The sequence below is a fragment of the Aotus nancymaae genome, unplaced genomic scaffold, assembly GCF_030222135.1.
Source record: "Aotus nancymaae isolate 86718 unplaced genomic scaffold, 86718_ANA_hifiasm-v0.15.2.pri h1tg000079l, whole genome shotgun sequence".
Lineage (NCBI taxonomy): Eukaryota > Metazoa > Chordata > Mammalia > Primates > Aotidae > Aotus > Aotus nancymaae.
In genome coordinates, this window is record NW_026988494.1 from 10,417,787 (window position 1) to 10,561,965 (window position 144,179).

Consider the following 144,179-nt stretch of genomic DNA (forward strand, 5'->3'; position numbering starts at 1 on the left):
TCCTGACAAAGGAAGAGTACAGTTTTCCAAGGACATTTAAAATGGAAGTATAAGCTGGTCAGGATGGCTCATGCCTATAATCCCAGCTACTCAGGAGGCTGAGGCAGGAGGACGGCTTGAGCCCAGGAGTTTGAATCCAGCCTGAACAACATAATAAGACACCATCTCCAAAAAAAAAAAAAAAGAAGTATAATTTTCTTTTGAGACAGAGTCTCTTCACTCTGTCACCCAGACTGGAGTGCAGTGGTGTATCTTGGCTAAGTGCAACCTCCACCTCCCAGGTTCAAGCAACTCTCCTGCCTCAACCACCTGAGTAGTTGGAGATTACAAGTGTGCGCCACCATGTCTGGCTAATTTTTTTTATATTTTTAGTAGAGACGGGGTTTTGCCATGTTGGCCAGGCTGGTCTCAAGCTCCTAACATCAAGTGATTCACCACCTTGGCCTCCCAAAGGGCTGAGATTACAGGCATGAGCCACCATGTCCGGCCATTTTTCCTTTTTAAAATAACAATATTATTTAAAAAATGAACACCATGAATTTGCATGTCATCTTTGTGCAGGGGCCATGCTAATCTTCTCCATGTGGTTCCAATTTTAGTATGTGCTGCTGAAGTGAGCACAATTTTCTTTTTTTCAATTGATTCTAGCTTCTGCAGAAGGATGTATAATTTTCTGATGGCTGCTAAAAAGGAACAGCTACCAGTTACTGAGACATATTCACATAAGGTGGTATAGGATGGTGATGCCTACTCCAGTCTCCTTACCCAGGCTGAGTTCATATTTGTGTTAGAAGGAGCTGCAGGATGGAGAATTTGGGGTTGGGTTTCAGAACAGTGTGAGTACGGGTGATGATCACGGGAATACCTTCCACATGGGGAGTTAGCAGTCCTGCCTGTGCTCTGCCTTGCTAGCTGATTGAGAAGTCAGTTACCTTTGCGCCCATTTCCTCCTCTGTGGGAGGAAAAAAGGGTCAGCCTAGATAATTCGAATATTTCTTGTAAAATTCTGAGTGTCTCTGGGAGGGAATGTGGGTGGGGCTACCCTGAGCCATTTGAACTCTTGGGAAGTCCTTCAGAGAGAACACAAATTACTCTCGCTGTTCACTTACTCACATTTCACCTGTGGTGTCAGAGCCTCGGGGACTCAGCACACCTGGGGAACATCCTCTAGTTACAGCATGTACTGCCCACAGCCTGATAACCATCAGTCGGATGGATTTCCAGCCTCAGATGTTCATCTGCTCTCTTTGGAAAGACTAACTCCTCATGTTACTGCACGGAATATGGGTCCCCAAATGACAGCCATAGCGCGTGTCAGGTAGAGCTGCAGTGGGTCAGGTGGTGCCTTTAACGAATTAAATGCACCGAAAACTATTTGTTTCCTTATCAACCGACTTGAGGGACATTGGGAGTCTTAGTAGGTTTCCAGGCTTTTGTAAGTTCGGAAGAAATTACTGACTTATCATAGATGTGAGCTCAAAGAAACGTTTTCTAACAGCAAGAAAAATAAGCATTAGAGTTGGCCACTGGACTGTGAGTTTTGCCTGAAACAGCTGCCGTTTTCTTGAACCCACAGAGCAACATGTACTGTATTACTGGGGATATGGTGGTTGTTTCACGGGGTTGTTGTGAAGATAAATGGGATACCTCAGATGAAACACCTTGTATCCCACCCTAACAACCCTCCTTTAGACTGGCGGGGCACCTGCTCAAAAGCCTTCCTCAGGGGGGTTAAAACCTGTGTTTTGGTAGGTGTGATACCGGTGGGCTTGGGGAGATCCCCTAATGCCAGTGCGACATTGACCCCAGCCAAGGTCCACGCTCTTGACACTGTCCAGAGAATGAGTTCAAGGACAACAAAGAAAATAGTGACAATATGGAGATTTATTGCAAAGGGGAAAGTACACTCAGGAAAAGGGATTGTGGGTATACTAAAGAGAGGGTCACCCACAAGGGGGTTTGGGGCGGCTACCTTCATGGACTTCTTTAACCAAGGGGCGAAATATTCGTGAAAATTCCTGAAAAAGTGGGGAGATATCTCGGGACTGTGGTGTCACCCATTTTTACTCAAAATATGGGTGTCCCCGGAACTGTCACGGCACTGGGGTGATTTAGGATGTTAATGAGCGTATAATGAGGTCCTAGGAGAAACCTAAGTCAAATCCAGACCACGTTGGGTCCAGCGGGTCTTAGCCCGCTTGGTACACACCCTGGTTTTCAGGGTCTTCTCAGCCCATAGCCTCTAGTCAAGTGAAACTACTGCCTGGAATTTTCTCTTCTTCTCTGACCACCCTGCATTACTCCTGTCTCATGTTCAACACGAAATAGGGCCTCAGGAAATATTTACTAAATGAATGAATGGTTGCCTGCTCTTCTCCTGCTTTTGTTTAACCACACTTTTGTCCTAAGCTCCTATGATGACACCCAGGGCCCCCAGGTTCTGCCAGTTCCACCACGGTGTGAATGCAGCGCGAGCTGCAGGGGAGCAGGTAAAGGATGAGTAAGGGAAGCCGGCGGATCCGACGCATTAGAGAACAAGAAAAAGAAATCCTTAGAGACTGGGGGCCAACAAAGAGCCCGACGCAGGAGAGCCCACCAGGGGGGCCCCGGCCCCCACATCCGCCGCAGGAACGACCTCTCAGCCCAGCGCGGTCCGGGGCGGCGGCCCGCCCCCTGCCAGGCGCCCTCGGCCCCGCACCCGGCGCTCTCCGCAGCCCCCGCCCCCGGGGCGGTGCCGGGAAAACGCGGCGCCTCCGCGGGTCACGTGGGGGCCGCTCCGGCGGGCGGCGCTGCCGCTTCCCGATCGCGCCCTCCCAGCGCCGGGGACGCGGCGCCCGCGCTCTCGCCCGAGCCCGGGGAAGCGGAGACAAGGAGGCGCCGCCGCCCCCTCCCCGCGGCTGCGCCCCGGCCGTGCGCCCGCAGCATGCCTGCCGCGGGGCCGAGCGCCGCCCTCCCCCAAGAGCTCGCGGAGGCGACGCCGCTGCCCGCCACCGGGCCGCGGCTGCGAGGGTAGCGGGGCCGGAGCCGGGCACGCTGAGGCGCCGCGCGGCGGGCAGAGAGGGAGGAGGAGCAGGCATCCTCCGCGGCGCGCGGGCGGCGGCCCTGCTGCCCGGCGCGCCCATGGCCCGGCCGCAGGGAGAATGCGAGCTGCCCTCCACGAGCTCGGCGCCCCACGTTGCTGCTCCCATTGCCGCCGCCGCCGCCGGCCCCCAGCTGCGGGCGCTCGGCCGCTGGCTGCACTAGGACCCGCGGTCGCCGGCCGCCGAGCGCGGGAGGGCAGGCAGGGGCAGCAGCCGGAGGGCCTGGGGCGCGGCGCGGCATGTAGCTGTGGGCTCCCGCGCCCGCGCGAGGCTGTCGGCCTGGCCCCGCCATGGCTGGGATGGACAGTGGTAACCTGAAGACGGCGAGGCTGTGGCGGGACGCCGCCCTGCGCGCCAGGAAGCTGCGGAGCAACCTGCGCCAGCTCACCCTCAGCGCCGCCGGGGCCTGCCCGGGGGCCGAGTCCGACCCGCTCGAGTCCCCCGTCCCCGCCCAGCTCGTGCTGCCGGCCAACCTTGGGGACATTGAGGCGCTGAACTTGGGGAACAACGGCTTGGAGGAGGTGCCCGACGGGCTGGGGTCGGCGCTGGGCAGCCTGCGCGTCCTGGTCCTGCGCAGGAACCGCTTCGCCCGGCTGCCCCCGGCGGTGGCCGAGCTCGGCCACCACCTCACCGAACTGGACGTGAGCCACAACCGGCTGACCGCCCTGGGCGCCGAGGTGGTGAGTGCTCTGAGGGAGCTGCGGAAGCTCAACCTCAGCCACAACCAGCTGCCCGCCCTGCCCGCCCAGCTGGGCGCTCTCGCCCATCTGGAGGAGCTGGACGTCAGCTTTAACCGGCTGGCGCACCTGCCTGACTCCCTCTCCTGCCTCTCCCACCTGCGCACCCTGGACGTGGATCACAACCAGCTCACTGCCTTCCCCCGGCAGCTGCTGCAGCTGGCGGCCTTGGAGGAGCTGGACGTGTCCAGCAACCGGCTGCGGGGCCTGCCTGAGGATATCAATGCCCTGCGTGCCCTCAAGATCCTCTGGCTGAGTGGGGCCGAGCTTGGCACGCTGCCCGCCGGCTTCTGCGAGCTGGCCAGTTTGGAGAGCCTCATGCTGGACAACAACGGACTGCAGGCTCTGCCTGCCCAGTTCAGTCGCCTGCAGAGGCTCAAAATGCTCAACCTCTCTTCCAACCTCTTCGAGGAGTTCCCTGCCGCGCTGCTGCCCCTGGCTGGTCTGGAGGAGCTCTACCTTAGTCGCAACCAGCTCACCTCCGTGCCATCCCTTATCTCGGGCCTGGGCCGGCTTCTCACCCTGTGGCTGGATAATAACCGCATCCGCTACCTGCCAGACTCCATCGTGGAGTTGACCGGCCTGGAGGAGCTTGTGCTGCAGGGGAACCAGATCGCGGTGCTGCCCGACAACTTTGGCCAACTCTCCCGGGTGGGCTTGTGGAAGATCAAGGACAACCCACTGATCCAGCCCCCCTACGAGGTCTGCATGAAGGGAATCCCCTACATTGCAGCTTACCAGAAGGAGCTGGCTCATTCCCAGCCGGCGGTGCAACCCCGGCTCAAGCTGCTCCTGATGGGGCATAAGGCTGCAGGAAAGACTTTGCTGCGCCACTGCCTCACCGAGGAGAGAGTGGAGGGCTGCCCGGGAGGAGGGGACAAGGAGAAGTGCTACCCACCTTCACCTCCCCCTGTGAGCAAGGGCATCGAGGTGACCAGCTGGACGGCCGATGCCTCCCGGGGCCTGCGGTTCATCGTGTATGATTTAGCTGGGGATGAAAGTTACGAGGTGATCCAGCCCTTCTTCCTGTCCCCGGGGGCCTTGTACGTGCTGGTGGTCAACTTGGCCACCTATGAGCCTCGCCGCTTTCCCAGCACCGTGGGCTCCTTCTTGCATCGGGTCGGGGCGAGAGTGCCCCACGCGGTGGTGTGCATCGTGGGCACCCACGCAGACCTGTGCGGGGACTGCGAGCTGGAGGAGAAGTGTCTGGACATTCACCGCCAGATCGCACTGCAGGAGAAGCACGATGCGGAGGGGCTGAGCCGCCTGGCCCAGGTGGTGGACGAGGCACTGACCCGGGACTTCGAGCTGCGCTCTGCTAGCCCCCACGCAGCCTACTACGGCGTTTCAGACAAGAACCTTCGACGGCGCAAGGCCCATTTTCAATACCTGCTCAACCACCGACTGCAGATCCTCTCCCCGGTGCTGCCTGTTAGCTGCAGGGACCCGCGCCACTTGCAACGCCTTCGGGACAAGTTGCTCTCAGTCGCTGAGCACCGAGAAATCTTCCCCAACTTACACCGAGTACTGCCTCGATCCTGGCAGGTGCTGGAGGAACTGCATTTCCAGCCACCTCAGGCACAGCGACTGTGGCTAAGCTGGTGGGACTCGGCGCGCCTGGGCCTGCAGGCGGGTCTGACCGAGGACCGACTGCAGAGTGCCCTCTCCTACTTGCATGAGAGCGGTAAGCTACTGTACTTTGAGGACAGTCCGGCGCTCAAGGAGCACGTCTTCCACAACCTCACCCGCCTCATTGACATCCTTAATGTCTTCTTCCAGAGGGATGCTTCCTTGCTGCTGCATAAGCTGCTCCTGGGGACCAGTGGAGAGGGCAAGGCGGAGGGGGAAAGCTCCTCCTCCATGGCGCTCCCCACCCCGAGCCAGGAACTGCTCCGGGCCACCCAGCTCCATCAATATGTGGAGGGCTTTCTGTTGCATGGGCTCTTGCCAGCCCATGTTATTCGGTTGCTGCTTAAGCCTCATGTCCAGGCCCAGCAGGACTTGCAGCTGCTGCTGGAGCTGCTGGAGAAGATGGGACTCTGTTACTGCCTCAATAAACCCAAGGGCAAGCCTTTGAATGGGTCCACAGCCTGGTACAAGTTCCCAAGCTATGTGCAGAATGAGGTGCCCCATGCAGAAGCCTGGATTAATGGGACCAACCTAGCCGGGCAGTCTTTTGTGGCTGAGCAGTTGCAGATTGAATATAGCTTTCCTTTTACCTTTCCACCTGGGTTGTTTGCAAGGTACAGTGTCCAGATCAACAGCCACGTGGTGCACAGGTCGGATGGTAAATTTCAGATCTTTGCCTATAGAGGGAAAGTTCCTGTGGTGGTGAGTTACAGACCTGCTAAGGGAGTCCTGCAGCCGGACACCCTGTCCATTGCTAGCCATGCATCACTACCAAATATATGGACCGCATGGCAAGCCATAACCCCCTTGGTAGAGGAACTGAATGTCCTGCTTCAGGAATGGCCTGGACTGCACTACACCGTGCACATTCTCTGTTCTAAGTGCCTTAAGAGAGGATCGCCCAATCCACATGCTTTTCCAGGTAAGCAGAGAGAGGGACAAGGTTCTTCTCTGATATGTTGTAAGATACGCTTTTGGAGATACTTGTTTCTCATTTGGCAGAATGTTTACTTAACTTCAGGGGTTCTCCAGGAAAGCTGTGTAAGGGAAATAGAGGGAGATTTGGAGACAAGCAAAAGGCAGTAAGTGCCTGAGTGTTATGAAATGCAGTCACAAGAATCATCCTCTCCTAATAGACTCAGACTTCCAAAATGGGTTTCAGTCACATTTGCCATCTCCTCTTCTCGATGTAGCCCACATCTGCCTTTCCCCTCTTCTCGATGTAGCCCACATTTGGTGGAAGGAATTTCAGGTGGTTGAGCAGACGCTGGAAGGTGTCTGATGTTAGCCTCTTACTGAGCCTTGGCTAAAGTATGTTAGACACATCTCGAAGGAGTAGATGAGTTGGAGTTTTTTAACTCAGTTTTTTTAAAAACTTAATTTTTTGTGGGTACATAGGTGTGTATATTTATGAGGTGCATGAGATGTTTCGATACAGGCATGCAATGCATAGAAATCACATCATGTAAAATGGGATATCCATCCCCTCAAGCATTTGAGTACTGTGCTCACATTGAGTGTAATTAAAAAGTAAAAATTACTGCTCATGTTTCTTAAGAAAATTCCAGAGAAAATGTTTTGAAATTGGAGTGAACGATGGATGAGTAAAGACAAAAATTTCAGATTGTAATGCATGACTAAATCCTGCGGCTGCTGCTCCATTCCGCCCACTCAGACATGGAAGATAGATGACAGAAATCTTTGAGGGGAGTTTTCCCGGGTATTTCCTGGAAATTTCGAGTTTTATACACATCTTAAGGTTGGGTTTTGGTAAGCGTTAACCAAATGAAACTTTCTGGCAGTGCTTAATAACTGAGATGGAAGGGACAAAAAACTAAGAGTTTTCTCTTCTGGGGAGTGTTTTCCAGCAGACTTTTTTTTTTTTTTTTCCATTTTTTTAAACCATCATAAGCAAGTGGAAGAATTCCAGGATTAGTTGTCTGGTATTTTTTTTTTTTTAAGACTATGGGTTTTTTTTTTTTCCCTTAGAGCAGTTTTAAGTTTACCACAAAACTGAACAGAAGGTGCAGAGATTTCCCATATATCCCTTTCCCACATGTGTGGCTTCACCAATATCGATCTCACCACCAGAGCGGTACATTTGTTTCAGTTGATAAACCTGCAGTGACACATCAGTATCACCCAAAATTAATAGTTTACACAGGGTTCAGTCTTTGTATTGGACATTGTATGTGTTTGGACAAATGTCCAATGACAGGTATCCACTATTATGGTATCATGTAGGGTACTTCTACTGCCTTAAAAATCCTCTGTGCTCTGCTAGTTCTTCCTCCCAACTCTGGCAACCACAGGCCTTTGTACTGTCTCCGTAAGTTTTGCCTTTTCCTTGTCTGGGATTTTTTTGAGACTGGTTAATTGGTATCAAACTAGTTTTTAGTTGGGAACATGTCCATTTCCTCATCCTTTGCAATTCTTTAAACAACTTGTTTTTGGTTTGTTTGCTTGTTTGGTTTGTTTTGTGTGGAGCAGGCTTGGTTAACAACATTCCAAGTGTCCTAAGCACAAACCAGACACAATAGGATCCTTGCACGTTTCTCACCTGGGTCCCCAACCCCAGGGGACACGGAGGGGTGATGAAATGGAAGCCTGCCTCCCACTCTGATCTTTGTCCTGGTCAGAGGGCCAACAAGAATGCAGCTGGTAATGGTATCAGGAAGGAATTGAATACCAATATTTCCGAAGGTGACATCTTTCCGTTGCCCTAGATCTAGGATGAATTTAATTCTTCAGCATGAAAAAAGGCACTGTATTCAGTTACCAGTCGACTGAGCCATCCATTCTGTATGTTTATCTGGAAGCTTGTCACTCTTCATGAGTTGGTAGACTCTTCAGTTGGTTTTATATTTGTCATTGTATGTTATTCATGGGAGCAAGATACTTGTTTATTGTGATACCAAATTGAATAAAGTGATTGAGAGTTACGTATTTACAGGGTAGTTTACTGAAGGAACTACCTGAAGCCATTCTGGATCCAAAGCAATAAAACGAATGTTATTAACAACAAAAGGAGAGACATAGGTTATTGAGCAAGTAAAGATCTTCTAAGAACTTTGAGCAGTCATGAATTCCACCAGCAAGCTTGTACTGAGATGCAGACAAACCCCTCGTCTTGTTGTTTTGTCTATTTGCCTTTCAAATGAGGCACACCTGGTTTTGCAATCCAGGCTATAAGGAAGAGATTTTTTTTTTCAATGAGGAAAACAAATGATTGAAAAATTGTAAAATTATCTTATATATTGAATAGGAATAAATCATCAGTTATTCTGGGGACGAAATTATAAAATATATACACATAAGTATTGGTAAATACTTTTGTCTTACAGTTTTTTGATTTATTTTTGAATTATGTTGTTTTTCAAAAGTAGAAAGGATAATTATAGTACATTTTTCATTACATTAAGAAGATGCAAAAAAAATTTTCCTTTTCTGTATTTTTCTGTGATAACCATCATTTGTTAGTAATTGTTACAGTTGTGAAAGACTTGGTAAGAGTTAAAATGATAAAAGTTAGAAATGAAACTAGATTTAGGAACAGAATTATGTTGAGTGTTTAGAACATACATTAAAGATAGATTCATTGAATCCCTAGATTATTAAAATATGTATTAATTGAGCAGAAACCCTTTGAAGCTATTGGTGTCTTTGTCTTCGTCTTTTTGTTTTGTTTTGTTTTTTGAGATGGAATCTTGCTCTGTTGCCCAGGCCAGAGTGCAGTGGTGCAGTCTTGGCTCACTTCTGGGTTCAAGCGATTCTCCTGCCTCAGCCTCCCAAGTAGCTGGGATTATAGTCAGGTGCCACCACACCGGGCTAATTTTTGTATTTTTAATAGAGAGCGGGTTTCACCAGGTTGGCCAGGCTGGTCTTGAACTCCTAACCTCAGGTGATCTGCCAACCTTGGCCTCCCAAAGTGCTGGAATTACAGGTGTGAGCCACTACCCTTAGCCGCCTTTGTCTTTTTAAGAGGTCATTTTGCTTTTGGGGGACATTAAAAATTGATTACTTTTATGTTTTATAAAAGTGTCAGGTTGTCCTATAAACTATAACAATTTTATATGCAATGCTGACAAAGTTGGACTTTGAATTTTTTTAACTTTGGGATGTTAAAGTAAGAGTAAATAGTAAATTACGATCTCCTTTGATTTTATACAGAAAAAAATGTAAATTTGCACTAATATCTTTTAAAGTATTTGTATGTGAAAAGCCTGTTTTGGCATTGTCCTGTTGGATTTTTTGGCCTGGGCTGCCTTACTATAGTTGAGTATAGGAAATATAATGCTAAATTTCTCTTTTCTTATTTTGGTTTACACAAGAAAAGTATTGGGCAGTGTGCAGTGGCTCACGCCTGTAATCCTATTTCTTTGGGAGGCTGAGGCAGCAGTATCACTTGAGTCCAGGAGTTCGAGACCAGCCTGGGCAATGTAGCCAGACTTTGTCTCTACCAGAATATAAAAATTAGCTGAATGTGTATGCCTGTGGGTCTCAGCTAGCCGGGAGGCTCAGGTGGGAGGATCACTTGAGCATAGGAGTTTGGGGCTGCAGTGAGCTATGATTGTGCCACTGCACTCTGACCCTATCTCTTAAAAATAAAAAAGAAAGAAAGAAATGATTGGAAAATGCACAGTCAGCAATCACTGGTTTCAAAAGTTTTTGTAAAAAAGATAAATCACGTTGACAGATTACCAGTTTGTCTTATTTTAAAATAGGTAATCTCTCTGACAACATGATTGTCTTGTTAAGATATCTTATTTAAGACATATGGGTTGAGTGACAGGAGATGCTTTCGGAAACTCAGAGATGGCCTGTGATGAAGCCTAAATATCACTGTGAAAGTCTTTACCTGCTTTCTCCAGCCTGGTCAACATGGTGAAATCCCATCTCTACAAAAAATGCAACAAAATTAGCTGTGGGCATGGTGGCACATGCCTGTAATCCCAGCTACTGGGAAAGCTGAGACATCAGAATCCCTTGAACCCAGGAGGCAGAGGTTGCAGTGAGCTGAGATTGTGCCACTGAGCTCCAGCTTGGGCGACAGAGCAAGACCCTGTCTCCAAAAAGAAAGTCTTTATCTGCTTCCTGCAGGTACCCTTTCTTTTTTTTGCAGACTTGCTGCCTGTTGCTGGTAGCCAGGATTCCCTTCCTTTTGCTGTCTTCCTTCTCATTACTTGGTCCTATATACTTGTCTTAGAGCAATTTTCTTCTCGTGGGATATTTGCTTATGCTTTTATTCTGTTCTACCAATATGACCTCTAAATTCAAAAAGTTGGTACTCTTGAAGTTGGGTGACAATATATTAAGATGTGGTGGTATGGCTGGGTGTGTTGGCTCACACCTGTAATCCCAGCACTTTGGGAGGCTGAGGCGGGTGGATCACGAGGTCAGGAGATTGAGACCATCCGGGCTAACAGTGAAACCCAGTCTCTACTAAAATACAAAAAATTAGCCAGGTGTGTTGGCATATGCCTGTTATTCCAGCTACTTGGGAGGCTGAGGCAGGAGAATTGCTTGTACCTGGGAGGCGGAGGTTGCAGTGAGCCAAGATTGCGCCACCACCCTTAAGCCTGGGCGACAGAGCAAAACTCCGTCTCAAAAAAAAAAAAAAGATGTGGTTAGAACACAGGCCTGCAGCAAGATTCTAGTGCTTTGATATTCCTTTTAAGCAGATAAGTGAATACTGTGTGTTTTTTAATTGGAAGAGTGTGTCCTAGTGAGTCACACTTGCAGTGACTGCAGTTTTTCACCAAATATCCTACTCCCCTAATTATTTAACATCATTTTAAAAAGGAATGAGAAAGCAACCCAAATCAGCAGACAGGATTAGTTATGTGGCTTTATTTTTAAGCTTTACTGCCTTTCATTTACTCAGTAACTTGATGCCTTTCAGCATCTCCTGCCAAATGTCTTCTGTTCTTCAGTTTCTTGCACGTGGAGTGTACCTCTCCAACAACACTCAGCATATTTGACTTGTTTTGTTGGTGTTTGGATGTGTCATGATACCTCTTTGATTAGGTTGTTCACTTGCTTCTTCTGAGCCAGAGACACGCCTGAGACTTTGTAGCATCTTCAGAGCCGCTCAGATGTTTGCTGAATGATGGTTCAGTCTTTTGTGAGAAATGTGATTTTTTTTTTTTCTTCTGAGGCAGGGTCTTACTCTGTCACCCAGGCTGGAGTGCAGTGGGGTGAAAATGGGTTATTGTAGCCTCGACTTCCTGGGCTCAGGTGATGATTCTCCTACCTCAGCCTCCTGAGTCGCTGGGACTACAGGAACACCCTACCATGCCTGGCTAATTTTTGTGTTTTTTGTAGAGACAAGGTTTTGCTGCGTTGCTCAGGCTGGTCTCAAAATCCACCTGCCTCGGCCTCCCAAAGTGCTGGGATTATAGGTGTGAGCCGCCATGCCCGGCCGGAGAAATATCTCTTTTTCTTTGTTTTTCACATACTCAGTGAAAATCCCAGGTAGTACTATAATGATTATCTAGCTTTGTTTAGCTTCCCAGCTCCCTCCCACTCCCAACATTCTTCCAGCATTCCCATTGTGTCTCTATGACTAGTCTTAGCCTTGAATGGGTCCTTCATTTTGACCACTGAAGCAAAGCAAAATTCTTGCCTTATTATATCTAAGTTTTAGAATTACTGGAATTTGAGCATGACCTAGTTGTTTGGATTGAATCAGTCATTGTTTTTAATTTCACAAAGGTTATTCAGTATCTCTTTCATTAAGCTTTATTAATATTGATGCATCTTGGCTTTTCTTTTTATGAACAGGCTGCTTTGAACTCTCTGGGACTTTGTTTTATGTAAAAATCAAAACCTTAATCAGGCACTAGGAGAAATAAATACTGTTCAGAATAGAATTCTAGAAGGGTAGAAAGGCCTTTGGAGTATTCAAATTATTTTAAGTATTGAGTGCCTCTTCTTTAAACCCTAGAATCGAATCTCAAGTCCATCCCTGCACAAGTAGTCTAGAATTTCCTAAAGTACTTTTTCTTTAAGGCAGGAGAATTGCCTGAACCCAGGAGGCGGAGGTTGCAGTGAGCCAAGATTGGGCCATTGCACTCCAGCCTGGGTAACAAGAGCGAAACTCCGTCTCAAAAAAAAAAAAATTTTTTTTCCTTTTCCTTTTTTTTTTTTTTTTGTGAAATAGAGATAGGGTCTTGCTATGTAGCCCAAGCTGGTCCTGATCTCCTGGCCTCAAGTTGTCCTCCCCACTCAGCCTCCCTAAATGTTGGGATTAGAGGTGTGAGCCACCACACCCAGCCAGTGTTTTTCGTTTAATGGGTATTTTATTCCACACTCTGAAGTTATTCCCCTTTGTCTGTGAAGAGATTGAGGGGCTTTAGCTCCATAATACTCGAGGGGAATGAAAGAGGAAGGGTGGAATTGGACATTTCTGGTTGTCTTCTCATCTACCCATTAACTTGCTTCTATCCATGGAAGCCCCCCCCTTTTTTTTTTTGAGACTCAGTCTCACTCTGTCACCCAGGCTGGAGTGCAGTGTTGCTGTCTGGGCTCACTGCAACCTCCATGTCCTGGGTTCAAGTGATTCTCCTGCTTCAGTCTCCCATATAGTTGGGATTACAGGCGCCTGCTACCATGCCCGGCTAATTTTTATATTTTTAGTAGAGACGGGGTTTAACCATGTTGGCCAGGCTGGTCTTGAACTCTTGACCTCAAGTGATCTACCTGCCTTGGCCTCCCAAAGTGCTGGGATTATAGGTGTGAGCCACTGCGCCCGGCCCTTGGGAGCCCTTTTTGATTAAGGACACCTGACCATCCATCCATTAGGGCATCAGAGTGCCTTTTGATTTTGTTTTGTTTTTTTGAAAACCAGTGGCAGGTGCAGGCCCAGTCTCCTGCCCTCTCTTGCCTCTGGCAGCCTTGGCATCCCTGTTTCCTGAGGATGGAGGTCTGCTTTGTGTTTCCAGTCTCTGTGGAAAGCACATCAGGTAGGGGCTGCTTGGGGCAGGCCCAGCCAGGTCTCAGGCCTCTTTGGTTCAGCTTTTCTTTTCTTTTTGTTTTTGTTTTGAGATGGAGTCTTCTCTGTGGTCCAGGCTAGAGTGCAGTGGCACAGTCACCGCTCACAGCAACTTCTGCCTCCTGGGTTCTAGTGATCTTCCTACCCCAGCCTCCTAAGTAGCTGGGACTGACTACAGGTGTACACTATCATGCTTGGCTAGTTTTTATATTTTTAGTAGATACAGGGTTTCACCGTGTTGGCCAGGCTGGTCTCAAACTCCTGACCTCAGATGATCCTCCATCCTTGGTCTCCCAAAGTGCTGGGATCACAGGTGTGAGCCACTGCACCCAGCCTGGTTCAGCTTTTCTGATTGCAACATTAGTTGCTGGGGGCTGGTTGTCAGGTTTACCTTCTTCTGAGGCTGGCAGCCTTCACTTCAGCGGGGAGGGATTAGGGACCCTTGTTTAGCCTGCCTTCTCCAAGGCTGCTCTAGCCTGAATGAAGCTGATTCCTCCCACTGCTTGGCTTTGGAAGTCTGTGCAGTGTGTAGAACCCAGAGTGATTGACAGGCATCTCGACAACCACAGAACACCTATGATGATGTGTTGTTGTTGAACCATAAAGACCCTCTCATGTGTTACGAGTGGCAGCATTACTGCACAGGTACATACTCTCCTCTCTGAGTTCTGACGTTTCACGTGATGGTCCAAGACTGTGCACTCTCTGGTGCAGGACTGAGCAGGTGGAAGGGGTTTGGAGCAGGTTGGTTATTTTGAAAGAACTCAAGAAACTCTTGAGTTTCCTTCACTTTTGCAAATCTGAACAAGCACACTTGGGAGAAGGGCAAGGAGATGGGCAAACTGTAGTCATGTTAAGGCTGTTCTCTGGAGGTTCCTGTTTTGCTTGTGCCATTCTGCTTTTTGGGTGACGTGGCTTAACGAGTCAAGCCCTGATGACTGATGCTGCTCTTCTTCCTCATCTTCCTCCTTCTCCTATTGAGTGAAAGTCACATCATATGAAAAGAGCCATTTTAAAGTGAACTATTCCATGGTGTTCAGTGCATTCCCAGTGCTGTGTACCTGCCACATCTAAGCCAAGCACTTTTGGAGGTGAGGGGCAGATAGATTGGGGGCATTCCTCCTGGGGCAAGTTGATTGGCAATTCTTTTGCCAGGCTTTGTAGCAACTTTCTTTCCAAGGTATGACCTAAGAAGAGTAGGGATTTAGGGGCTAGGCCTGGAGATGCCATGTTGACTGGATATCTTTGACATGGTTGTGGGGATCCTTTTACTGTGGATGAGAGGACAGAAAGGAGGGTATCCTGGCCTCTTGGTCTGCTCTGGGGTGTATGTGACTTGATGAGGGGCTGACATACATGGGGCTCTGTAAAGAACACATAGAAAAGAAGTACAAATCAATGCTGTGTTCCTATCTTCTGCATAGAGTTTTTTTTTTTTTTTTGAGACGGAGTCTTCCTCTGTCACCCAGGCTGGAGTGCAGTGGTGTGATCTTGGTGATTGCAGCCTCTGCCTCCCGCGTTCCAGCAATTCTCTTGCCTCAGGCTCCTAGGTAGCTAGGATTACAGGTGCACGCCATCGCGCCCGACTCATTTTTCTGTATTTTCAGTAGACACGGGGTTTCACCATGTTGGCCAGGCTGCTCTTGAAGTCCTGACCTCTCTGCCTGCCTCGGGCTCCCAAAGTGCTGGGATTACAGATGTGAGCCACTGCACCTGGCCTAGAGATTTTTTTTTTTTTTTAAACATAAATTTTGAGTTCAACTCCTGGAATAACTGGGAAGACCTTATGAAGGTAGAGTGGCAGCGGGTGGTGATGGTGGCAGTGATACAAATTTAGACGACTACCAAATTAGACAGATAAGTGTCGTCAATCACTGTTGAATACCTGTTCTATACAGAAGTTTGTACTGAACTGGGAGTTTTAGGAAAAGAAAATAAAATACGTGATTTTGGCCATGGGGAGCTGTGTTGGGATCTTGGTTAATGTCATTGTTGATTCTTGTAAATACGGAATCTGACCTCATACAGAGAAAATCATTTGTATATTTTAAAGATACTTTTTGGGAGGAACCCTGACTTTTGATTTTCCAGAAAAAAAATGTGATCCTACTGAGCAAAGTAGGCTACAGCTTTGGATTTCCTTCATATGTATGAGTAGGTGGAAAGTAATGCTTAAGTCATTCTTTTGAGTTAATTTTCAGTTTGGATTATTTGTGAGAAATCTCAGGCAGAACTTGTGAGGATGCTGGAAAAAGAAAATTCTTTGTACATGAGGATTTCTAAAAACTTTCCAAACTAATCAGCCTCTTCTTCAGGAGTCCTTGCCTTTTTTTTTGAGAAAGGAGTCTCGCTCTGCCGCCCAGGCTGCAGTGCAGTGGCGTGAGCATGGCTCACTGCAACTTCTGCCACCTGGGTTCAAGTGATTCTCCTGCCTCAGCTTCCCGAGTAGCTGGGACTACAGGCATGTGCCACCATGCCTGGCTCATTTTCTTGTATTTTTAATAGAGATGGGGTTTCACTATGTTGGCCAGGCTTGTCTCGAACTCCTGACCTCAAGTGATACTCCTGCCTTAGCCTCCCAAAGTGCTGGGATTATAGGTGTGAGTCACCATGCCTGGCAGTAGTCCTTACCTTCCTTGGCATTTATAGACTTGCTCCCATTTGGGGAAGGATTCAAATCATCTGTCATTTCCGGACACCAAAGACTATATGAATGCTGACTCCAAAGACAGCATCCATTAAAGTGTGTACCATCATAATAAAAATATATGACTACTGTATTTCCTTGCTGAGATGCTTTGATGAATACTTTTCTACTATTAGCATATTAAACGTTGAGGAAAATTAAAGGGTTAGTTTTCTTAGATCCTCTTTATTAAACGAAGCCTATGGTATTAACATTAGTACTAGTTTATATTAGTAGTAAATTTTAGGCCTGTAGAAAAAGCCTCTCTCCCTCCCTTCCTCCTCAGTCTTTTCATCTATTGTTCCTCCTCTCCTTTTTTCCTTTTTTTTTTTTTGAAAAGAAGGACTTTTAAAAAAGGTAATGGAAAAGGAAAATGCAAAATCAGAAAAGTATTTCTCCTGGGTGCCATCGTTTGAATTACCAACTTTATTATTGTTTCAATGATTCTTGTTTTTCTTTTCTTTTTTCTTTTTTTTGAGACAGAGTCTCATTCTGTCGCCAGGCTGGAGAGCAGTGATGTGATCTTGGCTCCCTGCAACCTCTGTCTCCCATGTTCAGGTGATTCTTCTGCCTCAGCCTCCCAAGTAGCTGGGACTACAGGTGCACGCTACCATGCCCAGCTGATTTTTGTATTTTTTTTAGTAGAGATGGGGTTTCACCATGTTGGCCAGGATGATCTCAATCTCTTGACCTTGTGATCCACCTGCCTTGGCCCCCCAAAGTGCTAGGATTATAGGCGTGAGCCACTGTGCCTGGTCTGATTCCTGTTTTTCATGTCTAAAGGTTATTGTATTAACCATCACATCAGTCTCCTTATTTTTGGAGAAAAATAGAACAATAGGTGACAATGTTGACATTTTCTCATGTTGCAGAGACAGTGCTGAGTGCCCTTAGGGACAATCTAGTTTAATCCCCACAGAAACCCTAGGAAGTAGGTATTATTACTGTCTTTGTTTTCAGAAGGAAAAATTGACATTTAGAGATTAAGTGAATCCGCAGAGTTAGAGAACTCTGGGGCGTCAGCCCCGGGCCTTAGCTCTGACCCACCATCCTGTGGGTCTCAGTTAGGTTGCCATTGATTTCCAGAGTACACCAACTCACCTGCTCTCCCTTCATATTCTAAGTTCTGGGCAGACAGGATCTGGTACTGCATGGGAGCTGCCTCTGCAGAGGTCAGTGGAGGTCATGGTCAGGTGGAGGTAAAATGGGGAGAGTGCCATCAGAGGTTTCAGAGAGACCACACTGCAGGTGAGTGCAGAGGATGATTTCCAGTTAACCACCTGAAGAAGGGAGGTGGAACATTTCAAGTTTGAATGCCATTTGAAAGGCAGGGAGCAGACAAAGACTTGAGCAGGCCAAGGGGTGGGCATGTGTGCACAGATGCATTTTGCATTTAGAAATTATAATAAGGGAGAGGCTTCTTTGTTTAAATGACATTCGTGGACTGGTAAACACTTGCCAGTGACCCACTGGCCCATCAACTAGAGTTTTGGAAGCATTGTTCTAGCCTGTCCCTTTGTCATCGAGCTGGGCTCTCTTGAGACCTTGGAAGAGATTTATGGCTGGGAAAACAGAAGAGTAGTTTCACATGATTTGCTCAGACTCATAATCAAGTTATTGTTAAGCTGACAGAACACCTGCTCTGCAGAGCCATGTTTAAGCGTGCTGCTGGTCACTTTCACTATGTCTGAGTAGAGGGAGAAGAGGAGTGTTGGTTATTCATTCTAACATTAGCCAGAGAGCAGCATGCCTCTGTAATCCCTAGGAATGTATCCCAGAACATCAATTTTCCTTGCTCTAAATCTTATCCTAACAGATCCCGCAATGAAGGCGAATTTGGATCTGACACAATTACTGTTTTATTGTGGGTTGTTTAAGCTTCACTATATTTACGTTCTGCTTTTTTGTGTGTGACACTACTCACTGACTGAAAATGCGATTTTTATTAAATTTGCATTAATGGAACACCATAGTTTTTTTGTTTTGTTTTGTTTGAGGCAGGATCTCACTCTGTCACCCAGGATGGAGTGTGCAGTGGCACAATCACAGCTCACTGCAGCCTTGACTTTCTGGGTTTGAGTGATCCTCCCTCCTCAGCCTCCCCAGTAGTTGGGACTACAGGTACATGCCACCATGCCCAGTTAGTTTTTGTATATTTTGTAGAGGCAGGATTTTGCCACATTGTCTAGGCTGGTCTCGAACTCCTGGGCTCCAGTGATCCAATCACCTAAGTGCTGGGATTACAGGTATGTGCCACTGCGCCCAGCCCTGGACCACTATGTCTATGCACTTGGTTTGTTGGACACCACATACCACACTATGACAGTGGTTTTGTTCCCCTCCCCTCCCATCCCCTTTCGTCCTCTCTCTCTCTCTCTCTCTTTCTTTCTGAGTCTTTCTCTGTCTCGCAGGCTGGAGTGCAGTGGCACGATCTTGGATCACTGCAACCCATGCCTCCCATGTTCAAGCAATTCTCAGCCTCCCAAGTAGCTGGGACTACAGGCATGCACCACCGTGCCTGGCTAATTTTTGCATTTTTAGTAGAGATGGGATTTTACCATGTTGGCCAGGCTGGTCTCGAACTCCTGACCTCAGGCAATCCGCCTGTCTCGGCCTCCCAAAATGCTGGTATTACAGGTGTGAGCCACCGCGCCCAGCCGACAGTGGTTTCTTGTATCTTATCATTTGAGTTCGTCTTCCCTTGCCTGCCAACTTATCAAAGTATCCTCAATTACATTTAGTCAAATCCTAGGAAGGACAAGGTATTTTTAAATGTTACTTGATATTTTGTTTATTTTTGCTTTATAGTTTGGCTTGAAACAATTGGGATGTTGTGTTGTTTTCGAATTGAAGCATTATAATACGATGGTTAGTTGCAAGAGCTTTGGTGGTAGACTGCTGTGTTCTGATCCCTGTGCCACTACTTCTGAGTTGTGTGACTTTAGGCATCATAACAGTTTGTCTTGGTCCTGAGGGTTGAGATACACGTGTTAAATGCTTAAGACAAGCTTGACACCTGGTAAGGGCTCAGCAGGAGTTTGCTGCTCTTTCCACCATTCCAGAAGGTACAAGAGTCGAAACATACATTTAGAAAAGTGGTAAGTTTGTGGATAAAAACTCTTTTCTTCATAGAAGTGATGAACTACAGTGTGAATGTGATCTCTGTTCATATGAACATCTTAGGCTCTTTTAAAAATGCTTTTTCCTTTTTATAAAAACGTATAAAACATTTGGAGGGTAGAAGAAAAGAAAGGAAAGTTTCTCATGGTGGCTATCTAAAATGATCACTACACGTTTTGCTCTGTGTCTCATGGTGGCTCTCTAAAATGATCACTACACATTTTGCTCTGTGTCTCATGGTGGCTATCTAAAATGATCACTACACGTTTTGCTCTGTGTCTTTTACTTTTGTTTCCCCCGTAAGGTTAGGTTTTTAAAATACATAGTTATAATTGTATAAATAATTCAAACATTGATTTTTTAAAAACTTATGCTAATAGGAATATAATTTCATGTGATTAGTATTTATACAGTAATTTAAAATGCTTGCATAATAGTACATCAGGGTGATTTTTTACCTTTGTTTATTTAACCTTGTGTTCTTTTTGTTTATCCAACCATTTGTACTCTTGTTCCCAGTTTTTGTTGTAAGTAATTCTCTGATGACTGTATTTCTTTATGGAAGCTGTTTCATATTTGGGCAGTAATCCCCAAAGTAGAATCATTGAGTCAAAGGCAAAGAATGTCATTAAATCTCAATACACGTTTACATTGCTTCCCATGAGGATGGGCACATCAGATGCAAAGTGTTTTTCACTGCACTTCCCCAACATTGGGTATCATCTATAAAATGCACTAACATTTAATGGAAAACAATACGTCACTGATGACTCAACATTTTAACTAGTGGATGTGAATGTTTTCATGTATAAATGTTGCCTAATTGTGTTGCTTCTTTTCTGAACCCTCTAATAACATCTGTTGGCATCATCTTAGTGCTTTTTTTTCTTTTATTCAATCACAGTGTTTTATCAGTTTGTATTAACTCTTCATATATGAAAGATAACCTTTTGTCTATCATACTTAAGGCATTTTTTCTAGCTTATTTGCCTTTTTGCTTTAAAAACCTCTGATGTTTTGAAGTATTAAATTTCATTCAGTATATTAATAACTTCCACTGTGATTTCTTCTAGAGCTTTAAAAAAACCCTATAACATTATTTTTCTAAATATAAAAAAAGTACTATCTATATATGGATGGTAGATTCATTAGCAAAGGCCCTTTTTCATAACCCCTTCCCAAACTCTCTCTTCTGTAAAATCTTTTTTTTTTTTTTTTGAGATGGAGTTTTGCTTTTGCCCCCTAGACTGGAGTGCAGTGGCACAATCTCGGCTCACTGCAACCTCCACCTCCGGGGTTCAAGCGATTTTCCTGCCTCAGCCTCCCGAGTAGCTGGGATTATAGGTGCCTACCACCACACCTGGCTATTTTTTTTTCTTTTTGTATTTTTAGTAGAGATGGGATTTCACCATGTTAACCAGGCTGGTCTTGAACTCCTGACCTCAGGTGATCTGCCCCCAACCCCCTTGGCCTCCCAAAATGCTGGGACTACAGGTGTGAGCCACCATGTCCGACCTATAAAATCTTTTTTGCTGATTTCTTCCAGGGAAAATAAAGCATGTATTTGCATATATTTTAACATGAATGAGATTATGCTGTACTCATTGTTCTGCACCTCACATTTGATCACTTCAAAATATATTTTGGAGATGCCTCCATATGAACAGTTATAAGCCTATTGTAGAAGATTATTGTGTGTGTGTGTGTGTGTGTGTGTGTGTGTGTGTAGAATGTCATAGTATATTCTGCAAATACAGTATTCTGATGGATGTACTGTTTAGTCACACCTATACTGACAGATCTTTGATCCTTTCCAGATTGTTAAACTAAGTATGTTCTTCACCTTCCAGAGGTTTTAGAAATACTCAGTTTTATTTCCTTCAGGGTTAATAATCCCTCTCTGTGCTCAGAACACTCTTGAAATGAAATGAGAAAAAGACAAATCTCTAAATCAAAATGGTGGGACCTAAAAAAGGCCTTAAGGGTTATGAAGGCTTCACTTTGTGATTTAAAACAAGGTAATTTAAAAAAATTGACTTTGGTGATGCATATTGGAACATCATTGTTTTCAGCATAATTATGCATTTCATAGCTTAATTCAGCCATTACATGTGATGCAGTGTTTAGACATAGCAATAATTACAAATTGTACATGTTTACAGATAAACATACCACTGATCAAAATAAAACAGTGGTAGCAAGAATGATGCTCTGTCCGTGTAAGAGATTAGTGAAAAATAATTGAGAATGACTGTATCTCATGGACTCAAAACATCGCGTCTGCCATTCTGTTTTTTAAAGAAAACTCTGCCCGTGCCACGTGGTGGTTTTTATTTGTATCCTATAACCAGCCTCTCGAGTTTCACACGGTTGTATTTTCTAGACCTAAGCTTGGTGCATTTTGCACAGGAAATGTTTCTTGGATGTTTTATCCTCATACCAAGCAGGAATTTAAAATTTAAGAGATTACCTACACTCTTTGCTTTTCCACACATGTGCTAAAGAAAGAGTGGGTCTAACCCAGCACACTAAAATGTGTTTGACTTGTAACAAAGAAAAACACTAAGCAATTAAATCCTGGTATGGTTGCTTTTGTGTTTAAAGCATACTCAATTGCATATGTGTTTTTTTGAAGCTAACAAAATCCCTAGTCAGATTCTTGGGAGTTTTTACAGAGGGCTCATTGAGGTGTTTGGTCTTTAAAATCCTTCCTCTCATGCTAAATGCCAAGTCAGTGCAGACAGCATGGTGGAACAGAGCTGGTCACATTTTCCCTGGACATGCTATTAGAAAATGTATTCACTCGGATTCTCTTGACTCATGGCATAGCTGAGGTGCCTTTGATTCAGGAGGGCTGTTGCTTATGAATTGCTTGCGGAAAAACTAAAAATAGAAATGTGAATTTTCCAGAAGAACACTATGATACCAAAAATGGCTCACTAGTCTGCCTAGAGCTGGGCTGTTTTGTGCCCAAGGTACAGTCATAAGAACTGGGATGCAAAGCCCTGTGGGGTGCATCTGTCCCCTTCCCTGACACCACTCACCCCCAGATGGCTCGCGAGTGGCACTGCCCGGTTGTCTCTGTCTGTCTCTTGCGCGACGTTCTGCTGCTTGTCTGGGATGGAGCAGGTGTTCTTTTGAATGTATTTGTTAAGCCTCTGAAATGTATGCATTGCCCCCTCCCCAAGAAAAACACACATGTGCATGGTCTGTGCTTCTCCCTGGTTGCTATATTGTTCCCACCTTTTTCCCCCCGCCTTGGGGTAGGGAAAAAGGAAAATCCACTCATTTTCTATTTGGTCCCTTCAGGAATTTGCCTTAGGGGCTGTTGGGCCAGGCTTCACTGCAGCCAGACAGAGCTTATCAGCTGTGTGTTAACCTCTCCTAGACACTTCTTGAATGCTGTTCATGCATCTGAGCCCATGCATCTGAGCCTCTTCGTAATGTGGTGCGGCATTAAAAGCTTACCCAAATAGCAGGGATGACTGCATCTTGTTGATTACCAGGGCTGATAACATTTTCTTGCTTCGCTAAAAAGAAAAGCCACATGACTGTTTCCAGGAACTGATGAGCTGCCATGCATCCGGCCCCAGGTGGTCTGCATGAAGGAGGCTACAAGGTTGGAATCCTCCTGCTGTCCCCTTTTACAGTTCATAAATCTTCTGACTTATGGGGCCATTTGTGATTGCAGACACATTTATTCATGGGGGAATTTCCATTGAGATCATAACCCACTGTCAAGCAGGAGGAAGAATCGGGAATTAGAATGGTGTACATTGTTCTGTTAGAAAAGTATTTCAATTCTTTGGTTGTGGACAAATACTTGCTTTTGAGGAATCTAGTGGTGTGTCGGTGGCTTTGTTCACATCCATGTACAATCGCATGGTCTCTCGCCTCCCAAGGATGCAGAAGCTTATATTACACAGATCGTTTTATAATGCTTGGCATCCGGGCATGTGTTATTCAAAGTGTGAATAACTTTTTGCCTCATCCCCCTCTTTCTTCCCTCCTTCTCCCTCCTTTGATTTAGCTTTTTTCTGGAATGGGGCAGATTTTCATCTCAGGGAGTTGATACGGTTTCCTAGGGAGGGTGACACAGAACAAGTGTCACCTTAGCTATAGCTGCTGGAGATGAATAGTGCCTGCAGCTTTCTTGCTTTGTGTTAAACCAGCATCAGAGAAAGAGGCCTTGCATCTTTTCTTTTTCTTTTTCTTTTTTTTTTTTATTGAGACGGAGTCTTACTCTGCCACCCAGGCTGGAGTGCAATGGTGGGGTCTCGGCTCACTGCAACCTCTGCCTCCTGGGTTCAAGCGATTCTCCTGCCTCACCGAGTAGCTGGGACCACAGGGACCCACCACCACACCCTGCTAATTTTTGTATTTTTAGTAGGGATAGGGTTTCACCATGTTGGCCAGGCTGGTCTTGAACTCCTGACCTTGTGATCTGCCCACCTCGGCATCCCAAAGTGATGGGATTACAGGTGTGAGCCACCGTGCCCGGCCTGCCTTGCATCTTTTATCAACAGTATGTTAACCTCTCCAAGACACTCTTGAATGCCATTCATGCATCTGAGCCTTGGATGCAATTAAAGGGAGTGGATTAGGAAGTCAGGGGGCCTGGACCTCTGGGAAGCCACTTGGCCTCCCTGGGCCTCAATTTCTTCTGTAAATAAGAAGAAATAATTCTAACAATTCCTAAACATTTGTACCTGCTATCACAGTCCCCTTAGATGTTGTGAGGGGGAAATGAATGAATGGATGTCAAGTCCCCAAGTTTTTTTTTTTTTTTTTTTTTTTTTTTCAAGACAGATTGTTGTCCAGACTGGAGTGCAATGGAGTGATCTCAGCTCACTGCAGCCTCCACTTCCCAGGTTCAAGTGATTCTTGTGCCTTAGCCTCACAAGGGTTAATGATCCCTCTCTGTGCTCAGAACACTCTTGAGATGCAATGAGAAAAAGACAAATCTCTAAATCAAAATGGTGGGACCTAAAAAAAGCTTTGAGGGTTATGAAGGCTTCACTTTGTGATTTAAAACAAGGTAATTAAAAAAAATTGGCTTTGGTGATGCATATTGGAACATGATTGGTTTCTGCACAATTATGCATTTCACAGCAGCTAGTATTACAGGCATGCGCTACCACACCCAGCTAATTTTTGTATTTTTAGTAGAAATAGGGTTTCACCAAGTTGGCCGGGCTGTCTTGAACTCCTGACTTCAAGTGATCCATCTGCCTTGGCCTCCCAAAGTGCTGGGATTACAGGTGTGAGCCACCACGCCCAACTGCAGGTAGTTTTTAACCATGTAATAAGGGTTTAGTAAACGTTAGCTTTGATTACCATCATCCTTGTTTACAGATGAGGTGCATGGAGACGCAGAGGGGGGCTAAGTCATGTGGCCAGGGACACGCAGCACATAGCAGAGCCCAGGCTGCCCTCAGGAACCTATGGTCTTTGCTGCCACCCTGTGCTGCTTCTCAGGAAAGTAATAGCTTGTCACTCATTAAAAATGGGTAATATTTAATGAAAAACAGAATAACTCCAGGATGCAAAGCGTGCAGTGAGCTGAGATCATATCATTGCACTCCAGCCTCGGCAACAGAGTGAGACTCCCATCACACACACACACACACGCGTACATGCTTGCTTTTAACATTGTAGTACTGGACTATAAACATTTGCTGGGGATTGGCAATGACTGGCTGCAGTCCAGGGCAGTAGTGTGGACAGTAAGCAGAGACTTGCAGGGCTGTGTAATAAATTCCAGGAGAAAAACATTTCCAGGGGCTAGGAGAGGCGCCTGCGGGACTGAATCCGTCTTGAGCCAGGTGTATGTGGATGGGGTGGTTAGATGGATGGTAGGTGATGCTTAGGGACTTTCTGTAAAACCAGGGCCTCTGACGTGTGATGGGCTATACAAATTACTGGGAGCCTACTATTCATTTCGCAATGCATGTTTGTAAATATTTTTGTTTCATTTTTCTTTTTAAGCCTTTTTTTTCCTAAGAGACAATTTTGCTCTGTCATTCAGGCTGGAGTGAGGTGGCGCGATTTCAGCTTACCACAGCCTCAACCTCTTGGCTTCAAGCTATCCTCCCACCCCAGCCTCCCGAGTAGCTGGGACTATAGGCACCTGCCACTGTGCCTGGCTAATTTTTTGTTTTTTGTTTTTTGTAGAGATGAGATCTCACTATATTGCCCAGGCTAGTCTCCAACTCCTGTGCTTAAGTGATCTGCCCACCTTGTCCTCCTAAAGTGCCAGGATTACAGGTGTGAGCCACTGCACATATCCCGTGTAAATACTTTTTAGCCTATCTATTCACTAGCTAACAGATTTTCACCAGAAGGAACTTTTGGCAGCTCAGTGTTAAGCTAAAATAAAGCCTGATTTTTTTTCGGAGGGGTGAGAGGGAAATGTTGAAGGGTCAAATGGGGAAATGTCAGATTTCCATTTTGTCAGCACACTTGGCAGCAGTGTGGAAGATGGATTTCAATGGAGTAAGAATGGAGTCAGAGGAACCACTTAGAGGTAATTCAGAAAATAATAAACGATAGAGGCCCCCAGGTAGGTCCTTCGGGATGAAGGCAATTGGGTCCAGAATGTGAATGAGGCAGAGTCCTGGGGCTGTCTCCTCCTGCTGTGAGATTTTGAACCTTCCCAGGCTTCGGTTTCCTTATCCATCAGGCAGAAAGCATAACTGATTTGAGTGTGTGTTTCAGGAAAAATTTAAACCACAATGAGAGGAAGGCTGCAGCATGTTTTCAAGAACAGAAAGCAGAAGTGATTTGATAAGATTAATTTCAGCAGGACTGATGAGGATTGGCTGCTGGCTTAATTGGTTTATTAGGGTCATGTAGCCACCCTCTTGTGATGGATACCAAGTGAATTCCAGAAGATTTACAGTCTTAGGTTTGTAAGTAATGCCATTTGCAGAGGAATAAAGTTCTTTATTTCTTTAATTTTGAAGGGTCTCGTAGAAATAAGAGACTTTATAAATATCTAGTAACCTGTCACCGCTTTAAAATACCAGAAGGATAGATGATGCTGATTGCCGTGTGCTTGGCATGATGAATTATGTATGTGGTGTGCCCTGGAGTTCTTTATGGCCACGCATAGGGAATCGGCTTTTGTTCTAGCCTATTTTCAGTGGTAGTGCTTGTAAAAGAAGAGGTCAAAGCAAATGCATTAAAGAGATGTGGTTGGTGCAGGATGATGGGTTTTTTTGTCCTGTTCTGTGCATTCCTTTTGTTTGTGCTTTGATTTTTCATTATCAACTTTGGGGAGGGCGGGAGGAGCAGCCTTGTGGCATTAACAGCTGCATGACGGCACAGAGCAGGAAGCGCCCCTTCTTGGTTCATGCACCTCCAAAGTGACTCTCTTTTTGCCTTCCTCCTTCTCTCTGCACCTACTTTGCATGTTAGCTCTTAACTACTTTTCCACATAATAATAAAAAAATGGAAATAAATGATTAGGAACATGCCCATGATATTTTTTCTCACTGACTTTCTCTAGACTCTAGATGAAACTGGAGAGGATTAAGGCATATGAAACACAGCAGAAAATGTCTTTTTTTTCCCTCTCCCTTTTTCTCCTCGCCTAGCAAAGATTTCTTTAGAATCTGGGTGAGATATCAGAGGTACTGTTTACATATGAAGTAGTGATGACTGTGGTTGGAAGCCAGCTGTAACTTTGCTTAGTCATTTATAACTTCTTTCTGTGTGAAGGTTACTACCGACTTGATGAGAGGAGCCGCCCAGACACAGGTGTCATGCCTGACTCATAAGCAATTAATTAGAAAGGGCCCAACCTGTGTATTTCATTGTGAGTTTGTGAGCTGCCTCATCTTCCATAAAATGATCATTTGTGGGGCTGATCCAAGGCAAAGATCCGAGTAGTTGGGAGTAGCTCCCAACTGAGATGAGCCCACACCTGCTGTGCATATCTGTTTGGAAGGTTACATCTGTTTACCAAGGGCCAGTTCCAATGTATTAACAGAGTGACACTAGGTAATCAATCTACAGTCAGTCTAAAAATGTTGAGGCTATCCTTCTCAGTGATTAATTATGGCTTTTAGCTCATACTAGATTAAAAAAAATCTTTGCATCTTTGCAAGAATAATCATTAACTTAGTTTGTCTATGATACTAGCTGAAAGATGCAACACAATGCTCATGCAATGTAGAGAAATGGGATAACATCTAGAGTTTACATTTAATAGCTGTTTGTCAGGATATTTATTCATCGATTCTAGATTCATTCGGCAGGAATTTACAGAGGCCTTGCAGCAAGGAGTAAGTAAGCATCTGGGAGATTCAGCTGAATCACCCTCAGAGCCTGTGCTTGGGGAACTTGGTCCAGAAAGTGGATCAGGCTTATGCACTATATCATTTACTATCATAAATGGTAAAAAGTAAATCTAGATAGAGTGCCGTGGGAGTTCAGAGCAGAAAGAGGGTCCTCCCAACTGAGTGGGGCCGTGGAGAAATTCGAGTTCCATTTATTAGTGGTATGAAAAGCACGTTAAGAATAAAGGATGGAGTTAAACAAATGGTCTTTCCCTCAGATCCCAGGGTTTTTAACCTGTTACTAAAAAAGTATAGCAATTTATAATGTTTGAATTATCATTAGCCTATTGTCGTGTAATAATACTTTGCATACTTTTAAAATCCTGGGGTTGGATTAATAATAAAAGAGTAGAGGACAGACATGGTGGCTCACACCTGTAATCCCAGTAATTTGGGAGGCCGAGATGGGCGGATCATGAGATCAAAAGACTGAGATCATCCTGGCCAACATGGTGAAACCTTGTCTCTACTAAAAATACAAAAATTAGCTGGATGTAGTACTTGGGAGGCTGAGGCAGAAGAATTGCTTAAACCCAGCAGGCAGAGGTTGCAGTAAGCCCAGATTGGGCCACTGTATTCCAGCCTGGCAACAGAGCAGACTACTCTGTCTCAAAAAAAAAAAAAAAAAAAAAGAGTAGAAACACTGTTTTCCTAAAAAATTTTTCTATGTGACACCTATAGGGAAGTACCTATGGGCCTTCTTTTATTTTTATGCTATTTTATTTTTGGTATCTTAGGAACTATAAGCAGCATACTTTCAAGAGTGTGAGGGTATATTTTTAACTTTTGTTATAAAAATGCAATGAAAAGTTTATATGGTGAAGAATTTAGTGGGTTTGCATATGCTAATGACCACTGTGATTTTAATAAAACCACAGCCTGTGTTTAATTGCATTTCCTGCTAGCAGAGACTTGAAGAGCTCAATCCATCTGTTTTATTATCTTGTTTCCTTTAATCTATATTAATGCACCTTAGCAATATCAGAAATTTAGTTAATATATTATGTGTAGCTGAACTCTAAGCTAAAAATAGATCATAACAACTCATCTTTCTCTTTCTTCTTTTTTCCCAGTGTCACCTTCAAATTTATTGTTAGTGACTTGCAAATTATGGGATTATACCTTAAAAATTGTCTTGTGTCATATATATATTTCCTCATTCTCTAAAGAAGGCTAATTATGCAAGTACACTGTTCTTTCTTGATTTATGAATTCATGAATCAAGAAACCCCATTTGTACAAACCCCATTTCAACAACAACGAAAAAATTTGCTGGGCGTGGTGGTGCTTGCCTGTAGTCCTAGCCACTGGGGAGGTTGAGGTGGGCGGATCACTTGAGCCAGGGAGGCAGAGGCTGCAGAGCTGAGATCACACCACTGTACTCCATCCAGCCTAGGGGACACTGACACCTTGTCTCAAAAAAAAAAGCGATCTTCACTAAGTCGCCATAGATCCCTGTTCTAGGTTCCCATTCAGTGTCAGAGTTTTATCGTCTGATAAAACAATGATCAATTAGAGAGCTTTTAGCAGGCAAAGTGACACCAAGTTTACTGGACCAATGGTAAAGAGAAGTGCTCCTAGGTTCCCAGGGGCTCTTTTTCTGTATTCTTCCTGCTTAGAGAAAGAGAAGAATAAAGCCACTTCAGCCGAGAGTAAAGCTTTCCAAAATTTGCCCAGCCAAGTCCCTAGGGGAACCAGGATTTCAACTTCTCTGTCATCACCTCTGTTTGAGGTTGGCATGCTTTGGCGCTTTTTCCATAGCTGCTCTGTCAGGAGAGCAGGCCAAGCTGCCCGAACAAGGAGGGGTGTGGAGGACAGTCATTCTGTAGCTGGAATAATCCCTGCCCTAGTTTTTCTGCCTTCCTGAGAAAAATAATAGACACCAATTGTTTTATGTAAACCAGGCTTCTGACCTTTTTGGACTATGAAAATTAAATTCTTCTAAGACACTAAATGTCAAATTTGGGAACCAAAAATAGTTGGACTAAGTGGCTGCCTGGTCGAATAGTGGCAACTCAATTCAGATCTTAATTACTAGAAGTTTCAAAGGAGTTATGGGAGCCTCACCTTGAATAGACTAGGATTTGACAGTTGAGTGATATAAAGTTGTACTTAACAGCCACTTTTTAAGATGAAGTTTTCCAGAGAGTAATTCATGTCAGGTGTCATCTGGTGCTTTTCTGTGTGATTCCACTTCACCAGGGCTGTCCTGGGAGGTGTCCCTGGTTGGGTTTAGATTTCATCTGAGTTAGGGTAGTAACTCCTCGTCTCCTTCGTCTCCATCCTCTGTACCTTGTGTCTCTCTTTCCATTTTTGATTATTGTATCCAGGAGTTTCTAATTTTTTTCCTTTTGAGTTTTGTTTTTTAAACTAAGTGGAGCTAGGATTGTATAGGGATATAACTTCTCAGCCTGTCATCTTAAGAGTGAAACATGGTTTTTTGTTTGTTTGTTTTTGTTTTTTGAGACAGAGTCTCACCCTGTCTCCCAGGCTTGAGTGCAGTGGCATGATCTCGGCTCGTTGCAACCTCCGCCTCCTGGGTTCAAGTGCTTCTCCTTCCTCAGCCTCCCAAGTAACTGGGATTACAGGCACGTGCCACCGTGTCTGGCTAGTTTTTTGTATTTTTAATAGAGATAGGGTTTCACCATGGTCAGGCTGGTCTTGAACTCCTGACCTTGAGTGATCTACCCACTTTGCCCTCCCGAAGTGCTGGGATTACAGGCGTGAGCCACTGCACCTGGCCTGAAACATGTTTTTTGTTTGTTTGTTTTTAAATCTAGGTAGATTCCTAATTGATTTGTTGGGAACTAGATACCCTTTTTCGTAACTAATATGTGGTTCATACCTAAAGCGAAAAGGAATCTCAAGTAATTTTTTGGATGAGACAATTTCAGCACCATGTTATATAACTTTATGATATCATCTTATTTGAGTCCTCTCTCCCTCTCTCCCTTCCCTTCCTTTTTTTTCCCTAGTGCCTGTAGGTGTGAGTTTAATGGTAAAATGACTGCCAAGTGACCCCAAGTTTGAGGACTTTTATCCTGGCATGCAACTGGAAAATTCAGTTTACATGATAAATTTCAAAACTGTCCAGTAGATAGCTGGTACAAATTATAGAAAGAGTAGCTAATTTCATGCTCATTGTAGTTCTAGAAGATGATGTAAATATATGAGGATTTTAGGAGAAATAAAAAGTGATCTCACGGAAACAGTTATTTGCAGATTGCATTTTGACTTGTCTGAAATACGTCAAGATCAACATAAGAGTAGGTAGGATATGAATTTGGTCCAAGGAAAATTAAAAATATTTTTACCTGGTGATTCTGATAGGAAGATGTTGTGTCTACTAATGTGGTAATGTGGGAGGGTGGGCAAAGAGGAGGAGGAGCGGGGCAGGGCCATTTTGTTATTGGTGTGAAAGGCACCCCTTGAATTGTGCAGTGGACAACCCTCATGGCCAGTAGCAGCAGGTTTGGTTGAGCATAGGGGTAGAAAATGGCTTTGTTTTTTAACTTACTCTTCTGTATTTATGTTACCAAAACACCAGAGATTTGGTTTAGGTCCTGCCACTTACCTCACGGAAAGCCCCCAGTCACTGAGATGAGTGTTGCCAGGGAAGAAGGCTTTAATCAGGTGCAGCCAAGGATATGGGAGCTCAGGCTCAAATCCATCTCTCTGACCAACTAAAATTGGGGATTTATATAGTGGGGAGGCAGCGTAACTACCTGCCAGTACCAGGAATTAGGGAGGTATAAGAAAGAGGAATTGGTCAACGAAGCTGGTGGTCGCTGAGGCAGTCATAATGGGTGAAGGGTCTGGTGTCTCCTTGTCCAAATGCAGTGATCTGGTGAGTTTCAGCTCCTTGATATCTGGGAGACCTGATGGTTGGTTTTCTGAGAAAGGAACTGAGATAAAACAAATGTAACTTTAAGTTTTAGGACAGGGAGGGTCAGTTTCTAAGTTCATTAGAAACTATGTATTAATATATTCCTTCTATGGGACAATGGGGCAAGTTTCAGTTACAGGTAAGGGCCAGACTCTGAGTGAAATAGTCCATGGTCTGGGTTAAGGACCAGCATGCTGGGGAAATGATTCTCCGAGGCCGTCCGAAGAGGTGGGAATCAGATGATTAAAACAGAGATTAGAAACCTTTTAATCATAAGGTCTGGAAAAATCTAAGGACTAGAGACCATGGGTACAAGGGGTCATGGCTAGTGGAGCAAGAAACGAACATATGTGATAATGATATAGGTAAGAGTCCATTCTTGAAAAGGTCAACCGGGCAGGAATTCTTTATGCTCCATCTAAGCAGGAAATAGATGAAGGCCTTTGAAGTCCTACTGGCATGTGTGCAAGAAGCCACTGTTAATTTACAGAGGAAAAAGGAATGAAGGGAGCAACAGCATCAGTTTGAGGTCCTGCGATATACTCATTGGGGATGAATTGTCCCACAGTTATTAAATTATTTAAAAATCAGTACTGTATTCTAAGTTACACTGCCTGATTTCAGTGCTTACTTTGAGGCTATAGTAATCAAGACAGATAGACAGGTAGATTGATGGAACAGAATAGACCCACACATACATGGCCAGTTGATTATGGACAAAGGTACAAATATAATTCAATGAGGAAAACAATATTTTCTTTCTTTTCTTTTCATATAAAGTTAAACGTATGTTTACAAGATAACTCAGCAATTTTACTCTGAGTTAATTCACCCAAGATAAATGAAAATGTGTTTTAAAAAGACACACAAATGTTCATAACAGCTTTTTCCACAATCACCACATACTGGAAACAACTTTGGTTGTCTGGTGCATGGATAAACACATTGTGCTATGTCACTTAGCAAGGAAAAGAGATGAACTACTGATAAAGCAACATGGATGACTCTCAAAAGCATTATGCTAAGTGAAATAAGCCAGACAGGAGTACATATTGTATGAGTCCATTTATATGAAGTGCTAGCAAAGGCAAAACAGATACAGTGTCAGAAGGCAGGTCAAGGATGGGTGGGATGGGGAAGGGATTTACTACAGAGGAGTACAAGAGAACCTTTTTTGTAGTGATAGAAATATTCTACCTCATGATTGTGGTAGAGGTTACAAGACTACATACATCTGTCAAAATGCATCAAGTTCTACATTTAAAATTGGTGAATTTTATTATATGTAAAATGTCTTTATTTTGTTAATTTAAAAAATAAGTTTTGATTAAATCATTTCCTTAGATGTCCTGAAACATGTCCTTTTCATGTGAATTCAGTATATACCTTGTGATTATATCCTTTGTAGATGAATATTTTGGTGAGTGGAACATTGTTGTTGGAGATATATCCAGATTTTCTACCTTAGTTTGTGTGATTGATTATGTTCTGTTAGACTGAACCACATGAAATTGTTGACATCAACTCATTCGTGACCTATAAAAGCAGCAATTTCACATGGCATAAGTATAGTAGAGATTTTCTTTGCTTTTTAGTTTTTGTTTTTGAGACAGAGTCTTGCTTTGTCACCCAGGTGGGTGTGCCTCAGCCTCAGCCTCCTGAGTAGCTTCGAGATCGCAGGTACCTGCCACTAGTCCCGGCTAATTTTTGTATTTTCAGTAGAGACCAGGTTTCACCACATTTGGCCAGGGTGATCTCAAACTCCTGACCTCAAGTGATCCTCCTGCCTCGGCCTCCCAAAGTGCTGGGATTACAGGTGCAAGCCACTGGCCTGGCCATTTGCTTTTTAATTCATTGGAAAGACTTAGCAATGATTACATCTCGACTATTAAATTTCAAGGGTTTTGTAAGACAAAAAGCCTCCGTTTCCTGTTTTAAATTACAGATTTTATTTTGCCTCATTTTGCTTTAATTCAGTTCGGTAGATGTTTTGTATATCTCTACCACTTTCCAAGCATGCTACTTGGAATTACAGTGGATGAATGTAAAGATGACTTTGATATTGCCTCAGCCCAGGAAAAGTTAATGTGATGAAATTAAAAGGCATGTGTAGACTTTTTGTCATAGTCGCTAATAGGGACTGTGAAATAGAACTCCCAGCCCTTGTCATGTCCACTGCAGTGAATAAGTTATTTGGGCTTTCCTAGTGAAGAAGTAAGTGGTTGTGGGTTTGTATATATATGTGTACATAAATATGTATGTGCATGAGCCCAGAAGAAATGGAAACAAGACCAATGATTTAATTTGCATGAAAATTAGAACTGTCTGCCAAGAGCAAACATCTCTTTCAACCTTTTTCAAGAGAAAAAAAGGTCTTGTAGTGTGGCATTACTTAGTGGATGACCTCACACTGACTCTCCTCGAGTTATTGGTTGAATGCACGGAGCCCTCGGTCCTAAGTGAGATGGTCTGGATGATGTTACGGCGTTTCATTTGGGAAAGCGACTGTCACTTCATCGTTAAGACTCCGTTTGCTGTGACGGTGGCAGAGCCACACTCAGCACCAAATGAAGAGCCCTGGGGAATTCCTGAAGACACATTCTAGAGAATCCAGTATAGGTATATGCAGGTTGGTCTCCTTGATGCCGTATTTTCTCAGGCTTCTAGTAGAGATGCATCCCAGCAAAATGGAAAGGAAGAGAAGGTGTTCTTGAAGTTTCCTAATGGGCATATTTTCACCTTCTCTTTTTCTAATAATTAACTATAGGGGATTGAGAAGGCAGGGGTTATTATTTTTATGTGGAATGGACCTACCCTAGCAATCAGAGATGAGATTGTTGACACGTAGCACAGTCTGTTGTCTTTGGGCATCTGCCACCAAAGAGAGTGTATCCCAGAAGGGCTGTCATGTGAGTGGGATGGGCTTCCATCTTTTGTTCTGTACTCTTTCTGTGGAATATCAGGCCTGCGTGTGTTCCCTCTGACCGTACCTTTGCTCTTGATGGAGGATTTGCAGCCCTGAGAGGGAGCAGGCAGACCCAAATTAATTATTTCAGTTTTTTGTGGTACTGTGGGACAATGGGAGAGAATACAGGCTTTGGAGCCAGCCAAATGTGGCAAATCCTAAATCCTCCACCTAAGGTATGCAATCCTAGGCAAGTTATTTTAATTTGTTTGAACTGTCACTTATCTGAAAATGGGATCAATACCAGATGTCACTTAAAATTTGTAAAAAAAAAAATACAATTGACTCTTGAACAGTGCAGGCATTGGGGGCACCAACCCCTCGTGCAGTTAACATCTGAGTATAACTTTTGACTTTGCAAAAACTTAACTACTAATAGCCTATTGTTGACTGGAAACCTTACTGATAGAATTAACAGTCAATAACACATATTTTGTGTATTATATACTGTATTTTTATAATATAGTAAACTAGAGCAAAGAAAATGTTATTAAGAAAACCATAAGGAAGAGGAAATATATTTACTATTCATTAATGAAAGTAATCATTGGTAAATGCCTTTATCCTTGGCGTGTTAAAATTGAGTCGACTGAGGAGGAAGAAGAAGAGGAGGGGTTGGTCTCACTGTCTCAGGGATGGCAGAGGTAGAAGAAAATGGTCATATAAGTAGACCTGCACAGTCCACATCCATGTTGTTAAAGGGTCAACTGTATTTTATTAAGCTGTCTTTGAAGAGCACCAAGTATCTTAGTTTATGAGAAGGCCTCTGAGAAGTTCTGCAGTTAGGAAACATAGTGAGCTATGTTTGAGGGGTTGGGGAGGGGGACAGAGTCTTGCTCCTTTTCCCAGGCTGGAGTGCAGTGGTGCGATCTTGGCTCACTGCACCCTTCACCTTCCAGGTTCTTGTGATTCTCCTGCCTCAGCCTCCTGAGTAGCTGGGACTACAGGTGTGTGCCACTATGCCCATGTAATTTTTATATTTTTGTAGAGACGGGATTTGGCCATGTTGGCCAGGCTGGTCTCAACTCCTGACCTCAAGTGATCCTCTCCCACCTTGGCCTCCCAAAGTGCTGGGGTTAAAGGCATGAGCCATGGTACCTGGCCATGATGAGCTTTGTTTAACCAAGCATTTCTCAAACTTATTGGCTGAAGAATCTTTACGTGTGTGTGTATGTGTGTGCATGTGTAAGAAGTAACATCCTCTGGAGCTGGTGTTGTGCAGAAAATATGTTGAGAAATGCAAAACAGTTATCTAGTTGGTTTTCATCTATAGTCTTTTTTCACTGAGAATGCTTTATCCTTGTCATTACAGATATTTTCTATTTCTTTATTTCTATTTTGGTCTGAATTATAAGTATAGTTGATCCTTGAACAACATAGATTTGAACTGCACAGATCTACCTATATGCCGCCTGTGCATATGGAGGGCTGACTCATCTCATATACAGGTTCCGAGGGCCAACTTCAGGACTTTACGCATAGATTTTGGTATGCTGGGGGTGGGGACCCTAGAATCAAACCCCCCATATATACTGAAGACTGAGGGAGGACTGCCTGCTTTCGTTTTTTACACTGCTGTATTGAGGTGCAATTGTCATACTGTGAACTGCACACATTTCAGGGATAGCGTTTGGTAAGTTTTGATGTTTCTATACCTGTGAGGCCATTGCCACAAACGAGAGTATCACCCAAAAGGCGTATATTAAGAACATACTAAAATTATACCTTTTGGGTGATACTCTCTTGTTCGATAGTTTCGAACTCCTGACCTCAAGTGATCCTCCTGCCTTGGCCTCCCAAAATGCTGAGGTTACAGGTGTGATCTTAATATAGTTGTAATCTTAGCATTGCATAATCATTTTCAGTAGCATAGACCTCATCTGTTGCACTAGGTCTTAATAAAATAAATCACTCTTATTGAACCCTTATTAGCCTCCAAAACTTGATGGGCCATTTAGTAGAATTTTTTATATTTAATAGAATTTTAAATATTAAAATTAAATTTTCTTTTATTTATTAGAATTTCCAAAGGGGGATAATGTTATATATTTAGATTTTGATGACATGCAGACATCTGAGTCTTGCCTTACTTTTAAAAAAGCAAAATTTATGTCATAGAGCTATTGTAGGGACTAAGATAATACATATAAAAGTGCCTAACACAATGCTTGGCATATAGTGGGCACTTACTAAACAATTTCCTTTCTTCCCTTCCTGGCTTCTTAACTACTCTGTGCCTTGCATACCTCCAGTGCTGTGTCCCCGTTTGTGTTCAGATACTAGACAGATGGCTGTTGCTTTGGGATGGGTCAATGGCTGTCAGGCATGGAGGCAGGCAAATGACCCAGATCAATGAACACTGGTCATTGTATTAGAGCATTTTGTTTTGCTCAGCTCAGCTATTTGAATCATCTTGGATTTTCTCATTTGTTTAGAATAAATGTTCCCCAAAGTTGATGGTTTTGGATTCCTGATAGCAAAATGTATCAACAAGTGAGCAGATCAGCAGATGGATTTGCCCAACTCTACAGGGAAACTTGCTTTAGGTATTTTAAAATTTAACTTGTCAGTGTCACTGTAGGTTAAATTAAGAGATGGTTAAATACATTTATATACTGAGTTTACAAACAAAAGACTGGTTAATTTTGAACTCATTTTTAATCAGAATTCCTATTATTTCAGTGGCTGAATAAGAGGAAAAAAGAAAGGACCTAAGCCCAGAAAATTCACAGGTTCATTTCAGGGTAGAAAATTTGGCCTATTTTGGCCTGGAAGATATCTCCTTATGGAGTCAGAAATCCGAAAGGGATGTTAAATTAGAAGCAAACTTGTCCTGTGTTGGTTAACCATTGAACGTTGCATTGGCAGTTTAATAATAAATGATAGGACCACATCTGGAAGTTATTCATCTCTCATGAAGTTTCTGTTTAAATCTTTATTGCCTTGAATTGATAGATTTCCTTTTTCCCCTCCCACTTTGCTTAAGGGACTGAATTTGTTTCTGGCGTTCTAAGACTCTTTTTAGAATTTGGCTGTTCCTCTCTAGGATGTTTTCCTCTGCACTGCCTCCAAAACAAAATTATAAATAGGCTGACTCTTTTGGGATCTTTTTTTTTTTTTTTTAACTTTTCTGAGGTAAAAATGTTAGGTTTTGAGCCACTTTGAAAGATGAGAACTAGAATATATTTCTCTTTATGATCTGGAGAATCCTAGTGGCTGTTAGGGCAGTGTATAAAGGAAACCATGTGACTGCAGAGTTTCCCGGGTGCAACGATAAGCTAGTAAATGCCGATGACAGGGAATCTGGCTCATGGGCTTGAAACCATCCATTAACTCATGAATTGATCAGACATCATGGGGGTCTGCTAAGTGCCGTGATGATGCTCTGTGCTGGGAATGCAAAGATGAATAGGCTAGGAATAAAAGACCAATTTTATTTTTTAAAGTGTCAGTCTTGGTGTTGAAATATAGGACCTTATAAGTAAAATACTGTTAAGCTCATTTCCCAATTTAAAGTCTTTGAATTATTGTCTTTGTTGTTAAATATAGTCAGTGTTTCCCACCAGTGGATCCCAAAGCCTCACCTGATACATTTGGCAATGGTCAGGTCCTCTTTTCCATACTCCAGAGAAATTCCAACAGGAAATATGTATATACCACCCCTCACCTCCCTTGCTGCTTTTCTTTTCTGCCTCCTACTTTCTTTGATCTTGAAATCAAGGGGAAGTGCAGTAGCTTCAGGAGTGTCTTCTAGGCAAGTGCTGTTTCTGTGCCAGGCTGTGCAGATCATGCTTGTCCCAGTGCCATGAGAGAGACACTAGAGTGAGCTTGGGACAGATCTCTCCAGCACTGTCCTGGCTTGACCCGACCTGGCCAGTGACTCTTGTACCTTGCCCAGCTCCTTTGGCTGCTGGCATAAAAAGAGCCAGAGAGTTTGTTTTCCAAATATGAGCTCCAGATCTTACTTTCAGAGCTGTGCATGTGAGGAGTTCATGGGGAATCCCTCATCACAGCAGAAATGGGGAGGACTATCTTCTAAATTGTAGTTCTGAAACAGCAAACTTTCAGCCCCACTAGCTCTCAAAGCACAAAAGTGAGGAGGCTTATTTGACATTAAAATAACTCAGCATCTTTTCTCATTAGTGTTTTTGAATCTGTTATGGCCAGTGTTTTCTAATCCCCTTCACATTACCTTTTCAGTGACTTGCTTCAGATGCAAATAATGGCAGAAAGCATAATTTTTTTTTTTTTTTGAGACAGGGTCTCACTCTGTCACCCAGGCTGGAGTGCTGTGGTGCAATCTCAGCTCACTGCAACCTCAGTCTCCCAGGTTCAAGTGCTTCTCCTGGCTCAGCCTCCCGAGTAGCTGGGATTACAGGTGCCTGCCACCATGCTCAGCTAATTTTTGTATTTTTAGTAGAGTGTTTTACCGTGTTGGCTAGGCTGGTCTTGAATACCTGATCTCAAGTGATTCACCCGCCTCGGCCTCCCAAGTGCTGGGATTACAAGTGTGAGCCACCATGCAGCCAGTAAAGCATAATTATTTACAATTTCTAGTTCCTCACAATTGTTCATTTCTTGAGATTACACCTGAAGGTGAAGGTGGTATGTCATTTTCAGCTTCTGTTTTCTTATCCAGATGACTCTTACTGAGCACTCACTACCTGCAAGCTGTAATGCTCTCTATTTTTACATGGGTTCCTGTGATATTATCATCAGTATTAGTCCCAGAAGTCTCAGAAACTTCAGCCTTGCTTGGGGTTTACTTCTCATCTGTGGATTTTACTTCTGAAGGGTGAATGGTGGATGATGTCCAGCTAGGCAAGAACTTTGAAAACAGTTTACTTGCACTGTGTACATCTACACCGACTCACAAACCCACACATCCCACAAAACTTTTTTCTTTCTTTCTTTATTTTTGAGATGGAGTCCCGCTGTGTTGCCCAGGCTGGAGTGCAGTGGAGTGATCTCAGCTCACTACAACCTTTGCCTCCCGGGTTCAAGCGATTCCCTTGCCTCAGCCTCTCCAGTAGCTGGGATTACAGGCCTATGCCACCATGCCCAGCGAATTTTTGTATTTTTAGTAGAGATGGGGTTTCACCATGTTGGCCAGGCTGGTCTCGAACTCCTGACCTCGGGTGATCATCCTTTCTCGGCCTCCCAAAGTGCGGGATTACAGGTGTGAGCCACTGCACCTGGCTGAAAATGTGTTAGCAAGTTCATGAGGGGTCAGAATTAAAGAATCTATGGGATATATAGAATGATAGAATAAATTCTATAATGTTCATTTTCATTGTGCAGGATAGAGACATTAGTGTGCATCTCAGGTAGGATTTAATTCTCTGTGTTCTTGTAAGTGCTTGGTAAGTGCCTCTAATCCTCCATTGTATGATTCTAGTTCAGATCTGGCTCTTTCAACCAGTGATCTCCTGAGGTAAGATGCCATGTGTTAATTCCTCTGTTTTCCTCTGGTCCTAATACAATGTTAAGACTGCCAGATAAAACACAGGATGTCAGCTGAGTGTAGTGGCTCATACCTGTGATCTCAGCACTTTGGGAGGCCAAGGCCGGTGGATCCCTTGAGCCCAGGAGTTTGAGACCAACCTGGGCAACATGGCCAAACCTCTGTCAACAAGAAATAAAAAATAATTAGCAGCAGCGGGAGCGGCACACAACTGTGGTCCCAGCTACTTGGCAGGCTGAGATTGGAGAATCACTAAAGCCTGGGAGATTGAGGCTGCAGTGAACTGTAATAGTACCACTGAACTCCAGCATGGGCCACAGAGTGAGATCCTGTCTCAAAAAAAAAAACAACAAAAAACCAGGATAGCCAGTTATATTTGAATTTCAGATAAACAATGAAGTGTTAATTATTGGTGGGCCTCATACATACATCTGTTGTTACATCTGAATGTCACGTAAGCAATGAATAATTTTTAGTATAAATACGTTCCATGTGATATTCAGATTTAATTAGTCATATATTTTTTTTTTCTTTTTTTTTTTTGATACAGTTTCCCTTTGTCACCCAGCCTGGAGTGCAGTGGTGTGATCTTGGCTCACTGCAACCTCTGCCTCCCAGGTTCAAGTGATTCTTGTGCCTCAGCCTCCAGAGTAGCTGGAACTGCAGGTGGGCACCACCACGCCTGGCTAATTTTTATATTTTTAGTAGACATAGGGTTTTGCCATATTGGCCAGGCTGATCTTGAACTCCTAGGCTTGAGTGATCCTCCCACCTTGGCCTCCCAAAGTGCTAGGATTACAGGTGTGAGCCACTGCACCCAGTCTATATATTTATTTTGTAAACTGGGCAACGCTATAAAATGCCCATGACTTAGAAACTATTTTTTGCTCCTAAATCAGTGTGATTTTAATGTGAACACAACTAAGACAAATCAAGGTGTTCATAGAGTTGGTTGATCTCTTTTACGGAATGCAAAATGAGAATTGGGCATAGTAATTACCCTCCTTCACCAGTGTATTAGCAAATATGGACCATTTAACCTACAACAACTAGATAACTTTGACAATAGAAATATGTAGCTACGCCGGCAGAGTGGCTTACACCTGTAAACCCAGCACTTTGGGAGGCTGACGTGGGCGGATCACTTGAGGTCAGGAGTTTGAGACCAGCCTGCCCAACATGGAAAAACCCCATTTCTACTAAAAACACAAAATTCACCAGGAGTGGTGGCGCACACCTGTAATCTCAGCTACTCAGGAGGCTCAGACAGGAGAATCACTTGAACCTGGGAGGCAGAGGTTGCAGTGAGCTGAGATTGCGCCATTGTACTCTACCTTGGGCAACAGAGCGATACTCCATCCTAAACTGTGTGTGTGTGTGTGTGTGTGTGTGTGTGCGTGTGTGTGTGTGTAGCTAGGACCTGAACTAATGGGTGTGCCCACACTGTTTGCCTTGTATGTGCCAGGCACTTGCAATCTAATTTGTTTGTGTTTTTAAGAATGAGCAGACATCTTGTGCGATTGTGCATGTTAACTAATAAAAGTAGTTGTTGGGGATTATGGAACTGTAGTTAGGAGTCAGATCCTGCCTGGTTCCTTCCTGCCTTCTCTGCTATTTCTGGGTGCTCCTCTTTATTCCCGAACACTAGAAAGGGGCAGGTAGGGCCAGGCGCGGTGGCTCACGCCTGTAATCCCAGCATTTTGGGAGGCCGAGGCGGGCGGATCACGAGGTCGAGAGATCGAGACCATCCTGGCCAACACAGTGAAACCCCATCTCTACTAAAAATATAAAAAAATTAGCCGGGCATGGTGGCACGTGCCTGTGGTCCCAGCTACTCGGGAGGCTGAGGCGGAAGAATTGCTTGAACCCAGGAGGCGGAGGTTGCAGTTAGCCAAGATTGCACCACTGCCCTCCAGCCTGGTGACAGAGCAAGACTCTGTCTCAAAAAAAAAAAAAAAAAAAAAAAAGAGAAGGGCAGGTAGGACAGGAGCTTGTCAGCTGTTGAGCTAGAGGGAGTAGCTTCAGAGCAAACTGTGACCACATGGGGTCTTTTAAGCCTCCTTTTTTTTGTGGGATGTGTGAGTGTGTGTGTGTCGGTGTAGATGTACCCAGTGCAAGTAAGTAAGCCTGAGTGGATGGCAAGAGCCTTGTTTGTATAGTAGGAGAAATGGAGCCTATAGGGGCAAAGTCAGAGTCTTGGGAGCAGACACACAGGCTGAGTCTGGCAGTTGCTGCTGAGAACAGAATCAGGACCTCCTGCCTCTTTTGGGTTATACTGGTTTTTTTAGGCCTCCCTCCCAGCCACAAAGTAAGACTCTGAAATGCATCTGGGCCTAAACGTTCTTATGGAAATGTAATCAGTTCTGACCTTAAGTATTTAGAAGTGAGGACTCATACCCTTCTCCCAGAATGTAAATTTGACTCGCTGGGGCTAACAGCAATGATAATCTAATATAAGAAACTGTTTACCGGACTTTGTTCTGATGTCAGCCAGGCTAGAGCTCTGCATGTTGGGAAGCTTTCTGTTGGCTGTGACCTATTAGGGAAGGCAAAAATAGAAAGCTCTTGCTCTGGACTTCAGAATGGAATCAATGCATGATTATTAAAAGCATCAATGGCAAGTGGCCATGGAAGTCAGAATCTCAGCCTTAATGAAGAGCAGTGGTGTCCAGAGAACACATTATTTTGCAAAGAAATAAAATCCTCACATTGGTTTTGGAGTGGTTGAAACCGGCAGGCACCAGGTATAAACCCTCTCGGGGTGTGTGTGTGTGTGTGTGTTTGAGATGGAGTCTCGCTTTGTTGCCTAGGCTGGAGTGCAGTGGTATTATCTCAGCTCACTGCAGCCTCCTCCTCCCAGATTCAAGCAGCTCTCCTGCCTCAGCCTCCCAGGTAGTGGGGATTACAGGCGCCCACCACCATACCCAACTAATTTTTATATTTTTAGTAGAGACGAGGATTTACTATGTTGCCCAGGTTGGCCTCGAACTCCTAACCTTAATTGATCTGCCCACCTTGGCCTCCCAAAAGTGTTGGGATTACAGGCATTAGCCACCGCAACCAGCCATTCTGGTGTGTTTTACGTAGTCACACTAATGACATTTATACCTTGCCTGGCACTCCTGAAGCCTCCGCTCTCTGCAGGACAGAATATCTGAAGGGTACGATTCTCATGGTGCTGGAGAAGGGGTATCCTTTGAGCGGAAGCCGGAATTCCACCACCCACTCCCTGTATCTCCCAAACTGGGGATGGCATCACTGTTCTTGAGTGAGTGCTCAGTCCATATTAGGGATCCGCCTGGTGACCTGAAATTTACACTTAAGCTTCAACTTTGTCTAGAGAAAACATTTGCTCTCTGTCACCAAGAGAATGGAGAATATTATGATCGCTTTTGAAGTCTCACCTGCCAGGAAACCGTTATTTTTATGGGGGGCATCAGAACTTCCTCTTTTTCCGTGTACCTTAGTTTACTATTACTTGAAGTGTTTTGGTTGGATTAACTTCCTGTATTTGTTCTTATTTTAAGGACATTCTTTAGTTAAAGTGTTACTCAATGAATGGAAACAGAAAAACAAGGCAAGAGGAAGGGGTATAATATGAAAGAATAGAGTTTTGTTTCAGCTCTGTTTTGCAACGGTAGATAAGAACCGTAAACTTTCTAGTCCCTGGTTTTTAAATAGTATATGGAAACTCCATTTTGTTGTTCTACATAGTAGGATGGATTTAATTAAGCTGCCAAGCAAACTTGTTGATTTAAATAACAACTCCACATGCAGAGTTTGAAGAGGTTGTTTTGCGGTACCTAGGCCTCACTTTTAAGAGCATTTCCCTGAACCTATCCGTGCATTTGTGAGACGGTTGTTTGCTAGCTGTTCGTTTTATGTTTGTGCAAGGCCTAGTATCCTACTCACTTGTCAGTGAGAGACTCATTGAAATGGCAGAAACTGTGTGCATATTAAGTGCTGGAGGAATGCTAAATATTAAAATTTGGGATCAACCACAAAATCTAGTTTCTATTTATAAGACACCCAAGACTAAATAAACTGTAGGACAGATGAAATGTGCACATTCTTTTTGGTAAAAGTCAGTGTACTGAAAACCACCAAAGGTTAAGAAAAAGGGAAAACAACTTTGTATTTTTCATCTTCTGTAATTCATCTAGCCTTGGAATTTTCTCCTAAGCTCTTGAGGCACATTTATATACATGACCCTATTTAAGACTTTGGATGATAAAATAGAGGAGATTCACTAAGGAAGAACAGAGCAGGTGTAGGTGATTAGTGCCCAGGGTAGTCAAACCATGGATTGAGCTATTGGGGTGAATATGTAATTTGCTGGTTGGAGATGGGGAAAGAGAAGAGACCGCTCCCTGAGATTACGTGAGTGTTGAAGGGTTAGATGAGTTGGTGTGTAGTGGTGCTGGCCTGGTCTTTCTGGGTGTTCTGATTTTCTTTTTTTGAGATGGAGTTTCACTCTTGTTGTCCAGGCTGTAGTGAAATGGTGTGATCTCCACTCACTTCAACATAGGCCTCCTGGGTTCAAGCAATTCTTCTGCCTCCGTCTCCTGAGTGGCTGGGATTACAGGCACGTGCCACCACGTCCAGCTAATTATTGGGTTTTTAGTACAGACAGGATTTCGTCATGTTGGCTAGGCTTGTCTCGAACTCCTGACCTCAGGTGATCCACCTGCCTCAGCCTCCCAAAGTGCTGGGATTACAGGCGTGAGCCACCATGCCGGCCCTAAGTGTTCTGACTTTGTCTCTACTAATAAACTCTGTGGCTTTGGACATTTCAAAGTCTCTGGTTCTGTCTCCTAATCTTTAATATGAGAAGCTGGATTAAATGATCTCTAAAGTCTGTTCCAATTTAAAAATTCTACTACCATTTAGAAATCCATTGCTAGGAAAATGTTAGCACCACAGTCTATCTCTCTAACATGGGAAGTATTTTTCAGATTGGGTATCAGTGAGACTTACTATTGCTATTAAACATTCTATAAAAAGTGGGAAATTATTAGTGCATATTGTCACAGACATGTTAAGCTGTTTGCATTTTAATGAATGAAAGAGAACTCTTAACATTTACCAAAGAGTGCAGCTGAGAATTAATAGTTTACAAGGGGTATAGGTGAGAGTTAATGGTTTATAAATGTTAACTAGTTACTGTTAGTTGCCTCTGGATTTAAAGGTATACACACTGATTTTTACTTTTGGTAGCCTCAAACCTAGTCAAGAATAGATGAATCATACAAAATTACCTTCATTAGAACAAGCATAGTAACTATCAGTGCTACATAAGGTAAAGATTGCGAACTCTCTGTGAGTCCTCATTAAATTCCTTTGCTTTCCTGCAAGTTTCTACCATCCTGAGAAAGTCTAGCAGCTTCTTCAGAGACCTGGTTGCCTTGTGTCTCAGAGTATTTAAAGGAAAGTACATTTTCTCAAAATGGAATTTTCCCTGGGTCATACCAGGCGATTAGGGCTTTGAGCCATAAACCATCTTCAGGATTTGGTTCCCTCTGAGAGAAAGGGAAAGGAGATAACTTTTGCCCTTGCTAGAAAGTAAAGCTTATCTACCCTTACCTGTTTGCAGTTTAGACAAAGGAAGAGTTTATCTATACAAAAGCATAGTTTCCCTTGACCACAATGAAGCATCCACTTAGACTGCTCACTTCTTGACCAGAAGACACAAAATCAATTTTCAATCCAGGGGAAGGAGGCTCTTTGGGGCCACAGTTGGACTGAATAGGACTGCAACTGTGAAGGTCTAATGTGCAGCTGGTAAATATCTTTATAATAACCCCACATTTTTGTTACACAGAATACATGCATGTGCAAGGGCACACACATTATACATATGTGGGCTGGCGAAGGCAGAAGATCAGTGAACTGATAACTTTCAGAATTAATTTCTGCAAGGCGGGGGGGCGGTAGCTCACGCCTGTAATCTCAGCACTTCAGGAGGCCAAGGCAGGCAGGTCACTTGAAGCCGGGAGTTCGAGACCAGCCTGCCTGGCCAACATGGCAAAATCCCATCTCTATTAAAAATACAAAAATTAGCTGGGCATGGTGGCACATCCCTGTAATCTCAGCTACTCAGGAGGCTGAGGCAGGGGAATCACTCGAAACCCAGGAGGCAGAGGTTGCAGTGAGTCGAGATTGTGCCACTGCACTCCAGCCTGGGCAAGAGTCAGACTCTATGTCTCAAAAAAAAAAAAAAAAAAAAAGAATTGCTGCAGAGCTGTTCTTTTCATTGTGTACCTTTACCCTGCTACTGGGAGGAAGTGATCAATTCAATCACTTAGCAATTTAAGAGGAAAGTAAGTATAATAGTGGTTTGAATTTAAAAGTAAATCCCCCTTCCTACTTTCAGAAAAAAAAAAAGGTAATTTGATTTAACCACTTTTTAAAAAACCAGTTTTGAGAATGGAAGCCGACTTTGCACTGTTTGATGAAAGTGGTTCTGTGGATATTTAATTCATTCGTGTTATCAGCCTGTGGGCTGATGGCTTGCCATAGCAGTCTATATTTTCCTTTTTTTTTTTGCTTTAAAAAACACGTCCTAATGTAAGGACCAAAAACTTTGTCCATTCTCCATTGAGTACTTTATTTATTGTTTAAAAATAACTATCTCTTGCGAGATCTGGTTGTTTAAAAAAAAATAATACAAACTGCCTAGCTCCGTTAGTAGTAAAAGGGCTTGTCTTTGTCTAATGTAGTTTTCATTCAATTTCCAATTAAATGATCAGGAGTTTTTGAGTTCTGCATGAGCTCTGTTTACCGTATACTCACGTCTCTTTATGTTAATGGCTTTCACTTTTATTCATTTGCCTGCAATGGAGAAGAAAATGAAATGGGATGGCATGGCTTTTTTTTTTTCTTCCTCTTTAGGCCTGGCTGGCCCTTTATAAAATGGAAAGTAGAGGCACTCCCTCCAAATGGCTAACATGGGTTCAGTGGTGTGTATCCATGGAGTCATAATCCCTTCTTTGAAGACTAGGAGGAGGCTATTACGATAAATGTTGGAGAAATGATTAAAGAGATGAGAACAGCAGGATGCAAGTGGCAACTGCAAACCCTGTGGTGTCAGGTGGGACACCCTGTGAGCTCGGCTAAAGGGGACAGAGAAGCAAAGGGATAAGCCAGTGCAGCCCTGGGTGGGCAGGGTGGAAAGCAGTCCTCCCAGATGATTGTCCCAGCAGTTCAGTTGCACCCAGTGTCTAGGTTGTGCTTTGTTTTTTCTTACCTTTTATCTTAGAATGGGGAAAATATCCCATAACAGGGAAGGACGTTTGTATAGTGCTTTTAATATTACCTATGTGCGTCATAGCAAGTATACTGCCTCTTTCAATATTTACAAATCTTTTTCTTAAGCATAAATGTGGTGTGAAATTGAGGTTATTCAGCAACATGGGCTATACCAGGTATTGATTAGACTAAGCCGATCATCCCTCAATGAATGATTTGACTTTAAACGCCTGCTATCTGAAGGGGTTGGGAATAAAAACCTTCCTATCACTGTTTGTGATAAAACGGAATTTTAGTCCATACACATTTTCTGAAGGTCCAGAATGTGCAGGGAATTTACTGCAAAATCGTCTTCATCAGGTAGTCAAAAGATAACAATTCTAAGCATAGGCTGTTTTTATTTCTTAGTATAAAACTACCAGCTGTCTTATCAATAATGAATTTCCATTCTGTCTTTTTTCAAGGAAATCCTGCCTGCTTCTCAGTAGATCCTGCCTGCTTCTTTGTTTCTTAAGATATTTCTGGCCAGGTGCAATGGCTCAAGCCTATAATCCTAGCACTTTGGGAGGCCAAGGCAGGTGGATCACTTGAGGTCAGGAGTTCAAGACCAGCCTGGCTAACATGGTGAAGTCCCATCTCTACTAAAAAATACAAAAATTAGCTGGGTGCTGTGGTGCACGCCTGTAATCCCAGCTACTTGGGAGGCTGAGGCAGGAGAATCGCTTGAGCCTGGTAGGCAGAGGTTGCAGTGAGCCAAGATCGTGCCATTACATTCCAGCCTGGGTGACAAGAGGGAAATTCTGTCTTGAAAAAAAAAAGATACTTCTAACTAGTCAGTATACACAAGCACCTGTGTCTCCATTCTTCCCATCAATTAGAAAAATATCATTGGATTTAGCCTTATTTTGGTGATTCTTCTGAAAAATTAAGAAAATTGTTTTGCTGAGTGTGTTTAGAGGAGGGATGTTGCAATTCATTCATTCATTTATTCATCCATTCAACAAATATATATTGTGTCTCGCATGTAGTAGATGCGTAATAAGTTTACTCATTCTGCAAGCATCTGTTGAGTGCAGTGTATCAAAGGTCATTGTAGACACTGCACAGTCATGTTTTTATGGGTTTTACATACTAGTGATGAGAGACAGAATGATGGGTGGAGGTGGGTGGGTGCTATTTTAGATAAAGCGTCCAAAGAAAACTTCTCTGTGAGGGATAATTGAGAAGGACCATGAATGAAGTAAGGGAATGAGCAACCTTGTTATGTGAGGGAAGAGCATTTGAGGCCGGGAGAACGAGTGCCGAAGCCCTGAGACAGCTGTGTTCTTGGTTTGTTTGAGGCACGACAGGAAGGCTGCAAGCAGGGAGAGAAGGAGAAGAGAGATCAAAGAGGTGCCAGCAGCAGAGGGAGATTCTGTGAGGGTTGGGAACTTTGAGCTGAGAACATTTTAAATAAAATATTTTAAAAGCCCCTGGAGAGTGTGGGGTGAATAGGTAAGGGTGATGGCAGGGAGGTAGGGTAGGAGACTTTTGCAGTAGTTCAGGGAAGGAACACGGGTACCTTTGACGTGCATAGTAGCAGTGGAACTGGTGACCAATGGTTTCTTCCTCCTTCCTCTCCTCCTCCTCCTCCTCTTCTTCTTCTGTCTTCTTCCGTCTTCTTTCTTCCTCCTTCTTCCTTCTTTATTCTTCTCCCTCCCCCCCCTCCTTTCCTTCTTCTTTCCCGCTTTCCTTTTTCTTTTCTTTTCTTTTTCTTTTTTTTTTTTTTTTTTTGAGACAGACTCTCACTCTGTCGCCCAAGTTGAAATGTAGTGGCATGATCTCAGCTCACTGCAACCTCCACTTTCCAGGTTCAAGCGATTCTTCTGCCTCAGCCTCCTGAGTAGCTGGGATTACACTTGCTCACCACCACGTCCAGCTAATTTTTGTATTTTTAATGTAGACGAAGTTTTGCCATGTTGTCCAGGCTGGTCTCAAACTTCTGACATCAACTGATCAGCTTGCCTTGGCCTCCTAAAGTGCTGGGAATACGGGCGTGAGCCACTGCACCTGGCCTATTTTCTAGATCTGTTTGGAGGATACAGCTGAAGGGGTTGTTGATGGATTCTTTCTGGGTTATGAGAGAAAGAGGTAAAGACAATAGTTTTTGGCCTGGCAACCAGAGAGATGGTGTTGCTATTTATTAAACTGGGTAAGATAGGGAGAGGAGCAGATTTTGAGTAGAAAATAAAAATTGGGTGTGGGACCCATTTAGTTTTTTAGTATGGTTGTTACGAAAAGCGATTATTGTCTTATTCAGTCTGCTCTATGCTTTCCTATAGGATTAAGTGTGCTTTTATTAAGAAATCTCAGAGTAACACTAAGCTTAAGATAGGGAAATATTAAGTCAAAGAAAGGAAAATTCAGGATAAAGACTAGAAAAGACCACTTAGGAAAAAGCATCCCCAGGAGCCTGCCATGGGCCCCCCAGCAGGAGGGTCTTGTCAGAGGCCATTTAATTAAACTGTGTCTCACTGAGAACCTGTTTCTGGCAGCCTCACGGATGCAACTCTCAGTCTTCTGTTCCTGAGTCTGCCTCTAGATAAGTGTGCATCCAGGCTTGGGTTTCACTACCCGATGTGCTCTGTGATATGCTCATATTACTAAAAAGGAATTTGATTTTCTGCTGCTTCATAGATAAGTCAGTTGTATCTTGCCAATATTGGTATTGATGATGAAAGCACCTTTTTAAAAAAGTTTTCAAGTGTTTATAGGACTGTTTCTGACTTTTATGTGAACTAACCTAGAAAACTCCCATTATTTGTTGAGCTGATTAAATCTGAAAAAGAATGGCAGTTGAAGCAGAACATGAAAAAATCCACTTGATTTAGTCTTCTTTGCACATGAATGAAAGAGGGCCAGTTTAAATTTCTATTTCTAATTTTAAAGGGGAAAAAAAAGTGTATTCAAAATACTGAGGGTAGTTATATCTTCATCCATTTTATAGGTCTTCTTAGTTTTCCTCTTACTCCAACAAAAATGAATTGTTTTGTCTTCTTTCTTTTGTTGCTCTTGTTCCTATCTTCATCCAAGGATTGCTTTGTCATGCTAATAGTTTTGGGCCTTCTTTTTAAAAATACAGCAACAACCTTACTGACCGGTATTAGAACTTAAATTTGCTTATTTGGCCAGTGGTTACGGCCTCTGTGCCAGACACTGTTTTGATGTAGTAGTAGTGCCAGGTGACACCCCTCCTTTCTAGGAGTTGAAAATCAAGTTGGGGAAGAGGAACAGTCAGTAATCCAATATGCCAATGTATAATTTAAGCTTTGAGGAGATATAAGAGAAGGTCAGGGGATAGAGAATGATGGGCAGTGCGTGAGAGATTATCTGAGAAGGAGGCATCTGAAGCAGGGATCTGACCCACGAGCCTCCCATTTATGCCAGAGAAGGTGGGCAGAAGCCAGCCTGCCTCTGCAGAATTAGAGCATGCCAATTGTGTAGTTTTTAGATCTTTTCAGATAAGAAGCTGGTGCAAGAATCACGCTAACTTTAAACAATAACAGGCGTGCTGTGTAGATGCCTAGGCATATTTGTATTTTTGCAAAGAAAACTGGCTAAGTGGGAATAGTGTTATGTTTTGAAAAAGTCTGGACTATTTCCTGAAATGAGCAAATGACACATTTGAAGCTTGCATCTGGTTGAGACTGTCTTTGGGTCATTTTTCCCATGTTAAAGAGAAATAGTAATATTGAGACAATGATTATTTGACTTAGAATCATAGGGTTTTTAGGGCTCATATGGAAGGACCTTTGGAGATGACCTTGGCTAATTTTTCCCATTTCTTTGGATGGCAAAGCTGAACCTGAGAAACTGCCCACAGTTCCCCTGCTAGGTTAGTAGTAGAAGGACTGACACTGCAGTCTGGGCTTGCTGACATCAGAGTTCTTTCCTATCCATCTGTCATTCTTTCCCAAAGGATTAGAATCTGTGTCTCCATGCCTTTCAGCATGATGCCTATGTAGTTAGAGTCCCAGAGAAGAGCAGATTTTTAATTACTTAAATTGATCCCACAATCTTATAGGATTCTGCTATTTATTATATTTTGTCCTCTTTAGGCAGGTAATTCTGCTTTGGTTAATGATAAAACAAAGGTAATTAATTCTTCAATTTCTACCTTTCCATTTTTGGACCTTAGTGTAAAAGTTAAGTTTAAGAGAAATGCAGCTCTTTCCTTTCCAGACTGCTAGGTAGGGGTGAGTTTGCTGATGTTTATGGGAGCAGGCACAGAGTGAAGTGTGGGGAGAAATGTGCCTCTGCCCTCTCTTCTGACCTGCTTCTTCTACGCTGGACCCACTCACCTTTCACTTTCTTCTTTCTCTCTCTCAAGCAGACCCTGCTCCCTGCTTTCTCTCTCACTTTCTTTTTATTTATTTGTTTATTTATTTTTGAAATGGAGTCCCACTTTTTCGCCCAGGCCAGAATGCAGTGGCGTGATCACCAGTCACTACAGCCTTGACCTCCTGGGCTTAAGCCATCCTCTTTCTTCAGCCTCCTGAGTAGCTGGGACTAAAGGTGCACGACACTGTGTCCAGCTAATTTTTTTATTTTTTGTAGAGATGGGGTCTTGCTATGTTACCTAGGCTGGTCTTGAAGTCCTGGCTTCAAGTGATTCACCCACCTAAGCCTCCCAAAATGTTGGGATTACAGGCATGAGTCACAGCGTCCGGCTCTCTTTTGCTTTCTTAGATGCTAGCCAGACACTACTCTTTTGTTTTTCTGTTAATTCAAACCATGCTAATTTGTAAATCCAAATTCCCAAGGCCCAGGTGAGAAACTGGAGAGATCACAAGGAGTGCCGTGAGCATCCATCTGTGTGTCCTGCAGCACCAGGTGGGAAGGAAGAGGAGGCAGTGTCTGGAATTTCTTCATGATGGTGCATGGGTTACAAGGATTAGGGCATTACTTCTCCAGTTTTCATGTGCTCTCCGATTACCTGGGCACCTCGTTCAAAATGGATGATGCTGAGTCCAGAGATTGGGGCAGGGGCTGAGGTTCTCCTTTCCTCACCAGCTCCCAGGTGATGCCAGTGCTGCTGGTGCAGACCACACTTGATAGCAAGGCTGTATGCATGGGGCCTCTAGTGGGAGTTACACGTGCCTCCTGAGTCACTTTGATATTATGAGTTACTATGTACTGGAAGTACTGGCATTTAAAATCAGATGTGGAGTTGGGCACAGTGGCTCACGCCTGTAATCCCAGCACTTTGGGAGGCCGAGGTGGGCGGATCACCTGAGGTCAGGAGTTCAAGACCAGCCTGGCCAACATGGTGAAACCCCATCTCTACTAAAAATACAAAAATTAGCTGAGCGTTGTGATGGGCACCTGTAACCACAGCTACTTGGGAGGCTGAGGCAGGAGAATCACTGTAACGCAAGAGGTGGAGGTTGCAGTGAGCCAAGGTCGTGCCACTGCACTCCAGCCTGGGCAACAGAGTGAAACTCCATATAAAAAAAAAACATCAGATGTGTAAAGTTACAGTCTCTCTGGAAGTAGGTAGGGATGGGTTGTGTGGCTTCTTTCAGGACGTCCCTTTAAAACCTCCAGCAGGCAGTCCAGTTACTTCGATTATTAAAAAGGCGCAGCCTGTTGGCACTCAGCCTCCCACATTGCTTGGCTCTCCGTTTCATTCTTTCACCGTAGAGAAACAGGCCCTGATTATTTTTAACTGCATGCCTTGCTGAGACTGAGTTGGGGTTTTTATTTCTGGAGCTAATGCAGAACACACATCCCTCTTTTTTTAAATGCAGAAAATCTCACATAGTGTTGCCAAAATAGAATGGCATGTTTCCTAAAATTATGCAGCAACATAAGGGGTAGTTTATTCTGGAATACGGAGAGGAAGATCAAGTCTTTTTGTCTCGTTCAATCCAAAGAGAGTACCAGCAGGGTGTGGCATAGGTAGGGTTGGGAAGGCTTCGAGGGGCAGTGAAGAGTAGAACTGGGGGCTGGCTTCTTATTCCTGTTCAGTCTCTCTGCAGCCTGGAGAGAGCTACTTAACTCCCTTTGGGCCTTACCATAGCCATTTTTTAAAGTAAAGGTCCTCCACTCGACTATCTGACCAAGTTATTGCTAGCTCACAAGGCCTCTTACATTCAGCATGTTTGCTTGAGGGAAGTGAGTAAATGTTTTGCATGCAGTGGGTCCATTCCCAGAAAACAACAAAAAGAAGCCTTGAAGTGTAGCCTGCCATCAGTATTTTTAGCACATTAAGAATATCTTGGCCGAGTGCAGTGGCTCAGACCTGTAATCCCAGCACTTTGGGAGGACAAGGCAGGTGGATCACAAGGTCAGGAGTTTGAGACCAGCCTGGCCAACATGGTAAAACCCCATCTTTACTAAAAATACAAAAATTATTTGAGTGTAGTGGTGGGCACCTGTAATCCCAGCTACTTGGAAGGCTGAAGCAGGAGAATTGCTTGAACCTGGAGGTGGAGGTTGCAGTGAGTCAAGATCACACCACTGCACTCCAGCCTGGGTGACAGAGCAAGAATCCATCTCAGGGGGCAGGAGGGAAAGAGTATCTTAAAGAATATGTGAAGAAGATGTTACATATTTAGGCTGACCTTTATTAATGTACTTGGCTTTGCGATTGCCCTACATTTTGTCATTTTTTACTTATTTAGGTTAAATGAAGACATTTAAAATATTACATGTGATTGGGCTTATAGTTTTGCATACAATGTCAAAGTTTTTGTGCCTTGTTTAAAACAAATCCAATATGAGAATATACTTTTGTGTAAGAAGTGTATCATTTTATAAAAGGATGTATAAGATATTTCAAAGCAGGAATCCTGTAGTACTTTAAAAACTGGCACCTTCTACACCATCCTTTTAGGAGTATATTTATCACACAAGGCAAGGTAAATCACTAAATTAGGCATCCAGGAAAACAGAATTAGACTAGAAGTATAGTGAGGTGTGAGATTTAGGGGGACAGGGATTCTAAGAACCAGCAACATTGAACTAATGGACTTCTTAAAGGAATGTTGCAGAAGTGATCTCTTAAAAGATTGTGCCTTCAGAACAATTGAAGGATCCTTTTGCTCTTGTGTACAGTGTGCCAAGTTTGGTGATACATTATCACCGGGTCCGTGAATGACCAGCACCATCATGACTGCCAAGTCCTTGAGATTTGAAGAAGATGTGGCAGATGGTAATAAACCATCTCTCTCTTTTTCTTTTTTTTTTTTTTGAGATGGAGTCTCCCTCTGTTGCCCAGGCTAGAGTGCTGGCTCACTGCAACCTTCATCTCCCAGGTTCAAGTGATCCTCATGCCTCAGCGTCCTGAGTAGCTGGGACCACAGGTATGTGTCACCACACCAGCTAATTTTTGTATTTTTAGTAGAGACAGGGTTTTGCCGTGTTGGCCAGGTTGATCTTGAACTCCTGATTTCAAGTGATCTGCCTGCCTCAGCCTCCCAAAGTGCTGGGATTACAGGCGTGAGCCACCATGCCTGGTCAGTAATGAACATCTTGTTGCATCCCTGGAGTCATCCTAATAATGGAGTAATGGCAGTGGGGTTGGGACAGTAGGTGCTTGGATATGTCTTTTGATGGATAACAATTCTTTAAAAACATTGAGTTATGTTATACAAATATATATGTGTATATATGTTTCTCTATATATCCATTTATTAGAATTAAGAGAATACATTCAAATACTAGTGGATCTGTATCAATTTTTTCTCTTTTTCCTCCAATTATTGTGCTTATCTTGACTTGATATCAAAACTCTGGAAATACTCATCTGAGATAGTCGAGGCATGGTAGGTACTGGATCTTCTACTGTAATACTACATGAAATGAGATATTTTTTGTTTCTTAGGAACAGTTGGATTCAGCCAAGTAATTGTTACTCTTTGGACTTATGTTACAAGGATATCATGATGGTGTTCCATTGATATATGTAATCAATAATATATTGTGTTATTTAAACCAAACTCATAGGAATAAATAAGACTGAGAATAAATAATACTGCTCTCCTTATTTGAGAGCAGCCTGGTGATTTTGAAAGTTTGTTTATATGCAGTCATCAGATCTGCAGAGCAAGCTTGCGAGATGAGAAGGGCATGGATCGGTGGACATGAGAAATGGAGGGTTAAGGCAAGTGTTTACTTACCCACAGTCACTTAATTCATAATCTGTAGATTTGGGACCAGGACTAGGATATATCATTTCTAGCCCAGTGTTCTTTCTGTGATATTTGTTAAAGGAACAGTCTGGTGAAAGGGACAGTCTGGCTCTAAAATTAATGATGATAGCTTTCAAATATATAACACTTTCCAGTTTGACAGGCTTTTACATAGATAGCACATTTTCTTCACAGACAGACAAATAATGTCTTTACATTACATATGTCGGCCGAAGATGTGGAGCCTTTCCATACTGTTGAGAAGGAAAAGACTTTTTTTCTCCGTAGTTTTTGCATCAAATCTTTTATAGTCCTTGTTTTTCTTAATTCTCTCTTTTCCGCAGGTTTAATTTTCTTAAGAGGAGGAATTACAATACTAAGTAATATCTAGAATAGATAGTTCCTTCAGGAAATGGGCTTATTGATCTCATAAATTTCAGTGGTCTTATTTGTCAATGTTATTCTTATTTCTTAATGGCATTTGTCTTTTTGAGTAGTAACTTGTACTTGAATTAAAGTCTTTCACATGTGTTGAGTGGAGCAAAGAGACCCTGCATGTGTCATAAAATGGTACATCCCTTTGCTTAGTTTTCATTGTGTTAGAGAAAGAGAAGGTCCTTTAAAATGTGAAAATAACTGCTACTCAGGAAGGGAGAAGATGAAGTTATGTGGATTTTTTTTTTTTTTTTTTTTGAGACAGGGTCTTGCTTTCTTGTCCAGGCTGGAGTGAAGTAGTGCAGTCTTGGCTCACTGCAACCCCCTCCTCCCAGGTTCAACCAATTCTCCTGCCTCAGCCTCCCAAATAGCTGGGATTACAGGTGCCCATCACCATGTCCAACTAATTTTTGTATTTTTAGTAGAGACAGGGTTTTACCATGTTGGCCAGGCTGGTCTCGAACTCCTGATCTCAGGTGATCCACCTGCCTTGGCCTCCCAAAGTGCTGGGATTACAGGCATGAGCCACCGTGCCCAGCTGATATGTGGAATTTATGTGAGGCTTATTAGGAGGTGTGGGGTATGGGGGGAAGAAGGATAGCTTTGCTTCTTTTCATCTTTCAATATGAAAGCACAGCAGGATAATGTAAAATTTTTTTTATTGATGTATAGTTTGCATACAGTAAAATATACCATTTTAACTCTACGTTTGGGTGTGTTGTGACAGATTTAGATACCTGCCACTACAATCAAGATTATAGACCCTTCCCTTCAATCCTAGGTTTCCTTCCTGCCTCTTCCCAGCCGGGCCTCCCTCATGCCAGCCTCAGGCACCACTGATGGGTTTTTTATCGCTATAGATTATATTTGCCTTGTCTAGAGCTTCATAGAAATCGTGATGGATAGTCTTTTGTCTGACCTTTTCACTTAGTGTAATGTTTTTGACACTCACTCTTGAGCTGTTGCACAGGTCGGGTCGGTACTTCATCCCTTTTATTGCTGAATATGCCAGTTTGTTTATGCATTCACCTACTGGTAGACATAGAGGCTGTTTCCATGTGTGGGGTTATTATAAACAAAATTGTTATGAACATGCATGTACAAGTCTTTGTGTGTTGGACATGTGTCATTGTTTCTCCTGAGTAAACATGTGGGAGTGGAATTGCTGGGCATATGGTATTTAATATTCCACTGATTTTACTGAGCGACCACACTGTTTTCCATAGCAATCATACCAGTTTACATTCCCACTCACAGTGCACAAGGGTTTCAGTTTCTTCACCTAGCCAACACTTGTTATTTATTTATTTCATATTTAATGGGTGTGCGGTAGTATCTCATTGTGTTTTAAATTTGCGTTTCCCTAATGATTAGTGGTGTTGAGCATCATTTTTTCTTTTTTTCTAATTGATGGGGTCTTACTCTGTCACCCAGGCTGGAGTACACTGGAGTGATTTTGGCTCACTGCAACCTCCCCCCGCTAGGTTCAAACAATTCTTGTGCCCCAGCCTCCCAAGTAGCTGGGAGTATAGGTATGAGCCACCACTCCCGGATAATTTTTGTATTTTTTTTAGTAGAGAAAGGGTTTCACCATGTTGGCCAGGCTGGTTTCAAACTCCTGACCTCAAGTGATCCACTCACCTCGCCTCCCAAAGTGCTGGGATTACAGACATGAGCTACCGCATCTGGTGGAGCATCTTCCTATGTACTTATTGGATGTTCTTCTTTGGAGAAATATCTGTTCAACTCCTTTACTGCATTGCTTTTTAAAATCTTTGGACTTGAAAGCCAAGAAGGATAACTATTTTGTTCTTCTGATCTAAGAATATATAAAGATCTTGCTCAACTCAGCAGAACATTTGTATCATCATTTCAGAACTGCAGGGGTATGAACATCTAGTTGCTAATTACATATTTAGAATAGTTCATATTTCAAAATGCTAAATAAGTATTTGTGGGCACTGAGCCTGGTTATTATGTTTTGCCAAAGTCACAAGTTCCCCCATTGCACTTCCCAGTCCGGTTCAGCTTGTACAAAAATACTTAATATCTTTTTGCATGAAACTGTGTTTTGGTGATGACGTTATGCAGACAGAATGAGACTTAGATGTCTTTAAAGAGTCATTTTAAATAAACAGCAAGATGACTATTACTGCAGGGAACAAAAGGAGGAAAGAAGAAAGATTGGTTAACTTAGAGAAAAATGGCAAAATTCTGATGAGAAAGGGAATCAGAATTTTGAGACTCCGGTGAGTAGAAAGGGGACAAAAGGAAGTTATCTAGCTCTACTTTATGTGTTCTCCCCAACCTTGAGTTCATGGCTAGAGATGAATTGAGATACCAGGAAGTGTTTAAAAAGGAAAACTGGGTGGCTGAGTGAGGTGGCTCATGCATTTAATCCCAATACTTTGGGAGACTGAGGCGGGAGGATCACTTGAGGCCAGGAGTTTGATACTAACCTGGGCAACATAGCAAGACCCTGCCTACACACACACACACACACACACACACACAGAGCTGGGTGTGGTTGTGGACACCTTTAGTCCCCAGCTTCTTGGGAGGCTGAGGCAGGAAGATCACTTGAGCCCAGGAGTTTGAGGTTGCAGTGAGTTCTGATCATGTCACTGCACTCCAGCCTGGGCAACAGAGCAAGACCTTGTCTCTAAAGAACAAAACAAAAATAAAGTAGAAAGGAACATTCTCTAAGAAGCTAAGAGTCATTGATAATTACAACTCCTGGATGCAGACTTTTTGAGTGGGACACTACCCAGAACCTGAGGCTACTCAAACTATTATTTTGTCAGAAGCAATAGGGTTGCCTGAAATTTGCATTTGAAACAGTATACTTTTCTCATGTATCACAGCCTTTATGTAATTGTTCAGTTGTGTTTTAAAAAGAACTGACATCATTGAGGTGTTCGGTTTTCTCCTTTTCTTTCCTCTCTGTCTTGCATGTTCAGCCTGTTGTTTCAGGTCAACAGATATAGATTGGAGTTCAGCAAACTTTTTCTGTGAAGGGCTAGATAGTAATTATTTCTCGCTTTGCAGGCCATCGTTTGTCTGGCAATACCTACCTGTGCCACTGTAGTAGCATTGGTTAGCAGAATTGCACCATCTTGGAAAGCAGTCATAGATAATATGTAAATGACTGGCCATGGCTAAGTTCCAATAAAATTTTATTTACAAGAACAGGCAGTGCGCCCTCTTTTGCCAGCCTTTGTTCTAAATAATTGCAAGAGGCCATGAACAGTTTAATTTCCACACTGAGAACTGGGTCTTAATATTGACTGTTCTACATAGTATTATTGGGATCCCAAATACTCTTACTCAGTAAAGGATCTTTTAAAATTTTAATTTGAAACTATATTCAATGGCACGAGTCCTGAGGGAGTGAGAGAGAAAAGCTTTATAAATATTAATAAGCGCTGAAAATTAAGTTGTTGAAAAAATTGTTCTCATAAAAGATCATTATATAGCAAGTTTGGAATTTAGTTTCAGTTTTCATTTCCTTGTAGAAACATCTTCATCGTGAAGAAAATGAGAGAATTAATGAACATATATTTCCTGAGCGTGAGCTGTGATATGCTAGTCACTGTTATGGCAGCTGCATGGTGGGCATCTCATAATTCTGTTCTGGGGTGTCCGCCATCTAGAAAGATGCTCAAGACCCATGGGATAGGATATATTTTTTAGGAATGTGTGTTTTAAACTCTTTTTGGAGTATTTTATTTCTAAATAAACTTTATTAAGGTATAATTTATATACAGTAAAAACCCACTGATTTTTTTTTTTAAGTGTATGATAGAGTCTATGGGTTTTGACATACATTCTCTCCTAATCAAGATAGGGAGCATTTTCATTATCTCAAATGTACCCTGACTCCCCTCATGCCTTGTTCTGTCATCCAGGTTAGAGTGTGGTTGTGCAATCGTGGCTCATGGCAGCCTTGAACTCCTGGTTTCAAGTTGTCTTCCTACCTGTCTCTTGAATAGCAGGGATTACAGGCATGCACCACCATGCCTGGCTAATTTTTAAATTTGTATAGAGATGGGGTCTCTCTATGTTGCCCAGACTGGTCTCAAACTCCTGGCCTCAAGTGATCCTCCCACCTTGGCCTCTCCAAATGTTGGGATTACGGCATGAGCCACCACACTCAGCACGTGTCTAGCTTTGTAGGAAACTGCCAAACTTTCCAGAGTGTTTGTATATTACATTCTGATACGGTTTGGCTCTATGTCCCCACACAGATCTCATTTTGAAATGTAATCCCCGATGCTGAAGGCAGGGCCTGGTGGGAGGTGATTGGATCAGGGACATAGTCTCTAATGTCGTAGCACCAACCCCCCTTTGGTGCTGTTGTCACAATAGTGAATTCTCATGGAATCTGGTTATTTAAAAGTGTGTGGCCCCTCCCCCTCTCTTTCTTCCTCTTGTTCCTGCCACATGAGACACCTGCACCCCTTTCCCTCTGTGATAAGTAAAAACTCCTTGAGGCACCCTCTAGAAGCAGATGCTTCCATGCTTCCCATACAGCCTGCAGAACTGTGAGCCAATTAAGCCTCTTTTCTTTATAAATTACCCAGTCTCAGATATTTCTTTATAGCAGTGTAAGAATGGGCTGATACACACTTTGACCAACAGTGTGTGAAAATTCTAAGCCTGGGCAACAAAAAGAGACCTTGCCTCAACAAAAAATTAAAAGTGAAAATTTAGCCAGAAGTAAGGCATGTGCCTGTAGTCCTGGCTACTCAGTAGGCTGAAGTGGGAGGAATGCTTGAGCCTGAGTTCCAGGTGGCAATGAGCTATGATTGAGCCACCGCACTCCAGCCTGGGCAACAGAGACTCTGTCTTGAAAAAGAAAATTCTGGTTGCTCCACGTGTTCGTCAGTACTTAGTATTGTCAGTCGTTTTAATTGTAGGCATTCTAGTGGTTATGTTGTATATCTTAGTAAGGTTTCTATTTGCATTTCCCTGATAGCTAATGATGAGTATCTTTGCTCATTGTGCCATTTGTGTGGTTATTGGCTGTGTATATGTGTGTGTGTGTGTGTGTGTGTGTGTGTGTGAAGTGTCTCGTTCAAAGTTTTGCCCATTTTTAATTGGGTTGCTTGTCTTATCACTGAGTTGTATGAGTTTTTAAATATATCCTAGAACCAAGTCCTTTGCCAGATGTTCTTCCAATTGGTGGCTTGCTTTTCTATTTTCTTAACAGTGTCTTTTGAAGAGCGAGAGTTTAACATTTCAATTTGTCATAGTCTTTTCTGGTTGGTACTTTCTCTCCTCTCTCTCTCTCTCTCTCTCTCTCTCTCTCTCTCTCTCTCTCTCTCTCTCTCTCAGTTAAGAAGACCTTCACCTAGAAGTTTGTAATTTCTGCTTTTGCATTTAGGTCTAGGCTTCATTTAAAGTTACTTTGGGTGTGTGTGTGTGTGTGTGTGTATGTGTGTGCATGCCTTGAAGTAAGGGTTGAGGTTTGTTTTCTTTTCCATACAGATATCCAGTTGTTTTAGCACCATTTTTTGAAAAAAGCTATTCTTTCTCCTTTAAATTGCCTGAGCTCTTGTCAAAAATTAGTTGATGGCTGGGTGTGGTGGCTCACACCTGTAATCCCAGCACTTTGGGAGGCCGAGGCAGATGGGCGGATCACTTGAGGTCAGGAGTTTGAGACCAGCCTGGCTAACATGGTGAAACTCCATCTCTACTAAACATACAAAAATTACATGGGCGTGGTGGCACACACTTATAATCCCAGCTACTCAGCAGGCTAAGGCACAAGAATCGCTTGAACCTGGGAGGCAGATGTTGTGGTGAGCCAAGATTTCGCCACTCCAGCCTGGGTGAGAGAGTGAGACTGTCTCAAAAAAAATAAATAAAGTACCATTTATGTGTTTGTCTATTTCTGAACTCTATTCTGTTCCACTGATCTATATGTCTATTCACATTACCTTGATTCTTGTAGCTTTGGGATCAATTTTGAAATCAGGTAGTTATGGAGATGTATTTTTCCCACCCAAATACTGACCAGGCCTGACTCTGCTTAGCTTTCAAGATCAGGCTTGTTCAGGGTGGTATGACTGTAGATAAGAAGATGTATTTTTAAGTTGGATTTCTTTGATCAAACTTGTATCAAATGCATAATTCTACTCGCATTTGAAAAATGAAGTAAGAGTATCATTTTTCAAACTTGGCATTGTTTGAGACTGATTTGTGACTCCCAAATTATATATTGAAGCCATAAGCCCCAATGTATATTGGAGATAGAGTCTATAAGGAGGTATTAAGGTTAAATGAGATCATAAGGGTGGGTGCTGATTCAGTGGGATTAGTGTCCTTATTGGAAGAGACCCCAGAGAGCCTGCCCTCTGTCTCTCTGCCATGCGAGGGCATAGCAAGAAGATAGCATCCTGCAAGCCAGGAAGAGGCCCTCACCAGAAACCAACCAGCTGGCACCTTGATCTTGGACTTCTCAGCCTCTAGACTACGAGAAACTACATTCCTATAGTTTAAACTACTCAATCTGTACTATTTTGGTACAGTAACCTGAGCAGACTAAGAAAAATAGCAAGTTGACTTTAAGGGAAGGGAAAATGTACTGAGAATATTGGCTGGGCCTGGTGGCTCATGCCTATAGTCCCAGCACTTTGGGAGGAGGTGGATCACCTGAGGTCAGGAGTTCGAGACCAGCCTGCCAACATGGTGAAACTCCACCTCTACTGAAAATACGAAAATTAGCCAGGTGTGGTAGCACTGTAATCCCAGAAACTTGGGAGGCTGAGACATGTGAATTGCTTGAACCCAGGAGGCAGAGGATGCAGTGAGTGGAGATTGCACCACTGCACTGCAGCCTGGGAAACAGAGCAAGACTCCATTTCAAAAAGAAATATATAGGCCAGGATACCTTGCTTTAGGGCCAGCTTTGGTGACCTTGGGTGCATGTTTCATTTCCTGTAAAATTAGAAAATTGGTCCAAAGAACTCTAGAATAGCCCCCACTAATGTCCTATTTAAATTTAATAACCTGTACTTTTAGATAGATGATGAGTGATTTTCTCTTTTACTTGTATTCTCTGCCCTGATTCAGGTTTTAAAATAGCCGGACAAAAACAAGACTGAAAGCCAAATCGTTTGATGAAAACAGTGGCTGACACTTAATAATAACTTAGTCTTATTTTAGTTAAAATGTTTCGGGAAAATCCTGATGTAGAACCAGACTCTAGTTTGTTTTAGGAATTTTTACAATTGTTCCTTCCTTGGGCCTTTCACTTGGTGTTTCCTGACACAGAACTAAAAGCAATGCTTTCTCCTTAGTTAATGGCTCCCCAGGCCAGAGGTGGGCCAACTCTCATATCTGTGTCCTGGGACAGAACTCAGGAATGGAGAGAAATTAGAGGTCATCTAGCCCCCTGCAGTTCAAATATGGTCCCTGGACCAGCAGCTTCAACCTCTCCTGGGAGAACGTTAGGAAAGCAGAACCCCAGCCCACACCCCAGACCTCCCACTGCAGGTACACTCTAAAGCAACCTGAGAAGCACTGTTCTAGTTGGACAGTGAAGAAACTTCTGTATGGTCTTCCCAGCAGACCATCTGGCCTCTGGATACCTCTGAAGGTGACCTCATTTAAGGCGATCTGTTTCCTTTGTGGATAGTTCTGTTCAAGTCTCTTTTTTGTATTTATTTGAGATGTATCTTCTCCTACCTTCTAGTTTAACTTGCTGTCATCCATTGGTCCTGCCATCGTGTCAGGCACTGAGGATACCCCACGCAATCTCCTTTCTCAAAGATCTCGCAATCTTTTGTTTGTTTGTTTGAGATGGAGTCTCACTCTGTTGCCCAGGCTGGAGTGCAGTGGCGCAATCTCAGCTCACTGCAACCTTCACCTCCCAGGTTCAAGTGATTCTCCTGTCTCAGCTTCCTGAGTAGCTAGGATTACAGGTGCCTGTCACCAAGCTCAGCTAATTTTTGTATTTTTAGTAGAGATGGGGTTTTGCCGTGTTGGCCAAGCTGGTCTTGAACTCCTGACCTCAAGTGATCCACCCACCTAGGCCTCCCAAAGTGCTCTGATTACAGGCGTGGGCCACTGTCCTGGCCAGATTTCACAATCTAATATAGAAATAGAGATGTCCATGAATGGACTACAGCACACTGAGAGAGGCAGTGAAGGTGTTGTCCAGGGTGCTGAGCTGCATGGAGAAGGCGCTGGAGGCCTCCAGGTGGGGGCGCAGCCTAGTACACATACTGAACTGGAATCTTCGAGACTCAGGATGGGGAAGGGGTTCTGGGAGGACACTCCAGACCCAAGGAAGAGCTTTGCAGAGGCATGAGAGGTGACACGTTGGGCTCCCTGAAAAGTTTGATTTGCTTGTGTTAAAGTAGCAGGAAGCTGGAAACGTGGGCCAGGGGCTGGATCACAAAGGGCCCATTCTGCAGTGTCCAAGGAGTTCACTTGAATGTGGGAGGTTGGGGTGGATAGATTTGCATTGTAGGAAAATGGCTGTTGGCTGCAGTAAGGAAGATGGACCAAAGGGCAGGAAGAGGGAAGCAGTGGAGGGCTCTCAGCAGGTTGTTGACAGAGCCTAATCCAAAGACATGTAGGACTGAGCCAGGGGCAGGATCAGAGCTCTGGCCCTGGGTGCTAAGGAATCTCCCTCAGAAATCTAAAGCAGCAAATCCTGTCCCCTAAATTCTCCACTTTTGCTCAACACTTATTTATTAGGGGCCAGCTCTTTCCAGGGTGTACACGCCATGAAGAGTGCACAGATAAAGGCGGCGTGGGCCTTGTCCCCATTACAGAGTGTGCAGTGGGCATCTCCAGTTATTCCTTCTTCACGTGATACTGTTTTAAATGCCCTTATCTTTTGTGTTTTTCCTCTGTGGAATGGTCTAGTTGATATTCCCCTTAACTGGTCGTGTCTGAAACTGAATTGCAGGCTGTAGGTAGTGGTCTGAGCAATGAATAGGGCCCAGGCTGTTACCTTCTTTCTATGAAGATGGCCTAAGATACAGTACAGACTATCTTTTAAGGCTATTTGAGAGCACTGCAGCTTCAGACAGCCCTAGGTCAGAGCTACTGACAGCGTCCCAAGGAGGCCTTGGCGTGTGTTCTGCTTCCCTACTATTTGTCTTCTGTATCTGATGCTTTTGATGTCACTGCATCTAAGTGTAAGCTCAAACTATATCCTATTAGACATTATCTTGTTAAACAGTTCCTGTTGCTCCAGGCTTTTGAGATGTTTTTAATCTCTGGTTTCATCCTGTTAATTCATTCTCTTGGTTATAAGCCAAACAAATGATCGACGAGTTCCCTTGTCTGTTTGCATCAGCATCATTAATTGAAATGTCCACGAAGGTGGGGTGTGTGTCAATCCTCGCAGATGTAGGCTGCTTCACACTGTGTCACCAAATCAGGAAAAGGTGGCATTCCTAATCACCAGAGAAGTAAATACATCAATAAATGTGGTTTAGGACAGCTGAAGAGCTGTTAGAAAAAACAGGGAGCTGGGGTCCCTCCAAATTCCTTAGATAAAAATAAACTATGTAGCATAGAAAGTCTCTTAAAACAAAGAAATTAAATTGGCTGAAAGATTTAGACTTAAATAATGAAATCATAAAAATTATTAGAAGAAGGCCGGGCGTGGTGGCTCACGCCTGTAAGTCCAGCACTTTGGGAGGCCCAGGCGTGCGGATCACGAGGTCAGGAGATCAAGACCATCCTGGCCAACATGGTGAAACCCTGTCTCTACTAAAAATATAAAAATAAGCTGGGTGTGGTGTGTGCATCTGTAGTCCCAGCTGCCCAGGAGGCTGAGGCAGAAGAATTGCTTGAACCTGGGAGGCGGAGGTTGCAGTGAGCCGAGAGCACACCACTGCACTCCAGCCTGGCAACAGAGTGAGACTCTGTCTCAAAATAAATAAATAAATAAATAAATAACTGGAAGAAACATGAGTAAATTTTAAATGTATCTTGGAATGGAGACAGAATATTTCCCCCCTGTATGTGTATTACAAAACATAGAAGGTGTAAAGAAAAAAACTAACTTTCCTAAAATAAAAATTTCATGAGAAAATTTTAAAGTTCAATTGGGCAAAAATTCCATACATGAGGTCAAATAACAAGGACTATATTGGAGAAAAATATTTGCTGCTTATATGTCAGTGCTAATTCCTTTAACATGGAAAGAAGTCTTCTTAGAAGTCAATAGGAAAAATGAAAACTGGAATAGTTAAAGCAATGTTCATGGCTAGAAGTGAGCATGTGAAAACATAGTAAACTTCACTTTGTTTAAAAATACAAAGGAAAATAATGAGATCTTTTTTTTTTTTTTACCTGTGAGATTGGCTGTGCTGAAGTTTGATAACCACTTGCTGGTGAAAGTATGAGAAAATAGACATACTGAATTGACAAGTGTTGTTGAAGGGCATTTCTACAATATTCTTAGACTAGAATTTAAAAGGTTCATATTCTTAGACTCAGTAATTCCACTAGTGATCCTGTAAATGTTTTTCAGCAAGTACACAAAAATAGTTACACAGGTATTTGTAATAGCAGCATTTATACTAGCAAAAAAGTAGAAGCAGCCTATAAGACCATCTGTAGGTGTACAGCAAAATATTGCATAGTGTTAAAACTGGCACAATTTTCTATATACTAACTGGGAAAGATTCAGTATACTAAATGAAAAAGCAAATCACTGTAGGAGGATATTGTGTTAAAAAATTAAAAAGATAAATGGTATATCAGTAAAGACACTAGCTATAAAAAAAAAATGAAGGGGGCGTATTTACCTTGTACAACAAGAGGTTTGCATATGTCTGCAGGGCAGGGTTGAGACAGGGTCTCACTGATGCCATCCCTGCCTTAGGTGCCATGATTCTGCTCTGCAGTACTAATTATGTGGGCCTTTGTCCTCATGGCAGCAAGATGGCTGCACTCTACCAGACCTCACATCTGCATTTCTGATGGAAAAACGATGTAAGGAGGAAAGTAAGAACATGGAATCAGAAAAGCCAAAATATTTCCAGAAATCTCCAACAAACTTCTTTTTTTTTTTTGAGACGGAGTCCCACTCTGTACCCAGGCTGGAGTGCAGTGGCATGATCTCAGCCCACTGCAACCTCCACCTCCTGGGTTCAAGTGATTCTCCTGTCTCAGCCTCCCAAGTAGCTGGGACTACTGGCATCCATGACCGTGCCCAGCTAATTTTTGTATTTTTAGTAGAGATGGGGTTTCATCGTGTTGGCCAGGCTAGTCTCGAACTCGTGACCTCAAGTGATCCTCCCGCCTGGGCCTCCCAAAGTGCTGGGATTACAGGTGTGAGCCACCATGCCCAGCCCAACTTCTGCTTACATTTCACTGGCTAGAAAGCTACGCAGACCTTCAAGGGAATCTGTCAAGGCAAAAATTTTGATTAGGCACATGTTCTTCCCTGATACACAATCTAGAGTTCTGTGAATATGGAAGAAGGGGACAAGGGATATTGGGGAGGCAGTTAGCGGTGTGTGACACACACACACTTGTGTTTGCATGCAGTATTTCTGGAGGGCGCCTGAGAAATGGTTAAAGTAGTTAACAGACTGGCATTCAGGAGGAAGGTGGACATTTATTTTTCACCTTGTAGTGTTCTTTCCTGCAAATTTTCTTTAAAAAACAATGAATATGTGTTCACTTGAAAGGAAGGAAGTTGATAGGAAGCTGACAACAGTCCATAACCAGAATCTCTTGGGTACAGTTGTCCAACCGGTTACTCAGAACCAGGTCACTTAACCCCTGTGGACTTCAGCCTCAACTGCAAAATGAGAGGTTAGAATAGATAATATCTTAGACTTCTTTTACCGCTGAGCCTCCTCCAGTTAGTTACACAATCTCCAGGAGCTGAAGGAGAGAATTAAGAGTCAGCTCCTTTAGCAAGAAAAGACATCTACCATTTTGAACAGGTTCTTATTTAGCCTTTGTGATGGCTGAATTGTGTTCCTCCTAAAATTTATATGTGGAAGTCTGAATCCCCAGAAGGTGACTGTATTTGGAATTAGGTCTTTAAAGAGGTAATTATGGTTGAATTAGGTTATAGGTTGGGCCCTAATCCAGTATAACTGGTGTGTGTGTGTGTGTGTGTGTGTGTGTGTGTGTGTGTGTGTATATTTATATATACACACACACATATACACACGCTATGTATGTACCCAGACATACACAAAGGGAAGGCCACGTGAAGACACATGGAGAAGGCGGCCGCCTGCAAGTGGTGGAGAGAGGCCTCAGAAGAAACCATCCCTGCCAGCACCTTGATCTTGGATTTCCAGCCTCCAGAATTGTGAGAAAATGAATACCTGTTCTCAAACTGGGCACAGTGGCTCACACCTGTAATCCCAGCACTTTGGGAGGCCGAGGCAGGCAGATCACTTGAGATCAGGAGTTCGAGACCATCCTGGTCAACTTGGTGAAACCCTGTCTCTACTAAAAATACAAAAATTAGCAGAGGCTGAGTCAGAAGAACTGCTTGAACCTGGGAGGTGGAAGTTGCAGTGAGCCAAGATGGCGCCACTGCACTCCAGCCTGGGCAACAGAGCAAGATTCCATCTCAAGGAAAAAACAAACAAACAAAAAGACCTTTTCTTTGAGTCCTCCAGCCTGTAGCCCTGTGTTATGATAACTTTAGCAAGTTGATACAGTCTTCTGTCCCTTTACTCTTTTGTGAGGCAGCTCTGCATTTTGCAGAATCTCTAGGACAGCATGAGATTGCGTTGACTTAGCTACTGCCTTGATTCCCTTCCCTGGTGAAAACAGATCACCTAGGAGTCTAGCCTGGGAACCTGCAATTGCTAAACGTGAGCTAGGGCCAGAGAAGCACGTCTGACTGGAAGAAGCAAATCTGTTACCATGAGGCCAGCGCAGCTTCCTCCAGGGTCCAACTGCTTGCCTCCTTCCTGGGTTCCTTCCAGGGTGCATGCCTCCTTCCTGGGTTCCTTCGGGCCTTGCCTCCAGCTTGCTTACCTGTTCTCTAATGTATTTTCTTGCCTTGAACTTCAGAATTGATGGATACCCTGTCTCACTCTTGATTCCTTGCCTGGCTTCTGACTGCTAAACCCATCTGGACTACAAATGGTTTATCTTTTAGAGATGATCTATAGTTCTTCAGCAGGTGAGCTTTGAGAGCAGAATCATATGTTATATGAATTACCTTATAAAAGATACTAGCAAGAATCATTTTCTTCTGATGGAGCAGAAAGGGGTGTGTGTGTATGTGTTTGTGTGTGTGTGTGTGTGTGTGTGTGTGTGTGTGTAAGTATGAGAGAGAGAGAAAGTACCATTGCCCTTTAAGCTGTCACCCCAGCACCGCATCTGAGCCAGAAGACTGAAATGGCCTGCAGTGTTCCAGGCCATTGGAGACAGATCTTTTCTGAGCTAAGTGAGGGCTGGTTTTCCTGTGCTGGAGCGGGTAAGAACTCCGGGGTACCCTGTGTGCTGGGAGGGAGGGAGGCAGCCTGTGTTTCTAACAGATGCTTAGATGATGGAAGGTAAGAAGTGGCCTTGAGGCATCCTGCTACCTGCTGGGCCCCTGAGAAGGTGGCCTTATTTATGAAGTTTGCCTGCCTGTTACTGGCTTCTTCTCATGGGAGCATAGAGGGCCCCGCTGGTCAGGTGTCAGACCAGAGAGCAGCGCAGATGCATAGATTTAGTTCTGGCTCCCTGGCAGGTAGCTTGAGCTCCTAGAGGGAACTGTTTTTGTTAAGTAGGGAATGAAAAGCATGTTTATTTATGCACAAAATTAAATCTGTCCTATTTTTATACGAATTACCATTGTTTTCTTCCCTGCAGGGAAATTTGCTGTGGTAAGAGAACTAAGTAACAGCCTTTTATGTGAGCACTCACTCATACATTATGCACGATGTGGCTAAGATCTTTGAAGCCCAGGGAGATGGGCACATCTCTGAGTGGAGAGATTATTTCTGTTTTCAGCCCTCACTATCTTCTATGCTACGTCGGAAACAGAGCACAGCCACTGTGGGGCTGCTGAAATTTTGCAGATGATGCTCTTCTCGGTGCCCTGTGGCTTCATTACCTTGTGGCCAAGGCTGATGATGGGAGAATTAAGGAAGTGGTGGGAGGGCAGCCTGGGAGAGCCAGGACATGTTTATGTGCCCTATTTAGGAGATTGTTCTACTTCATGCTAAATTTGTGAGGAGTTTTCACTTAAGAAGCCTAGAAAATTAAGTAGAAAATAGATTTTTCCAGTATTTTAAGCTGGAACGGACTATTTAAAGCTGGAAGAGACCCCAGAGATAAACCAGCTCAGTCCCTTCCTTTTGCAGTAGAAGGGGCGAGGCCCAGAGGACTCAAAGTGTTTCAGCAACAGTTAGCGCAGGGAGTTAGCGCAGCATCGGAATCAGACCCAGGCTCCGTGTCTAACTCCTCACTCTTCTCGTTCTCACAGCATTGCCTACCCGGCCTTCACAGCACATTTCTCTGGATACAGAGAAAAAGCTGTTTTTATAATAATTTGTCGGAGCCACAAAATAACTTGCAAATAAAGATTTATAGTTAATAAGAAAAATGGATACTCCTGAGAGAAGCTGTTTATGAGTTACTGTGTTCTAGTCGGAGCTCCTGAGCTAATTTGAAAGGAAAGGCGGGATTCTGGAAAGAGGAGGGCTATCCCCAGATTCCAAGGATGGGAAAGAGAATATCTGTGTGGACTGGAATTCGAGACTGGTCTGTGTCCCTCTGTCTCTCCTTCCCAGTCTTCTCGCTGTGTTGTCTATGTAGGATCCCATGCCTGGACCTATTACCCTCCCTCCCTGCCACCATCCTGCTGGTGCCTTCTGTCCTGATTTTCTAGTTGTCAATCATTTGACACCTTATCAGTCCCCCTGACTTGGGGTTCCTGTCCCCATCTCAGCCCCCCTGCCTTGGGGTTCCTGTCCCCATCTCAGTCCCCTTGACTTGAGGTTCCTATCCCGAGCTCATTCCCCCTGACTTGGAGTTCCTGTCCGCATCTCAGTCCCCCTAACTTGGCGTTCCTGTCCCCATCTCAGTCCCCCTGACTTGAGGTTCCTGTCCCCATCTCAGTCCCCCTGACTTGGGGTTCCTGTCCCCATCTCAGTCCCCCTGACTTGGGGTTCCTGTCCCCATCTCAGTCCCCCTGACTTGGGGTTCCTGTCCCCATCTCAGTCCCCCTGACTTGGGGTTCCTGTTGGCGTCTCAGTCCCCCTGACTCGGGGTTCCTGTACCCGTCTCAGTCCCCCTGACTTGGGATTCCTGTCGGCGTCTCAGTCCCCCTGACTTGGGGTTCCTGTACCCGTCTCAGTCCCCCTGACTTGGGGTTCCTGTTCCCATCTCAGTCCCCCTGACTTCGGGTTCCTGTCCACGTCTCAGTCCCCCTGACTTGGGGTTCCTGTCCGCGTCTCAGTCCCCCTGACTTGAGGTTCCTGTCCCCATCTCAGTGCCCCTGACTTGAAGTTTCTGTCCGTATCTCAGTCCCTCTGACTTGGGGTTCCTGTTCCCATCTCAGTCCCCCTGACTTCGGGTTCCTGTCTCCATCTCAATCCCCCGGCTTGGTCCCTGTTCCCATCTCAGTCCCCCTGGCTTGGTACCCTGTCTCCCACTCCATCCCCTGCTGCCACCTCTGTCCCTGCAGGCACAGTCACATCTCAGCCTCTCCCTGAGGACTTGCTCCATTTTCCTCTCCCCTCAGACCAGCTTCTTTTGCAGCTGCGCATGATAAGAACGACTGCTCCAGCCTCTCTCAGCTTCAGTCCCCCACCACAGACTGCTTCTGTCTCACCCCAATTTCAAATTCCCCAGGGAGCAATCTGATCCATCTGCTTCAGCTCCTCTCCCCAGCCTGCCTGGTGCTGCCACACGTAGGAATTGGCTGCCTGTGTCCGGTGGACAGTCCTCAATCTTGTCTGTGGCCAGGGTCTCAAGGCCTCATGCTATACACTGTGTATAGCGTCTCATGCAGGCTTCACCACAGTCTTATGAGGCATGCAGTGACATCACCCTTAGACATGTGCAAACTGAGGCCTGGAGCCATCAGAGCCATTTGTTGATGACCCACTGCTAGGAGGTGGCAGAGCTGGAGCTAGCCCCCGAGGCCAGCGCTGCGCTGTTCTCCTTTTGATGCGGGCTTACTCAAAAATAATCAGTAAATCCCTCAGATGTCCACATGCTCCAATGCTGAGTAAGCCCAACTGTCTTTTGCATCTATTTGGAAAAGTTACTGTTTAGGCACCTAGACTAGGTCTAGATGATCAGTGTAGGTTTGATGGCAATAGGATTTTATTAAAACCTTGATGGAAAACTGTGTAGTATCTACTAACATCTTCACATGCTTGGGGGCAGAAGAGGATTTAATATACGTCAAGTCTTTGTAGCAACATCAAAGGAAGATTTAAACATTGCTGGATGTTTTGTGTGATTTTTTAAAAGCACCACCCACCTTTTAAGAAAATGCGAAGCTCTGGCATAAATCAAATTTATGTGATGATTGACTTTCATTTTCATTGCCTCTAGTATGAGTAACAGCTCTGAATGGACATAAGAACCGTGAGCAACTTGGGGAGGGAGGTGACTGCTTCTGTGCTATTCTCCGTGCAGAGCAAAGATCACACATACTTGCATTCTGTAAAATTCGCCGTGATGAAATCCAAGAACCAAGAAACGCAGGGTGGAAATAGGCTTAGTAGTAAGTGACCTTCTATTTCCACTTCCCTCCTCCTTGTTAAGATTCTTTGACCTCCTGCCACAGGGGCCTTAGAGGCATCCCGTAAGCTTTGCACAGAAGCCGCTAATCCCCTGGCAGGCAGTTCACTCCGTTTCCATCTGGCAGCTGCTCCCTCTCACACTCAAGGACTCACAGGGAGTGGCCGCTGGGCCTGCAGACCCTGGAGGACAGGCAGGGAAAATATTTGTGGAACTGAGACCCAGAGGCCTTCCCCTTCCCTGTGCCAACTCATGTAGGCTCTATCTCTGTTGGCTTTTAAATGAAGAGGGGTAGGAAGGGCAATGAAATTCAAGGCCTTGCCAGGTCTTGCTTGAGAGCTTCTCTCTCTCACTGCCGCTATTTTTTCTTCATCAAATGTGTGATGTGGGTTTGTTCAAAGCATCTAGTGGGTTCTCCACTTAGATCATTTAATTCCAGGATACAAATAGCACTGCAGCTTTGGCCCAGAATCACACTTTACATTGGGCCAAGGCCGCCTTTAACTGCCTGGCCAGGTAGCTAGAGATTTTCCGGGGGCACCCCTGAAGTTTTTCCCATTCCTGACTAGAGATAACCTCGGAGCAGGAACCAGCTCCAAGTGGGAGGGCCTCTGAAAGACCACAGGATTGGAACATGGACGTGTAGACTCACTTTTTCAAGGGCATGCAAGGAGATTATGTAGGAAATGGAGGATTCCCTTAAAAAATTAATTTACGACATTAGTCCACTTAAGTAAAATTGTTTGGGTGAGTTTGGGCAGAGATGTAGGGTGGGGAAAAGAAAGACATGGAAATCAGGTGAATAAAGGAATTGGGAACAAATACTGTTTTCATGCTAACTTGACTGTCAGATAATATTCTGTCAGATGAAAGAAGAGAATGTTGCAGTTATGCTTATGGTCTGATTCGGCTTAGAAGAAAAGAAGTCAACACAAAAAATACCTGGCGTGTGCATGTGCTTTTGGAAAAAGGTGTAGGGAAGGGCACACAGCAGTCTAACCCTGGGGCCTTGGGGAGGGAGTAGAAGGAAAAGGATTATATCCTTTTCTTTATATATCTTTATATTTATTTACTTATTCAAACCAGCACTGTTAATTTTTGTAATTAAATAAATTTAAAGAAAGGTGTTTTAAATACAAGAAAGCTTTTCTGGGGGGTAAAAATCAGAACAAAAACTAAATTTACACTGGGATAGATTATTTTAAGTTTCGTGTTTCATAGATAGTCTATATAGGCTGGGTGTGGTGGCTCATGCCTGTAGCCCTAACACTTTGGGAGGCCAAGGCGGGAGGATAGTTTGAACTCAGGAGTTTGAGACCAGCCTGGGTAATGTAGCAAGACCCCGTCTCTATCAAAAATAGGAAAAGTCAGCTGGGCATGGGGGTACGCACCTGTGATCCCAGAAACTTGGGAGACTGAGGCAGGAGGATTGCTTGAGCCTGGGAAGCTGAGGTTGCAGTGAGCTGTGATTGCACCATCACATTCCAGCCTGGGTGACTCAAAAATACAAAAGCCTCTGTGGGGAAAAGAAAGTTGTCTGTTCTGTCCACAGCCATGTATTTGCCTTCTTTCCCTACTTATAATAGGGAAAGAAAGAAAGTCTGCCACCCAAAAATGTTAGTAGAATATAAACAGTGTTTTGTATCCTTTTTAAAAGTTAAATATATACACTGGGAAATACTGGTATATAGAGAGCTGTTTGATTCTTTTTTATTGGCGGCATGATACTTCATTGTATAAGCTGGCTTTATTTAGCCAGCCTTCTGTTGATGAGCATTTTGATTGTTTTCAGTATTTTACTGGAGAAACAATACTGCAGTAAAGACTCAAGACTCTATTCTTTGACATGTGTTAGTATATTCCTAGAATAAATATCTTGAAGTGGAATTGCCTAATTTTTCTCAAAAAGGGGCTACAAATATACACTTCCTTCAGAAACGTGAAAGTGCTAGGTATTCTTTATAGAACAAGGTCTGCCGCTGGAAGTGAGATAAACTAAGTGATAGCAGCAGGGACTTTAGAGAAGGAAGTAGGAAAGTCAGGGTTCTTGCAGTTGCTTCTCTTACAGACACCTCTCCTTCCAGAAGTTATTTTTGCTCAAACTTTGGTTTTTATATTTCAGGGTAACAAGGGTTTGAGGAAGGAACTAAACTTTGAGTGAGTTGCTATTATGTGCCGGGCCTAGGGTTAGGTCAGTTGCAAATATCATTTAATCCTTGTAGCATTCCTGTAAGGTCCATATTTGGCATTTACTATCTGCAGTTCACAGATGAAAAGAATGAGGCTCAGGGATGCTAAGTAAGTTCCCCAAGGTTATACAGTGGATAAATGTCAGAATCACCTTCCAGACTTCATTAAAGTACTTATGCTTTTTACCATTCTCCTCCTCCTCTTCCTCTTAGAAAAACAGAAATCTCTGTAGCTCTTGCATCGTAAAGGATCTGGGGATGCATGAACCATGAACTAGGTGGAAGACCAATTTCACCCAAGGTTGACCTGTGATGTATATAACTTTGCTTGTGCTTAAGAAGTTGCTTTTAATAAGCTTACGGGGTGTGCAGAGAAAATTTACTGTTGAATTATGTGGATTGTCTTTAGCCACAAAGGGCTGTGTTCCAGAAACTCTTCTGAGTCTACTGACTTTAAAGAGCCAGCTCTGAAATAGTGATGATCTGAAAACTGGTTAGGTTTCAAGGTGGACCCACAAAGCCCACATAACTTAGAACATTCTGAAAGAGTATGGGTGTCCATTATTTCTTGGTGTTCTCAGTCCATAATGGAATGTATAGGTGAGACTATATGGATAGATACAGGCTAGAGCAGGGGTCCTCAATCCCCAGGCACTGACCAGTACCAGTTCAGAGGCTGTTAGGAACTGGACCTCAGGGCAGGAAGTGAGCAACTTTATCTGTATTTACGGCCGCTCCCCATAACTTGCTTTATCGCCTGAGCTCCGCCTCCTGTCAGATCAGCGGCAGCATTAGATTCTCATAGGAGCATGAACTCTATTGTGAATTCTGCATGTGAGGGATGTAGGTTGTACACTCCTTATGAAAATCTAACGCCTAATGATCTGAGGTGGAACAGCTTCATCCAGAAACCATGCCCCCACCCCCACCATCCCTGGAAAAATCATCTTCCACAAAACTGGTTTCTGGTGCCAAAAAGGTTGGCGACTCCTGGGTTAGAGCCACAGCAAGGAGAACAGGAGGGGTGAGAGCCCCCATCTGTGGGCTGGGACAGAGTTCAGGGGCGCTGTAGCAGCACTCGACGCTGCAGCAAGACTGGGGCTGTGGCCAAGGATCTAGGGCAAAGGGCAGCCTGCTTAGGTGGAATTGTTAAAAGCATCAGAGAGAGCACTGTGAGGAGGAATGAGGCCATTTATTATTTTTGAAAATCAAGTATGTGCAGGTTGGCGACTGCCCATACTTATTTCAAATGGCTTTATTAAATGAATCACCTCTGATGCAAATGGACTTCAATTAACAAGGAGCTTGGATGTAATTTGATGCAGTTTCTTAGCTCAAGAAATCAAGTGCTTTTTTTTCCCCTTTCCTAAAAGCCAGGGTAAATTTTCTCATAGCTGACAGAGATTATTATGATAGTTATTCATTTTATCAGAAGTGGTATAATATCCAGTCTAGGTGGAGAGAGGATGGTGCTCTTTGGAGCTAATTTTCTGAGTCTGCCACTAGATTGCTGTGTGCTTCTATACTAAAAGCAGCCAGTGTTCTGATCTCTAATTACCCTTAGCCTTGGCTTCTCTTTGACATTTGGGGGTAGGGTGGGGATAATGTTGGATGAACTAAAGCTTGCATCTCACTTATAGTTCTTTGAACCTTGTCACAGGTAGGGAGTCATTTCCTGAGGTTGAAGAAGAGGAGGAGGAGAAAGAAACCAAGCTTATATGTCTTGAGTTGATTAGAGATGGGTGAGAGTGTGTTCACCTTGACTTACCTTTCCCTGATAGTCAGCTTTTACATGCTGGTCCTTCAGTCAGTAGGTGTGTTTCCATGTTATTACTACTCCTTCAAAGTTTATAACCATCAACTATCTTTAACTACTTTGACCTACTGATATAATAACCATTGGTAGGTAGTATCATCTACCAATTATTAGATAATATCTAGTATTATTAATATTAGAACTTTCTACATGTTTGTGTATAGCTTCAGCTTGAATTTCATCTCATAGAATATGCTTTTTTTTTCTTTTACAAACATTACAGTGAGGCACAAATGAAATAATTACAAATATTTCACAAAAAGATGCATGCTTTTATGGCATTTCTGCCTGTGTGCATATTTGATCTATGAGATCCCCTGATTCTTTAGCATGAAACTCATGGGATATGGTCAATGAAATTTGTCCCTGTCAGAATCTGTCAAGCATTTTATTTTCTTGGGCAGGGTAGTCATGCCATAACCTCAATTGAGATTTCTTAGTGATAGTTTTGGTTTTGGATTAACCAAAGGGTTTTGTGTTTTTGTTTGTTTGTAATTGAGATATAACTGGCACACAGAAAAAATGCATAGTTGAGTGTCCAGTTTGATACATTTTGACATATACATACACCCATAAAAATCATCACCAAAGACCCAATGATGAACATATCTGTCACCCTCACTCCTTGATCACTTTCGTTCCTTCCTGGCTCACACCCTCACCCCAGGTAACCACTGTTCTGCTTCCTGTAACTCCAGGTTAATTTGCATTTTCTAGAGTTTTGAATAATGGACTCATCTAGTATGTTCTCTGTTTTTGGTCTGGCTTCTTTTACTCAGCATAGTTATTCCCAGGTCATCAATGTTGGTGTATAAATTCATGGTTCATTCCTTTTCCTTTTTGAGTAGTAGTCTATTGTATGAAAACACCACAATTTATTTATCTGCTGACCTTTTAATGGACTCTTGTATTTGCTTCAAATGAGGCAGTTTCTAGTTTTTGACTAGAAAACTTAGGCTGTTAGGAACTGGGCAACAGGGCAGTTCACTTGAAGCCGCTATAAGTCTTTGTATGGATGTATACTTTCTTTTCTGTTGGGTAAATATCTAGGAATGGCATAGCTGGGTAACATGGTAGGTGTATGTTTCAACTTTTCAAGAAATGCCACCCACAGTGTAGGAGAGTTCCAGTTCCCCCACGTCCTCACCAACACTTGATTATGCTGAGTGTTTTTCATTTTAGAAATTCCAGTAGGCATGAAACAAACATATGAAAAAAATCTCAACATCACTTATCATTAGAGAAATGCAAATCAAAACCACAACGAGATACCATCTTACACCACTCAGAATGGCAAGTATTAAAAAGTCAAGAAACAACAGATGCTGGCGAGGCTGTGGAGAAATAGGAATGCTTTTACACCATTGGTGGGAATGTAAATTAGTTCAACCATTGTGGAAAACAGTGTGGCAATTCCTCAAAGACCTAGAACAAGAAATACCATTTGATCCAGCAATTCCATTATTGGGTATACACCCAAAGGGATATAAATCATTCTGTTATAAAAATACAGGCATGTGTATGTTCATTATAGCACTGTTCACAGTAGCAAAGACATGGAATCCACCCAAATGCCTATGAGTGATAGACTGGATAAAGAAAATATGGTACATATACACCATGGAATGCTATGCAGCCATAAAAAGGAACAAGATCATGTCCTTTGCAGGGACATGGATAGAGCTGGAAGCCATTATCCTCAGCAAACTAACACAGGAATGGAAAACCAAACACCACATGTTCTCATTCATAAGTGGGAGCTGAACAATGAGACTATGTGGACACAGGGAGGGAAACAACACACACTGGGGCCTGTGTGTGGTGTGGGGGAGGAAGAGGAAGAGTGTCAAGAAGAATAGCTAATAGATGCTGGGCTTAATACCTAGGTGATGGGTTGATCTGTGCAGCAAATCACCATGACACACGTTTACCTGTGTAACAAACCTGCACATCCTGCACATGTACCCTGGAACCTAAAATAAAATAAGATAAATTCTAACAGGCATGAAGTAGTACTTTCTGTGGTTTTAATTTGCAGTTCCCCAATATGCATCATGTTGAGTGTCTTTCCATGCTCTTATTTACCATCAGTTTACCTTCTTTGGTGTCTGTTAGAACTTTACCCATTTTAAAAAATTGTTTTATTTTCTGAAGTTTTGAGAGTTCTTTACCTATTTGGCATACAGGTCTTTTATCAGATATATACTTTGCAAACATCTTCTCTCAGTCTGTGACTTGCCTTTTCATTCAGCATTTTTGGAAGAGCCTAACTTTTTAAACTTTGATGACAGGCTTATCATTTAAAAAGAAACTACAATAATTCCTTGCTTAACAATAGGGATATGCTCTGAGAAATGCACCCTTGGGCGCTTGTGTCATTGTGTGAACATCACAGAGTACACTTTACACAAACCTAGATGGTCTAGCCTACTCCACACCCAGGCTGTATAGTCTAGTCTGTTGCTCTTGGCTATGAACCTGTACAGCATGTGACTGTACTGAATACTGTAGACCATTGTAACACGATGATAAGTATTTGTGTATCTAAACATAGAAACGGTGCAGTCAAAATACAGTATAAAGATTTAAAAAATGGTGGCCCAGCATGGTGGCTTACGCCTGTAATCCCAGCACTTTGGGAGGCTGAGGTGGGGAGATCACTTGAGGCCAGGAGTTCGAGACAGCCTGCCCAACGTGGTGAAACCCCATTTCTACTAAACATACAAAAATTAGCTGGGCATGGTGGTGCACATCCGTAATCCCAGCTACTCAGGAGAGTGAGGAACAAGAATTGCTTGAACCTGGGAGGTGGAGTTTGCAGTGTGTTGAGATCATGCGCCTGCACTCCAGCATGGATGCCAGAGCAATACTCTGTTTCAAAAAAAAAAGATGAAAAATGGGATATACACCTGTGTAGGGCACTTACTGTAAATGGAGCTTGTAAAAATGGAAGTTACTTGGGGTGAATCAATAATGTGAGTGAACATGAAGGCCCAGGACATTGCAACTGCTGTAAACACTGGACATTTAAGTGACATCAAATTTATTACATCTTTTTTTATTTCTTTAATAATAAATTAACATTAGCTTACTATAACACTTTTTTTTTAACTTTTTGACTCTTATAACACTTAGCTTAAAATACAAACATTGTACAGCTGTACAAAAATATTTTCCTTTTTTATTTGAGATGGAGTCTTGCTGTGTCACCAGACTGGAGTGCAATGGCACGCTCTCAGCTCACTGCAACCTCTGCCTCCTGGGTTCAAGCAGTTCTCCTGCCTCAGCCTCCCAAGTAGCTGGGACGACAGGCCCTCGCCACCACTCCCAGCTAATTTTTGTATTTTTAGTAGGGACTGAGTTTTACCATGTTGGCCAGGGTAGTCTCGATCTCTTGACCCTCGTGATCTGCCCACCTTGGCCTCCCAAAGTGCTAGGATTACAGGTGTGAGCCTCCACGCCCGGCCATATTTTCTTTCTTTATATCCTTATTGTATGAGCTTGTTTTCTATTTAAATTTTCTATTTTTTTAAGTTTAAAGCTTTATTGTTAAAATGAAGACACACACATTAGCCTAGGCCTACACAGGGTCGGGATCGTCAATATCACCGTTTTCCACCTCCACATCTTGTCGCACTGGAAGGTCTTCAGGGGCAGTAACAGTGATGGAGCTGTCATCTCCCTTCTGGAACACCCCCCGAAGGACCTGCCGAAAGCCGTTTTACAATAGATTTTTTTTAATAAGTAGAAATACCCTCTAAAAGAAGGATAAAAAGTGTAGTCTAGTAAGCACATAATCCAGTAACATGGTCATTTGTTTTGTTTTTATATACTGTACATAATTGTATGTGCTAGAATTTTATATGGCTGGCAGCGAAGTAGGTTGTTTACACCAGCATCACAGCAAACATGAGAATGATGCATTGGACCACTAGGAGATAAGAATTTTTTAGCTCCTTTATAATCTTATGGGACCACCCTTATAAATGTGGGGTCTACCATGCCATTATATGAAGGCCAGGCGCAGTGGCTATAATATGCCTATAATCCCAGCACTTTGGGAGGCCGAGGTGGGTGGATCATTTGAGGTCAGAGTTTGAGACTATCCTGGCCAACATAGTGAAACACCGTCTCTATGAAAAATGCAAGAATTAGCTGGGCATGGTGGCATGCACCCGTAATCCCAGCTACTCAAGAGGCTGACGCCAAAGAATCGTTTGAACTCGGGAGGTGGAGGTTTCAGTGGGCTGAGATCACTCCACTGCACTCCAGCCTGGGTGACAGTGAGACTCTATCTCAAAAAAACAAAAAAGAAGTCATTATACAGCGCCTGACTATATTTTATTCACAATATCAAGCTCTAAAAAACCTATGGCAAAAACAAACACATAGCAAAAGCAAACATGCCTGTAGCCACACACCCCACTTCCCGAGTCCCACTGCCCCTTCCTGCCAAGACGGTATCATAGGAACCATATTCATTCTCCCGCCTAGGGCAAAATCCCCAGCAAAATATATGAAGTAATGATTTCCAAGACTATTAGCGTCAGGCAGCAAAGGACAGTGATCCTGAGCTATGAGAAATGAATGAGACAAGCCCTGCCATTGCCCCAGCTTACTGTCTTGAGTTTCCAAGCTGTGGTGCCAGGAGGGTGGGCTGAGATAGCTGACCCATAGGAGAGCACTGCAGAAAGCGAGATCTCCAGAGATGTGCCCACCACCCTGGGACGCAGCAGGGTTGACCAGCCCATGTAAGTAACCGAGACTGGAGGATAGAAAGGGGGATGCTGAGATCTTACTCCAGCTTCAGGCTCCCCCTGCCTTACACCCCCAAACCACTAAATGATTCTCTGGATCTCTGCCCTCCCCTTCTCAAAGGAAGCCATTTGCAACTATGACTCAGAGGAAGACATTTTACACTACCCTTTCTGGCTTCCCTTGAAGACTCTGAGCCATGTCATCCTCAACATTGAGAAAATATTTTAAGAGGTTGGCATTAGAATTGCCCCAAATGGAACTTGACTTTGTTGTGGTTTTCTCTTTAGTTTGAAAAAGATCCAGTAATCCGGTAAGATAGCAGAGCAGGGAGCGCTACTTCCTGGAGTTTTTTTGTTTGCCCTTGGATTGCATGCGGAGGAGGTGGTACTGCCCAGGGAAGTCTGGAAACTTCCTAGCTGGGCACTTGTGCACCCTGTGGAAGAAGAGGGTGTGGACTCCAACTCCCGCAGCCTAACCCTGCACCACACATGTCAGATTCAGAACCACACCCCTGAGGGCACTGGAGAGACTGTCTTGTTATGCCTCGAACTTATGGATTCAGGGATGGATGAATTGAGTTCTTTGGCATATATCTAGGGAATGCCACATGCCTGCTGGCACTATTCTGGATGCTCAGGTTCCAACAGTGAGCAAGGAAAATCCCACTCTTGTGGAGCTTACGTCCCCGCAGAGGAGACACGGCGTCAGCTAATATGTGTCAGGTGGATATTAGTTACCCAAAGGAGAGGAACACTAGCATTGGCCAGGCATGGTGGCTCATGCCAGTAATCCCTGAACTTTAGGAGACTGAGGTGTAAGGATCAGTTGACACCAAGAATCTGAGACCAAGCTGGGCAACGTGGTGAGACCCTCATCACTACAAAATTTTTTTAAAAATTAGGTATGATGGTGCGTGCCTGTGATCTCAGTTACTTGGGAGGCTAAGACTGCAGTAAGCTATGGTGGCACCACTGTACTTCAACCTGGGCAACAGAGCAAGACCCTGTCTCAAAAAAAAAAAAAAAAAAAAAGAATTAATTCTGGTTCGCAAGTACAATTTTTCAGAGCTTGAAGAGGCTTAGGAGTGCTGGCAAGTTCTACCCTACCCCACCAGCCCCAGCCTTCACTCCTCCTCCTTCCTCCCTTCCTTGGAGAAAAATGAATTTGTAGAAATGTTAGGAGACAAGAAGCAAGTACAGTTGACCCTTCCACAACTCGAGGTTTAGGCGCAGTGACCATCCCCTGCCATGGAGCCACATCCACATATAACGTTTGAGTCCTTGACTTAACTGCTGATAGTGCACTGTTGACTGGAAACCTTAATGGATAATAACATCAATAGTCGATCAACACGCATTTCATAGGATGTATATATTATTTGCTGTGCTCTTACAATAAACTAAGCTAGGGGAAAGAAAATGTTTTGAAAATCATAGGAAGAGAAAATGTATTTACCAGTCATCAAGTGGAAGTGAATCTTCATAAAGATCTTCATCCTTATCGTCTTCATATTGAGTAGGCTGAGGAAGAGGAAGAGGAGGGATTGGTCTTGCTGTCTTAGGAGGTGGCAGAGATGGAAGAAAATTCTCCTATAAATGGACCTGCATGGTTCAAACCTTTGTTGTTCAAGATCTGACAGTATATGGCTTCTGATCCTTCTTTTTTTTTTTTCCCCAAGATAGTAGTGCTTTGTCGCACAGGCTGGAGGGCAGTGGCATGATTTAGACTCAGTGCAACCTCCGCCTCCCTGGTTCAAGTGATTCTCCTGCCTCAGCCTACTGAGTAGTTGGGATTACAAGTGCCCACCACCACACCGGGCTAATATTTGTACTTTTAGTAGAGACAAGGTTTCATCGTGTTGGCTAGGCTGATCTCAAACTTCTGGCCTCAAGCAATCTGCTTGCCTTGGCCTCCCAAAGTGCTTAGATTACAGGCGTGAGCCACCACACTGGCCTGACTTCTGATCGTTGTTAAGGATTTCATATGATTCCCCTTAGTACTTCAAAGTCAGGTAGATTTTGCTGAGGTCCTTGGGGGCTAGTGTTTATAATTTCAGGTCATAAAGGTTCTTTTGATTTTCTGTTGAAAGGAAAATGAATGTTGGGAGGGAGAACGTTATAGTCTGAATGCTTTTATGCAGCCTGCAGTAATTTCTCTGAGCCTGGAACCATTTTCCAGGAAGAAGTAGGTGACAGGCTATCAAAATAGAGTAACCTTTTGAAAGCACTTCAGTGCAGCACTGTGGGCTTTTTATAATCTTGACTTGCGTTTTGTGAGAGGAGAGGGCTGAGCTAGGTTTGGGCTCCGCTCCTCCCCCTCCCCCTCCAACACCCTTTGATCTGGGAAGCTTGTCTCATCTTTAGCCAAGTCTGCTGGAACTTTATCCAGAGCAGGAAAAGGGGAAATAGTTTTCCTTTCTTGGGTGGATTTGTATTTATATAAACCCTTAGCAGGCAAAATGGAGCTGAGTGGCAGGCACATGCGTCTGCAGGGAGGCGTGGTGGGATGAGTGAATGGTGGGAAGAGGCAAGGGCAGCCTGTCGCTCTGCACCGAATCAGCTTTGACTTGGGTCAGATGGTGTTGCACCTTTTAAGGGTCAGGGAGGAGAGGATGGTGTAAGTCCTTGTGCACATTTTCTTAAGGACACACTTACATCTAGGGCCATTACAGAGCAACAAAGGGCAGGGTGTGTGTGAATCTCACTATGTTTGTATCACTATAGAGCAGCTGTCCCCAAACTTTTTTGGCACCAGGGACCAGTTTCGTGGAAGACAATTTTTCCACAGACTGGAGTTGGCGAGATGGTTTCAGGATGATTCAAGTGCATTACATTTATAGTATACTTTATTTCTATTATTATTACATTGTAATATACAATGAAATAATTATACAACTCACTATGATGTAAAAACAGTAGGAGCCCTGAGCTTGTTTTCCTTTAACTAGTTGGTCCTATCTGGCGGTGATGGGAGACAGTGACAAATCATTAAGCATTAGTTTCTCATAAGGAGCAGGCAACCTAGATCCCTCGAATACTCAGTTCACGGTAGGGTTTGCCCACTCCTGTGAGAATCTAAGGCTGCCCCTGATCTGACAGGAGGTGGAGCTCAGGCAATAATGTGAGCAATGGGGAGTGGCTGTAAACAGATGAAGCTCTTTGCCTGCTCACCTGCCACTCACCTCCTTCTGTGCTGCCCGTGAACCCATACCAGTCCATGGCCTGAGCACTGGGGACTCTTGCTCTAGAGTGATTCCCCCAACCCTTAGCTGTGAGAGATACTTTCCAAGGATACCTGAAACCACCAATTGTACCAAACCCAGTTGCCATTAGTTGGAAAATGTTTCCGGTCATGTCTTTCACCCACAAACATAATGTCTTTTTCATTTTAACCAAGCACTTAGCAGGTACTGTAACCATACCTTTTGCACTTTGAGGTGCAGCAGCAAAACTAGCACGGATTTGTCTTTTTTCACAATTTCACAGGTAGAAGATTCGTACTCACTGTAGATCTAGTAATTTCAGCATGCATTTTTTTTCTTTCCTTATTAAGTCAAGACCTTTCAGCTTTTTGCTTAAGCACTTAACAGCTTCTCTTTGGCAGATCCAAATCACCAGCATCACTGCTCTTGCACTTTGGGGTCATTATGAAGTAAAATAAGGGTTATATATTAAGCACTGCAATGCTTTGACAGTGCATCTCATAACTGAGAAGGTGCCTAAGTGATGAGCAGGTGGGGAGCGTCTAGAGTGTGGGGGACATGGGACAAAGGAGGATTCACGGCACTCGGGGGATATGGAGCTGGACAGCTTGAGATTTCATGATGCTACTCAGAACGGTGCTAGATTTAAAACTGATGATTGTTTATTCCTGGAGTTTTTCATTTAATATTTTCGGACCTAGATTGACTGCTGGTAGCTGAAACCTTTGAAAGCAAAAACCACAGATAATGGGGGAACACCGTATATCTAAATATATCACTATATATACTGTTACATGTGGGTGAATGACAAGTTCAAGTCATTTTCCTTTTTTTGTTGTTACTAAGAGAATGATGTTGTAGAAGGCCCTAGCTCTCCTTTGTAACATTGACTTGGCAAGTTTTAGCTTCTCAGAATGTGTCCCACTGTTAATTTACTTCCATGAATTAGTCTCAACATTTTCACACCAGCCCTTTCCACTTCTTGTGGATGGTGAGGTTTTTAAGTGTGTGTGCCATCCATGCGAAGGCTTTCTTTTCATTGTAGGGGGTGCAGGGAAAACTTTCACTTTGCTTTCAGAAGAAGGCTCAGTGAAAATCAACTGATGAAAGACAAATTAATAAGAATAAGATGATTACTAAGGCAAATAAATTTATTAACATTCAAGGGGGATCACAGAATGATTACCCCAACCCCACAATAGGGTGCAGAAGCTGTACCCATTTTCATAGGGAGGGAAGAGATGAGAATGTAGACAGTTCTTTTGAGAGGCAGTAAGTGATTATTAGGGAGAATGAATGGATCACAGAGACAGAAATTAACTTCTAAGTGATTCTCTTTGGAATCTGAATGAGCCTGAGAGGCAGACATTATCTTGTGAAAAAGTCTGCCAGGTATGGTCACATTCCTCAGGCTTTTTTCCTGAGATAATGAGATTTCAGGAAGGGCACAGAAAGCATTTATGTTTCTTGTGGCAAGCTTTCTTGATCAGATAAGGAAATTCCAGAAATAGTCCCTGCCCTTGGGGGTTGGGGAGGCACAAGACAAGGTTAGAGGGACCTTCATTCTGAGGCTTATGTCTGAGGCCTCTTAGCTTTCAAAAGTACTCAGGTGCCATATTTTGAGGAATGATCTTCTATACCCCCAGCATCATAAAACCCCTTCATTTAAGCTTCAAGTGGTGCTCCATGGTTCCTATCTGAGTTTTCTTTTCTTTCCTTTTTTTTTTTTTTTTTTGAGACAGAGCCGCTCTGTCCCCAGGCTGGAGTGCAGTGGCACAATCTCGGCTCACTGCAACCTCTGCCTGCTGGGTTCAAGTGATTCTCCTGCCTCAGCCTCCCAAGTAGCTGGGATTACAAATGTGTGTCACTTTGCCCGGCTTATTTTTGTATTTTTAGTAGAGACGGGGTTTCATCATGGTAGCCAGGCTGGTCTCGAACTCCTGACCTCAAGTGATCCGCCAGCCTTGGTCTCCCAAAGTGCTGGGATTATAGGCGTGAGCCACCGCACCTGGCCTTTTTCTAGGATTTTTAGAAATTCCAGAGAAACCTTATACAAAATCTAAAGAAAGCATTTATTGTTCTTGTGTTATTGCAACTTGTATAGTATCAGGGTTCATCTGGGACTGATGAAGATGCTGAGAACAGTAAGTTTAAAGAACTTAGATGTAGAACAATACTTTGCTATTGTTCTGTCTTTTAGAACCAGAAATAAAGCCCTTCTTAGTAGGTGACTCAGCCTCCTGAAACCTCCCTGGGGAAATTTCTCCTACGTATTAATACATGCCACCTGAGACAGGTTTACTTGTTGGCCTGGGATGTTTATTCTGGCCCCCAGGAATATTTATTTTGTGTCTGGTAAAGTCTTGGACTTCAAAGTGGAATCCTCCTGAAGTTTCTACCTGGCCTTTCATCCCAATGTTGTAATGGACATTATGGGAAGGAAACTCCTCAGGGACTCTGGAGATACCAAGACCCTGACACTTTTGTAGCAGGTGGGCATCCTGGAGGAAGAGAGGCCTAGAGGAGGGGGAGATGGGCTCTGTCTCTATTGCAGGTGTTAGAAACAGAGCGTGCAGGAGGAAGAGGAATTGCAAATCACCAGGCATGAGGAAGACAGAAGGATGAATGCTACAGAGGATTGGATGTGTATGAAATTTTTTTTTTTTTTTGAGATGGAGTCTTGCTCTGTCGTCAGGCTGGAGTACAGTGGTGTGATCTTGGCCTCCCAAGTAGCTGGGACTACAGGTGCGTGCCACCACGCCTAGCTAATTTTTGTATTTTTAGAAGACACGGGGTTTCACCATGTTGGCCAGGATTGTCATGATCTCTTGACCTTGTGATCCTCCCGCCTCAGCCTCCCAAAGTGCTGAGATTACAGAGGTCGGCTGTATAAGCTTGTAATATGAGGGAAGAGACTAAACTCTGGTAGAGATTTGAAAAGTAATTTTAATAGCAGCTTTTTCCCCTTGGTTTTCTGTGGTTGAACATTTGCCTAATGCATTGGAAGGGGCGTTGTGATCTGAGGCCACAGGTTTTTGATCTAGAAGAGACCTGACTGATGATCCCTCAGGGGGCCCTTGGACCAAATGCACCTCTTGTTGGTTTAGCAAACCCGATATCATTTAGTCATTCCCTTCTCCCTCCTCTCTTTCAAACCAAGAAAATAATTTTTAAAAAGCTTTATGTCATTAGCAAGCAAACATTACTATTAGAATCATCATCTTCTGACAGGAGCTGGGCTACACAAGGAAAAGTTGAGCTCATGGGCTCCAGGTGGAGCACCTGCCATGAAAGGAAAACTGAAAGGTGCCCGCCATCCGTGCCCAGTGTGTGGGCCTGGCACAGTCCCCCTGGCGTTATTCACTGGGAGAATCTGAGAACCATTGTGTGAGCCACAGAAGTAATCAAGATTGCCACCTTTTTTCTTCCTTTTGCCTATAACTATCACCACTTTGGAGGATGTTTGGAAGAAGTGGAAGCCAAGTGCTGACACTGAGTTTGTTTTGTGTTGCCTAGTGACTGTGAGTACTCGCCGAAGATAGGTGCTGAGAGCATTCTTATTTAAGGGCACCTCTGAGAACCCCAACTGGCCTGGTTTTCTTTGCCCTGCTGACTGTATTCTGTGATGGATAAAATTTCACAAATTGTTTCCAAAGCTTCAAGGCACTGAAGGGTGTTTTTGAGTGTTTTTTTTGTTTTTTTTTTTTTTTAAATCTAAAGAAGTCTCAGCATTCAGAATCAAAACTGGAGTTGAGAATTCTAGAAATGGCTGGAAATGGAAATTTCCTCACATTGTTAAATTCCTCAGAACTCAGTGGGTTCCTACATTTTAGAGTTGCAGAGATATGTGCTGAAATTGAAAACACAGTTCTAGGAGAGGGTCATAATTTTTGATGGGGTAAGTTTCTGTAGCTGTCATTGGAACCATACCTCAGGATATATTCAATTATCAAGTGACCCTATCAGTTTGAGTCGTTTTGAAGAGGAATGGTATCTGTGGGGCATTGGTTCCAAGACCCCCGTGGCTACCAAAGTCTTTGGATGCTCAAGTCCCTGATACTCAGTGGTGTGGTATTTGCACATAACCTATGAACATTCTCCTGTGTGATTTATTTTATTTTTTGAGACAGAGTCTCACTCTGTTGCCCAGACTGGAGTGCAATGGCACAATCTTACTGAAACCTCCGCCTTCTGGGTTAGAGCGATTCTCCTGCCTCAGCCTCCCGAAGTAGCTAGGATTACGAGCATGTGCCACGATGCCCTGCTAATTTTTGTATTTTTAGTAGAGCCAGGATTCCACCAGGTTGGCCAGGCTGGTCTTTAATTCCTGACCTCAGGTGATTCGCCCGCTTCGGCCTCCCAAAGTGCTGGGATTACAGGCATGAGCCACCACGCCCATCCTCCTCCCTTATATTTTAAATCATCTCTAGATAACCTGTAATAACTAATACAGTACAAACGTTATGTAAATAGTTGTTATACTATATTGTTTAGGGAATAATTACAAGAAAAAAGTCTGTGCATGTTCAGTACAGATGCAATTTATTTTTATTTTCATTTTTTTTTCTTGAGACAGTGTCTCGCTCTGTCACCAAGGCTGGAGTGCAGTGGCACGATTTCGGCTGACTGCAACCTCTGCCCCTTGATTCAAGCGATTCTCCTGCCTCAGCCTCCCAGGTAGCTGAGATTACAGTTGCCTGCCACCATGCCTGGCTAATTTTTATATTTTTAGTGGAGATGGGGTTTCACCATGTTGGCCAGGCTGGTCTTGAACTCCTGACATCAAATGATCTGACCCCACCCCTCAGCCTCCCAAAGTGCTAGGATTATAGGCATGAGCCACCACGTCCAGCCTAGATGCAATTAAGAATTTTTTTCAACCTGCAATTGGTTGAATCCATGGATGCAAAACCCACTGATAAGGAAGACTGACTCCATAATTGAGCCAAGAGCAAACTTGTTCACAGGAAGAATGCAGCATCCCTACAGTTTTGGGGAACCACTCTTTGAATCCCCAAATCCCCTAAGAGTATATGTGGCTAAAAGCTGGAATATACCTGTGTGTACCCCAGCTGACTTGTCAATGCCTCAGCAGAAAGATTGTTGCCAAGTCCACCAATAGCCTGGATACGCTGAGTAATCTCCTCGCAAGTTCAGCAGCAATTCAGCCCCTTTCAGGGTATTCCAGCTGCCTTCCCCATAAATTCAGCATCCCATGTGGGTGGCCTTCCAGGGACCACAGCTGGTGCCTCATCAAGTTTCCCAGGAAGTTCAATAGCATGCTTTCCCCACAGCCTGCTTCCTCACCCCCCAAGACAGCTTCCCAGGGAATTCTGTTTGCACCCAGAGGACAGTCCCCTGCCTGCTAGCTTTGGCCAGCTGACCATGGACAGTCTGGCCCCTAGCCCAGCAAACTTCTCTACCATCCAAGGAACTGCTCTGGACTTTACCCTTCGTTACTCATAACTGGGTAGCTTAGAAGGAAGAGAAATTTATTGCTCACAGTTTTGGAGGTTGGTAAGTCCAAGATTGAGGCATCAGCAGATTTGGTATCCAGTGAGGGCTTTCTGATTCACATACAGCATCTTCTGGCCATGTCCTCACATGTGCTTGTAGGAACTCTTCATATATTTAGAAGAGCAAGCCTTTAGAGAATCTTCTCATGACTACAGTAATAGTGTCAAGAACTTACTAGATGCCAGATACACTGTTTAGTATGTTTCATGTATGTATTACCCAATTTAAACATCATGATATCCTTGACACAGGATATCTGGTGGTGACGAGGTTAGTCAATTTTGCTGTCAAAGTTCAGCACAGCCACTTCTTACTGTGACCGTTGGCAAAGTATTGCCTCTTCCATCTGAGCCTCAATCTCCTCTTCTGTATATAATGAGGATAATAATTGTCCCTACTTCCTGGTGTTGTGTAGACTGAGATGACACATATACAACATCAAGCAAATAAAAAGTGCTCACTAAATGTCAGTTGCTGCTGCGGTCATCTTTTCTTCTTCCTGGGTTAAGTTAGGCTTATTTTGCAGTTTGACATACATTATAGTATGATGGTAAAGTACAACGCATGCATTGTTCTCCACTCTGATAACAAAAGTTGCTGGGTCCTTTGGCTAAGTGTTCCTTACTCTGAAGTCTTTCCCAATCCTGTCAATCAGTATGAATCTCTCCTTCTCCAACGCCTCCAACATCTCATGTAAATTTCCTTGGGACCTCATCATTCAGGACTGTATTCTTTGCACACTTGGCCTACCTTGTGGACACTGGGATCCTCCATGGTGGAGGTTGTGCCCTAAACTCTCAGACCCCTGCATCTTCTTCAGTTCTCACAGACAGTGACATCTCAGTAGTTACTCAGTGAAATGATGCACTTTATTTTGAAGATCAAGTTTATGTTAAATTTGAGAATGATTAGCTTCCGTTTTACTAGATAGCACACACATAAACCATTCTTCATATTTGAGTTAAGATCATTTTGAAAGGAAAAGGCTGTTTTTCTTATGTTCTTAATGTGGGAACTGTGCAGGTTTCTTAAATCCTAAGGATACTGTCACCACGTAGTGGGTTGTTGGAGTATACAGATGTGCTGGAAATGATGGACTGTGCTGCTTGTTGCTCAGTATTTATTAACATCAAGTGAATTTTTCACATATGTGGAACTTCTCAATGCCTTCCACCTTCATGCTGTTTCCATGGATGGCAGTGCTGCTCGAGATAAGACCCAAACAAAACCAGTTACCTGGCTCTGTGTGACAATGAGTCTGAGGTACAGTTACAGTTGATAACTGAGGCTTAATAGTCTGCTGTATGTTATTTCAAATTCTCTGACAAATGATCTGATCACCAAAAGCTATGACATACTGGCCAAGAAGCCAGCTGTGCCAGGCTGGTGCCAGGGATGGGTGCTGAGGACAGGGGCTTGGCATCCTCAGTTGTTACTCTAGGTGCCCAGGCAGATGAAAGCAGAGGAGCTGGGGCCTGTGTGGAATTAGGACCAGGAGAGAGTTTTCAGGGGAAACCAAAGAAGCCCCATCTGTGTTCAAGCCCTGGGGATGATTTGGGACAAAAGATGCCAGGCAAGGAGCTAGGTGAAGGCAGTCCCAGAAGTAAGGGTGTTAAGAGCCTGGGGTGCCCACAGCACCTTCTCGTTGGAGTCCTAGCTTCTGTGGTACATGATGGGTGGGTTGGTTTACGGACGTGCAGCTCTCTGTGGGACTTGGAGCAAATCTGTTAAACTCAGAGAGCTTCTGACTTATTAATCAATGTTTGGACTGGACACCTTCCAGGTTCCAGTCTGGCTCAAACATGCTGTTACTTCGGTTCATTTCATTACTTGATAAGCATTTAACGTTTACATTTTTAACTTGCATTTTTATATTTCGGGATCTTTTCCTAGCTGGTGTTGAAGTGTAGTTCTCATATCCACATATCCATGATACAAGCTAATGATGCTAAATTAACTTTGTAGCAGTTTGCTGTTTACAGGAGTTTGGTTAAGGAACCCAAATTACATTCAGTTAGTATTGTGCGACACTATATAAAAATGTTCACGTCAGGAAATTAGTGTCTTTCATAAAAGCATAACGCTTAGTTCGCCGGGCGCGGTGGCTCACACCTATAAGCACTTAGGGAGGCCGAGGTGGGTGGATCACAAGGTCAGGAGATCGAGACCATCCTGGCTAAGAGGGTGAAACCCTATCTCTACTAAAATACAAAAAAATTAGCCTGGTATGGTCGCACATGCCTTGTAGTCCCACCTACTTGGGAGGCTGAGGCAGGAGAATTGCTTGAACCTGGGAGGCAGCAGTCACAGTGAGCCGAGATTGTGCCACTGCACTCCAGCCTGCTGACAGGCTGAGATTCTGTCTCAAAAAAAAACATAATAAATAATAAATACTGTTTAGATTGCTCATTTAGGAAAGGTGAGTTCTGGCATAAAGAAGCAGTCCCTACTTTGGGGGAGGCATTAGGCTGGGGGTAAAGAGTAAGGGTCCCAGAAGTGGGTTCCCAAGTTCACATCCCGAGTCTGCCGCTGGTTACCTCCTGGCCCTGGGTATATCACATAACCTCCCTGGGCATTAGCATCCTCATTTGTAAAATGAGGATAAACCCATCTAGGGACATTGTGAAGATTAAACGAGGTATACATTAAAAACTGCGGGCCCCATGCTGTCGTGGGCATGCACTATCACTGTGGGCTTTGTTGGGGATGAGACATTTAGAAATATGGTATTTTTGTTTTGTTTTGCTTTTTGAGAGAGTCTCACTCTGTCGCCCAGGCTGGAGTGCAGTGGCCCCATCTCAGCTCACTTGAAACCTCTGCCTCCCAGGTTCAAGCAATTCTCCTGCCTTAGCTTCCTGACTGGCTGGGATTACGGGCACCTGCCACCATGCCTGGCTGATTTTTGTATTTTTAGTAGAGACAGGGTTTCACCATGTTGGCCAGGCAGGTCTCAAACTCCTGGGCTCAAGCGATCCACCCAGGTCGGCCTCCCAAAGTGCTGGGATTAGAGGCATGAACCACTGCACTCAGCCAAAAATACAGTATTTTGAGGCAAAGGAATTTCGTATCATTTTATGTCAGCAGATACAGTGGTCCCCCTTATGCATGGTTTCACTTCCTGTGATTTCAGTTACCTGCAGTCAACGGTGGTCCAAATACATGTGAATGCAACATAATAATAATTTTGAGAGACCATGTTCACATAACTTTAGTTTTTAATACAATATAGTTATTTTCCTATTTATTGTTATTAATTTCTTACTGTGCCTAATTTATAATTAAACTTTATCATAGGTGACTCTTTATAGGCAAAAAGAGTTTGGTACTGTCCTCAGTTTCTGGGGTTTTGGAACACATCTCCCAGGGATAAAGGGGGATTGCTATTCTTTGGAGTCTCTAGAATTTCAAGTCAGCAATAGAAGTGGTTGGTGCATAGAGGTGAAGTTTTAATTGCAGTAGTGTCTTTCCCCAATTGGTGTACATTTCATGTCCTTAATTTGGTGAACTGTCTTTCTAGAAGCCAGGCATGGTGGCTCACACCTATAATCTCAGCACTTTGGGAGGCTGAGGTGGGAGGATTGCTTGAGGCCAGGAGTTTGAAACCAGCCTGGGAAACATATCGAGACTCCTGTCTCTACAAAAGAAAAAAGTAAAAGGTTAAAAATTTGCCACGTGTGGTGCTGCATACCTGTGGTCCCGCTACTTGAGAGGCTGAGGTGGGAGGATCACTTGAGTCTGGGAGATGAAGGCTGCAGCGAGCTGTGATTAGGCCACTGCACTTCAGCCTGGGTGACAAAGCAAGACCCTGTTTCCAAAACAACAACACAAAATTTAGTTCCTAGGTTTAAGTAGGGCAGTTTGAACAATAACATGTCCCATCATCAGCCAGCAGCTGTTTCTTGGGTACTCTCTGAGAAAGGGCAGGGTGCCCTGGGTATATAGATGACAGAATGGAAGTCATCACTGCTTTTAGAGATTTAATGATCTCGTTGAAGAGACGTTACATCCAGTTTCATGCAGAGTAATGGTCTTCCTTTAGGTATTGTGGTAATCCATTAGGTTAATTATGTGTTTTTACTAGACTTATTAGATACTGTGTGTCAGTGCATCTACTTCACACATACCTATCAGGGCTGTCCCCTTGCCTGGAGGAGGCTGGGCTGATCTTAGGCTGTTTGTCCCCCCCCTCTTTTTTTTATTTGAGACAGTCTTGCTCTGTCACTCAGGCTGGAGTGCAATGGCACGATCTCGGCTTATTGCAACTTCCCCCAGGTTCAATCGATTCTCCTGCCTCAGCCTCTTGAGTAGCTAGGATTACAGGCAGTGCCACACGCCCGGCTAATTTTTGTATTTTGAGTAGAGACGGGGTTTCATCATGTTGGTCAGGCTAATCTCAGACTCCTGACCTCGTGATCCGCCTGCCTCGGCCTCCCAAAGTGCTGGGATTACAGGCATGAGCCACCGCGCCCAGCCGTGTTTGCCTTTTTAACACCTTTAGTCTGCTGTGTTTCCAGATCATTTATACAGGGCTTTGTTGAATGGTTGCTATAGTCTGCTTGAGTCCCATCTGCCCCAAATCCTAATTATGAACACCTCCTTGGCAGCCCTTGCTTCAGAGGGCTCTGGGGACCCTGGCTCAGTCAGTGACATCTAGATAAAGATCCCTGCAGTCAGTCTGTTAGCAGGAAGGTGAGCAGAGCAGCGACAAACAGATGCTGTCTTTGTCTAGTGTGGGCCTTCCTGCCGTAACCATGAGAGTTTTCTCCACGGTGACACAGAGGAGAATTTGTGCATTGGAGCCGGCGCCCAGGCAATTCTGCTGTTGATGGTTGCACATTTGTTCTCAAACCCTTTGCTGCTTCACTTCTGCCCTTCTCCCTGTGTTCCCATCCCAAAGCAGTGCTTTCTTTGTAATTTAGGGCACATCTCCCTAACACACTTCTCTCTCTCCTCCTGCAGGGGAGTTGCTGAGTCAGCCCAGACCAGAAGGAGTGGCAGAGATCATTTGCCCCAAGAACGGCAGCGAGCGAGTGAATGTTGCCTTGGTTTACCCACCCACGCCGACTGTGATCAGCCCCTGTTCCAAGTGAGTTCTCAAAGTCCCTCTGGCCCCTAGACCTGGCTCCTGATCCTAGCTCCATAGATATGACAACAAAAATCCAACTTAAACTGCATCTGCACAAATCTTGAAAAGTCCTAACAGACAGAATTCTTCTACATGACATCAGCATCATGACTTATGCAGCTAAACAGGAACTTCTGTTTCCTCTTTATGATTTTTTTTTTTACTTTTGCTGATAAAGTCAGAACATTTTTTAACAGCCTCATTGAGATGTCATTCACATGTCACAGTTCACTTATCTGCAGTATACAGTTCATTGGTTTTTAGTTTATTTGCAGGTATATGCAAGCAAGAACATACTTTTTGATGGGCAGTCTTAACTCTGTTATTGCAGAATTAAGTTGGTTCCTATTTAAAAAACAGTGCAGATCCATTCCACGAGTGAAGCCTGCAGAAAATCAGTAATAGATTGTTTTTTGTTGCATGGTTCTGATTTTTGAGTCAGTCCCTGAAAATCAAAGCCTGTGCAGTTCGCCACCGCCTTGCCCCAAAATGGACTCAAAGACAGAGAATGTACATATGCAAAGTTAACTTTTGGATAGATCGTGAGCTTACTATTCTAGATGGCACTCATCCTGTTTGGGTTTTGTGTATGTGTGTTTTTTGTAATAAGAACCAAAGAAGGCCAGGCACAGTGGCTCACGCCTGTAATCCCAGCACTTTGGGAGGCCGAGGCAGGTGGATCACGAGGTCAGGAGTTCAACACCAGCCTGGCCAAATGGAGAAACCCTGTCTCTACTAAAAATACAAAACTAGCCGGATGTGATGGTGCATGCCTGTAACCCCAGCTACTTGGGAGGTTGAGGCAGGAGAATCACTTGAACCTGGGAGGCAGAGGTTGCGGTGAGCTGAGATTGCACCATTGCACTCCAGCCTGGACAACAAGAGTGAAACTCCGTAAAACAAACAAACAAACAAAAACAACAACCAAAGAGGCCACTTTTAAAGCAGCAGCCACAGATCTTTTTGGGTCAAATCTCGTTATCTGGGTGATGTCAGCAACATGATTTCTCCAGCAAAATACTCATATCCATGCAGCAAACTTGACTTTTCTTCCTAGCTGGTCACATGGAATTTTTTAATGAAAAAATTATATATGACTCTAAGCTTTTTTTTAGGGAGATCGGAAAGTGTGCAGCTTAGGAATTGTGACCTGTCATCTCCTCTTAGGAAAGTCACTGTCCAGCTGCCTTCCAGGGCAGTATGACAGGTGTCCTTGGCTTGTCCCTGACATGGCAGCTTCCCTGCCTTTGGTGTGCTCCCTGCAAAGCGAGGGTTCCCGGTGGCATCCTCATTCATTAGCTGCTGCAGTAGAAGTAGAGGGCACTCGACTCAGTGCCCCCTTTTCTCCAAACTGAGCAACTCATTACAGAGAACATCCCTAATCTATCCTTGCTGGAAAATATCACTGACACCCAAGGGAAACTCTAATCTAATGCCCTTATATTCAGACTACTATTTAACTATCATGTGCATAGCTTAATTTATCACTAACAGACATTGTGAATCTTGAGGTGCTTCTTAAATATTAAAATAGGATTACAGAGTAATTATTAGGTTGGTGCAAAAGTAATTGCTCACTTACTTTTGTACCGATCTAATATTAACCAGAATAGCCCCTGTCCTGAACATATCAAACAACAGAAATTTTATTGTTTTTTTGAATTTCTTTGAAACTATACACATTGGTCCCTTTCTTTCAGATACACCTGGGTGAGGATGGATAAAGAGATATTATATATTTTCTTTTTCTTCTTTTTTTTTTTGTTTTTTTGATACTCACTAAGTTCTTAAAGCTCAAGGGGATATTAGAGAACCAGCAGGATATGAAACAAAGGAAACAAAAATTCAGTGTACTTTGCATTGGCACAAACTTTCCAGAGCCGAGAGAGAGGTGAATCTATTGTTTTGCCTTAGCCACATGCTGTCGAATAGGCAAGACAGAGGTAGGGGTTAAAATATCCATTTGTACGAGAAACCTTCCTGGCACTGAGCCAGCTTTATCATTGTTTTCCCACGGGCTGCTTCTTGTACTGCCACAGAAAGACCACATTTATAGCAGCTTGAAAAAACTGTTATCAGCCTCTCTCTCAACAGCGTATTGAACCCAAATGAACAAGCAGCCTCAAAGCCTTAGGTAAGCAGTGATACATAGCCGCAGACATCTAGATCCTGAGGGAGCCTCCTTAGGGATTGAACCACTTTTGACCTAGCTATCGGAATCATTTTATTTTGAAACAGGTTAAAAAAAAAAGCCTCATGAAATGGATGACAGCATTGCAATATAATTCTCAACTCTAAATTAAGGAATGTTCTCTAAATAGGAAAGTTTCGTCCTAGAAAGACATTTCTTGGAAATTGCCATGTTTTAGTGCAGCTGCAAGGGGGAAATGATCTCTTGTGTGACTTTATAGGAAAGCACACATAGATTTGAAGTCTGTGCTCGTGCTGCCCATGTTCCCCACCTTCACCCCCTTAAGCACTCACAGCTTACATCCATGAACACAAAACAAAAACTAACACATGTGGAGTCGGGCCAGGCTCCATGGAAGGTCCCATTTTTGAGTGGATGACAATGTATCGGAAGTGGGAGAATTGGAGGGAGGGATCAATGAGGATAGCTGGCCGGGAAGGTAGCCATTTAGTTAACACAGCTTGGGCCTGAGCCCGAGACTTGGGGTCCCAGCGGGCATTAGACATTGGAAGTCTGGGGCTCTTGCACTGGCTTTCACCTCCAGCCAAGGTAACTTAAGCAGGTCACCATAGAGATCAGGTTTTTGTTTGTTTGTTTTGACAAAGGGTCTCATTCTGTCATCCAGGCTGGAGTGCAGTGGTGCCATCTTGCAACCTCTGCCTTCATGGTTCAAGTGATTCTCCTGCCTCAGCCTCCTGAGTAGCTTGGACTACATGCACACACCATCATACCTGGCTAATTTTTTTCTATTTTTTGGTAGAGACAGGGTTTCACCATGTTGGCTGGGCTGGTCTCTAACTCCTAACCTCAAGTGATCTACCTGTCTCAGCCTCCCAAAGTGCTGGGATTATAGGCATGAGCCATCGTGCCTGGCCAAGGTCAGGTTTTCTTAATCAGGCATGTAAGGTAGAATTTCTCAGGGAAGAGACCAGGCATGGGTCATTAAAAAAACAAAAGAAGTCACCTAGATGAGCCTAACATGTGTACGCTGGACTTTCTGATGGTTCAGTTCCAGCCCATGCCTCTAAGGGTGGGCTCCCTGGCCAGTGAGGCCTTAGGTCTGCTCTGTGGTCAATAACTATTCTGTGGCACAAAGGCACAACTGTCTGTGCCGCCTGCTGTCTGTCAGTCCCTGCCACCCTCAGGTAGGGTGAAACTATCACTTACTGTTCAAATCAGGAGAGGATTGAGAGTGATGGGAAGGCTGTCAGTCATGCTGGGATGATGGGTACCCACCAGAAGGCTCCCAGATACACCAGAATAATCACCCTACTCTTCGGTGGCTGATCTAGATCTTATGGTGGTTTTTAAAAAGACATTCCAAGCTCTTCTTTAACTGGTTTACCTCTCTCCTTTATTGGTCAAATCAGAGACTTGTCATTTAATGACCTGCTTGTGACCGTGTGTAAAGCTAGTGCTGCTGCAATGCTTTCTCTATAAAGAAGAAACCATAGATGACTGTTATCTGATTGGCCTTTTTAAATGAACGCCAAGCTTTTCCATTTCTCATTTTAAAAAATTTCTATATATTTTATTCTCCCATAAGGAGAGACAGAGAATAAGGAATAGGTTTTTGATTTTTTGTGTTTTTTTTTTTTGAGACGGAGTTTTGCTCTTGTTGCCCAGGCTGGAGTGCAGTGGCGCGATCTCTGCTCACCGCAATCACTGCCTCACGGGTTCAAGTGATTCTCCTGCCTTAGTCTCCCGAGTAGCTGGGATTACAGGCATGCGCCATCACGCCTGGCTAATATTGTATTTTTAGCAGAGATGGGGTTTATCCATGTTGGTCAGTCTGGTCTCAAACTCCCGACCTCAGGTAATCGCCCAATCTTGACCTCCCAAAGTGCTGGGATTACAGGCGTGAGCTGCCACACCTGGCTTTGTTTTAAGAACATGATTTGGCTGGGCGCGGTGACTCAGGCCTGTAATTCCAGCACTTTGGGAGGCTGAGGCGGGTGGATCACGAGGTCAAGAGATGGAGACCATCCTGGTCCACAAGGTGAAACTGCGTCTCTACTAAAAATACAAAAATTAGCTGGGCATGGTGGCGCATGCCTGTAGTCCCAGCTACTCGGGAGGCTGAGGCAGGAGAATTGCTTGAACCCAGGAGGCAGAGGTTGCGGTGAGCTGAGATCGAGCCACTACACTCCAGCCTGTGTAACAAGAGCGAAACTCCATCTCGAAAAGAAAAAAAAAACAGAACATGATTTACTCTTATAACTTGTCTCAGTGGTTTGGTGGTTGAGGTCTCCACCAGCATTTCATTGAGAGGTTACAGGAACAGGGGAAATGCCTCCCCTTCTGCACCTCACCCTCCAGGGAGAAACAGGAGCTGAATGGCTTCTTATCCTCTTTGGTGATTATCAGATAGAAATGTGAGTAATTTCCATGCTTTGGATATCTCTAGTTGATTTTTGGGGATATCTGCATTTAAGATGAGGTGGACATTCATCTTGTAGCAGATTTGCCTGGGTTGCTCTGAAAAAATCTGACTTCCTCAAGGCTACAGATTGTGACATATACATTTGTAAAAGCTTTATTGATGTATAATTTCCATACCATAAAACTCTCCCTTGCAATAATTAACGTATTTACAGAGGTGTGTTTATACAACCATCACCACAATCTAATTTCAGAACATTTTCTTCACCCCAAAAAGAAACCTTGTGCCTATTTGCAGTTAACTTGTGTCTTACCCAACACCTAGTTCATGGAGTCAGTAAATATTTTTAGTGTCACTTTCAGGAATAGTTTTCTGGCCGGTTTGTTGGTATGAAGCAGATTTTTGAGGTTTTTTGTTTTTGGGGTTTTTTTTTGAGAGAGAGTCTCACTCCTTCACCCAGGCTGGAGCACACTGGTGTGATCTTGGCTCACTGCAACCTCTGCCCCCCGGGAGTTCCAGTGATTCTCCTGCCTCAGCCCGCCCAAGTAACTGGGACTACAGGTATGCGCCACCATTCCTGCCTGATTTTTGTATTTTTAGTAGAGATGGGGTTTTACCATCTTGGTCAGGCTGGTGTCGAACTCCTAACTCAGGTGATCCTTCCACCTCAGCCTCCCAGAGTGTTAGGATTACAAGTGTGAGCCACACACCTGGCCTAGATTTCTGAAATTTAAAGATCTCTTTAAATATATTATCATAAACATATTATCTCTGGCACAGTTCAGTCTAAAGACAGTGGCTTGTCTTGCTCCTCCCAATGCCAGCTTCCTATTTCCTAGACAGTGGAGAGGAGCTGGAGCTGATTAGAGAGCTCCTCCTTTAGATCTTCATCACAGCCTAATTGAACCCTAGATATTTCGGGGGTCCTGAGCCTTGACATTAGGAGTCAAAATACAGAGCAAAAATATACTTCTGGTGGGCAAGGTAGGAAGCAAGTAGAATGCATAATCTTTTAAAACTTTTATTTGGTAATTCATGTCTCTGTTCAGTTACTCCATCCAGATAAGGTTGAGACCCAATATTCTAATTCCCAGGGAGCGTGAGAGCTTCTCTGGACAAATGGCAGCTTGCCAGTTGCATTTCATTTGTAGGGATCCTGCAGAATGCTTCTCTTTCTCCTTCTAAAGAGCATTAGAGCAACTCCCTCCTATACCAAACTGAAGACTCTATGATAACCTGCCAGATAACCCAGTTTATCTACTGATGTTTGTGTAAAAGACCAAGAAAATTTAACAGGTCATCATATGAGAATGTTTTACCTTGAGGCATTACTGGAATGCAGCCCACATTCTAACATGTGGTTCGTTAATGGACTGACCTTTGCATATACAGGAAATGCACATGTGTCATTCTTATTTCCCGACAGTTGCATTTCTCCTGCAGTAGTTCTGTATCTGTCTGTGCTCCATGATTTGGGGAGTGGTGGGAGTTCTGAAACGGAAGAAGGAAGTTCATTCTGATTTTGGCTGATCATGTGTTACAGAATTAGCAAAAAAAAAAAAAAAAAAGGGAGGGGGGAGTGGTTTGAAAATTGTTGAGCTGGCCAGGCGTGGTGGCTCACACCTGTAATCCCAGCACTTTGGGAGGCCTAGGCGGGCGGATCACAAGGTCAAGAGATTGAGACCATCCTGGCTAACACAGTGAAACGCCGTCTCTACTAAAAATACAAAAAAATTAGCTGGGCATGGTGGCACAAGTCTGTGGTCCCAGCTACTCGGGAGGCTGAGGTGGAAGAATCGCCTGAACCCAGGAGGCGGAGGTTGCAGTCAGCCGAGATTGCGCCACTGCCCTCCAGCCTGGTGACAGAGCAAGACTCCGTCTCAAAAAAAAAAAAAAAAAAAAAAAAAAAGATTGTTGAGCTAAGCTTTCCTTTTTTAGAAAGTATTAATAATAATCAAGGGGAAGGCTGAGTTATTGCATTTCAAAATTCCCTTTTAAAATCTTGAATTATTGCCTATATACTGTAGAGTTCCCATTCAAGCAAGATCCCCACTAAATTCCAGTTACTTGCTGTTTGTAAGTATTCTGAAAAGCACTGTGATTACTTTGCACAGGAATTTTGGCAGTAACATCATTTTGACATAAAGATATTTAAGCCCAATCACAGTAGCCTTTCTTAAAAAGCAGAATGAAGTCTGTAGCCTTTGGATCACCAAATAAACAAGCCATGTATGTCTAACAACACACAAATTAGTTAGTATGGACTTGATAAAATATTTTTAAAAAGCAGTGTCATTAGATGAATTAGGTAGCCTTCATCACAGTGGAGAATTTTTCACTGACCACAGAATTTTAAAATATAGAGGGTGAGATGGGATGGTATTTTATAAGAAAAGGCCACATGTGGAGGTTGCCTGTCGGAGGTATCCCATTTATTTGCATTGATCTGTTTTGTGCTCTGCAAGGAATGATACAGCTCTTTGCCTTGCTATTTTAACAGGCTAGGGGAATTGTGTTTCTGTAATTATTTAGTCTCCCATCAGCCACATTGATACTGGAATTTTTCCCTCTCTGCTTAGGTATCTTCATACTTTCTTGGAAAATTAAGTGGAAAAGATAGTGCTTCTTTTCCTTATGCCATCATTTTTACTGTACCCAAACTGTGACTTTAGGAGCACCAATTTTTAAGGGTAAGTCTCCATGAAGCAGAGAGCATTTCTTAAATAGGTAAGGCCTTCTTGAGGACTTGGAGTGTTTAGGGGGGCTATGGGGTGTTGGGATGCAGAAATTCTGGAGAACAGGAATCCTAAGATGACAGTCCTTTACTTCTCTAGAATCAAGTTGCATATGGGAATTAGGAAGAAGGGAACTGCTTGACTTTTGCTTAATTTACTATGATACTGCATAGACAGTGATCTTAGATCCTTGTTCGAAAAAGGAAGTCATTCTAAAAAAATTCTACTGTTACGCAGGAATAAAACATCAGGTGGATCCACACCTTCAGGAACTACACAGGGAAGCACCAGAGGTGGTCACAAGGCAGGGAGAGGGAGGGACTGGGGGCAGGAGGGGAGGAGTGGGCAAGGCCTGGTAAGTAGGTCAAGACAGGTTCATCTGAATAATCTCAGTGGCCCCAGGGCATAGGGGTTGCCTTAGTTGTCTTGTACCTGGCTCTGGGGTGATTAGGGCAGGTGGATGGTGGCCTGGAGTGTGAGAGCCAGTAAAGGAGGTGTTCAGGGTGTGGGTTCAGGATTAGTTGGTTTGTATTTGAAGAGTGTACTCTGGGCAAGTTGTTTTACCATCTCTAGGAATTGTCTAGGAGGAGGAACAGTCCCTCCAGGGTCTGCAAGGCCCCAGATAGGAAAGCATCAGAATACAGAAAATGAAAAACATGGTTAATATTACATGTCATGGCTTCAGTTTCAGCCTAAATGCCTCAGTACCTTGAGTCATCATTTCTTTGTTGCATCCCAGGAAGGGCAGCTTTCAATTCTCTAACCTGGGAAGACTCAGGGTCTGGGCCCCCCAGGCCGGCCTCTCCCTTCAGCTCTGGACCTCTGTTTCCAGCGTCTCACCTGGAGCATCCCGGGCTGTCCTGTAGGCTTCACAGGTGTACAGCTGAATGTATTGTCTTACTCCCCTAAAGTTCTTCCTCAGTCTGTGCCCTGTTTTGGGTAATGGGGTAGCTTTGCACATTGGCCCCAAGCTAGGAGTAGTGAGCCTCAACACCTTCCTCTGCTTTCTTCCCTATATGTAGTAATTCTCCAGCACCTTTTATCCCGTCCCATCAGTGCCCTGACATGAATGAATTTGACCCATATCTTCAGCTGCAGACTTGGGCTTCCCTTTCGGGCCTGACACCCCCAGCCACCACTTCGCCCATCTCTGCCAAGGTTCCTGTGACTGAGTTTCAGCTGGCCGCCTGCTCGCTTATCTTTTTTGTCCTTCAGACCAACATTAATTATCTTTTAACATCAGATCCCATCACATCTCTCTCTCTTGAAAAGCCTTGGATGGCTTCCTGGTGATTACAGGCTCAAGTTCAAACTCCTGGGCATGGCCCTGCACAATCAGACCCCAGCCACTCTGCCAACACACGGTACATTCCCTTACCATGGGAGGTCCACCATGGTGTCCCCTGGCTGCCTGCTGCCCTTCTCCTCCTACCTTGGTTGCTGAGGCCAACGTCATATGCCAGCTCCTCTGGGAAGCCTCCCCTAGCCCTCCTAACTATAATCGGTCACTCTGTTCTTCTCATCTCCTCAATACTTTTTTGTTTGAGACAGTCTTGCTCTCTGTTACACCCCAGTCTGGGGTGTAGTGGCACAATCTTGGTTTACTGCAACCTCCACCTCCTGGATTCAAGCAATTCTCCTGCCTTAGCCTCCCAGGCAGGCACCACCACACCCAACTAATTTTGTATTTTTAGTAGAGACAGGGTTTTGCCATATTGGCCAGGCTTGTCTCAAATTCCCGACCTCAGGTGATCTGCCTGCCTCGTCCTGCCAAAGTACTGGGGTTACAGGTGTGAGCTGCTGTGCCTGGCCTTCCTCAAAACTTTGTATATACCTCTTTTGATAATGATTTCATAGCATCTTGGCTACTTTTTACCTGTGACTTTTTCATCACATCTGATGTATCATTCATTCAACCAATCTTTGTTGAGTAATTATCCTCTAGTAGGCATTGGCCGGGTGTTGAGAATATGTAAAGAACTAGATCAGATCCTGCCCTCCAGAACCTAATAGCATCTTTGGGGAAGATGAGAATCAGTCATAACCAGACAGACTTGTCAGAGTCTAATTATAATTGAAACATGGTACCTGCCATGATAGGTGCATGAACAGAGTCCTGTCCTGTAAGCACAGGGAACAAAGAACTCTACCAGGAAGAATCAGGAGAAGTTCCAGGAAGGAGGAGGACAAGTTTATTGAGATACAGAAGTAGGGAGAAACAGAGAAGGTTGGTGATTTTGATGGTTGTTTTCTCTAAGATCTCAAATGTGGAAAATGGCATAGATGTGAAAAACTTTTCAAACTGGTTGAACAGTGGGATATTCCCTCTAGGTGCCCTTGATGAGGTACTCTTGTGTTTCTCAGTCTTCCATGTAGCCCAGGGAGCAGACAGCCATGCACGACTGTCTGCATTTCGAAAGATTTGTTAGATTCAGTGGGAAAATGTTTATATAGCACATCTCCCACGTGAACCCAAAACTCACACCACCAAAGTTAACTGCTTGATGGAGATTTGTGTTTTTACGCTGCCATCCTCCTTACAGTTAGATTTATTACATTATTAATTGAATTTGAGGCAGTTTTCAAAACCATCTCTTTCAGGAGTTTACTGTATTAATAGGCATTCAAAAAATTCTCACGGCAGAGTGCCGTAGAAATGTGAAACTCTTCCCTGGAGCTCCAAATATCCAACTTCTCTTTTAGCTTTCAAGCATGCTGTGGAGTCAGATCACCCTAGTGAAAGGCCTGGCTCTGCCACTTGCTAGTATGTACCCTTGGGGAAGTTATTTCACCTTTTGGAACCTTAGTGTCCTTCTTAGTAAGATGCTGAGTAAGATGGAGCTTACTTGGTGGGATTGTTAGGAATTGAAGATAAATAATGCACTAGAGTGAACAACCTAACTCCTGGCATGTAGTTAGTAAATGGAAGGGATTTTTTGTTGTTGTTTTTTGTTTTTTGGTGATGTCATTAGTACCATGCTTGAATGAGCCCATGACTGAATCTTGTATGGACTGATAATTCAGCATCTGCCTAAGACACTTCTCCAGTGTCCATGAAATCAAACAGTGTCTCTCCTAACAAGAGATGAGGGACTGGAGGAAACAAATCATAACTTCTTTTTCCTGTCCTTTCAATATCTTTGTATATTTTACTAAAAGTTGTTTTAAAAACCACTTTCAAAAACATCCCATCATATGTCATTGTAAAAACATTTGATAGTTTTTCCACTTACCATTTTATCGGAACTGAACGCCACTTTATTTGCCAAGGCTGCAGTAGTGTCTTCATTCTATAGTCATCAAACTCCAGATTTTCATGGACAACCTCACTTACAACGTTTTAAGTAAAATCATGCTTTTTAGTGTGGACAGACATCTCACTTGTCATTTCTCTGCTTTCTTCTTGTCCACCCATACAGGAAGAACGTTGGTGAAAAGCACAGAAACCAGTGACTTTTGTGGCTGTGGAATTTCCTTGGAGAAAAGAGAGCATTCAAACACCTGGACCATCTTTTGCACCTGGCATATCCTCTGCACTCCACCCGCCCAGCGTGTTCTGTGAACTTGAGTGACAAAGCGTGCTTGCAGGGGGCTTTTCAAAAGACTGGGGAAGAGGTGTGGAGAGGGGTGGTGGGGAAGCATGGGCAAGAACATGGAGCAAATGTTTTACAACCTGAACCTCAGAACTGTGATCCTCCGAGGAGCGCGCTACTTGAAGAAAAGAAAAAAAAATTCAAATGGCTTCTCAGGGATTTTGTTTTTCGTGCACATATAAGCCATAGTTACAGTACAGGTGGCAGTATTTAGAGCACTCAGATTTCAGTTCTGTTAAATGTGAAAGAGGGATCGACTGACGTTCATTGCTGTTCTGTAACTAGTGTAAAATATGTATATGTTTATCTTTATTTTTATAATATGCAAATACATTTAAATTTATACAGTTTGAAGCTTCTAGCGTTAGTTCACACTGGGTGCAATATTCTGCATGAGAACTGTGCCAAGATGGGGCTGATTTCTTATTTTAGTATAAGACGTTTTTGTTTTATCTTTATTCTTTAATCCTCCTCAGATTAAAAAAAAAACCTCTCTATTAGCCCATGGATTAAGTGTTGGTTCATAGAGATCGCCAGTGATCAGAATGAACCTTAAATGTGCACTTCAGACCGTGTCCCTTCCCTTCTTTTCAATAAAGGTCCCTGCCTATGTAAATCGCCGGGCACGCTGGTGGGAAATCCTTTGTTTTCCACACGTGTTATTAGTGCCAGGCAGAGATGGGGCACACTTAAGGGGCCAAAGAGGACAAAAAGTCCATGCAAAACTTGAGTCTGTTAATGGCTTAAGATAACCAGGAGTCAGTTCTGAATCTTACAAAGTGCCCTGCCTAATAAGGACCTCATTTGGCCGAGCACTTGGCAAACATATTACTTATTAGCAGAGCTCTTTGCAGACCTTCCACATCTGGCTGTCAGACCTTACAGTAGTGAATTTAGGCTCTGGTTATGCTCATTGGAGAGCATAATCCCACACGGGTTATTTATAAATGCAGAGCCTCTGATTGGATGGTCTCCTGCCAAGAACTAGTAAAACCCTCTTGTAAAAAAACCTTCACGAGGCAAAACTTAAAAAGAAAACCAAACAAATTGCTCTCCATTTTGCTTTTTACTGGGGCCAAACAGCATATGCTACAGTAGTAACACGTTTTTTGGAGAATGTAAAGAGCACTGTTTACATTTACCTCCTCTGTGTGTTGATTGAAAATGTATAAAACTGACTGCTTCTCGCCAGTGTCAGACAAGAAGAGTGAGTTGCTGGTACTCACTACTCTTGCTTCTTTTGTAAAGTATTAACTCTTAGAAGGCCACAGTATACAAAGTCTCAACATGTTTTTTAAAAGAAATAACGAGGCCGGGCGCGGTGGCTCAAGCCTGTAATCCCAGCACTTTGGGAGGCCGAGGCGGGTGGATCACGAGGTCAAGAGATCGAGACCATCCTGGTCAACATGGTGAAACCCTGTCTCTACTATAAATACAAAAAATTAGCTGGGCATGGTGGCGCGTGCCTGTAATCCCAGCTACTCAGGAGGCTGAGGCAGGAGAATTGCTTGAACCCAGGAGGCGGAGGTTGTGGTGAGCCGAGATCGCTCCATTGCACTCCAGCCTGGGTAACAAGAGTGAAACTCCGTCTCAAAAAAAAAAAAAAAAGAAAGAATGAGCAAGCGGCTGTCTTGCTAGAAATCACAAACTGATTCTTGTAGAATGTTTTGTGGCCCAGGAGTTAACTTCACTGACTCCAGAACCTGCAGTTCAGAGAATGATTTCTTAGGATCATAAAAATAAATGGAATCAGACTATTTTTGCATTTTTTTAGTACTTGAATAGGACTCCTTCAGTTTGAGATTTCATTTTCTTTGAGAACACAATCACAAGATTAATCTGGTTAGTCCTTTTGTCACAGTTCTCATGTGCATGTGCGCGTCTGTGTGTGCGTGTGTGTAAAACTGGAATGGTAACATTTAATTGCTTTTTGGACCATTGAATAGTTGGGCAGTAAGAATTTTTTAATTGGCATGAGACAGTTCCTCAACTGTCAAATTAACCAACTTTGACCAGTATTTTTAAAAAGGCTTATTTGTATGATGTTGGGGCTAACTCCCCGGGGACCATATTAAATGACAAAAATCCTCCTTTGGGCGACACACCCTGCAAAGTATTTACTGTTATCATGAACATAGACACCCACATTCTTAATATCTGATATTTTTGACAAGTGATGTTTTGTGCTGTCATCTGAACCCTAGAGAAGCAGTGTCAGAGGAAATCGTGGTGTCACATGTGTCTTAGCAAAAGGCTTACCGTGATAGAGGATCATGTGACCAAAAGATGCTCCAGAGAAACTTGAGACTTTGCTTCAGGGTGGGAGGAGGGTTGGAGATACAGAAATCACTCTGCTCTACAGGAATCTTTGGCTGTCTATGCAAGAAATTCCATTTTCTCTTTCAACACCTGGAAAGACACAGAGGCCACTGAGGCGGACAGGCGATTCAGTAAGCACAAGAGGGACGTTTTCCAAGCAGGGCGTCCCCTGCCTCTCAAACAAATGACCTCCAAGTTTGTTAGGGTTTCTATTCCTGCAACTTGTGGTATCAAAACCACTTCCTGGAATTGTCCATGCACTGCCAAAATAAATGTTTTCCCCCCTTCTAAGAAAAAAAAATTACAGTGCTCATATTTGACACTTGTGTACTGGACTCTTTTGAATGAATAAAAAGGAAAGGGTTTGGTGTAATTCCTGATGGGATGTGTGTTGTTTTTCATGCCATGGTTTGTGAATTGTAATTGTGGTTTCCCATTTCGTTGTTGTAACTCGGCAGAAATTAAAAAAACAAAAAACAAATAAAAATACCAAGAAATGTTAAAGCAATTTTATTCCCAGAGCTTCATTATTTCTGATTTTGTTCATTTGTTTTTGGTTTTAATTCTATCAGTTAAGGAATTGTGACATGGTAAAAAGCCCCATAAACCTGCATACCTCAACCATACCTCGACTTTCTGTTGAAACTCTTTGTAACCCAAATGTGACAGGCAAGCAGTCCAAACCCACGCCATCTTGGCCCCTGCAACTTGTAATTTCCACCCTACCCAGAAAATGTGTAAACAAATGCTTATCATAACTTTTGTGAACCACTTAAGTAACAATCAGAATGTCAAAAGTCCCCTGGCCCTCAGAATGTCCGGAGCCGCTCACCCTCATCTTCGCCCAGGAATCCACTGGAATGTCCAGAGCCCCTCACCCTCATCTCCACCCAGGAGGTGATTTACAGAATCTACTAGCCCTCAGAATGTCTAAAGTCCCTCACCCCCACCCCTGCCCCTCACCCTCACTCCCAAGGTGGTTATATGGGTATAAAAAATCTTAACACCCTCCTTTAGGGGTCACAGGTTGGAGAGACGTGAGTCCTCCCTGGCCACTGGCAATAAAGACCATGCAATTTGGCAAAATATTGGCTTTGTGGTAACTTTCTATGCTCACTCCACTACAACATTTTGGAGGCCTCAGAGAGATTTTTAATCTTTGTCCATCACCAAAGCCATCACAGAGTCTCACCCAGGCAGCCGCTCCCACCTCAGGGACCTCTAGGGGAGGCTCCCCCAAGATGTTCCAGGGCCCCATAGTTCTGGCCCTGTGGAGGATGAGAGGCTACCTGGACGACATTCACCCGAAATTCCTCAGGGTCCCAGGAACCTCCAGAGGTAAGTCAGCTCTCAGCACAGGTCCATCAGGGGAGCCTGAGTCGGGGGACCAGATGCGGTCATTGCAACTCTGACCAGGCAAGCCTACCATGAGATGTCACTGGAGGCTCAGGTTGCCTCACTGGAGGCTCGGGTAATTGAGTTTTTGATTGTTTTCATAACATCGATGTGTGTGAGAGAGTGAGCATGTATATATGTAGTCCCACGGCTGGAAGGCTATGGGGCTTGTATGGACCTTCACCTGTGGTTCCATGGGGACGTCATAAGGCATAACAATGATTCATCTCAGAACTGAAAATTCTGAGGTGACCAGGCCCAGGGTTTATAAGGGTACACCTTAGCCAAGATGCTCTGAAACATCCCTCCTGGGACGTGGCCGGGCAGGCATCAGACTGGTCTCCCATCTGGGGAGCACCCAACCTTTGCCTGTCAATCCTGTATGTGGTTCTGTCTTTACTGTAAATTCACCAGTTTTGTTAGACTCCTGTTGGCTGATATACAGTGGTTTGAGCCTGTTACTCTTGAGGTAAATAATATTCTCCATTGGCTAAGTGACCATTAACTTCAAGGAACTCTAATTGAGCTTACACTCCTGGAAATAATTCTGTTCCCTTTCCTTTTCTTCTTCTTATTCTATCATTAAGACCTCATTCATCATTTTTTTCATGTCCTAGAGAAAATTCTCCCCCCAACAACTTGGCTGTAGTTTTTTTTCTCTGTTTTAGGGAATCAAACTTTAAATAAGAAACTACCACCGCTCTTTGCCCATTTAAGGTAAAACGGGAGTAATTGTTTCTTCTGTCAAAAGAAACAGAAACAGGGAGTGAAAGAGGAGAAAACACAAAAAAGTAAGCAGGAAAAAATTGTAAACCAAAAAGAGAGAGAAAGAGAGAAAGTAGACAGAAAAGAGAGATGAGAGAGGACAAGAAAGTAAGAGAGGGGAAGAAGAGAGAGGAGACAAAGAAAAAAGAGGAGACAGAAAAGAGAGAGAGAGGAGACAGAGAAAAGAGAGAGAAAAGAGAAAGGAAACAAAAGAGACAGTAGACAGAGAAGAAAGGAGAGAGGAAACAAAGGGAGAGAGGAGAAAGAGAGGAAACAGGAGATAGAGACAAAGAAAAAAAGTGAAAAGACAGAGAGATAGGGAGGGAGGAATTTAATGCTCTTTAGGGTCCCTGTGCCAAGGCGACTGAAAGCTGCAGGGGCCGGCCCAGCAGCTGCGAGCTCAGTTTTAAACTGACACATAAAGGGTATTCAAATAGGAAAGGAGGAAGTCAAATTGTCTCTATTTGCAGATGACATGATTGTATATCTAGAAGACCCCATTGTGTCAGCCCAAAATCTCCTGAAACTGATAAGCAACTTCAGCAAAGTCTCAGGATACAAAACCAATGTGTAAAAATCACAAGCATTCATATACACCAATAACAGACTTAAAGAGAGCCAAATCAAGAACGAAATGCCATTCATGACTGCTACAAAGAGAATGAAATACCTAGGAATACAACTAAGACGGGACGTAATGGACCTTTTCAAGGAGAACTACAAGCCAATTCTCAACGAAATAAGAGAAGACACAAACAGATGGAGAAACATTCCATGTTCATGGTTAGGAAGAATCAATATCGTGAAAATGGCCATAATGCCAACAGTAATTTTGAGAGTCAACACTATCCCCATCAAGCTACCAATGACCTTCATCACAGAACTGGGAAAAACACCTTAAACTTCATATAGAACCAAAAGAGAGCCCACATAGCCAAGTCAATTCTAAGCAAAAAGAACAAAGTGGGAGGCATCACCTACCGGACTTCAAACTACACTAGAAGGCTACAGTAATCAAAACAGCATGGTACTGGTACCAAAACAGAGATATAGACCAAATGGAACAGAACAGAGGCCTCGGAGGCAACACAACATATCAACAACCATCCGATCTTTGACAAACCTGACAAAAACAAGCAATAGGGAAAGGATTCCCTGTTTAAAAATGGTGTCGGTAAAACTGGCTAGCCATGTGCAGAAAGCAGAAACCGGACCCCTTCCTGACACCTTACACTAAAATTAACTCTAGATGGATTAAAGACTTTAACATAAGACCTAACACCATAAAAACCCTAGAAGAAAATCTAGGCAAATACATTCAGGACATAGGCATAGGCAAGGACTTCATGACTAAAACACCAAAAGCATTGGCAACGAAAGCCAAAATAGACAAATGGGACCTACTCAAACTCCACAGCTTCTGCACGGCAAAAGAAACAGTCATTAGAGTGAATCGGCAACCAACACAATGGGAAAAAATTTTTGCAGTCTACCCATCTGACAAAGGGCTGATACCCAGAATTTACAAAGAACTAAAACAGATTTACAAGAAAAAAACAAGCCCATTCAAAACTGGGCAAAGGATATGAAGACACTTTACAAAAGAAGACATACATGAGGCCAAGAAACATAGGAAAACATGCTCATCATCACTGGTCATTAGAGAAATGCACATCAAAACTACATTGAGATACCATCTCACGCCAGTTAGAATGGCGATCATTAAAAAATCTGGAGACAACAGATGCTGGAGAGGATGTGGAGAAATAGGAACACTTTTACACTGTTGGTGGGAGTGTAAATTCATTCAACCATTGTGGAAGACAGTGTGGCAATTCCTCAAGGACCTAGAAATAGAAATTCCATTTGACCCAGCAATCCCATTACTGGGTATATATCCAAAGGATTATAAATCGTTCTACTATAAGGACACATGCACACGAATGTTCATTGCAGCACTGTTTACAATAGCAAAGACCTGGAACCAACCCAAATGCCCATCGATGATAGATTAGACAGGGAAAATGTGGCACATACACACCATGGATTATTATGCAGTCATCAAAAACGAGGACTTCGTGTCCTTTGTAGGGACATGGATGAACCTGGAAACCATCATTCTCAGCAAACTGACACAAGAGCAGAAAATCAAACACCGCATGTTCTCACTCATAGGTGGGTGTTGAACAATGAGAACACATGGACACAGGGAGGGGAGCATCACACACTGGGGTCTATTGGGGGGAAATAGGGGAGGGACAGTGGGGGGTGGGGAGTTGGGGAGAGATATCATGGGGAGAAATGCCAGATAAAGGTGAAGGAGAGGAAAGCGGCAAACCACGCTGCCATGTGTGTACCTATGCAACAATCTTGCATGTTCTTCACATGTACCCCAAAACCTAAAATGCAACAGAAAATTAAAAATAAAATAAAAGATAAACTGGCACAAAAAGAGTATTTTTTTCTTTCTCTGCTGGCCTCCAGCCCTGCTCGGATTTCAGGCAGGCCACACTGCCTCAGGGAGCAGTATTTGCACCCAAAATATGGCTTTAAGAAAGCTTTCTAACTCTCTGTAATGCAAGTAACCTGTTAGCACAGCAGTTAGGGTATAGGGCCTGCAATTGCAAGGTTGTTGGTTGAAATCCTCAGTTAAGCCGGTCTTACTGAAATCTCTTGGGGCAAATTCAAAAGCTAAAGGAAAAACCAAATGGGGTCGTCTAGCTCCCAGCCTTCTGCCCCCTTCCAATGCATGATGTCCAACTTCAAGGTTGGGTTTTCAGGCCAATATGGGGTAAAATTAACCCCTGGAGAACTCTGCTCTTTATGTGAACTAGAATGGCCTTCTTTTGGAGTTGGGTAGCCTAACAATGGGACATACGACAAAAAAAAAAAAAAAAAAAAAAAAAAAAGAAAAGAAAAATTACCCAGACTCTATGGAAAATGGTTGCAGGAACTCCTAGATACCCTGGCCAGTTTCCATACATTAACCAATGGTTGGATTTAGTCCAACAAGCCCCTGCATGGCTAAAACGCTGCATAAAACAGGCTAAACTTCAGGTCATGTTAACTGGCACAAAGAAAACCCCTCTGGGCCAGCCATTCTCCCCACCCCAGTGGAGGATCAGGAATTACCTCCACCCTACTCAAGGCCCTCTAAACCAGGGCCTCAGCACTCCCCTGGACAATACAAGTAACCAAACCTTGTCCCCCCTGCACACCCGCAGTGGGGCTCCACACCCACCGGCAGTCCCTCCTCTCCAAAAGGTGCCCCCAACAGAAGAAAACAATCGGGGTCGCCCATTCTTTGTTCACATCCCCTTCTCGTCAAGTGACTTACATAACTGGAAGGTGATAGAAATTAAAGGGGATTTTTATGGCCTGCAAGCTGGCAGATGCCTCCAGTGTGAGGGGCTGTGCAGGAGGGGAGGTGCTGGGGAACTCCTGAGTTTAATAGTTCTTGGGAGGGGTTCCTGCTGGGGAACTGCCAAGATGGCCAGAGGGGGAGGGTTAGAAACCTGCTGAGATGGAAAGTTCCCTTGGATGGGGTCATGATGGGGAACTTAAGGCAGTGGCAGGGTTTTACAATGGAGTAAGTTCTGTCAAAAGGCTCAACATCCCCAGTTCCCTGAGAAGCCACAGGCTTTGACAGGGCTCTTAAAATCTGTACTCCAGACTCATCGCCCCACTTGGGATGACTGCCAACAATTATTACTAATTCTGTTCACCACAGAGGAAAGAAGCACAATTAGACAAGAAGCCCTAAAAGCCATCATAAATCCAGGGCGAGGAACAGTAGGAAAATAAAAATCTGGGACCAAATTAAAAAGGTTTTTCCCTCTACCCGACCCCAATGGGACACCAACACCTTCGGGTGGTCACCAGGCTCTGAACGCTTTTCACAAGTATTTTCAAAAGGGGTTAGCGGAGCAGCCCACAAGCCCACTAACCTCTCCAAGGTAGGGACTGTAACTCAGGGTCCGCAGGAGTTGCTGGCTGCCTTCCTTGACCGTCTACAAGACGCTTATCGCACCTACACTCCTATTGACCCTGAGGCTCAGCAGGCCATCATTCTGGCTCTCGTTTCCCAGTCAGCCCCAGATAGTAAAAGAAAGTTACAGAAGTTAGAGGGATTCCAGGAAATAAATTTATCCCAATTGCTAGAAAATGCCCAGAAAGTTTTTAATAACAGGGATACTCCTGGAGCCATACAAAACAAAAAAAAAGGTTACCAAGGCAGTAATAGCAGCCCTTCAAAAGACATGAGTCATTCCATGAGGGCAGGAGGCCTTGTAAAATGGCCCCTGGGGTCCCTGGCCCCCGTTAGGAAGAGACCAATGTGTGTACTGTAAAGAGAAGAAACATTAAAAAGAATGAGTTCCCCGAGAGAAAAAGATGAGTAACCACTCAGGAGACACTGAGGGCTATCCTCAATTTAGAAAATCAGGATTGATGGGGCTGGGGCTCTTATTTACTAAGCCCCCAGGAGCCCAGGGTCACTTTAAGAGTTTGGGACAAAACTGTCAGCTTCTTAGTCAACACTGGGGTGGCCCAATCGGTCCTTACTCAGCTTCTGGGACCACTATCCAGTTAAAAGAACAATTATCCAAGGGGCCACAGGAAAAACCACAACAAGCCCTTTAACCACCAACCAATTTGTTAATCTGGGGAACAGCACCGTCACCCACCCCTTCTTAGTCATTCCAGTGTGTCCGTACCCACTCCTAAGATGGGACTGACTTCACAAACTTCAAGCAAATGTATCTTTCGGTGAGAGTCAGGCTTGCCTCTCAAATCCTCCTCCCTTGGCATCAGGGTCACCTCAGCAAATCCTCATCACCTGTGCTCTGTCAGATGCATATCTCTTGCAGGAAGCTTTATGCTCAGAGGCAGATCAACCACCAACATCAGACCTCCTCCACCAGTTCCAAGAGAATGTACCCAGAGTGTGGGCTGAGAAAAATTCCCCAGGCTTAGCAAGTCACCAAAGCCCAATCGTGGTCCAGCTATTGGAATGGCAACTCCAGTCCAGGTACAACAATATCCCATGAGCCAGGAAGCCAGAAAGGGAATTGCTCCACAAATATCCAGACTCCTAAAAGGAAGTATCCTTACTACCTGTAAGTCCCCCTGGAATGCCCTCTTGCTCCCCATCTTAAAACCAGGCACAAAGAATAGTCAGCCTGCACAGGACTTAAGGGAGGTAAACAAATGAGTAGAAACTGTCCACCCTACGGTTCCAAATCCGTACACCCTCCTAAGTCTCTTGGGTGCAAAACACCACCATTACACTGCCTTAAATCTCAAGGATGCATTCTTTTTTATCCCACTGGCCTCTGCTAGCCAGCCCATATTTGCTTTCAAATGGACTAACCCCGATACTGGGGTCTCAGGGCAACTCACTTAGACAAGACTGCCTCAGGGGTTTAAAAACTCCCCCACTTTGTTTAATGAGGCACTTAGCCAGGATATTGCTGCCTTCTAAGCTAAGTTCTCCGAGTGCATCCTACTCCAATATGTGGATAACTTTCTCTTGACTACAAAAACCCAACAGGCCTGTAAAGAAACCATCCAGTCATTATTAAAGACACTACAGACTTTAGGTTACCGGGTCTCAGCTTAGAAGGCCAAACTCTGCCAACCGAAAGTTCCTTACCTGCGCTATATCATACAAAAGGACAACCAGGCACCGGCACCCAGCTGAGTCCAAACGGTGCTGCAAATACCCGTCCCCACCATGAAATGCCAAGTTCAAGAATTCCTTGGGGCAGTAGGTTGTGCACGCTATGGATTTTAGAATTTGCCGAGATAGCCAAGCCCCTGTATGCCTGCACTGGAGGAAATCAGCCCTTGACTTGAACAGAGATAGAGCAATGGGCTTTTAACAAGCTCAGGACTGCCCTGACTGTGGCCCCCAGCCTTGGCCTTGCCTGATGTCTCTAAAGGGGCCTTCCAGTTGTTTGTGCATGAAAAACAGGGAGTTGCTAAGGGGGTGCTCAACCAGACATTAGAACCATGGTCCTGGCCGGTAGCCTTCCTTTCAAAAAAAAGCTTAATCCCATAGAATCTGGGTGACCAGTTTGTCTGAGGTCAGTGGCAGCTACAACCTTGTTAGTCAAGGAGGGGAACAAACTAACCTTGGGACAGGAGTTAAATTTAGTGACACCCCACGTGGTAGAGTTACTACTCCATAAAGCTCTGGGAAAATGGATGTCAAATGCCCGCATAGTTCGATATCAGTCTTTACTTTTGGACCAGCCCTGCATAAAGTTTTTAAAGGCTCCAGTTTTATACCCCACCAGACTGCTACCTGACAGGGAACCAAAGGAGCTCATACATGACTGCCAACAGACAATGGACGTCCTCCACGCTGCTCAACCAGACCTCACCGACGTCCCCCTGCAGAACCCAGAGGAGGTACTGTATACGGATGGCAGCAGATTCATGGTCAACAGAGTCAAGTATGCCAGGGCAGCCGAGGTCACACTAGAGCGGGTTGCCTGGGCCCAGGCTCTTCCACGTGAAACCTCGGCCCAAAAGGCAGAACTCATACCTCTGACAAAGGCCTTAAACTGGGCGGAGGGAAAAAGTGTTAACATCTACACGAATAGCCAGTATGCCTTTGCAACAGCTCATGTACATGGAGCCATTTATAAAAAAAGGGAACTACTTACCTCAGAAGGAAAAAACCATCAAAAATAAAGAAATCCTAGCCCTACTAAAGGCTATATGGAAGCCCAAGGCAGTAGCATCAATACACTGCAAAGGACACCAGAAGGGAATTTCACCAGAGGCGAGGGGAAATAGGGCAGCTGAGCTACAAGCCAGACAGGCAGCCTTGGGACCAGTGAAACCTCTGACTCTTCTTGTAACTCTGCCAGCCCTAACCCTGCCCCCTACCGCTATGTACTCGCCTAATCAAAAAAACTTTGCTAAAGAACAAGGGGGCACACAAGATTCCACAGGATGATGGATTCTACCAGACACAAGGATTGTGGTCCCCGAAACTCCAGGATGGGCCCTAATTAAGAACACACACCAGGCCACTCACTTAGGACAGACCAAACTAACTGAGCTGCTAAAGGCCAAATACTACATTCCCCACTTATATAAACTTATCAAGAAAATTACTACTCGGTGTAATGTACGTGCCCGAGTAAATCCGGAAGGGAACAGGTCTAGCCAGGTAGAAGTAAGACTCAGAGGGCCTAGCCCTGGGGAGCACTAGAAAGTAAATTTCACTGAAATAAAATCCCCAGCAAATGGCTATAAATACCTCCTGGTGTTTATAAATACATTCTCTGAAAGGGTCGAAGCCTTCCCCAATCGGTCAAAGACTGCCTTGGTAGTCACACACACAAAAAAACACTATTACAGGACCTTGTTCCTCAGTTTGGCCTCCCTCTAACGCTGGGGTCAGACAATGCACCTGCCTTAACCGTACAGATTTCTCAGGGCCTAGTCAACGCCCTAGGTATATCCTGGAAATTACACTGTGCCTATCATCCCCAGAGTTCAGGGCAAGTCGAGCGAATAAACCGGACCTTTAAGGAACCCTGACAAAGATTATCCTAGAGACCAGTAAAATCCGGGTCAGCCTGCTTCCTTTCATCCTCCTCCATGTCCGATGCACACCCTATCAGAAGGACTTCTCCCCTTTTAGAATCATGTTCGGTAGGCCCCCTCCCTTACTCCCCAAACCAGCAGATACCATGCATGCCGAAGTCCATGATTATACACTCCTTAAGTCCTTACAGGCGCTCCAGTCTGTTCAATCCCAGGTACACCAGCTCATTAAGGACACCCATCCCACCCCATTGAACCTTGCAGACCAGTCAACACACCCCTTTCAGCCCGGAGGCTCTGTCCTTGTTCAAAAATTCACCACCTTTGGCCTCACTCCACGTTGGAATGGACCCTACACGGTTATCCTAACCACACCCACTGCACTCAAGGTGGACAGACCAACAGCCTGAATTCATCACACCCACGTTAAGACTGCCCCACTGGAAGGAAAATAGAGCATCAAACACTCATTCCCCGATTCATAAAGCTAAGATTTGTGTACTCTTTGTGGTCACCACCCTCGCCACCCTAATCCGTGCTGTAAATTCCTATAGCAACCCTCCCCCAGAACCCACCTACTTTCAATGCGTCCTCAAGGAGGGCTCCACTAAAGAATATGTTAGTTCCTTAACCAGAAAGGAATCCACCATAGTCAACTTAGCCCTGGAGTACATTCCAAAGAACCCTATTACCTTCTCCCTAAACCTCTGTGTCCTCCTGGGCCCCAACCTACATTTCTAAACAAGTCGAAGTGTAGCCGGGTGCGGCAGTTCAAGGGCAGAGCAAAAACTATCTGTGCCCAGGATCCATCCCACAAAAAAAGAACTGTGGAGACTTAAATAAATTATTTTACCCCCACTAGGGTTGTAAAACTATCTCCACTATAACAGAGTACACCGAAAACAAACTACTTCATCTCTTTTAACCAAGACTCTCCCCCATCCCCATGCTACACTGGGTCTTAAACCCACTCCAGATAACTGTAACTACCCTAGATGGTAAATAGACAACGGGGCAAACCTGGGGTCTCAGAGTATATATATATATATATATATATATATATATATATATATATATATATATATATATATGCGTAAATGGGACATGGAAAACAGCTTTCGCACACCTACTGGGACTGATGTTTGGCCCCTGCCTCCTAAACCAACTGCTCAGATTCATAAAATCTAGGGTAAATACCGCAAAATTCGTAACATTACAGTCTCCATATAGGCCTTTAAAACCAACAAACAATACTAACCTGTTAAAAAAAAATCAATAATTCCTGTAAATAAAACAAGGGGGGAATGCGACATGGTAAAAAGCCCCATAAACCTGCATACCGCAACCATACCTCGGCTTTCTTTTGAAACTGCTCTCTGGAACCCAAATGTGACAGCCATCTTGGCCCCTGCAACTTGTAATTTCCACCCTACCCAGACAATGTGTAAACAAATGCTTATCATAACTTTTGTGAGCTCCTTAAGTAACAATCAGAATGTCAAAAGGCCCCTGGCCCTCAGAATGTCCGGAGCCACTCACCCTCATCTTCGCCAAGGAATCCACTGGAATATCAAAGCCCCTTACCCTCATCTCCACCCAGGAGGTGATTCACAGAATCTACTAGCCCTCGGAATGTCTAAAGTCCCTCACCCCCATCCCTGCCCCTCACCCTCACTCCTGACGTGGTTATACAAGTATAAAAAGTCTTAACACCCTCCTTTTGGGGCGACAGGTTGGAGAGATGTGAGTTCTCCATGGCTGCCAGCAATAAAGACCCTGCAATTTGGCATACATTTGTCTTGGTGTTGACTTTCTATGCTCGCTCCACTATAACATTTTGGAGGCCCCAATGAGAGTTTTAATCTTTGTCCATCACCAAAGCCATCACAGAGTCTCACCCAGGCAGCCGCTCCCACCTCGGGGACCTCTAGGGGACGCTCCCCTGAGATGTTCCAGGGCCCCATAGTTCTGGCCCTGTGGAGGATGAGAGGCTACCTGGACGACATTCACCCGAAATTCCTCAGGGTCCCAGGAACCTCCAGAGGTAAGTCAGCTCTGGGCACGGGTCCATCAGGGGAGCCTGAGTCGGGGGACCAGACGTGGTCATTGCAACTCTGACCAGACATGCCTACCATGAGACGTCACTGGAGGCTCAGGTTGCCTCACTGGAGGCTCGGGTAATTTAGTTTTTGATTGTTTTCATAACATCAATGTGTGTGAGTGAGTGAGCCTGTATATATGTAGTCCCACGGCTGGAAGGCTATGGGGCTTGTATGGACCTTCACCTGTGGTTCCATGGGGACGTCATAAGGCATAACAATGATTCATCTCAGAACTGAAAATTCTGAGGTGACCAGGCCCAGGGTTTATATGGGTACACCTTAGCCAAGATGCTCTGAAACATCCCTCCTGGGACATGGCCGGGCAGGCGTCAGACTGGTCTCCCATCTGGGGAGCACCCAACCTTTGCCTGTCAATCCTGTATGTGGTTCTGTCTTTACTGTAAATTCACCAGTTTTGTTAGACTCCTGTTGGCTGATATACAGTGGTTTGAACCTGTTACTCTTGAGGTAAATAATATTCTCCATTGGCTAAGTGACCATTAACTTCAAGGAACTCTAATTGAGCTTACACTCCTGGAAATAATTCTGTTCCCTTTCCTTTTCTTCTTCTTATTCTATCATTAAGACCTCATTCTTCCTTTTTTTCATGTCCTAGAGAAAATTCTGCCCCCAACAACTTGGGTGTAGTTTTTTTCTCTGTTTTAGGGAATCAAACTTTAAATAAGAAGCTACCACCGCTCTTTGCCCATTTAAGGTAAAACGGGAGTAATTGTTTCTTCTGTCAAAAGAAATAGAAACAGGGAGTGAAAGAGGAGAAAACACCAAAAAGTAAGCAGGAAAAAATTGTAAACCAAAAAGAGAGAGAAAGAGAGAAAGTAGACAGAAAAGAGAGATGAGAGAGGACAAGAAAGTAAGAGAGGGGAAGAAGAGAGAGGAGACAAAGAAAAAAGAGGAGACAGAAAAGAGAGAGAGAGGAGACAGAGAAAAGAGAGAGAGAAAAGAGAAAGGAAACAAAAGAGACAGTAGACAGAGAAGAAAGGAGAGAGGAAAGAAAGGGAGAGAGGAGAAAGAGAGGAAACAGGAGATAGAGACAAAGAAAAAAGAAAGTGAAAAGACAGAGAGATAGGGAGGGAGGAATTTAATGCTCTTTAGGGTCCCTGTGCCAAGGCGACTGAAAGCTGCAGGGGCCAGCCCAGCAGCTGCGAGCTCAGTTTTAAACTGACACATAAAGGGTATTCAAATAGGAAAGGAGGAAGTCAAATTGTCTCTATTTGCAGATGACATGATTGTATATCTAGAAGACCCCATCGTGTCAGCCCAAAATCTCCTGAAACTGATAAGCAACTTCAGCAAAGTCTCAGGATACAAAACCAATGTGCAAAAATCACAAGCATTCCTATACACCAATAACAGATTTAAAGAGAGCCAAATCAAGAACGAACTGCCATTCATGACTGCTACAAAGAGAATGAAATACCTAGGAATACAACTAAGAAGGGACATAATGGACCACTTCAAGGAGAACTGCAAGCCAATTCTCAACGAAATAAGAGAAGACACAAACAGATGGAAAAACATTCCATGTTCATGGTTAGGAAGAATCAATATCGTGAAAATGGCCATAATGCTAACAGTCATTTTGAGAGTCAACATTATCCCCATCAAGCTACCAATGACCTTCATCACAGAACTGGGAAAAACACCTTAAACTTCATATGGAACCAAAAGAGAGCCCGCATAGCCAAGTCAATTTTAAGCAAAAAGAACAAAGTGGGAGGCATCACCTACCGGACTTCAAACTACACTAGAAGGCTACAGTAATCAAAACAGCATGGTACTGGTACCAAAACAGAGATATAGACCAATGGAACAGAACAGAGGCCTCGGAGGCAACACAACATATCAACAACCATCCGATCTTTGACAAACCTGACAAAAACAAGCAATAGGGAAAGGATTCCCTGTTTAAAAATGGTGTCGGTAAAACTGGCTAGCCATGTGCAGAAAGCAGAAACCGGACCCCTTCCTGACACCTTACACTAAAATTAACTCTAGATGGATTAAAGACTTTAACATAAGACCTAACACCATAAAAACCCTAGAAGAAAATCTAGGCAAATACATTCAAGACACAGGCATAGGCAAGGACTTCATGACTAAAACACCAAAAGCATTGGCAACAAAAGCCAAAACAGAAAAATGGGACCTACTCAAACTCCACAGCTTCTGCACGGCAAAAGAAACAGTCATTAGAGTGAATCGGCAACCAACACAATGGGAAAAAATTTTTGCAGTCTACCCATCTGACAAAGGGGTGATATCCAGAATTCACAAGGAACTGAAACAGATTTACAAGAAAAACCAAGCCCATTCAAAAGTGGGCAAAGGATATGAACAGACACTCTACAAAAGAAGAGATACATGAGGCCAACAAACATATGAAAAAATGCTCATCATCACTGGTCATTAGAGAAATGCACATCAAAACTACATTGAGATACCATCTCACGCCAGTTAGAATGGCGATCATTAAAAAATCTGGAGACAACAGATGCTGGAGAGGATGTGGAGAAATAGGTACACTTTTACACTGTCGGTGGGAGTGGAAATTAGTTCGACCATTGTGGAAGACAGTGTGGCAATTCCTCAAGGACCTAGAAATAGAAATTCCATTTGACTCAGCAATCCCATTACTAGGTATATGTCCAAAGGATTATAAATCGTTCTACTATAAGAAGACATGCACACAAATGTTCATTGCAGCACTGTTTACAATAGCAAAGACCTGGAACCAACCCAAATGCCCATCGATGATAGACTGGACAGGGAAAATGTGGCACATACACACCATGGATTATTATGCAGTCATCAAAAACGATGAGTTCATGTCCTTCGTAGGGACGTGGATGAACCTGGAAACCATCATTCTCGACAAACTGACACAAGAGCAGAAAATCAAGCACTGCACATTGTCACTCATAGGTGGGTGTTGAACAATGAGAACACATGGACACAGGGAGGGGAGCATCACACACTGAGGTCTATTGGGGGGAAATAGGGGAGGGACAGCAGGGTGTGGGGAGTTGGGGAGAGATAGCATGGGGAGAAATGCCAGATATAGGCGAAGGGGAGGAAGTCAGCAAATCACACTGCCATGTGTATACCTATGCAACAATCTTGCATGTTCTTCACATGTACCCCAAAACCTAAAATGCAATAAAAAAATAAAAATAAAATAACAAATAAACTGGCACAAAAAGAGTTTTTTTTTTCTTTCTCTGCTGGCCTGCAGCCCTGCTTGGCTTTTGGGCAGGCCATACTGCCTCAGGGTGCAGTATTTGCATCCAAAATATGGCTTTAAGAAAGCTTTCTAACTCTCTGTAATGCAAATGACCTGTTAGCACAGTAGTTAGGGTATAGGGCCTGCAACTGCAAGGTTGTTGGTTCAAATCCTCAGTTAAGCCGGTCTTAAATTAGTGAAATCTCTTGGGGGAAACTCAAAGGCTAAAGGAAAAACCAAATGGGGTAGTCTAGCTCCCGGCCTTCTGCCCCCTCCAATGCATGATGGCCAACTTCAAGGTTGGGTTTTCAGGCCAATATGGGGTGAAATCAACCCCTGGAGAACTCTGCTCTTTATGTGAACTAGAATGGTCTTCTTTTGGAGTTGGGTAGCCTAAAACTGGGACATACGACTCAAAAAAAAAAAAGAAAAATTACCCAGACTCTATGGAAAATGGTTGCAGGAACTCCTAGATACCCTGGCCAGTTTCCATACATTAACCAATGGTTGGATTTAGTCCAACAAGCCCCTCCATGGCTAAAACGCTGCATAAAACAGGCTAAACTTCAGGTCATGTTAGCTGGCCCAAAGAAAGCCCCTTCTGGGCCAGCCATTCTCTCCAATCCAGTGGAGGATCAGGAATTATCTCCACCCTACTCAAGGCCCTCTAAACCAGGGCCTCAGCACTCCCCTGGACAGCACAAGTAAAAAAAACCTTGTCCCCCCTGCACACCCGCAGTGGGGCTCCACACCCACCGGCAGTCCCTCCTCTCCAAAATGTGCCCCCAACAGGAGAAAACAATCGGGGTCGCCCATTCTTTGTTCACATCCCCTTCTCGTCATGTGACTTATATAACTGGAAGGTGATAGAAATTAAAGGGGATTTTTATGGCCTGCAAGCTGGCAGATGCCTCCAGTGTGAGGGGCTGTGCAGGAGGGGAGGTGCTGGGGAACTCCTGAGTTTAATAGTTCTTGGGAGGGGTTCCTGCTGGGGAACTGCCAAGATGGCCAGAGGGGGAGGGTTAGAAACCTGCTGAGATGGAAAGTTCCCTTGGATGGGGTCATGATGGGGAACTTAAGGCAGTGGCAGGGTTTTACAATGGAGTAAGTTCTGTCAAAAGGCTCAACATCCCCAGTTCCCTGAGAAGCCACAGGCTTTGACAGGGCTCTTAAAATCTGTACTCCAGACTCATCGCCCCACTTGGGATGACTGCCAACAATTATTACTAACTCTGTTCGCCACAGAGAAAAGAGGCAAAATTAGACAAGAAGCCCTAAAAGCCATCATAGGTCCAGGGCGCGGAACAGTAGGAAAATAAAAAACTGGGACCAAATTAAAAAGGTTTTTCCCTCTACCTGACACCAGTGGGACACCAACACCTTCGGGTGGTCACCAGGGTCTGAACACCTTTCAACAGTATTTTCAAAAGGGGTTAGGGGAGCAGCCTACAAGCCCACTAACCTCTCCAAGGTAGGGACTGTAACTCAGGGTCCGCAGGAGTTGCTGGCTGCCTTCCTTGACCGTCTACAAGACGCTTATCGCACCTACACTCCTATTGACCCTGAGGCTCCAAAAAATCAGCAGGCCATCATTCTGGCTTTCGTTTCCCAGTCAGCCCCAGATAGTAAAAGAAAGTTACAGAAGTTAGAGGGATTCCAGGAAATAAATTTATCCCAATTGCTAGAAATTGCCCAGAAAGTTTTTAATAACAGAGATACTCCTGGAGTCGTACAAAACAAAAAAAAAGGTTACTTAGGCAGTAATAGCAGCCCTTCAAAAGACACGATTCATTCCATGAGGGCAAGAGGCCTTGTAAAAAGGCCCCTGGGTTCCCTGGCCCCCGTTAGGAAGAGACCAATATGTGTGTGTACTGTAAAGAAGAGAAACATTAAAAAGAATGAGTTCCCCGAGAGAAAAAGATGAGTAACCACTCAGGAGACACTGAGGGCTATCCTCAATTTAGAGAATCAGGATTGACGGGGCTGGGGCTCTTATTTACTAAGCCCCCAGGAGCCCAGGGTCACTTTAAGAGTTGGGGACAAACCTGTCAGCTTCTTAGTCAACACTGGGGTGGCCCACTCGGTCCTTACTAAGCTTCTAGGACCACTATCCAGTAAAAAAAACAATTATCCAAGGGGCCACAGGAAAAACCACAACAAGCCCTTTAACCACCAACCAATTTGTTAATCTGGGGAACGGCACCGTCACCCACCCCTTCTTAGTCATTCCAGTGTGTCCGTATCCACTCCTAAGATGGGACTGACTTCACAACCTTCAAGCAAATATATCTTTTGGTGAGAGTCAGGCTTGCCTCTCAATTCCTCCTCCCTTGGCATCAGGGCCACCTCAGCAAATCCTCATCACTTGTGCTCTGTCAGATGCATATCTCTTGCAGGAAGCTTTTTCCTCAGAGGCAGATCAACCACCAACATCAGACCTCCTCCACCAGTTCCAAGAGAATGTACCCAGAGTGTGGGCTGAGACAAATTCCCCAGGCTTAGCAAGTCACCAAATCCCAGTCGTGGTCCAGCTATTGGCAATGGCAACTCCAGTCCAGGTACGACAATATCCCATGAGCCAGGAAGCCAGACAGGAAATTGCTCCACATATATCCAAACTCCTAAAAGGAAGTATCCTTACTACCTGTAAGTCCCCCTGGAATACCCTCCTGCTCCCCATCTTAAAACCAGGCACAAAGAACAACCAGCCTGCACAGGACTTAAGGGAGGTAAACAAATGAGTAGAAACTGTCCACCCTACGGTTCCAAATCCGTACACCCTCCTAAGTCTCTTGGGTGCAGAACACCACCATTACACTGCCTTAAATCTCAAGGACGCATTCTTTTGCATCCCACTGGCCCCTGCTAGCCAGCCCATATTTGCTTTCAAATGGACTAACCCCGATACTGGGGTCTCAGGGCAACTCACTTGAACAAGACTGCCTCAGGGGTTTAAAAACTCCCCCACTCTGTTTAATGAGGCACTTAGCCAAGATCTTGCTGCCTTCTAAGCTAAGTTCTCTGAGCACATCCTACTCCAATATGTGGATAACTTACTCTTGACTACAAAAACCCAACAGGCCTGTAAAGAAACCACCCAGTCATTATTAAAGACCCTACAGACTTTAGGTTACCAGGTCTCAGCTAAAAAGGCCGAACTCTGCCAACCAAAAGTTCCTTACCGGCGCTATATCATAGAAAAGGGCAACCGGGCACCGGCACCCAGCTGAGTCCAAGTGGTGCTGCAAATATCCATCCCCACCATGAAATGCCAAGTTCAAGAATTCCTTGGGGCAGTAGGAAACTGCAGGGTACGGATTTTAGAATTTGCCGAGATAGCCAAGCCCCTGTATGCCTGCACTGGAGGAAATCAGCCCTTGACTTGAACAGAGATAGAGCAATGGGCTTTTAACAAGCTCAGGACTGCCCTGACTGTGGCCCAGCCTTGGCCTTGCCAGACATCTCTAAAGGGGCCTTCCAGTTCTATGTGCATGAAAAACAGAGAGTCGCTAAGGGGGTGCTCAACCATGGTCCTGGCCGGTAGCCTTCCTTTCAAAAAAAAGCTTAATCCCATAGAATCTGGGTGGCCAGTTTGTCTGAGGTCGGTGGCAGCTACAACCTTGTTAGTCAAAGAGGTTCACAAACTAACCTTGGGACAGGAGTTAAATTTAGTGACACCCCACGCAGTAGGGGAAAATGGATGTCAAATGTACGCATAGTTCAATATCAGGCTTTACTTTTGGACCAGCCCTGCATAAAGTTTTTAAAGGCTGCAGTTTTATTCCCCACCATGCTGCTACCTGACAGCGTGCCAAAGGAGCTCATACATGACTGCCAACAGACAATGGACATCCTCCACGCTGCTCAACCAGACCTCACCGACGTCCCCCTGCAGAACCCAGTGGAGGTACTGTATACGGATGGCAGCAGATTCATGGTCAACAGAAGTCAAGTATGCCGGGGCAGCCGTGGTCACACTAGAGCGGGTTGCCTGGGCCCAGGCTCTTCCACGTGAAACCTCGGCCCTAAAGGCAGAACTCATACCTCTGACAAAGGCCTTAAACTGGGCAGAGGGAAAAACTGTTAACATCTACACGAATAGCCAGTATGCCTTTGCAACAGCTCATGTACATGGAGCCATTTATAAAAAAAGGGAACTACTTACCTCAGAAGGAAAACACCATCAAAAATAAAGAAATCCTAGCCCTACTAAAGGCTATATGGAAGCCCAAGGCAGTAGCATCAATACACTGCAAAGGACACCAGAAGGGAAATTCACCAGAGGCGAGGGGAAATAGGGCAGCTGAGCTACAAGCCAGACAGGCAGCCTTGGGACCAGTGAAACCTCTGACTCTTCTTGTAACTCTGCCAGCCCTAACCCTGCCCCCTACCGCTATGTACTCGCCTAATCAAAAAAACTTTGCTAAAGAACAAGGGGCACACAAGATTCCACAGGATGATGGATTCTACCAGACACAAGGATTGTGGTCCCCGAAACTCCAGGATGGGCCCTAATTAAGAACACATACCAGGCCACTCACTTAGGACAGACCAAACTAACTGAGCTGCTAAAGGCCAAATACTACATTCCCCACTTACATAAACTTATCAAGAAAATTACTACTCGGTGTAATGTATGTGCCCGAGTAAATCCGGAAGGGAACAGGTCTAGCCAGGTAGAAGTAAGACTCAGAGGGGCTAGCCCTGGGGAGCACTAGAAAGTAAATTTCACTGAAATAAAACCCCCAGAAAATGGCTATAAATACCTCCTGGTGTTTATAAATACATTCTCCGAATGGGTGGAAGCCTTCCCCACTAGGTCAAAGACTGCCTTGGTAGTCACAAAAACAAAAAACTATTACAGGACCTTGTTCCTCGGTTCGGCCTCCCTCTATGGCTGGGGTCAGACAATGTGCCTGCCTTAACTGCACAGATTTCTCAGGGCTTAGTCAAGGCCCTAGGTATATCCTGGAAATTACACTGTGCCTATCATCCCCAGAGTTCAGGGCAAGTCGAGCGAATAAACCGGACCTTAAAGAAACCTTGACAAAGATTATCCTAGAGACCAGTAAAATCCGGGTCAGCCTGCTTCCTTTCATCCTCCTCCGCGTCCGATGCACACCCTATCAGAAGGGCTTCTGCCCTTTTAGAATCATGTTCGGTAGGCCCCCTCCCTTACTCCCCAAACCAGCAGATACCATGCATGCCGAAGTCCATGATTATACACTCCTTAAGTCCTTACAGGTGCTCCAGTCTGTTCAATCCCAGGTACACCACCTCATTAAGGATACCCGTCCCACCCCATTGAAACTTGCAGACCAGTCAACATACCCCTTCCAGCCCGGAGGCTCTGTCCTTGTTCAAAAATTCATCACCTTTGGCCTCACTCCACGTTGGAATGGACCCTACACGGTTATCCTAACCACATCCACTGCACTCAAGGTGGACAGACCAACAGCCTGAATTCATCACACCCACGTTAAGACTGCCCCACTGGAAGGACAATAGAGCATCAAACACTCATCCCCCAATTCACTAAAGCTAAGGCTTGTGTGCTCCTTGTGGTCACCGCCCTCACCACCCTAATCCGTGCTGTAAATCCCTATAGCAACCCTCCCCTAGAACCCACCTACTATCACTGCATCCTCAACGAAGGCTCCACTAAATGATATGTTAGTTCCTTAACTAGAAAGGAATCCACCCTAGCCAACTTAACCCTGGAGTACATTCCAAAGAACCTTTTATCTTCTCCCTAAACCTCTGTGCCCTCCTGGGCCCCAACCTACATTTCTAAACAAGTCAAAGTGTAGCCGGGTGCGGCAGTTCAAGGGCAGAGCAAAAACTATCTGTGCCCAGGATCCATCCCACAAAAAAAGGACTGCAGAGACTTAAATAAATTATTTTACCCTCACTAGGGTTGTAAAACTATCTCCACTATATCAGAGTACACCAAAAACAAACTCCTTCATCTCTTTTAACCAAGACTCTCCCCCATCCCCATGCTACACTGGGTCTTAAACCCACTCAAGATAACTGTAACTACCCCAGATGGTAAATAGACAACGGGGCGAACCTGGGGTCTCAGAGTATATATATATATGTGCATAAATGGGACATGGAAAACAGCTTTCGTACACCTACTGGGACTCATGTTTGGCCCCTGCCTCCTAAACCAACTGCTCAGATTCATAAAATCTAGGGTAAATACTGCAAAATTCATAACATTACAGTCTCCATATAGGCCTTTAAAACCAACAAACAATACTAACCTGTTAAAAAAAAATCAATAATTCCTGTAAATAAAACAAGGGGGGAATGCGACATGGTAAAAAGCCCCATAAACCTGCATACCTCAACCATACCTCGGCTTTCTTTTGAAACTGCTCTCTGGAACCCAAATGTGACAGCCATCTTGGCCCCTGCAACTTGTAATTTCCACCCTACCCAGACAATGTGTAAACAAATGCTTATCATAACTTTTGTGAACTCCTTAAGTAACAATCAGAATGTCAAAAGTCCCCTGGCCCTCAGAATGTCCGGAGCCACTCACCCTCATCTTCGCCCAGGAATCCACTGGAATATCTGGAGCCCCTCACCCTCATCTCCACCCAGGTGGTGATTTACAGAATCTACTAGCCCTCGGAATGTCTAAAGTCCCTCACCCCCACCCCTGCCCCTCACCCTCACTCCTGACGTGGTTATACAAGTATAAAAAGTCTTAACACCCTCCTTTTGGGGCGACAGGTTGGAGAGATGTGAGTTCTCCATGGCTGCCAGCAATAAAGACCCTGCAATTTGGCATACATTTGTCTTGGTGTTGACTTTCTATGCTCGCTCCACTATAACATTTTGGAGGCCCCAATGAGAGTTTTAATCTTTGTCCATCACCAAAGCCATCACAGAGTCTCACCCAGGCAGCCGCTCCCACCTCGGGGACCTCTAGGGGACGCTCCCCTGAGATGTTCCAGGGCCCCATAGTTCTGGCCCTGTGGAGGATGAGAGGCTACCTGGACGACATTCACCCGAAATTCCTCAGGGTCCCAGGAACCTCCAGAGGTAAGTCAGCTCTGGGCATGGGTCCATCAGGGGAGCCTGAGTCGGGGGACCAGACGTGGTCATTGCAACTCTGACCAGACATGCCTACCATGAGATGTCACTGGAGGCTCAGGTTGCCTCACTGGAGGCTCGGGTAATTTAGTTTTTGATTGTTTTCATAACATCGATGTATGTGAGAGAGTGAGCCTGTATATATGTAGTCCCATGGCTGGAAGGCTATGGGGCTTGTATGGACCTTCACCTGTGGTTCCATGGGGATGTCATAAGGCATAACAATGATTCATCTCAGAACTGAAAATTCTGAGGTGACCAGGCCCAGGGTTTATATGGGTACACCTTAGCCAAGATGCTCTGAAACATCCCTCTAGGGACATGGCTGGGCAGGCGTCAGACTGGTCTCCCATCTGGGGAGCACCCAACCTTTGCCTGTCAATCCTGTATGTGGTTCTGTCTTTACTGTAAATTCACCAGTTTTGTTAGACTCCTGTTGGCTGATATACAGTGGTTTGAACCTGTTACTCTTGAGGTAAATAATATTCTCCATTGGCTAAGTGACCATTAACTTCAAGGAACTCTAATTGAGCTTACACTCCTGGAAATAATTCTGTTCCCTTTCCTTTTCTTCTTCTTATTCTATCATTAAGACCTCATTCTTCCTTTTTTTCATGTCCTAGAGAAAATTCTGCCCCCAACAACTTGGGTGTAGTTTTTTTCTCTGTTTTAGGGAATCAAACTTTAAATAAGAAACTACCACCGCTCTTTGCCCATTTAAGGTAAAACGGGAGTAATTGTTTCTTCTGTCAAAAGAAATAGAAACAGGGAGTGAAAGAGGAGAAAACACCAAAAAGTAAGCAGGAAAAAATTGTAAACCAAAAAGAGAGAGAAAGAGAGAAAGTAGACAGAAAAGAGAGATGAGAGAGGACAAGAAAGTAAGAGAGGGGAAGAAGAGAGAGGAGACAAAGAAAAAAGAGGAGACAGAAAAGAGAGAGAGAGGAGACAGAGAAAAGAGAGAGAGAAAAGAGAAAGGAAACAAAAGAGACAGTAGACAGAGAAGAAAGGAGAGAGGAAAGAAAGGGAGAGAGGAGAAAGAGAGGAAACAGGAGATAGAGACAAAGAAAAAAGAAAGTGAAAAGACAGAGAGATAGGGAGGGAGGAATTTAATGCTCTTTAGGGTCCCTGTGCCAAGGCGACTGAAAGCTGCAGGGGCCAGCCCAGCAGCTGCGAGCTCAGTTTTAAACTGACACATAAAGGGTATTCAAATAGGAAAGGAGGAAGTCAAATTGTCTCTATTTGCAGATGACATGATTGTATATCTAGAAGACCCCATTGTCTCAGCCCAAAATCTCCTGAAACTGATAAGCAACTTCAGCAAAGTCTCAGGATACAAAACCAATGTGCAAAAATCACAAGCATTCCTATACACCAATAACAGACTTAAAGAGAGCCAAATCAAGAACGAACTGCCATTCACGACTGCTACAAAGAGAATGAAATACCTAGGAATACAACTAAGAAGGGACGTAATGGACCTCTTCAAGGAGAACTGCAAGCCAATTCTCAATGAAATAAGAGAAGACACAAACAGATGGAGAAACATTCCATGTTCATGGTTAGGAAGAATCAATATCGTGAAAATGGCCATAATGCCAACAGTCATTCTGAGAGTCAACATTATCCCCATCAAGCTACCAATGACCTTCATCACAGAACTGGGAAAAACACCTTAAACTTCATATGGAACCAAAAGAGAGCCCGCATAGCCAAGTCAATTCTAAGCAAAAAGAACAAAGTGGGAGGCATCACCTACCAGACTTCAAACTACACTAGAAGGCTACAGTAATCAAAACAGCATGGTACTGGTACCAAAACAGAGATATAGACCAATGGAACAGAACAGAGGCCTCGGAGGCAACACAACATATCAACAACCATCCGATCTTTGACAAACCTGACAAAAACAAGCAATAGGGAAAGGATTCCCTGTTTAAAAATGGTGTCGGTAAAACTGGCTAGCCATGTGCAGAATGCAGAAACCGGACCCCTTCCTGACACCTTACACTAAAATTAACTCTAGATGGATTAAAGACTTTAACATAAGACCTAACACCATAAAAACCCTAGAAGAAAATCTAGGCAAATACATTCAGGACATAGGCATAGGCAAGGACTTCATTACTAAAACACCAAAAGCATTGGCAACAAAAGCCAAAATAGAAAAATGGGACCTACTCAAACTCCACAGCTTCTGCACAACAAAAGAAACAGTCATTAGAGTGAATCGGCAACCAACAGAATGGGAAAAAATTTTTGCAGTCTACCCATCTGACAAAGGGTTGATATCCAGAATTCACAAAGAACTGAAACAGATTCACAAGAAAAACCAAGCCCATTCAAAAGTGGGCAAAGGATATGAACAGACACTTTACAAAAGAAGACATACATGAGGCCAAGAAACATGAAAAAATGCTCATCATCACTGGTCATTAGAGAAATGCAAATCAAAACTACATTGAGATACCATCTCACTCCAGTTAGAATGGCGATCATTAAAAAATCTGGAGACAGATGCTGGAGAGGATGTGGAGAAATAGGTACACTTTTACACTGTCGGTGGGAGTGGAAATTAGTTCGACCATTGTGGAAGACAGTGTGGCAATTCCTCAAGGACCTAGAAATAGAAATTCCATTTGACTCAGCAATCCCATTACTAGGTATATGTCCAAAGGATTATAAATCGTTCTACTATAAGAAGACATGCACACAAATGTTCATTGCAGCACTGTTTACAATAGCAAAGACCTGGAACCAACCCAAATGCCCATCGATGATAGACTGGACAGGGAAAATGTGGCACATACACACCATGGATTATCATGCAGTCATCAAAAACGATGAGTTCATGTCCTTCGTAGGGACGTGGATGAACCTGGAAACCATCATTCTCGACAAACTGACACAAGAGCAGAAAATCAAGCACTGCACATTGTCACTCATAGGTGGGTGTGGAACAATGAGAACACATGGACACAGGGAGGGGAGCATCATACACTGAGGTCTATTGGGGGGAAATAGGGGAGGGACAGCAGGGTGTGGGGAGTTGGGGAGAGATAGCATGGGGAGAAATGCCAGATAGAGGCGAAGGGGAGGAAGTCAGCAAATCACACTGCCATGTGTATACCTATGCAACAATCTTGCATGTTCTTCACATGTACCCCAAAACCTAAAATGCAATAAAAAAATAAAAATAAAAAAACAAATAAACTGGCACAAAAAGAGTTTTTTTTTTCTTTCTCTGCTGGCCTGCAGCCCTGCTTGGCTTTTGGGCAGGCCATACTGCCTCAGGGTGCAGTATTTGCATCCAAAATATGGCTTTAAGAAAGCTTTCTAACTCTCTGTAATGCAAATGACCTGTTAGCACAGGGTATAGGGCCTGCAACTGCAAGGTTGTTGGTTCAAATCCTCAGTTAAGCTGGTCTTAGTGAAATCTCTTGGGGGAAATTCAAAAGCTAAAGGAAAAACCAAATGGGGTAGTCTAGCTCCCGGCCTTCTGCCCCCTCCAATGCATGATGGCCAACTTCAAGGTTGGGTTTTCAGGCCAATATGGGGTGAAATCAACCCCTGGAGAACTCTGCTCTTTATGTGAACTAGAATGGCCTTCTTTTGGAGTTGGGTAGCCTAAAACTGGGACATACGACTCAAAAAAAAAAAAAGAAAAATTACCCAGACTCTATGGAAAATGGTTGCAGGAACTCCTAGATACCCTGGCCAGTTTCCATACATTAACCAATGGTTGGATTTAGTCCAACAAGCCCCTCCATGGCTAAAACGCTGCATAAAACAGGCTAAACTTCAGGTCATGTTAGCTGGCCCAAAGAAAGCCCCTTCTGGGCCAGCCATTCTCTCCAATCCAGTGGAGGATCAGGAATTATCTCCACCCTACTCAAGGCCCTCTAAACCAGGGCCTCAGCACTCTCCTGGACAGCACAAGTAAAAAAACCTTGTCCCCCCTGCACACCCGCAGTGGGGCTCCACACCCACCGGCAGACCCTCCTCTCCAAAATGTGCCCCCAACAGGAGAAAACAATCGGGGTCACCCATTCTTTGTTCACATCCCCTTCTCATCAAGTGACTTATATAACTGGAAGGTGATAGAAATTAAAGGGGATTTTTATGGCCTGCAAGCTGGCAGATGCCTCCAGTGTGAGGGGCTGTGCAGGAGGGGAGGTGCTGGGGAACTCCTGAGTTTAATAGTTCTTGGGAGGGGTTCCTGCTGGGGAACTGCCAAGATGGCCAGAGGGGGAGGGTTAGAAACCTGCTGAGATGGAAAGTTCCCTTGGATGGGGTCATGATGGGGAACTTAAGGCAGTGGCAGGGTTTTACAATGGAGTAAGTTCTGTCAAAAGGCTCAACATCCCCAGTTCCCTGAGAAGCCACAGGCTTTGACAGGGCTCTTAAAATCTGTACTCCAGACTCATCGCCCCACTTGGGATGACTGCCAACAATTATTACTAACTCTGTTCGCCACAGAGAAAAGAGGCAAAATTAGACAAGAAGCCCTAAAAGCCATCATAGGTCCAGGGCGCGGAACAGTAGGAAAATAAAAAACTGGGACCAAATTAAAAAGGTTTTTCCCTCTACCTGACACCAGTGGGACACCAACACCTTCGGGTGGTCACCAGGGTCTGAACACCTTTCAACAGTATTTTCAAAAGGGGTTAGGGGAGCAGCCTACAAGCCCACTAACCTCTCCAAGGTAGGGACTGTAACTCAGGGTCCGCAGGAGTTGCTGGCTGCCTTCCTTGACCGTCTACAAGACGCTTATCGCACCTACACTCCTATTGACCCTGAGGCTCCAAAAAATCAGCAGGCCATCATTCTGGCTTTCATTTCCCAGTCAGCCCCAGATAGTAAAAGAAAGTTACAGAAGTTAGAGGGATTCCAGGAAATAAATTTATCCCAATTGCTAGAAATTGCCCAGAAAGTTTTTAATAACAGAGATACTCCTGGAGTCGTACAAAACAAAAAAAAAGGTTACTTAGGCAGTAATAGCAGCCCTTCAAAAGACACGATTCATTCCATGAGGGCAAGAGGCCTTGTAAAATGGCCCCTGGGTTCCCTGGCCCCCGTTAGGAAGAGACCAATGTGTGTGTGTACTGTAAAGAAGAGAAACATTAAAAAGAATGAGTGCCCCGAGAGAAAAAGACGAGTAACCACTCAGGAGACACTGAGGGCTATCCTCAATTTAGAGAATCAGGATTGACGGGGCTGGGGCTCTTATTTACTAAGCCCCCAGGAGCCCAGGGTCACTTTAAGAGTTGGGGACAAACCTGTCAGCTTCTTAGTCAACACTGGTGTGACCCACTCGGTCCTTACTAAGCTTCTAGGACCACTATCCAGTAAAAAAAACAATTATCCAAGGGGCCACAGGAAAAACCACAACAAGCCCTTAAACCACCAACCAATTTGTTAATCTGGGGAACGGCACCGTCACCCACCCCTTCTTAGTCATTCCAGTGTGTCCGTATCCACTCCTAAGATGGGACTGACTTCACAACCTTCAAGCAAATATATCTTTCGGTGAGAGTCAGGCTTGCCTCTCAATTCCTCCTCCCTTGGCATCAGAGCCACCTCAGCAAATCCTCATCACTTGTGCTCTGTCAGATGCATATCTCTTGCAGGAAGCTTTTTCCTCAGAGGCAGATCAACCACCAACATCAGACTTCCTCCACCAGTTCCAAGAGAATGTACCCAGAGTGTGGGCTGAGACAAATTCCCCAGGCTTAGCAAGTCACCAAATCCCAGTCGTGGTCCAGCTATTGGCAATGGCAACTCCAGTCCAGGTACGACAATATCCCATGAGCCAGGAAGCCAGACAGGAAATTGCTCCACATATATCCAAACTCCTAAAAGGAAGTATCCTTACTACCTGTAAGTCCCCCTGGAATACCCTCCTGCTCCCCATCTTAAAACCAGGCACAAAGAACAACCAGCCTGCACAGGACTTAAGGGAGGTAAACAAATGAGTAGAAACTGTCCACCCTACGGTTCCAAATCCGTACACCCTCCTAAGTCTCTTGGGTGCAGAACACCACCATTACACTGCCTTAAATCTCAAGGACGCATTCTTTTGCATCCCACTGGCCCCTGCTAGCCAGCCCATATTTGCTTTCAAATGGACTAACCCCGATACTGGGGTCTCAGGGCAACTCACTTGAACAAGACTGCCTCAGGGGTTTAAAAACTCCCCCACTCTGTTTAATGAGGCACTTAGCCAAGATCTTGCTGCCTTCTAAGCTAAGTTCTCTGAGCACATCCTACTCCAATATGTGGATAACTTACTCTTGACTACAAAAACCCAACAGGCCTGTAAAGAAACCACCCAGTCATTATTAAAGACCCTACAGACTTTAGGTTACCAGGTCTCAGCTAAAAAGGCCGAACTCTGCCAACCAAAAGTTCCTTACCGGCGCTATATCATAGAAAAGGGCAACCGGGCACCGGCACCCAGCTGAGTCCAAGTGGTGCTGCAAATATCCGTCCCCACCATGAAATGCCAAGTTCAAGAATTCCTTGGGGCGGTAGGTTACTGCAGGGTATGGATTTTAGAATTTGCCGAGATAGCCAAGCCCCTGTATGCCTGCACTGGAGGAAATCAGCCCTTGACTTGAACAGAGATAGAGCAACGGGCTTTTAACAAGCTCAGGACTGCCCTGACTGTGGCCCCAGCCTTGGCCTTGCCAGACATCTCTAAAGGGGCCTTCCAGTTGTATGTGCATGAAAAACAGGGAGTCGCTAAGGGGGTGCTCAACCAGACATTAGAACCATGGTCATGGCCAGTAGCCTTCCTTTCAAAAAAAAGCTTAATCCCATAGAATCTGGGTGGCCAGTTTGTCTGAGGTCGGTGGCAGCTACAACCTTGTTAGTCAAAGAGGTTCACAAACTAACCTTGGGACAGGAGTTAAATTTAGTGACACCCCACGCAGTAGGGGAAAATGGATGTCAAATGTACGCATAGTTCAATATCAGGCTTTACTTTTGGACCAGCCCTGCATAAAGTTTTTAAAGGCTCCAGTTTTATTCCCCACCATGCTGCTACCTGACAGCGTGCCAAAGGAGCTCATACATGACTGCCAACAGACAATGGACATCCTCCACGCTGCTCAACCAGACCTCACCGACGTCCCCCTGCAGAACCCAGAGGAGGTACTGTATACGGATGGCAGCAGATTCATGGTCAACAGAAGTCAAGTATGCCGGGGCAGCCGTGGTCACACTAGAGCAGGTTGCCTGGGCCCAGGCTCTTCCACGTGAAACCTCGGCCCTAAAGGCAGAACTCATACCTCTGACAAAGGCCTTAAACTGGGCAGAGGGAAAAACTGTTAACATCTACACGAATAGCCAGTATGCCTTTGCAACAGCTCATGTACATGGAGCCATTTATAAAAAAAGGGAACTACTTACCTCAGAAGGAAAACACCATCAAAAATAAAGAAATCCTAGCCCTACTAAAGGCTATATGGAAGCCCAAGGCAGTAGCATCAATACACTGCAAAGGACACCAGAAGGGAAATTCACCAGAGGCGAGGGGAAATAGGGCAGCTGAGCTACAAGCCAGACAGGCAGCCTTGGGACCAGTGAAACCTCTGACTCTTCTTGTAACTCTGCCAGCCCTAACCCTGCCCCCTACCGCTATGTACTCGCCTAATCAAAAAAACTTTGCTAAAGAACAAGGGGCACACAAGATTCCACAGGATGATGGATTCTACCAGACACAAGGATTGTGGTCCCCGAAACTCCAGGATGGGCCCTAATTAAGAACACATACCAGGCCACTCACTTAGGACAGACCAAACTAACTGAGCTGCTAAAGGCCAAATACTACATTCCCCACTTACATAAACTTATCAAGAAAATTACTACTCGGTATAATGTATGTGCCCGAGTAAATCCGGAAGGGAACAGGTCTAGCCAGGTAGAAGTAAGACTCAGAGGGGCTAGCCCTGGGGAGCACTAGAAAGTAAATTTCACTGAAATAAAACCCCCAGAAAATGGCTATAAATACCTCCTGGTGTTTATAAATACATTCTCCGAATGGGTGGAAGCCTTCCCCACTAGGTCAAAGACTGCCTTGGTAGTCACAAAAACAAAAAACTATTACAGGACCTTGTTCCTCGGTTCGGCCTCCCTCTATGGCTGGGGTTAGACAATGCGCCTGCCTTAACTGCACAGATTTCTCAGGGTTTAGTCAAGGCCCTACGTATATCCTGGAAATTACACTGTGCCTATCATCCCCAGAGTTCAGGGAAGTCGAATGAATAAACCAGACCTTAAAGAAACCTTGACAAAGATTATCCTAGAGACCAGTAAAATCCGGGTCAGCCTGCTTCCTTTCATCCTCCTCCGCGTCCGATGCACACCCTATCAGAAGGGCTTCTCCCCTTTTAGAATCATTTTCAGTAGGCCCCCTCCCTTACTCCCCAAACCAGCAGATACCATGCATGCCAAAGTCCATGATTATACACTCCTTAAGTCCTTACAGGTGCTCCAGTCTGTTCAATCCCAGGTACACCAGCTCATTAAGGACACCCGTCCCACCCCATTGAAACTTGCAGACCAGTCAACATACCCCTTCCAGCCCGGAGGCTCTGTCCTTGTTCAAAAATTCATCACCTTTGGCCTCACTCCACGTTGGAATGGACCCTACACGGTTATCCTAACCACATCCACTGCACTCAAGGTGGACAGACCAACAGCCTGAATTCATCACACCCACGTTAAGACTGCCCCACTGGAAGGACAATAGAGTGTCAAACACTCATCCCCCGATTCACAAAGCTAAGATTTGTGTACTCTTTGTGGTCACCCTCGCCACCCTAATCTGTGCTGTAAATCCCTATAGCAACCCTCCCCCAGATCCCACCTACTATCAATGTGTCGTCAACGAGGGCTCCACTAAAGAATATGTTAGTTACTTAACTAGAAATGAATCCACCATAGTCAACTTAACCCTGGAGTACATTCCAAAGAACCATATTACCTTCTCCCTAAACCTCTGTGTCCTCCTGGGCCCCAACCTACATTTCTAAACAAGTCAAAGTGTAGCCGGGTGCGGCAGTTCAAGGGCAGAGCAAAAACTATCTGTGCCCAGGATCCATCCCACAAAAAAAGAACTGTGGAAACTTAAATAAATTATTTTACCCCCACTAGGGTTGTAAAACTATCTCCACTATATCAGAGTACACCAAAAACAAACTCCTTCATCTCTTTTAACCAAGACTCTCCCCCATCCCCATGCTACACTGGGTCTTAAAACCACTCAAGATAACTGTAACTACCCCAGATGGTAAATAGACAACGGGGCGAACCTGGGGTCTCAGAGTATATATATATATATGTGCATAAATGGGACATGGAAAACAGCTTTCCTACTCCTACTGGGACTCATGTTTGGCCCCTGCCTCCTAAACCAACTGTTCAGATTCATAAAATCTAGGGTAAATACCATAAAATTAATAAGATTAAAGTCTCGATATAGGCCTTTAAAACCAACAAACAATACTAACCTGTTAAAAAAAAATCAATAATTCCTGTAAATAAAACAAGGGGGGAATGCGACATGGTAAAAAGCCCCATAAACCTGCATACCTCAACTATACCTCGGCTTTCTTTTGAAACTGCTCTCTGGAACCCAAATGTGACAGCCATCTTGGCCCCTGCAACTTGTAATTTCCACCCTACCCAGACAATGTGTAAACAAATGCTTATCATAACTTTTGTGAACTCCTTAAGTAACAATCAGAATGTCAAAAGTCCCCTGGCCCTCAGAATGTCCGGAGCCGCTCACCCTCATCTTTGCTCAGGAATCCACTAGAATGTCTGGAGCCCCTCACCCTCATCTCCGCCCAGGAGGTGATTTACAGAATCTACTAGCCCTCAGAATGTCTAAAGTGTCTCACCCCCACCCCTGCCCCTCACCCTCACTCCCGAGGTGGTTATACGGATATAAAAATCTTAACACCCCCCTTTCGGGGCCACAGGTTGGAGAGATGTGAGTCCTCCATGGCCGCCGGCAATAAAGACCCTGCAATTTGGCATACTTTGGTCTTGGTGTTGACTTTCTATGCTCGCTCCACTACAACAGAATGACTGTTTTACAGTTTTAGTTCTTAGTGGTAGTGTTCGAGTTTTGGCAGGTGGGAGGTGGTAGCTCTCGTCTGTTTGGTAATTGATCCCTGAAGGGAAAACTCAAGAGTCCCTGTTTTAAAACTGCCTTTGTTTTCAGGCTGAGGATGTAAATCTTGAATATCAGCTCTGTCTCTTAAATCAGAATCTTTTTTTTTTTTTTCAGTTATCCACTATTTTCCTAAGTCACAGCATGAGTTTATGGTAGGTTTAGAAGTTCCCCCCGATCTTTCTTTCAAGGGCTCTTAGCAGAAGTCCTACCACCACCTGCTAAATATTGCCCCAGGGTGCCCTATTTGTAAACTGAAACAGCAGACCCCTCAGGTACCCATCAGAGGAGTTAGTCCTTTTTTATTTATTTTTTTTTTACGGGTATCTGTTTTAATCTGCTTTTATTTCTTACATATATATACATTTTTTATTATACTTTAAGTTCTGGGGTACATGTGCAGAATTTTTAAAAGGCAAAGAGAAGATAAGGAAAGACCAAGGCCAGAGTGTTAACGGCAGTGAATCCATACAGGTCTGCAGCAACCTCTGTTCTTGCCCCCTCAGAAGAAATAATTCAACCGAGGGTCATGAGGCAGTGGGAGAGACAGGCAAGTTTTAGAGCAGGAGGGAAAAGTTATTAAAAAGCTTTAGAACAGGAATGAAAGGAAGTAAACTTGGAAGAGGGCCAAGCAGGCAGCCTGAGAGAGCAAGTGCACAGTTTGACCTCTGACCTAGGGTTTTGTATGTCGGCATTATCCCAAGATCTTCCCTGATTCTTCCCTTGGGGTGGGCTGTCCACCTGCGCAGTGGCCTGCCAGCGCTTGCGGGGGGCCGCACACACAGTGTGTATTACTGGAGTTGTGCGCATGCTCACTGGAGATGTTCTTCCCTTACTAGTTGAATAGCCCTAGAAGGTCATATACCAGTGAAGCTCCACCATTTTGCCTCTTAATTCGCATGCTTGAGCCCACTCACCCAAATCCTGTGTTCTTACTGGAAAGCTCCTGGATCACCAGCTTCAGGTGTTTTCAGTCTATGGGGAGCCTGCCTTTCCCTGGCACCAGCTGTAACCAATACATTATTTTAAAGAGACGGCGTAACAACCAATTGACCATCTCACCTGATGGTTGCTGGGGGGTGGCTCTGCCTTGCTCATGTCTGCCTGGCTACCTACTGTAACAATAGGAGCCCTGCCCGAAAAAAAGAGCAATACAGAGAAGGGATTGCCTCAGACCAGGAGGGGCCTCACTGCAAGACTACTGACACAGCAGGTAGAGCCATAGGATTCCCAGAATTCAAAGCCACTTTTGCCAACAGAACAGAGGAAACCATGAGGCAGTTAGAATTTCCAAAAGAGAAGTGTCACCAGAGGTGTGTCCCACGTGGAGAGGAGCAGCTGGCCCTACAGCTGTACCCAGCAACCTCAAGCACTCACTCTATGCCACTGCCGTCTCCTTCTGGTGAAGGTGGTGCAATTAGCACACATCAGTTTGGGCCTTGTTTTTCTTTAGCAATGCAAGAGATAGGAAATTTCTTCCAAGTTTATATCTTAGACTACATTATAAGGAGAAGGAGTTACAATCTCTTGCTCTATGGCCATTATCCACTATTAGCATAAACATATGCCCATGTATATATATTCTCTAAATCAGCTACGTCTTAAATCAGCTACCTTGACTCTCTCCCAGAACAGAACTAGGCAAGCTCCAAACCCTGATGCAAGCCATTCCTTATTTGGAAACCCTCCTCACCTTCTCCTGACTAGCTTCCTCTCCTTCCTTGTCTTCTTCCTCATCTTCTTTCCCCTTATCTATTCAGGAAATTTCCAAGTTTTTAACCAATTGGGTCAAACATAGAATGTGAGGTCCCATTCCGGCCAATGGAAACGGAACACAACAGTAGGGCGATTGCGTCAGGTTCTGAAAGTTATAAATGTCCCTGTCTCCCTTGTTCAGGTGTGCTCTGGTGGCAAGACTGCTGGCGAGTTGCACCCTTTCTGCAGGAAGTAAACTAGCCTTGCTGAGTAATCCATTGCCTCAGTGTGGATTTTTCCCGTTATAAACCAGTTTCCAACATCAAGAAACTGAGTTATTTGCTGAGCAGGCCCCACAGAGAAGCAGGTGTCAGTGGTGCCAATTAGAAGTGCATTACTTATCACATATGTCGTTCCCTCCTAAGGCAATTTCCCCCTTCTGTGAGCTTTCTGAAAGAATTTCCAGGTTCACTGAACTTTTGTAAACCAAAAGGTGAGTGAGGCAGGTCTCAATCGATTCGTTTATTTAGCCATGGTCAAGGATGCACCTGGGAAAAAGCACAGATCACAGGAGCATCTGTGACCTGTGCTTTTTCCAAAGGGGGTTTGGGAACTTTGGTATTTAAAAGGGAACGAGCAAGCAAGAGGGAAAAGATAGGGAGGGTAGGCCATGAGGCAGATGGTTACCTTCTTGTGAAGCTCTGATTAGCTTCAGTAAATTTACATTTTACATGTGAAAAGAGGGAGCAGAGAAAAAAAGCAATTATGCATTGTCGCCAGCTCAGTAAATCTACAACTTACCCAAGATAAAGTTAACAGCTGTCTGTTAGGGAACAGAAGGAATGGCAGTTTTTGCGTGACTCAGTTCCCACGCTGAACTTTCCCTTTGCCATCCTGAGTTTGGAATCCCGAGATTCTATTTTCCTTTCATACTTTGAATACAGAGTGTCTGACACATGGTGGCAGCTTCTGTGCCAAATTCAAATATCCAGGGCTTCCTTTGCTCATGGCTGCCGATGTCCCCCAGTGGAACTGGCAGTGACAAAGGCCATCACCTGGTGGAAATGCTGCTGCTGCTGCCAAATCAGAAGGGGGTGTGGAAGGACTGGAAAGGATGTTAGAAAGCAGATGACCTTCTGCAGTGATCTGTGTTCCATGGCATGAGAAAATTCACCTGGTGACAGAAACTCTATTTGAATATTTGTAAGCTCTTTCAGGGAAGCAATGCCTTCTTCATCTTTAAAAACTAGGAATATTTTTGAATGAAATGAATTTTATTCTAAATGATGAGAGGAATTCAGACTGTTTCATGGAACATTTGTGTCTCCTGAGGTACAAATATGTTCTCCTCTTTAAAATGATTCTGAGATCCAATAAGAAATGCTGCATTAAAGACAGCTTAAAAAAGAGGCTGGGCACAGTGGCTCATGCCTGTGATTCTACCACTTTGAAAGGCTGAGGAGGAAGGATTGCTTGAGTCAAGAGTTTGAGACTAAACTGGGCAACACAGTGAGATCCCCATCTCTACCAAAAAAATTTTTTAATCAGCCAGGCATGGTGGTGTGCTTGTAGTCCCAGCTACTCCCAAAGCTGAGGTGGGAGGATCGCTTGGAGTTTGAGGCCAGCCTGGGTAACACAGCGAGACCTCATGTCTACAAATAATAATAATAGTAATAGCCAGGTGTGGTGGTACATGCCTGTGGTCCCCCAGCTCCTCAGGAGGCTGAAGCAAGAAGATCACTTGAGCCCAGCAGGTCAAGGCTGCAGTGAGCCATGATCATAGCACTTTACTCTGGCATGGGCAACAGAATGAGACCTGATCTCAGGAAAAATTGAGAGAGTCTTATCT

General features: G+C 44.1%; 1 protein-coding gene and 1 pseudogene across 3 annotated transcripts; one reads left to right on the plus strand and one right to left on the minus strand.

Annotated features, from left to right (window-relative positions):
* Positions 1 to 520: 520 nt before the first annotated feature.
* On the minus strand, positions 521 to 619 carry LOC135271501 (U6 spliceosomal RNA; annotated as a pseudogene).
* A 2,751-nt stretch (positions 620 to 3,370) lies between these two features.
* Positions 3,371 to 108,795, plus strand: MFHAS1 (multifunctional ROCO family signaling regulator 1). Of its 3 annotated transcripts, XR_001110009.2 has the most exons (5): positions 3,371 to 6,368; positions 94,896 to 95,022; positions 102,215 to 102,325; positions 104,471 to 104,597; positions 105,790 to 108,795. XR_001110009.2 is itself a non-coding variant. In XM_012468762.2 (3 exons), the coding sequence occupies exons 1-3, from the start codon at positions 3,371 to 3,373 to the stop codon at positions 105,821 to 105,823; spliced, it is 3,159 nt and encodes a 1,052-aa protein (XP_012324185.1). In that variant the 3' UTR covers positions 105,824 to 108,795. The 3 variants fall into 3 exon arrangements, 1 of the variants encoding a protein (XP_012324185.1); XR_001110008.2 differs by lacking the exon at positions 104,471 to 104,597; XM_012468762.2 differs by lacking the exons at positions 102,215 to 102,325; positions 104,471 to 104,597.
* Positions 108,796 to 144,179: the final 35,384 nt, after the last annotated feature.

Coding starts and splice junctions, on each gene's coding strand:
- MFHAS1 (XM_012468762.2), top strand. CDS start 3,371: ATGGCTGGGATGGACAGTGGTAACCTGAAGACGGCGAGGCTGTGGCGG. Junction 6,369..94,895: donor CAATCCACATGCTTTTCCAG/GTAAGCAGAGAG, acceptor CTCCTCCTGCAG/GGGAGTTGCTGAGTCAGCCC. Junction 95,023..105,789: donor GTGATCAGCCCCTGTTCCAA/GTGAGTTCTCAA, acceptor CCACCCATACAG/GAAGAACGTTGGTGAAAAGC.